The sequence below is a fragment of the Xenopus tropicalis genome, chromosome 2 (assembly GCF_000004195.4).
Source record: "Xenopus tropicalis strain Nigerian chromosome 2, UCB_Xtro_10.0, whole genome shotgun sequence".
NCBI lineage: Eukaryota > Metazoa > Chordata > Amphibia > Anura > Pipidae > Xenopus > Xenopus tropicalis.
The window spans coordinates 164628693-164772325 of record NC_030678.2 but is presented as its reverse complement, the minus strand read 5'-3'; the positions used below and the strand labels follow the sequence as shown (position 1 = coordinate 164772325).

At 43.2% G+C, this 143633-nt stretch overlaps 5 protein-coding genes, 3 long non-coding RNA genes and 1 pseudogene across 20 annotated transcripts in view; 4 read left to right on the top strand and 5 right to left on the bottom strand.

The window, feature by feature from the left end:
* Window positions 1–2331, bottom strand: part of LOC116408905 — a 4448-nt gene extending 2117 nt beyond the window's left edge. The window contains exon 1 of the long non-coding RNA XR_004221410.1: window positions 1831–2331. This is a non-coding gene — a long non-coding RNA (uncharacterized LOC116408905). The remainder of the gene's footprint in view (window positions 1–1830) is intronic.
* A 204-nt stretch (window positions 2332–2535) lies between these two features.
* LOC101731584 (myotubularin-related protein 2) lies at window positions 2536–15651 on the top strand. Its single transcript, XM_031897331.1, has 8 exons — window positions 2536–2722; window positions 8257–8330; window positions 9118–9212; window positions 10837–10938; window positions 12020–12103; window positions 13207–13451; window positions 14177–14443; window positions 15220–15651. Exons 2-6 carry the CDS (start codon window positions 8285–8287, stop codon window positions 13252–13254), a joined length of 375 nt encoding a protein of 124 aa, XP_031753191.1. The 5' UTR covers window positions 2536–2722; window positions 8257–8284; the 3' UTR covers window positions 13255–13451; window positions 14177–14443; window positions 15220–15651.
* Window positions 15652–19174: 3523 nt separating this feature from the next.
* On the bottom strand, window positions 19175–24806 carry LOC108645827. Of its 7 annotated transcripts, XR_004221407.1 has the most exons (4): window positions 23809–24806; window positions 23520–23576; window positions 21277–23158; window positions 19175–20438 (listed from the first exon to the last, which is right to left on the bottom strand). It is a non-coding gene; the product is annotated as an uncharacterized LOC108645827 (long non-coding RNA). The 7 variants fall into 7 exon arrangements; XR_004221404.1 differs by having other exon boundaries at window positions 19175–19606; window positions 19722–20438; window positions 21277–24806; XR_004221403.1 differs by having other exon boundaries at window positions 21277–22402; window positions 22518–24806.
* Window positions 24807–28288: 3482 nt separating this feature from the next.
* On the bottom strand, window positions 28289–31420 carry LOC116408907. The gene is made up of 4 exons (XR_004221413.1): window positions 30995–31420; window positions 29913–30755; window positions 28837–29450; window positions 28289–28374 (listed from the first exon to the last, which is right to left on the bottom strand). It is a non-coding gene; the product is annotated as an uncharacterized LOC116408907 (long non-coding RNA).
* Window positions 31421–44078: 12658 nt separating this feature from the next.
* Window positions 44079–64535, top strand: mtmr2 (myotubularin related protein 2). Of its 3 annotated transcripts, XM_002935577.5 has the most exons (14): window positions 44079–44166; window positions 49323–49396; window positions 50911–51005; window positions 52105–52215; window positions 52974–53075; window positions 54075–54158; window positions 56304–56453; window positions 57590–57778; window positions 58483–58668; window positions 59450–59656; window positions 59798–59890; window positions 60814–60927; window positions 61900–62076; window positions 62981–64535. In XM_002935577.5, the coding sequence occupies exons 2-14, from the start codon at window positions 49351–49353 to the stop codon at window positions 63137–63139; spliced, it is 1713 nt and encodes a 570-aa protein (XP_002935623.3). In that variant the 5' UTR covers window positions 44079–44166; window positions 49323–49350; the 3' UTR covers window positions 63140–64535. The 3 variants fall into 3 exon arrangements, with proteins under 3 accessions (XP_002935623.3, XP_004912157.2, XP_004912158.2); XM_004912100.4 differs by lacking the exon at window positions 52105–52215; XM_004912101.4 differs by lacking the exons at window positions 52105–52215; window positions 52974–53075.
* Window positions 64536–64622: 87 nt separating this feature from the next.
* cep57 (centrosomal protein 57kDa) lies at window positions 64623–82016 on the bottom strand. 2 transcript variants are annotated; one of them, XM_002935576.5, is made up of 11 exons: window positions 81755–82016; window positions 79172–79334; window positions 77488–77667; window positions 74167–74288; window positions 73814–73930; window positions 71578–71655; window positions 70875–70976; window positions 70683–70763; window positions 69281–69507; window positions 67754–67898; window positions 64623–67171 (listed from the first exon to the last, which is right to left on the bottom strand). In XM_002935576.5, exons 1-11 carry the CDS (start codon window positions 81785–81787, stop codon window positions 66962–66964), a joined length of 1458 nt encoding a protein of 485 aa, XP_002935622.1. In that variant the 5' UTR covers window positions 81788–82016; the 3' UTR covers window positions 64623–66961. The 2 variants fall into 2 exon arrangements, with proteins under 2 accessions (XP_002935622.1, XP_004912156.1); XM_004912099.4 differs by lacking the exon at window positions 73814–73930.
* Window positions 82017–82315: 299 nt separating this feature from the next.
* On the top strand, window positions 82316–96806 carry fam76b (family with sequence similarity 76 member B). Of its 3 annotated transcripts, NM_001015947.2 has the most exons (11): window positions 82670–82762; window positions 86482–86546; window positions 87124–87178; window positions 87302–87457; window positions 87865–88061; window positions 88179–88226; window positions 89096–89176; window positions 89911–90046; window positions 91650–91751; window positions 92393–96025; window positions 96149–96464. In NM_001015947.2, the coding sequence occupies exons 1-10, from the start codon at window positions 82679–82681 to the stop codon at window positions 92480–92482; spliced, it is 1014 nt and encodes a 337-aa protein (NP_001015947.2). In that variant the 5' UTR covers window positions 82670–82678; the 3' UTR covers window positions 92483–96025; window positions 96149–96464. The 3 variants fall into 3 exon arrangements, with proteins under 3 accessions (XP_012812369.1, XP_017946719.1, NP_001015947.2); XM_012956915.3 differs by having other exon boundaries at window positions 82316–82762; window positions 89914–90046; window positions 92393–96806; XM_018091230.2 differs by having other exon boundaries at window positions 82316–82762; window positions 92393–96806.
* Window positions 96807–103645: 6839 nt separating this feature from the next.
* On the bottom strand, window positions 103646–103864 carry LOC116409052 (annotated as a pseudogene).
* A 39124-nt stretch (window positions 103865–142988) lies between these two features.
* sesn3 (sestrin 3) overlaps window positions 142989–143633 on the top strand; it is a 54701-nt gene continuing 54056 nt past the window's right edge. The window contains exon 1 of one of the 2 annotated variants that reach the window (NM_001197193.1): window positions 142989–143166. In NM_001197193.1, the coding sequence (NP_001184122.1) occupies window positions 143086–143166 (81 nt within the window). In that variant the 5' untranslated portion in view covers window positions 142989–143085. The remainder of the gene's footprint in view (window positions 143167–143633) is intronic. The other variant, XM_012956235.3, reaches the window with a different exon arrangement.

Genomic DNA, 143633 nt, shown 5'->3' with positions numbered 1-143633 from the left:
GATGTTAAACTGGTCGCTGTATTGTTATACTTGGAGTTTGATGCACATAATAAATTGGCATATTTTAACCCTGGTGTAATTAGCCCTGGGAAAAAAAATGCACATAGTTAAGACACCAAGACATGTCCTGCTTGCGTTTTGGTTAATTGCCAACGTTCTTGTGAATTTTCATTTTCAATTTTGGGTGCCCAGCCGGCCCCGTCCGACCCTGATTATCAGCACATGGGCTACTGATTCTGATCTCTGGTTTTCTGCCCCATTTACCCCAGTAACAATGCATGTGGGCTGCCACTTGAATACCAGCAGGGCGGCCAATCACATAAAGGGGTGGTCCAGTGACATAAAGAGGTACTGGGTGATTATGGGAAGGGGTTGGCTGATGATGCAAAGGGGCAGAATACATTTGTAATACTTTACAGTAATACCGGCACTTGCTTTACATGGTATTTTACTGGCTAGGCGAATGAAATACCGGCTGGGTGGCTGGTCAGTTAGAATGAAAGACCAAAAAAGGAATAGGAGATAATGGGAATAATAACAAATGTGGCTGCAGAATGGCCCAGACAGCCAGGTAGCACTGTAAATATGGGGTTACAGAAGGCAGAGCATAAATAATTTAAATGTCCAACTGGAAACAAAAATTACATTTTATTTATTATACAAAGAAACATTAGGTGGAGTTTCCCTTTATAGTGTTCCTCTTGGCGCAGATGAAGGCAGGAGAGCAGCTGCAGAATATCAGGGTGCACATAACAATTCAGCATCTATATATATATATATATATTTCTCCCCCAGCATTCTCCAGCTCTCCCCCCCAGAATCCTCCAGCTCCCCCCCTTCCCCCAGCATCCTCCAGCTCCCCCCCCAGAAGCCTTCAGCTCCTCCCCTCCCCCAGCATCCTCCAACTCTCCTCCCAGCGTCCTCCAACTCACCCCCCCCCCGTGTTCTCCAACTTTCCCTCCATCGTCCTCCAACTCAGCCCCCCTCGTGTTCTCCTACTTTCCCTCCATCGTCCTCCAACTCAGCCCCCCTCGTGTTCTCCTACTTTCCCTCCATCGTCCTCCAACTCACCCCCCTCGTGTTCTCCTACTTTCCCTCCATCGTCCTCCAACTCAGCCCCCCTCGTGTTCTCCTACTTTCCCTCCATCGTCCTCCAACTCACCCCCCCTCGTGTTCTCCTACTTTCCCTCCATCGTCCTCCAACTCACCCCCCCTCGTGTTCTCCTACTTTCCCTCCATCGTCCTCCAACTCACCCCCCCTCGTGTTCTCCTACTTTCCCTCCAGCGTCCTCCAACTCACCCCCCCTCGTGTTCTCCAACTTTCCCTCCATCGTCCTCCAACTCACCCCCCCCTCGTGTTCTCCTACTTTCCCTCCAGTGTCCTCCAACTCACCCCCCCTTGTGTTCTCCTACTTTCCCTCCATCGTCCTCCAACTCACCCCCCCTCGTGTTCTCCTACTTTCCCTCCAGTGTCCTCCAACTCACCCCCCCTCGTGTTCTCCTACTTTCCCTCCAGCGTCCTCCAACTCATCCCCCTCGTGTTCTCCTACTTTCCCTCCATCGTCCTCCAACTCACCCCCCCTCGTGTTCTCCTACTTTCCCTCCAGCGTCCTCCAACTCACCCCCCCTCGTGTTCTCCTACTTTCCCTCCAGCGTCCTCCAACTATCCCCCCCTCGTGTTCTCCTACTTTCCCTCCATCGTCCTCCAACTCACCCCCCTCGTGTTCTCCTACTTTCCCTCCAGCGTCCTCCAACTCACCCCCCCTCGTGTTCTCCTACTTTCCCTCCAGCATCCTCCAACTCACCCCCCCCCAGCATCCTCCAACTCACCCAGTGTCCTTCTCAGCATCCTCCAACTCCCCGTGTCCTACAGCTTCCTCCTGCTTCGTACGGCTGTGTCCCCAGGCTCCCCCGCTGCATTCTCACTTTTATATGGTTGCACCCCTTGTGTACTGACGTCAAATGTATGCACTGGGCGCGCCCAACAGGATTATTGCTGACCAATGACAGGAGCCCGGAATTGATTAACCCTTTAATGGTAAAATCGCCCGGCCCGGGATGTCCCCCCGATGGCGGCCCTGGGACTGGCCCACCAGGATACCAGGGAAACGCCAAGTGGGCCCGGGTGTCAGTGGGCCCTCCTGCTTCTATTTACCAGAGTTGGCCCATGGGGGACACAGGAAAACTCCCGGGGGCCTATTTCTTGGGCATTCCCTATTCCTGTATGAGAAGAAAGAGATACTAAAGAGACTAAATGAGCAAAGGAGGAATTACAATTGGCAAGTGGGAATAATAATAAAAGGTTTCCTGTTGGTCCTCTGGCATCTCAGTCCCACACTGGTAGCATCTGAGCCTCGGCTTATTTAGCCACCTGAGACCGCTCAGTAACCCCATTCCTACCCCTCTCCTGTCCCCCTTCTTGGAATGAGTGGCTTGTATTTATATTATTGCCGCCTGCGGACTAGTTCTCCCATTACGCCATAGCACAAGCGCCCCTGTGCCACAGACGGGACAAAACTGTGACACCTGCCCTATAATGTGGGAGGGACTGCTCCGGCCCATGGTTAAGCCCCGCCCCGGGCAGGTTGCGCCTATGCTCCGCCTGTAGGTGTCGCTGTTGCCGCTAGTGCTGGCCGTGCGCATGCGCTGCTGGTATCGCGATCCCGAAGTGCAGAAAATATATTGGGGTGCGGGAAGAAGCGCCCCCCGATCTATCAGCCGGGTGAGTAAGGACTCGGGAGTGCGGGGCCGGGGAGTGGGTTGCGCTGTAAGACGAGTAGAAGCTGAGCGGGTTAGAGCTCTGGGTCAGGAATCGCCAACCTGTTGCTGCACTACAACCCCCAGTATCTCCCGAATGGGAAATCCTTGCGGTGGGATTGTGGGAGTTGTAGTTCCGCTAAATCTCAGGCACCGGGGTCTCACTGATTGTTTCCGCACCAATAACAATAATAATAACAGTAATGGTACCTTCCTGCCTGGGGCAGAGTTGGGCACAGTTGGCTTCTCTCTCATATTGCGGATCAGGGTACAGCTGGGGCTCTGTTACACAAGGAACTACAAACACAAACTTAGAGAAGATACTGGGAGTTGTAGTTCCGCAACAGATCCTGCCTTTTCTGCAAACATGGAGGGCCCCTGGCAATGTAGGGATGTGGGATGCCCAGCCTGCAGCCCTCCAGTTGTTGTACTACAACTCTCAACATCCTCCAGACATTATTTGACTTGTAATTGGGGCAGTCAGGGGCCTCTAACTGTTATTGATCTGCTCTACTGTATCCCAGAGAGGGGGTTGGGGTGCCCAAAGCTGTTATTGGGGCAGGGGCAAGCAGCTAAACACCAGTCTGGGTAAGATTTGCTATAGGCATGAGTCAGTATAGTACATATCCTGTTATAAACTAATGGGGGGGCAGCTCATTTATTGAAGTGCAACTGTCGGCAGAACATTGGCCAAGTTGGTTCGGCTAAAAGCTGCCCATACACGGGGAAGGACTGCTTGTTTGGTGGGTGAGGCCAGCCGGGTACTAGCCCAAATCAGGCTGATCTAGTCCTATTCCCAGGGGCTTATCCAGACCCATCAGGGGAGGGCCCCCTCCTCCTCCACATGCTGGCACCCCCCTTCCCCAGTGACTCTGGGTTTCCTTGTCCTTTAAAAGAACAATACCCTGTGTGCAGATTTCCTTTCCACTTGTGGAACCTGTGGTTCTGGTGTGGTCTCTCCCTAACCAGGTCGGAGGTCTGGAACCTGTTGTGTTATATATTGTTATAATGACATAAATATAGCAATAAAATTAGAAAAATAATTCCCCACAAGGCTACAGGCTGAGTTATACAGGGAACTCTGAGTATCACTCATGTATTATAAGGGATAATGTACCCCCTACTGTAAATGATAAGGATATTAGCAGTCACTGAGGGGTTCTGTGCCCATATAAAGGCACAAGGCTGCAGGCTGAGTTATACAGGGAACTCTGAGTATCACTCATGTATTATAAGGGATAATGTACCCCCTACTGTAAATGATAAGGATATTAGCAGTCACTGAGGGGCTCTGTACCCATATAAAGGCACAAGGCTGCAGGCTGAGTTGTACAGGGAACTCTGAGTATCACTCATGTATTATAAGGGATAATGTACCCCCTACTGTAAATGATAAGGATATTAGCAGTCACTGAGGGGTTCTGTGCCCATATAAAGGCACAAGGCTGCAGGCTGAGTTATACAGGGAACTCTGAGTATCACTCATGTATTATAAGGGATAATGTACCCCCTACTGTAAATGATAAGGATATTAGCAGTCACTGAGGGGCTCAGTGACCATATAAAGGCACAAGGCTGCAGGCTGAGTTATACAGGGAACTCTGAGTATCACTCATGTATTATAAGGGATAATGTACCCCCTACTGTAAATGATAAGGATATTAGCAGTCACTGAGGGGTTCTGTGCCCATATAAAGGCACAAGGCTGCAGGCTGAGTTGTACAGGGAACTCTGAGTATCACTCATGTATTATAAGCAGGGCCGCCGTCAGGGGGGCACGGGGGGGACTGTTGTCCCGGGCCCGGCCGATTGTTGCTTTAAAGGGGGCCCGGCCGTGACACAGTTTTTAAGCACGGGCCCCCTTTAAAGAATTACGGCCCTTGGGTCATTGGTGGTCAGCGGGTAATTCAATTGGCTGGGCCCCGTGCGTACTGACGTCACAAGTACGCACGGGGCCCAGCCAATTGAATTACCCGCTGACCACGGGCGCAACCTTATAAAAACTGCAGCGGCAAGCCGGTGGGCATAAGAAGAGGATACAGCCGGAGGAGGAGGCGGCGGCGGATGTAGAAGGCGGGTGCAGAAGGCGGGTGCTGGGGAGAGCAGGGAGAGCCACAGGACATGCCTCAGGAGGATGGTAGGGAGGAGGATGTTAGGGGGGAGGATGTTAGGGGGGCTGGAGGATGTTGGGGACGACGCTGGGGGAAGCTGGAGGATGTTGGGGACGACGCTGGGGGAAGCTGGAGGATGGTAAGGGGGGCTGGAGGATGCTGAGGGAAGCTGGATGATGGTAGGTGGGGCTGGAGCATGCTGGGGAGGATGTTGGGGAGGTCGCTGGGGGGAAACTGGATGATGGTAGGTGGGGCTGGAGGATGCTGGGGAGGATGCTGGAGGATGTTGGGGAGGTCGTTGGGGGGAAACTGGATGATGGTAGGTGGGGCTGGAGGATGCTGGGGTAGGATGGTAGGTGGGGCTGGAGCATGCTGGGGAGGATGTTGGGAAGGACGCTGGGGGAAGCTGGAGGATGGTAAGGGGGGCTGGAGGATGCTGATGAGGGCGCTGGAGGAAGCTGGAGGATGCTGGGAGGGAGCTGGAGGATTTTGTGGAGGATGCTAGGGGGCAACTGGAGGATGCTGCAGCGGGGAGCGGGCCATAGTATGAGGATGCTGGGGGAGGACCAGCAATGTTCTGTGCCCATATAAAGGCACAAGGCTGCAGGCTGAGTTATACAGGGAACTCTGAGTATCACTCATGTATTATAAGGGATAATGTACCCCCTACTGTAAATGATAAGGATATTAGCAGTCACTGAGGGGTTCTGTGCCCATATAAAGGCACAAGGCTGCAGGCTGAGTTATACAGGGAACTCTGAGTATCACTCATGTATTATAAGGGATAATGTACCCCCTACTGTAAATGATAAGGATATTAGCAGTCACTGAGGGGTTCTGTGCCCATATAAAGGCACAAGGCTGCAGGCTGAGTTATACAGGGAACTCTGAGTATCACTCATGTATTATAAGGGATAATGTACCCCCTACTGTAAATGATAAGGATATTAGAAGTCACTGAGGGGTTACTTGCTGTTGCTACAGAGTAACGCAGCACTGAGTGCTAAGGGCTCTGGCACACGGGGAGATTAGTCACCCGCGGCAAAACTCCCTGCTCGCGGGCGACTAATCTCCCCGAGTTGCCTTCCCCCTGCCATCCCACCGGCCAACATGTAAGTCGCCGGCGGGATGGCAGACGCGGCGGCGCGATTTCGCGCAAAGGCTTCGCAAGGCTTTTTCGGCGATTTCCCGAAATCGCCCTGCCGCGTCTGCCATCCCGCCGGCGACTTACATGTTGGCCGGTGGGATGGCAGGGGGAAGGCAACTCGGGGAGATTAGTCGCCCGCGAGCAGGGAGTTTTGCCGCGGGCGACTAATCTCCCCGTGTGCCAGAGCCCTAATATTGCGTGTCGATACAAACACCAATAGGGAAGCACAATAAAACAAAGCTTGTGATAAAACTGCTGATTATCCCAGTTAATGAAAAAGGGAAACGCTGCAAGAATCAGCTGATCAGTTCGGCTTTCTATCCTCAGCCTGAAGCATCTTTCCATCCACAAATATATTATATTTCTGTAGATAGATATGTCACTTGTGCTTAAAGGGGAACCGCACCTAAAACCTGTTTTTTGCCTAATGAAAGAAAATAAAGTTAATTGTAAATATACCTGCTCCTGAAAGCAGTGTTTGTTTATCCCTTTCTCTTCTCTGGTTCTGATACGCTCCTCCCCCATTTGGCTGGTTCTGATAAGCTCCTCCCCCATTTGGCTGGTTCTGAAAAGTTCTCCCCCGTTTGTCTGGTTCTGATAAGCACCTCCCAATTTGGCTGGTTCTGATAAGCTCCTCCCCCATTTGGCTGGTTTTGATAAGCTCCTCCCCATTTGGTTGGTTCTGATCAGTTCTCCCCCGTTTGGCTCCTGTGCTGCTAACATTCTATCCTGCGAGGAGCTGCCATACTGTGTAATTCTGCCCCAGGTTTGCTCATTACCCAGGCAAACAGATAACACATGACGGGCACACCCAAACACGGGCACATTTGCGCCATTCCAAATAAACGTGTGCGTGTATGTAAGCATGTTTGGGTGTGTTTGTCTGTTATCTCTTGTGTCTGACAGAACCACCAAACCTGTGGTTTTTACTCCACACCCTGTTAATTAGGGCATCTCGTTAGGCTGGGAGAGAATGAGAAGCACATATTATTAGTATCCTTTATTTATATACCAACATATTCCTCAGCGCTTTACAGAGATTATGCATCAGTCCCTGCCCCAGTGAGCTTACAATCTAAGGCCCCTATCATATTCCCATCAGTCCCTGCCCCAGTGAGCTTACAATCTAAGGTCCCTATCACATTCCCATCAGTCCCTACCCCGGAGGAGCTTACAGTCTAAGGTCCCTATCACCTAAACACACACTAGGGGCAGTTTTATCAGGAGGCTATTAATCTGCTTGTAGGGTTTTGGTGTATGTAAAGAAACCATAGTCCCCAGAGGCACGGGGACATCATGCACAGTCATTGCAGATATTTCCCTAAGTGGAATCAAAGCTACAACCCACTACTGCACTGCCGTCCTTTACATATGAGTCTGAACAGTTTGAGAGACTAATATAGTAGTCTATATTCCTGTACAGGATTATAACACAATAGGAGGGGTATGGGGGGGGGAGTAATAAGAAGGGCTTTGGCCCGCCTGAGACAGTGCTAGTTTGTGCAGTACCAGTCAGTTCTCACAGTAATATCTGCTCTTGGCTTAAGGTGGCCATACATGGCCAGATCCGCTTGTTTGGAGCTTGTTATAATCCTATACAGGGATATAGACTACTATATCAGCAACAGTGACTTAAACCATTGGGACCCACTAGATATGGCCACCTTGAGGTGGGTGACGTCAGTTTTGAGAGCCAAATGTTTGTATCACAACAATGGTTAATGCCACAGAGGCAAGGACTACATCAAGGAACTAATGTGGTCCTCACCCCAACAGGATTATTAAACCTGCCCAGTCAATATTTGGCCAGTTCTTGGGCAGATATATGCCAGGCAGGCCTGTTAGAGGGCTCCATCTGCAGGACCGAATTGGCAGCTTTATTGGCCACCTTAAATCACAGAACATACAAGGAATTGTGGGAATTGGAGGTTAGGCCTGTAGAGGAACAGACTCTAGGGATAAAATTATAGTTTAAGTTGATGCAGAGCGGATTGTGGAACCCAAGAGTAGGTTGGGGGGGATAGAAGTATATTGGAGGGCCCATTTTGCCTACAGGCTGATCAGTATAGGAATATATAACAAAGGTATTTAAAACCATTAAGGGGGTGCTGTCTCCTAGAAGGTGGAGGAGGGGGGCCATTTAGTATATTCTGGATCTGGTGAAGCTGAGATTTAACTAAATACATGTAGGTAGAGCCTTACCTTCTACTCACCCATTGGCTGCATGTTTTTATTCCGTAGGTCCGGATAGGAGAAAGCAGCCGTCGGGATGGAGGAGCTGCTCTTACTCCCCGGAGAGTCAGTTAAGGACATCGGTATCTGAAATTTTTACTTTCTGATGGTTTATATTGGGAATTACACTACATTTATTTTCCTTCTTGCACATTACATGGGCTTGGCAGCATTAGGTATAAACTGACATGATAAATCCGATTTAGTTTAAGGGGTATCCATGATGTTCCCTAGCAACTGTACAACAAAGGGCAAGTTCGCCTCCCATTAAACACAATGACCTCCCCATCCAGTGGACATATGACATAAGTTCCGTGGGCTTCCTGAGGGTTCCCTGAGCCTATGGTTGGTGGGGCTAATTCTGGGGCCCTGGAGGCAGGAGAAAGTATAATAACACGGGCTTGTTAGCAGTATTTGTTTTAGCCAACATTCCTTCAGTTAAAGCAATATGGGAATAATCAAAGGCATTGTGAGTGAATTGTTTCCAACACTGCAGCAGAGTGAGGCCTTTATGAAATATAGCTACTAAACTCAATATATTTTAAAGCGGAGGCATGCAGGCTAGTACTAGGCGGCTGTTAGGGGTTGCTGGGAGTTGTTGTTCAGTAAGTGAAGTGAGGCTGCAGGGGAAGTTATGCCACGTGAGTTCTGTCAGGCAGTGACTGGCACCGGAGCAGCAGATGAGTAACTTAGAGCTCACCATCTGGGAAGAGGATTAGAAGGAATGGAAGTGGGTCTGGGCCATGAGAAATGAATGGGGGGGGGGCTGCGTCGGTACCAGGGCCTCGGGGGGAGCTACCATGGGATCCTGTAAATAAAGATTCCTTACAATGAGAATATTCGCTTACACTTGCATTTTGTACCTTTCAGCCAAAGACGTTACGTACATCTGCCCATTCAGCGGCGCATATCAGGGGAGCTTCACCGTCACCAATTACCGACTCTATTTCAGAAGTCTGGAAAGGGTAAGAGAACATAGAGGAGCTACCATCATGGGAACCTGTCCCTGTATTTTTTTTTTAATTCCAAGCTTTAAAATCAGGAATTAGTTCCTATCACTGTGCAGTCCTGCTGGGTTCCAGGCAAATCTGGGTCTCTGTATAAACCAGATACCGTGCGGTCCCCCCCACTAACAGGAATGGGGGATTTAGGGCTCTGGCACACGGGGAGATTAGTCGCCCGCGACAAATCTCCCTTGTCACGGGCGACTAATCTCCCCGAACTACCATCCCACCGGTGAAAATGTAAGTCGCCAGTGGGATGGCACACGCTGCGCAGGGGATTTCGGCAAATCGCCGAAGTTGCCTCGCAAGACATTTTTGCCGATTTGCTGAAATCGCCTGCGCAACGTGCTCTGGCACATGGCGAGATTAGTCGCCCATGACAAATCTCCCTTGTCACGGGAAATTACTCAGGAGTCACACACCGCCTCCAACTCATAGGGTGAAGACACACGGAGCTACTTAGTAGCAGCTACTTGTCACATCTACTAAATGCCAAAATTTCACTGCCATAGACAACACTGAGAATTGCCTCTGCTAAAATACTGTACACGTAAAGACAATTATCAGTTAAAGATCAGCATTGTCTAGTTTAGTTGCAGTGACAAGTAGCTGCTACTTGTAGCTCCGTGTGTCTTCATCCATAAAGATAACTATTGTATAAAAGAAATATAGAAACACAAGCAGGCAAAGATTGTAGGGCTCATTTCTGCTCTGCGCTCTGAGTCAGGCTTGCCACTTATGAGCCAAAGCCCAGTCTATTGTGAATAAAAGCACTTATTGTATTCTGTTGTGTCCAGGCCTGGACTGGGATTCAGTGGCCAGAGGTCCAAACAGCCCAATAAATAGTAACTGCTTATGGCAAAAAAGTAGCTATAATGATGTGTGCAAAGGGAGAATATTGTTTCTTACCCTAATAATTCAGCCCCACCCACTTCAAACAGTGTTACATATGCGCTAGCCTTAAAGAAAAATTATACCCCCAAAATAGATACTCAAGCAACAGATAGTTTATCTCATATTAGGTGACCTAATAAAGAATTATTAAACTGGAATATATATATATCAGTAAATATTGCCCTTTTACATCATTTTGTTTGGGCCGCCATTTAGCGATGGGCTGTGTGCTCCCTCAGAGATCAGCTGACAGGAAGTGATGCAGCTCTAACTGTAACAAGAAGTAGTGTGGGAGCAAAAGGCACAATTCTGCCCATTCATTGGCTGATGGGGCCTAGCATGTATGTGTGCCTTGGTTTGTTTGTGTGCACTGTGACTCCTATGATCCCAGGGGGCGGCCCTTAGTACTTAAAATGGCAGATTTCTATTTAGGATTACCCAATGGCACATACTACTAAAAAGTATATTTTTATGCATATGGTCCATTTAGATGAAGCAGCTGTTTTATACAGGGGTATAGTTTCTCTTTAATTCGCCTTACTAACCCATTCGTTCTGTCCATATTGGTGAGGACCCCCCTCTGTGTTAGCAGAATAACATACATATCGCTAGGGTAGAGCTGTTTATTTGCTGTTGCGTTTGGTGGTCTTTCTTTATAGTCACTTTCTGTGGTTTTGCCCTCGTTTGCCAGGATATGCGGAACATCCGATTTGCCTACAAGCAAGATCTGCGCACACGTAAATCTGTATTTGAGAATCTCGCGAAGTTTGCCTTTCCATTAAATTACGGCTTGGTGAGTCTCATTTGGGCCTTTTATGGCCTGTCTGTGCTGGATCTGGCATGGGGCTAGTAAAGTAGGCTGGTTGGCATACTTCTTATCAAGCAGCCACATAGGTGGTAGGGCAGGTAGAGGGGCATCAATGGTTAGTGGGACAAAATGACATGCAGGTTAAATAGGTGCCAGTATTTGGGGGGCATCAGTGCCACAATATGAGTGGAATGGAGAGCCCTGGGGTGTGCCAGAGCTAGACAGGCTGTATCACTCACTTCTGACTCGTTGCATCTTGTCTTCAACAGACCCATTGGCTTATCCCTGTGGGGGGCAGTAGTGAGCCCACAGTGTTTACCAGTTTAGTCATATCACTTAAACAACCTCCCTGTCTTGGGAACTGACCAGGTACTAATAGGTGCCCTGAAGGCCTGCAGATAATAAAATTACCATTTCAACCTAAACATCAATTTAGGCTTAATATTTGCCCACTGCCAGTGCATGATAGATATTTTTGGCAGCAAATACCTGGGGCTGCGATACCATCTGTCTGTCCTGACCCAGGGTTAAATTCAGCATGGGGGCAAACTGCCCAATGAGAAGCCACTCTGCATATCCATTGCTCTACAGGGGCAGGGCCATGTTTTTTCAGCCCACTTCTCCTATGATTTTGTATCAGGTCCTTTCAGTGTTCTGGCACAGACCCGATATAGGGGGGGGCAGCTCCATCCCTCCATCTGTCAGCACAGCACCCACGTGCCAAGAGGTATTGAGCAGTGGCCATGCCAAGTGGCTTCTCGTTGGAGGAACCTCTGGGCCACCAAAACAAGTAGCCTGTGAGGAAAATGTGTCAGGCCCAGGCAGCTTCTCTTAACTTACATATACTGTATTAAAACTGAGTAGGTGCGCATTCGCAGAATAGTTGCACACATGCGCCATAACCTCTATGAACCTCTAGCTAATGAATAGCAGCTTAAATTCTTTACACAACTGTCCCCTCAAAATGGATTAGGCAAAGGCAGATCTCCATTTATGGCTTTCCCTTTCTGTTTATATATATAATCTATAATATCTCACTTATTGTTGTATTGTACTTTCCCCACAGCCTCTCTTTGCCTTTGAGTACAAAGAAGTGTTTCCTGAAAACGGCTGGAAGGTCTATGACCCGATCCAGGAATACAGGCGGCAGGTAGGGACAATTCACTTTATTAACTACAGGTATTGGACACGTTATACAGAATGCTCTGGGGGTTTCTAGTTGAGTTTTTCTGTAATTTGGATCTCCATACTTTAGTCCTACTAATAAACTACTAATAAGTCTACTTATAAACCCAATAAGATTGTTTTGCCTCCAATAAGGATCCATTATATCTTAGTTGGGATCAAGTACATGTACTGTTTTATTATTACAGAGAAAAGGGAATCATTTAACCATGAAATAAACCCAATAGGGCTGTTCTGCCCCAATAAGGGGTAATTATATCTTAGTTGGGATCAAGTACAGGTACTGTTTTATTATTACAGAGAAAAGGGAATCATTTAACCATGAAATAAACCCAATAGGGCTGTTCTGCCCCCAATAAGGGGTAATTATATCTTAGTTGGGATCAAGTACAGGTACTGTTTTATTATTACAGAGAAAAAGGAAATCAGTTTTAAAATTCTGAATTATTTGATTAAACTGGGGTCTATGGGAGACAGGCTTTCTGTAATTCGGAGCTTTCTGGATAACGGGTTTCCGGATAAGGGATCCCATACCTGTATTTCCATTCTTTATTCTAACAGCCCTAGATGGAATAAAGCTTATTGCTGATTGGTTGTGTAACTACATAAACCTATTGGCACACTGTGATCATTATAAGAAATTAACAGCACATAGTTCAATAAAAGGCATTGTGGGAGACTCACAGCTATGGATATGCACTGACACTGGCCAGCATTTATACCTATTGGTGTAGCATTCTAGCCCTTTGCAAATCGTTTTATCTGTACTTTCTTAAACAGGATTCAAACGCAAATAAAAAAATAAATAAATGTGAACTTTCTCCTCTGAGCACTTTTGCGATGTACATTCATTCTGCAGTTTTGGTTTCTGAGAAGATTCAGAATATCAGAATATTGATTTCTCCTTAGAATTTGCATGTAATGTCATATAAATGCCGTTCTCCTAATACACAAATCATTGTGCACTTGCTCTCCAAATGCTTTAAAACTCTTTGTTTCCATGAAAACTAAAAGCAGCGAAACCATTTCCTAATTATATCATTAATGGGGCTGAATTTCTTCCAACAGGATCAAAAATCTGCGTGCAAAAATAATCGAGCAAGATGCTATGATTAAAGTCCTCCATCAGCGCTCGCGGAAGGATCCCGGGAAGAATGACAGCTCCAGTTTACGCCCGGCCCGCTCCGTACCTTCTATCGCTGCCGTGACTCTGTCCAACACAAGCACAGGAGTCCATTCCAGGCAGACATCGGTGAACAGCAACCAGGCGGCCGAGGAGTAGAAGGAAGAGAAAGCCCGCAAGGGAAGTATAGGTAAATGCTACAGCTTATTGTATGGCCTGGGGATGTTAGCCATGACCATTGGCTCTTAAATATTACTCCTAATGCCCTCATAGCAGACGCTAGGTTGGTTGTTATTCACTACTAGGATATAGATAACCATTAGCTTCTGCAGACTTTTAGGTCACTTGGGCTACCCCACTTCCAGCTATATCAGTCACAGGGCAGTGATAGTTACTATAGGCCAAGCTCCACTGCACCAATATGCTTTTTGCCTCTGTGGTTTCTTCTGGATCAGTAAAAAAGGGTGAGTTGTTAGGTCACTGGGTGCGTGGCCAACCAACAAAAGCTGGTAGTTAGGAAACTGCAGGCATAGCATTGGCAGGAACTGTCTCCTAGGTTGGCTTACTGCCTGCATGGGGAGGATACCATATCACTTTACCAGTACATTCAGTTGATTGGTTCAGCAGAAATACTTTGGGGTCTATTGGTTCTTTAAGGTGATGGTGTTTAAATCATGACTACCAACCCAGAATTCCCCCAAATGAGTGCAGATCTCTATGCCTCCATAGCTCATAAGGGGTCTAGATAGACAGATTCCAGGTTAAGCTTTCAGTATGATGGAAATAATGGTATCCTCAGAAACCAGCAGTGATAGAACCAGAAAACACATTACAACATGGGAGGGGGGGGGGTTTGCAGTGAAGCTAACCAATTTATTGTCTTAGTAGAACCCTCACCCAGATTCTCATTTGTAGGTCTGAATCAGGGCAAGGATCACCATGAAATCCCATCTCCTTCCTTAATGCTTCTCCCTCCATCTTTGTTTCTGCCGCCCCCAATACCACTTGTGACGGCATCTCATGCCAAAACAGGAAGCAAAGACAACAGCACCCAGACGGAGAAGAGTCCTGAGCTGTTTTGGCCAAACAGTGCTTCGTTCCCAGGCAGGGGGCGGATAAACATGACTCCCTCGAGCAGCCCCTTGCTACGGCACACTGCCAACAAAGCATGTGAGAAACTAGGTAAGCGTGAGAATGGCAAACATGGAGACATAAAGAGAGTAGGCACAAGGCTGACCCCTCCGTAGAACTTTGTCCCAGCCAATCGGAACATGCGGTTGGCCAGGTATGTGCATAATGCCTGTGGGTAGCTGGCATTGCCAGTTGGGTAAATTTACGTGAAGAGCCCATTGGTGGCACAAAATGTTGGCACTACTATAATAAGACAAACTGGGCAGGGAACACTGTTGCAGTTGGCTAGGGAAGTCGTTGGCAGTATTGCCAATGGTAAACACTGACCAGTGCCAAATAAGATGTGGCAATCCGTATTCACTCCCCCACCAACGCATGGGTGATATGGATCGGAAGAGGTGGGAGTGCTCAGCCTGAAGGCCACTGAGGGTGAGATTTGGAATTAACTTGTTTGTTCTCCTAGATACCCCTGAAAGCCCACTAATCAGCCCATTGACCTACATCAGTGATTCTCATGCTGTGGGGCTGGTACCCCTGGGGTGATATGGTGCAGTGGCAGTTGGGGGTGCTCAGCATGGAGGCCACCTAAGTTGATATATCATGCTCAGCTTGAAGGTTTATTAGGGTGAATACTCTTGCCTGCTGTCCTAGATATTTTTGGAACCAATGGCTTCTCCATGGAGCCTTAACCACAAGGCTTTTCCTCAACCGTTGCCCTAGATAAAGGCCATTTTGGTTGGATGAGGGTTATTGTGTTGCTCAGCACTTGTCTAGTACAGGGATGAGAAATATTCTAACAATGTTCTTGTATTCTTGGTTTCTCCTAGATAATTCCCCTGTTCTTGGGAAGACTCCAGATCACAGAGGGCGAGTTGGCAACACTGCTCACAAAAACGACTTCCCAGAAGCAGAAAATACAATGGAAGTCCTTATTTAAAGACATTTATTGTACAGAAGCCCTCTCCCCTGATGACAGGAGCCTATAGACACGCAGGGCTGGAGGCAGCCCACAGGAAGCCCATGGTTTGACAAGCGGATACAGAGATGGAGGAAAAAGAAAAGCAATGGGAGGACCCAGAAGTTTTGTTGAAGGACTTTGGAATGTCATTGGCTGGAGTCAAGGAGAAGGCAAAGACTTATCCCCATTGTATGGGTTTTAATAATTTGCATGAAATTTTATATTTCTGTCCTGCAGCTACATTTCACATTTGTATTGAGTTGCCCATTAAAAAGGCACAATGGCCTTCGACTTAATAAAATCTCTCATCCTCTATCTTATACTTTGCGCAGTGTTAGTCTGGGCCTCGTGGGGCCCACCAAAGACTCTAACACCCAAGCGGTGATAGGAAAATGCTGATATTTGTATTGATGAACAGATGTTTTGCTGAGCCTGTAGGGCACCTGGGTCTCCTGGAAGGCATGGATCCGGGAAGCCCCATAACTTCACCTTTTGGGGGTCCACCTTTATCTTCTTGGCAAGAGCAGAGAGACAATCAAGACTTCTGTTCCCTTATCTGATACAATGGATGGGGATTTGCATTGTTGTCATGTAAGTAGGTACCTAGTAACCAGCACCTAGTGCCACGTAGATAAAGCCTGCAAATTTGCCAGTCTTTTCATACAATTCAGTCTTTTCAGACACAACTGGGTATCGCTGCTCTGTGTTTGATGGCTCCCAGCATGGATTGTGGGTGTTTAAACTCTGGTTCTGTTTTGAAATGATAGATTTTTAAAGACTAAAGCTGCCTGTACATGGGGCAGTGGGGTAGAGACCAAGTTGGTAAGTAATTGGCCTGTGTATAAGGGGCAAACCAATGACCCTTCCAGTCAGATAACTATGTGGTTGGTTGAAAATACTGCTTAGGCTCCTATTATGATCCAGTAGTTGCAAAGGAACAAATCAGCCCTAATTGACCCATCATGTGCAAATGGGGCAAAGAACCCCCACGATTGCCAATATATGATGTGTGCTTGGCACTCACTATTCCCAGAGTAATAATAAAATCACAATAGGCTGGTGTGTGTATCTCCGGCAGACCAGTGCTGGCCATGACATTACAGTTCTGACCCTGATGGTTTGAGGTATTAAAGGAACAGTAACACCAAAAAAATGAAAGTAATAAAAATATAATGCACTGTTGCCCTTCACTGGTAAAACCGGTGTGTTTGCTACAGTAAAATTACTATAATTTATATAATAAGCTGCTGTGTAGCCCCGGGGGCAGCCATTCAAGCTGGAAAAAAGGAGAAAAGGCACAGGTTACACAGCAGATAACAGATAAGCTCTGTAGAATACAATAGTGTTTTATCTGTTATCTGCTATGTGCCTGTGCCTTTTCTCCTTTGAATGGCTGCCTCCATGGCTACATAGCAGCTTATTTATATAAATTATAGTAGACTTTCTGAAGTAAACACACAACTTTTACCAGTGCAGGGCAGCAGCACATTATATTTTAGTTACTTTTATACACTTTCATTTTTTGGTGTTACTGTTCCTTTAAGAGGTAAGTGTGTGTATAGGCGGAGCAAACACAGGAATTTGCCCTTTGCTGCCTGGGTTCCCTCTCTCGTACTTGTTATGCTCCAGTGCATGCCACAATGCATTGCTTTGTTCTCTGGCAAACAGACGTACAGAAGGACAATCCCAGAAGTGTGCAAGGCATTGTGTTAAATGGAACTTTGGCTGACTTGGTTACTTGGACATGGAGAAGAGGCATCTGATCACCAAGCGACTAACAGCTGCTCTGTTACATTATACTTACATTTTCCCATATTTTTTTGCGAACTGTAGCATCTAAAGGCCATAGCAGCAGGTGGTCACACAGTGGTACAATCTGGCTGGGATCATAGGCAGGCAGGCTTGGGAACCAGCTGGGCAGAGGTTCTGAATGAGATAAGAATATTTATTATTCATTATTAGTATGCTTCTCAACAATGAAAGCTGTATTTTCCAAGCTACAAGAAGCAGCTACCGATAGCCCTGTGTAACATAAGCCTAAAGCTGGCCATACACACACTGATAATATCGTGTGAAACCTCGTTCCGTACGATATTCGGTGCATGTATGGCAAGTCGGCGAATCGACCGATATCGCAGGAGGCTGCTGATATCGGTCGACTCACCGATCGGGCGGGTTACAAGATTTTGATCGGGTGCCATAAAAGCAAGTCTGAGCAAAATCTGCCTTCAGGGCTGAATCGGCAGAAGGAGGTAGAAATCCTATTGTTTCTACCTCCTTTTCTGCCGTTTCAGCCCTGAACGTTAGTGGTGGATTGAACGATCGCATGAAACATCGAAAATCGCCACGTGTTTGGCCACCTTACACTCAGGTACTGGTATTCCTGAACTGCAAGCGGTACTCAGATGTACATACATACTGACCCCTGTTGGTAGATCTGTAGTAATGCAGTCTGATGATAAATGACTGATACATGCAACATTATCCTACAGCTGAGGGTAAATATGAGCACATATTCTCCCTTAAGGGATCACAGTGATGCAAAGGGCCCAGTACAGATACTTTCTGCCCTGCCTTAAACCCAACCTGAGAGTAGCGGTGCCGGGGGGGTGCTGGGCAGGGCTGAGATTGCTGCTAAGTGCATTAGATGAAAGGGCTGTGGCAGAGCTGCATAGCATTCATACAAGGGAGGGCAGGCAGGGTACAGGCAGCTGTCAGTGACAAAGTCACGGGAAGTGTCCCCAAGTACACGGGACGGATTCTATTTCCCAGGCTCGGCAAGGGGGGGGAAATTAGGTGGATTTTTAGGAAGTGAAAAGGTACAATGCTACTGAAATTAGCTACAAGGTTGATCCAGGGACTGGTCAGAAAGGATTTTTTTCAAATTGGAGAGGCTTCCAGTGGGCTTTTTGCCTCCCTGTGGATTTACTAGCAGTTAGGCAGGTTTTATTAGATAGAAAGGTTGCATTTGATGGACACTTTTTTAAAAAAAACTTATCTACTATGTTAATATGAGAATTGTTCTAAATCTAATGTTGGAATGTTACAGTGAATCAAATATTGCCGACATTTAACCGGGAACACTCAACTGCCCAACATGTGGAACTGATGGAAACTAATTCAAAGGATAAGGATATTGAGAACATTTTCATCTTTCTATGTGCACCAATGTGTGTAGCATCAATAATGGCATTAGAGACTATTCTGCTTCCTACAAGTAAAGATAATGATGGAACCCACTAGGAGAAGCCAGGAATCACCAGCAGGACCAGGCTGGATAAAACAAGCACAGTAAGAGGGTTTATGGGATTCAGTTAGATGTGGGCTGTGCCCTCTTCTCTAACTTCTCTCATTACAAAAGCCATACCCCTATATAAGCTAATGTACATAAGGAGGGGGTGCCCTCAAAAATTTGAAAAAATATGGTCAACGTGGGTAGATGCAGAACCCTCTTAAGATTTGCAGGTCGAGGAGGATATCGGTCCCAAATCCCCCCACTTGAATGACCTACACACCCAGATACAAGGTTAAAATATAACATCAATATTTCACTAAGACCCTGAAGGGCATGCTAGTAACCAAAAACAAAGGTTGAAGGATAAATAGCTTAGGTATCAGCAAAGAAGACACTGCAATGTTATTATGGTTATGTTGTTAATATACTTTATTTACTTTCTTTCTGTACAACAAGCAATTGACAATGAAACAATATAAAGCAAACTATGTACATTTAAACTCAATAAAAGAATTGTTAAAAAAAAAATAATATATTCTTCTTCTCAGATGCATTTGTTAGAAGATGCTGTTGTTCATCAAGAAGCCAACACAAAGGGCTGCCAACGGGACCAAGATGTTATGCAGGGGTCCAAAGATGGTATTTAGGACCCCTGTATGTGCCCCCGTCCCTCCCCCGTTGGCAGCCAAGTTGTTTTATGGATTCGTGGATTCAGGCCTAAGGAAAGATTAATATACAATAAGCAAAGCATTTATGCCATAAATACATTCTTCTTTGAAAATGTAAACAAAGAATAAAACATGACAATAAATGCCATACTTACGTCGATCTTCTAGAGCCGCTGTTTCTCAGATGCATTTGTCAGAAGATGCAGTTGTTCATCAAGAAGCCAACACAAAGGGCTGCCAACGGGACCAAGATGTTATGCAGGGGTCCAAAGATGGTATTTAGGACCCCTGTATGTGCCCCCGTCCCTCCCCCGTTGGCAGCCAAGTTGTTTCATGGCTTCGTGGAGTCAGGCCTAAGGAAAGATTAATATACAATAAGCAAAGCATTTATGCAATCAATACATTCCTCTTTGAAAATGTACAAAGAATAAACAAAGAATAAAACATGACAATAAATGCCATACTTACGTCGATCTTCTAGAGCCGCTGTTTCTCAGATGCATTTGTCAGAAGATGCAGTTGTTCATGAAGAAGCCAACACAAAGGGCTGCCAACGGGACCAAGATGTTATGCAGGGGTCCAAAGATGGTATTTAGGACCCCTGTATGTGCCCCTGTCCCTCCCCCATTGGCAGCCAAGTTGTTTTATGGCTTCGTGGAGTCAGGCCTAAGGAAAGATTGCTCAGTGTTAGCCATGGAGTAGCTGTTTGTAATAATTCTGCAATTTGTTCATTTTTATTATTTGCATTTACAATTGTTGCCATTTCATGCTCTATTACATGCTAATTTAAAGGCCAACTACAACTATTTAATAATAACATGTTCTCCCATCACAGCTTGTTTGAATGTCCCCTAGATTTGGCTTAGTTTAGTTACCTCTGCCCTAATACAATCTAAGCCTTTATTACTGGCGGCTTTAGTTACAGAATGATTGTGTATGTGGGAAAGCCAGAGAATATTATATAAATAATAGCAGTAGTTGGTTATAGTCTATACATCAAGGGAACTATAATGAGAATGAGGGGTTCCCCTACCTCACTGCAGATGTCTCATGAGGCTCCTCTTTACACCCCTTTCATCCCAGAGCTCTGAGATGAAGGGGTGCGCAAGAAGCTGCCTCGCAGTTGGCCGTCTCTCCGCACTCTTCTGCAGGCACTCACTCACAAAGGAATGGAAGTTGTTACTCCTGGAAAAAATTAAACAGAGGCAAAATTATACTTGTTCATGTAATATTATATCTAATTTTATATAATCAGCACAGCCAAGTGCCCAGACTGGGGCTAAAAAAGGCCCTGGTGTTTCAAATACACAGAAACCCAATAAATAATGACCTGTCTATGGCATCTTACAGCAGCCCCTCTGGCATTTGTCAGCCCAGTTCTGCCCTCACTCCTTTCCTTTTTCCCATCCTCTCCCCCTCACTTCCTTGTCCATTTTCCCACCCTCTCCCCTCACTTCCTTGTCCACTTCCCCACTCTCTCCCTCTCACTTCCTTGTCCATTTCCCCACCCTCTCCCCTCACTTCCTTGTCCATTTCCCCACCCTCTCCCCCTCACTTCCTTGTCCATTTTCCCACCCTCTCCCCTCACTTCCTTCTCCATTACCCCACCCTCTACCCCTCACTTCCTTGTCCATTTCCCCACCCTCTCCCCTCACTTCCTTGTCCATTTCCACACCCTCTCCCCTCACTTCCTTGTCCATTTCCCCACCCTCTCCCCCTCACTTACTTGTCCATTACCCCACCCTCTCCCCTCACTTCCTTGTCCATTCCCCCCCTCTCCCCCTCACTTTCTTGTCCATTTCCCCACCCTCTCCCCCTCACTTCCTTGTCCATTTCCCCACCCTCTCCCCCTCACTTTCTTGTCCATTTCCCCACTCTCTCTCCCTCACTTCCTTGTCCATTTCCCCACTCTCTCCCCTTCACTTCCTTGTCCATTTCCCCACTCTCTCCCCCTCACTTCCTTGTCCATTTCCCCACTCTCTCCCCCTCACTCTCCTTCCCTGTTTCAGTGGAAATGACTTACCATTTGTCCCGTGATGATGTTGGCGCGGGACCGTGAATGACGCGCCTGATCAGTTTTGCTCTGGGAAGTTTGCAGAATGCTACGTTAGAAGAAAACACAGCATGAGAATATGATGATTGACAAATACAACTTATGGAGGGTGATTTACTTTCATTTAAATTTTCAAGCAGTTTTGAATCCTGATAAAACTCAATTGTGGTTTTTTTCCTTGTGTTTTAAAGGAATCAGAAAATAATTATTAAAATCTCGATTTTTCGGGCATTTCAAATAACATGACAATGGAAATTACGCCACTCAATGACTTACACAGGAGCTCGCCAGTTTTTAGCTAATTTTTTCATTATTGTTTTTTAGATTCTCTAAATTGGGACATTTTTGAGCTCAAAAAATCAAATTCAAGGTTTTTATGCCTCTAACGATTGTGTATATATTTTGTGGAAATAATGCAAATTAAAATTTTAGTAAATCAGACCCTTAGTTATTTATATTTAATAATATTTCATGTTACAACATAACACATACAGGCCCTCTGACCCTTCTACTAACAGTTACGCAGTATAATACACACACTAGGGTTTACTTACGGAGATGCCCTTCAGCCATATAGATGGCCGCAATCCCCAGAGACCAGATGTCGGCCTGGATATTAAATTAAGAGGAAAAGACAAGTATTAGAGAAGAATATACACAGGGGCACATGATAATAAATCTGAGAGTCGTGTGTGTTACATGGAGTTAAAAACCCCCATAAAGTGTAAGAAGATGAAGGGACTTAGTGTCTTATATTCTTATTCCCTGCACTTTAAATGCATTTCACTCTCTTACTTCAGATTTCCCTCTCATATCATGAGAACCACATTACAGCTTTGGATTTGCTGTTATGAGAGGGGCATGTAAGTGAGTGAGCAGAACATTCCATGCAGTTCCTCTTGTGTAAGCTACATACATTTTATATAAAGGTGACATTAACTCTAAAATAAAAAGCAAGAGAGAAGACATCACAATACCTTACAATCGTACGGAACGCTGGTGTCTCCGAAATTAGCGAGCACTTCTGGCGCCATGTATGGTAAAGGGCCAGATGTGCTACTGCTTCTTCCTCCCAGCGTGGCAAAGGTAAACTCACCTGAAATTGTATGGCAAAAGCAGGAATGTTAATGTTCATATATAAATACAATCCCAACAATAAACAACATGAAGAAAAAAACGTCCATTTTTTTCAGATTCTAAGCATCACTTACAGATTTTCACGTCTGCGCTTGAAGTGATGACAATATTCTTCAAGCTGAGATCATGGAGGATTACCTCTTGCCTTTCCAGATGACACAGGCCCTGGGAAAAGAATAAAGCAAAAGTGAAAATATATATATTTTTCATGTTTAATTAATTAGATATATCCAGAATAGCACCGAGGAGCATTGCATGTGACATACCTTTAGTATCTCCTTACAGATGTAGGAGATCCATCCAGGACCAATGGATTTCCTGGTGTTAATGAGAGACTGCACTGTTTCACCAGTACAAATCTCAGTAGAAACCTACAACACAAATAAAGAATTTTTGGCACATAGATTTGCGTAGGTCTGTCCTACTATTTTATATGTGGCTGTAAGTGAGATATAGGCAACACAAACATTCTGGGTGTGACTGCAGCATCAGGTGCTACTGAGAAGTGGTCACATGTGCTGGACCCTTGTTTATAATAAATATATTAGGTGCATAAATGTGTAACCTATCTGAATAAATCTGTACTTACCCACAGTCCTTCGTATGGTGATGGTCTCACAGAGGTAACATAAAATGCCCCATAAAAATCGCTGATGTTTCTGTGGCCCGAGATCTTCTGATGTACCTCGATTTCATTGAGGATCTTTTTCTGCTTCTAGTTTCAAGCAAAAGAAACAAAGTAAATTAAATGGACACATTTACCATTTCAGATACCCCAAACTAACTTATAGTTGTGAAGAATGACAGCCCTGTAATACTCACTACATGAGAATTGCCCAATATGACTGACTCTCCCTGTTATTTTATTTCCTATATCCCATAAAGTATTCAATCGGTATTTGCTACTTATTTTTACATTTACATAGTTATTAGGGGTCGGGGTATTTCATTGATTGGTGCCAAAATGGGAACATGCTGATAGCTGGTTAGAAAGTTCTTCTAATGATAGCCATAATGTTGGTATAACAAAAGGCTAATTAGTATCTATTTAGAGTAATCATATAAGGACACATTACCTCCACGTCCTGAATGATGGTAACGGCCACCTCCTTTCTTTGGCTGCGGAGCCATGCCTGTAACAAAAAGTAGGGAAAGAAGCTCTGTGATCATTACTAATGGAACAGTATGGGAAAGCAAACAGATATAGTGTGTGGTAATGGGAAGGTTTATTGGCAGCTTTAGAACCACAAGAAAAACACAAATATAAGGACAACGCTAGAGGGTACAAGCAATAGGCAACATTACAGAGTCACCCAAAAGCATGAGACAAAATACACAATTTTAACACTGAGTAAAATATCTTACAACATAAATGACTCCATTGGGGTCCTCTCCTATAGGCTCCCCTAATTTAAGGAATCTTCCGGGTTCCTAAAAAATAAAATAGTATTTGAAAGCACAATAACTACAATATTAAACTAATATAATGCAGTTGCACCTTTCCAACATGAGGGAAGCACAGGAGGTGTAGGAGGAAACTGGGAAATGGAGGGGAGAACAAGGGCTGGAATATTTAAGTATCCATAACAGTTGTGCTACTGCATCTTTTAATGTTCCAAAATACAGTTTTACAGCTGCTTACTGGGAATCTGTCCGCAAGTGAGGCTGTTTCATGCTCCTGGGGAAGAAAAAAAAAGTTTAATCAGATCAACGTATTTTGTGGAACTGCAAAAATTTTCCTTGAAGGACAAGAAAAGGTTAATTTACTGGGTGGCACCAATGTTAGTTAATGCAGCCAAGCTCACATATTGACCTGAGAAATCATCTGTATAAACAATCCCCTGTCTCCCCCCAAGCTGAAGAATTAGACTTTGAGATGAGTAGCTTATTATACAGAAGGATTAAAAAGGGGATACAGGCCCTTGAAATATAAACTGATAAAAATGATTAATTAGATCTTTCTGCTGAAACTTCATAAAAGGCTTTGTGGCTCACCTTGGTGATCTGAGCATCCACTTGCTCTGCCTCAGGGACTTCAGGCTGGCAGATGGTAGTGCCAGATTCCTGGGGTGTCTCCTATTTAGGAGAAAGAAAAAAATGATTGTTAGATGAACTGAACCCTTGATCATAAAAAGTACTGCAACACCCAAACTTTTATGTTTGTGCCCATAAATAAGGGGAGAAAGCAGAGCTGTTGAGCTGGGTAGGGGGTTGTTATGTTTGGCCTTTATACTGGGCTTCATAATCAGTTTTAAAAAGTATTACCTGGCAGGATTCAGGAGTGGGGACCTCTGGAGTCTCCTGGTTATGAAAGGGAAAGAAAAACATGTTGAACATTGTATTATTTCTGTTGTAAAGAAGCTAAAATACAATGTGCATAAAATATACTTTATTTGCCCCTTCACTCCCTCTCTTATGCTTACCTGGCAGATGTTCGTGCCCGACTCCATGGTCTCCTCTGGTGTTTCCTCCTAAAAGAGATAAAAGTTCATTAACTGATTACCTGCCTGATGAACCCTCTGTATAAACAAATCACACTCTTCCCTATGCTGAATCATTAGGCTTTGAGATGAGAGCAGCTCATTATACAAAAGGATTGTAAAAGAGGTATACTGCCCCTTTAAATGTTTATTGGTAAAGATTTAGTAATATCTCTGCTTAAATCTCATTAAATACCTGAAGATGTTCCTGGCTCATATGCATCAGAGCCTCCTCTCTGATGCATCGCTCGTACCAGGAATTGAATTCCCAGTCCAATTCCTAGTAAAAAAGAGATACAATATGTTGTTAAATAAACGTAAATCTCTAGTTTGAAAAAGAAAGCCCTTAAAGACAGAATTGGCCCACTGCTCAGGCTCATATGATTTCTCCTTACCTGGCAGGTTTCAGGAGTGGGGACCTCTGGAGTCTCCTGGTTAAGGAAGGAAAAGAAAAACATGTTGAACATTGTATTATTTCTGTTGTAAAGAAGCTAAAATAAAATGTTGCATAAAATGTACAGTGATTTTTATTTGCCCCTTCTCTCCCTCTCTTATGCTTACCTGGCAGATGTTAGTGCCCAACTCCAAGTCCTCATCTGGTGTTTCCTCCTAAGAGAGATAAAGTTCATTATCTGATTAACTGTCTGAGGAACCCTCTGTATAAACAAACCAATCTCTTCCCCAAGCTGAATCATTAGGCTTTGAGATGAGAGCAGCTCATTATACAAAAGGATTGTAAAAGAGGCATACTGCCCCTTTAAATGTTTATTGGTAAAGATTTAGTAAAATCTCTGCTTAAATCTCATTAAATACCTGAAGGTGTTCCGCGCTCATATGCATCAGAGCCTCCTCTCTGATGCATCGCTCGTACCAGGAATTGTACTCCCAGTCCAATTCCTAGTAAAAAGGAGATACACTATGTTGTTATATAAACGTAAATCTCTAGCTTGAAAAAGAAAGCCTTTAAAGACAGAATTAGCCCACTGCTCAGGCTCATATGATTTCTCCTTACCTGGCAGGTTTCAGGAGCGGGGAGCTCTGGAGTCTCCTGGTTAAGGAAGGAAAAGAAAAACATGTTGAACATTGTATTATCTCTGTTGTAAAGAAGCTAAAATAAAATGTTGCATAAAATGTACAGTGATTTTTAGTTGCCCCTTCTCTCCCTCTCTTATTTGCCCCTGCTCTCCCTCTCTTATTTGCCCCTGCTCTCCCTCTCTTATTTGCCCCTTCTCTCCCTCTCTTATGCTTACCTGGCAGATGTTCGTGCCCGACGCCAAGTCCTCATCTGGTGTTTCCTCCTAAGAGAGATAAAGTTCATTATCTGATTAACTGTCTGAGGAACCCTCTGTATAAACAAACCAATCTCTTCCCCAAGCTGAATCATTAGGCTTTGAGATGAGAGCAGCTCATTATACAAAAGGATTGTAGAAGAGGTATACTGCCCCTTTAAATGTTTATTGGTAAAGATTTAGTAATATCTCTGCTTAAATCTCATTAAATACCTGAAGATGTTCCTGGCTCATATGCATCAGAGCCTCCTCTCTGATGCAACGCTCATACCAGGAATTGTATTCCCAGTCCAATTCCTAGTAAAAAAAGAGATACAATATGTTGTTATATAAACGTAAACCTCTAGCTTGAAAAAGAAAGCCCTTAAAGACAGAATTGGCCCACTGCTCAGGCTCATATGATTTCTCCTTACCTGGCAGAGTTCAGGGGCAGGGTCCTCTTGAGTCTCCTGGTTAAGGAAGGGAAAGAAAAACATGTTGAACATTGTATTATTTCTGTGTTAAAGAAGCTAAAATACAATGTTGCATCAAATGTACAGTGAATTTAATTTGCCCCTGCTCTCCCTCTCTTATTTGCCCCTGCTCTCCCTCTCTTATTTGCCCCTGCTCTCCCTCTCTTATGCTTACCTGGCAGATGTCCGTGCCCGACTCCAAGTCCTGCCCTGGTGTCTCCTCCTAAGAGGGATAAAGTTCATTATCTGATTAACTTTCTATGACTTTGTGGTTCAGTATCTATAACAGACCTTGTATAAAGCAAATTATATAAACTTTAGAAAATCAAACCATGTCTGTTTCTTTACTACTTACCTGGCAGGTGTTATAGCCAGGGTCTTTTGGAGGTTCCTGGTTAAAAGATAAAAGTTATCAAATCAGCTCAACTCTGAAAAAGTGAACATATTTTCCATGTAAAATTCAGGTGACTTATTTAATTTTGTGGTAGTTTTTTTATTTTGGCAGCATTGCCAAATCCACCTGATGGTAACAAGTTAAGAGGAAAATAGATCAAACCCACCCATATCTGGTAAGTGGGGGGTAGTGGTATAACTATACTATGCACAGATTCATATGTGGATGTCAATCATATCTATATCCCACATTTATGTAAATTGGTTATGGGATCTGTTATCCAGAAACCCATTATCCAAAAATCTCTGAATTGCAGTTAGGCCATTGCCCGTAGACTCCATTTTAAACAACTAAAACATATTTGTGTTCTAACTTGTACAAGGTAAAGACCGATAAGCAACAGATGCTGATTGGTTAGTTTGGGAAACTGCATTTGAGCAAGTTAGCATCTATGTTGGTAAATAAGCTATAATCATAATGCTTTACAGAGATTATTCATGAACCCTGTGGCTTAAAGAGAAACTAAGCTCATTTGGGACACTATACAACTCTATGCTAGTTACCTCACAGGTGTTGGGGTGAGGGTCTGTTTCTTCCATGATGTTCTGGTTAAGACAGAAAATATTATTTTATAAGATCAGCTCAGTTCACAAGAGAATATGATAAAATAAATATTTTTCATTCATTTGTTATTTTCTGCTTACCTGGAAGTGGCAGGGGCTGGTGTCCATGCTCTCCTGCCTCAAAGTTGGTGCTTCAGCCTGGTTAAGACAGAAAAAAGGTCACAAACCAATACTGTAAAGCTCAAAGTAATACAATGGTTGAAAGTTGTCTTTTTATTGTATCGGTTCTGCTCAATAAAAAATAATCTGAAATAAAAATTGTAAGCAACAACTGAGGCCCTGTCAATTCAAAGTAGTAATAAATTTATCATTTTAAAGGCAGGTTTTTTTTTTCTACAATTCCAGCTCAGTGTCAAAATATTGCCAAATATTAGTTGGCACAAGTCCACTGCATGTATTCGGGGGGGTCACTGGGGAAACCTTGGCGCTACCACCAGCTTGGGGATGGAGGTAACACCAGGGTTCCGCTCAATCAATATAACAGTTACTTTATGGGATGAAAGGCCTATCATCCAATGCAAGTTATCACTAAAGGTGACGGTATGTTTAATCTTGAAACAAAATGACTTTCAGAAGATATAATTAAGCACAAACCTCATTACAGGCTGTTGGATGCTCCTCGATGGGCTGAGGATCCTCTTGCTCAGAGAGCTCAGGCGGGCAGGTGTAATTGCCACACTCCTGAGGTCTCTCCTATTTAGGGGGGAAAAAATGGTTGTTAGATGAGCGGAACCAATTAGATTAAAGCAGAACTGCAAGACCCAGACTCCTACGTTTCCCCCAAAATGAAAGAGATCAGAGCTAATTAGCGGGGTGAATGGTTGTTATGTTCGGTTGTGGCCTTTCTGTTAAAACCCTCACTGCTCTGATCATTGCACAGATATATGTACAGTGAAACTGACTAGGGCCTTGGGTTTCAGTGGGAATGTTCTAGAAGGGCAATGGGATCTGTGGAGGATCTGAGAGGATGTAACAGAGGTAAAACATGGTGACCAACCATCCTAGTAAGTATTTGTCAGGGGAATGGGGGCTAAATGGGAGTTTGGGTGATGTGTTTGGATAGGGGTCCTGTGCAGGGGCACAAATAGGTTTAAAAGGGTTTAATTGTTATTCAGAAAAAACAGTTAATACATAATACAATTCCTTGCTGGTTACCTCGCAAGTCTCCTGCTGAGGGTGGCAGGGGCTGGTGTTCGTGCTCTCCTGCGTCATAATTGGTTCTTCAGCCTGGTTAAGACAGAAAAAAGGTCACAAACCAATACTGTAAAGCTCAAAGTAATACAATGGTTGAAAGTTGTCTTTTTATTGTATCGGTTCTGCTCAATAAAAAATAATCTGGAATAAAAATTGTAAGCAACAACTGAGGCCCTGTCAATTCAAAGTAGTAATAAATTCATCATTTTAAAGGCAGGGTTTTTATTTTCTACAATTCCAGCTCAGTGTCAAAATATTGCCAAAAGTCCACTGCATGTATTCGGGGGGGTCACTGGGGAAACCTTGGCTCTACCACCAGCTTGGGGATGGAGGTAACACCAGGGTTCCGCTCAATCAATATAACAGTTACTTTATGGGATGAAAGGCCTATCATCCAATGCAAGTTATCACTAAAGGTGACCGTATGTTTAATCTTGAAACAAAATGACTTTCAGAAGATATAATTAAGCACAAACCTCATTACAGGCTGTTGGATCCTCCTCGATGGGCTGAGGATCCTCTTGCTCAGAGAGCTCAGGCGGGCAGGTGTAATTGCCACACTCCTGAGGTCTCTCCTATTTAGGGGGGAAAAAATGGTTGTTAGATGAGCGGAACCAATTAGAATAAAGCAGAACTGCAAGACCCAGACTCCTACATTTCCCCCAAAATGAAAGAGATCAGAGCTACATAGCGGGGTGAATGGTTGTTATGTTCGGTTGTGGCCTTTCTGTTAAAACCCTCACTGCTCTGATAATTGCACAGATATATGTACAGTGAAACTGACTAGGGCCTTGGGTTTCAGTGGGAATGTTCTAGAAGGGCAATGGGATCTGTGGAGGATCTGAGAGGATGTAACAGAGGTAAAACATGGTGACCAACCATCCTAGTAAGTATTTGTCAGGGGAATGGGGGCTACATGGGAGTTTGGGTGATGTGTTTGGATAGGGGTCCTGTGCAGGGGCACAAATAGGTTTAAAAGGGTTTAACTGTTATTCAGAAAAAACAGTTAATACATAATACAATTCCTTGCTGGTTACCTCGCAAGTCTCCTGCTGAGGGTGGCAGGGGCTGGTGTTCGTGCTCTCCTGCGTCATAATTGGTTCTTCAGCCTGGTTAAAAAAGAAAAAAGGTCACAAACCAATACTGTAAAGCTCAAAGTAATACAATGGTTGAAGGTTGTCTTTTTATTGTATCGGTTCTGCTCAATCAATATAAAGTTGCTGTTACTTTATGGGATGAAAGGCCTATCATCCAATGCAAGTTATCACTAAAGGTGAGTGTATGTTTAATCTTAAAACAAAATGACTTTCAGAAGATATAATTAAGCACAAACCTCATTACAGGCTGTCGGATCCTCCTCGATGGGCTGAAGATCCTCTTGCTCAGAGAGCTCAGGCGGGCAGGTGTAATCGCCACACTCCTGAGGTCTCTCCTCGCAAGTCTCCTGCTGAGGGTGGCAGGGGCTGGTGTTCGTGCTCTCCTGCCTCATAGTTGGTGCTTCAGCCTGGTTAAGACAGAAAAATGGTAACAAACCAATACTGTAAAGCTCAAAGTAATACAATTAGCATCTATGTTGGTAAATAAGCTATAATCATAATGCTTTACAGAGATTATTCATGAACCCTGTGGCTTAAAGAGAAACTAAGCTCATTTGGGACACTATACAACTCTATGCTAGTTACCTCACTGGTGTCGGGGTGAGGGTCTGTTTCTTCCATGATGTTCTGGTTAAGACAGAAAATATTATTTTATAAGATCAGCTCAGTTCAGAAGAGAATATGATAAAATAAATATTTTTCATTCATTTGTTATTTTCTGCTTACCTGGAAGTGGCAGGGGCTGGTGTCCATGCTCTCCTGCCTCATAGTTGGTGCTTCAGCCTGGTTAAGACAGAAAAATGGTCACAAACCAATACTGTAAAGCTCAAAGTAATACAATGGTTGAAAAAAATAAACCTTGTAAAGCAAGTGAGGCAATGCCAGTTGTATATCGGTTCTGCTCAATCAATATAAAGTTGCTGTTACTTTATAGAAGTTAATAATGCAAGTTATCACTTAAGGTGAGTGTATGTTTAACCCTGAAACAAAATGATTTTCAGAAGATATAATTAAGCACAAACCTCATTACAGGCTGTCGGATCCTCCTCGATGGGCTGAGGATCCTCTTGCTCAGAGAGCTCAGGCGGGCAGGTGTAATCGCCACACTCCTGAGGTCTCTCCTCGCAAGTCTCCTGCTGAGGTTCATCACAGACCTCCAAGGTTCCCTAGTTAATATAAAAAACATAATTTTAGAAGATCATCTGATTTCAGTAGAGAATGTGATAAAACAAACCTGTTAATTTAATTATAGATCTTCCTGCTGGTTGAGGCAGAAAAAAAATCACAAATAGTTTACAGCAAAACACACTGCAAAGTTTGGAAAAGTTTCCCTTTCTGCTTACCTTGGAGCTGCTCACCTCAGCTTCCATTTGCAATTCCTGGTTAAAAGACAAGAAAATACTATTACCTCTAATAAATGGCTTTAGTTTGTGCAACAACTGCGCCCATTTTTGCTCAGCCCCAAATTACACTTGTAAATGAGCCCTTCTGTCTGCATATCCCAAAGTGACACAGTGGTACTAATTTACTAATATATGGACTGAATTGTATGTATTGTATGTTTTAACCTTAGCAACAAATCATATCTATGTTTTAACTTGTACAAGGTAAAAATTTAAAAGAAACAGATGCTGATTGGTCAGTATGGGCAACTGCATTTGAGCAAGTTAGCACTTTGTAAATAAGCTATACTGTTGGGTAAATATTATCTTTATCCCTTACAGAGATTATTCATGAACCCTGTGGCTTAAAGAGAAACTAAGCGCTTTTAAAAACATTGGGAAACTGTACAATTCTTTGCTAGTTACCTCACGGGTCTCGGTGTGAGGGCCAGTACATACTTCCAAGGTGTTCTGGTTAACAGAGAAAAGGTTATGTTGTAAGATCAGCTCAGTTCAGCAGAGAATATGATAAAATAAATAATTTTCATTCATTTGTTATTTTCTGCTTACCTGGAAGTGGCAGGGGCTGGTGTTGGTGCTCTCCTGCTGTACTGGCTGCTCTTCCTCCTGAAAAATGGTCAGAACCAATACTGTAAGGCTCAAAGTAATACAATGGCTGAAAAAAATAAACCTTGTAAAGCAACAAGTGAGGCAATGCCAGTTGTATACGGTAATGAATTTACCATGTTTTTTCCTACAGTTCCAACTCAGAGTTAAAATATTGCATTTACTCAATTTGTTAGGCACAAGTTCACTGTATATATTCGTGGTGGCCAATAGGGAAACCTTGTCGTTACCATCAGCCTGAGGATGGAGGTAACTCCTGGATTAAGAACATGAGGTGGGACAGACTCACCAGCACCAAAGTCAGTGGTGCCTTACTAATTGCCCCCCCATAATGAATCTGGGTTTTATATGATTTAAAAATATTTTTTTGTATTGTGAACATATTATTTCTTCTTACCTGACAGATGTCCATATCAGGGGTAACTGGAGTCTCCTGGTGAAGAAATTGGAAAAAAGATGTTGCACAATGAATGATTTCTGTTGTAAAGAAGCTAAAACACAATCTTGCATGTAATATAGGGTGATTTTTATTTGCCCCTGCTCCCCCTCTCTTGTATTTACCTGGCAGATGTCCGTGCCTGACTCCAGATTCTGCTCTGGTCGCTCCTCCTAAATAGGATAAAATAAGTTATCTGATCAACTTCCTATCACCGTGTAGTTCAGTATCTAAAATGCACCTTGTCTAAAGCAAAGTCTCTCGACTTCAGAAAATCAAACCATTTTATGTTACTACTTACCTGGCAGGTGTTATAGCCAGGGGCTTCTGCTGGTTCCTGGTTAAGAGATAAAAGTGATCAAACCAACTCAGCTTTGTGAATATAGTGAAAAAAAGTGAGATGTAATATTCAGGGACTGGGGCTTTATTTATATTGCTTTGGTACTTACTTGGCAGATAGAATTGCTGGAACCAACAGAAGGTACCTGGTTAAGAGAAGACAATAGATCACAGAGAGCCACGGATCAAGCTAACAGCGCTTATGTTAAAAATATGCTTAAAAATTTGTGTAGCTTCCACACTAGAAAGGGCTCGGAACTTGGCTATGGGGCCCAAACTGAAGGAATCTAATCTAATAACCACTGCCTAAGAGAACAGATCTTTGGTAATGATAGTAATAATAGTAAAAAGGCCCGAGAGGCAAAATGTTACTGGGCAATGGGACAGTTAAAGGCAACACAACACTTAAGGAGAGCTAATAATATACGGACTGTATGATACCAACTCCTTTACTACTTACCAGGCAGATGATGTTATTGGGCTCTATAGTGGGCTCCTCCTGTTTGAGTGATAAAAAGTTGGCATTACTTTATGGAATTAAAGTGTCATGTAAAATAAATGCAGGGTCAGATTTATTGTGATGATAATGCAAAGGCCAAAGGCTATCCCTTTGCCAGGAGAGAGAAAGTAGATTCCATCATCAACAAAGAAAAGGGATTTAACAATAACAATAATACATTTATTATATGGGTCATCTATGGGGCTGGTAAAGGATGATACTGCAGCTGTCATTGAAACATTATTTTTATTCAAAAGAGAGGGTGTGTGGCCAACTATAAATAAATTGGCTTTTATCTAGTTGTTTTCTACTCGACCAGTAAGAACTGGATATATGTATATATATATATATATATTGGTGCAGCTTCATCAAGGCCTTTGTGCATATAAATCTATAGGCAAGGGAATAACATGGCTTTGATAACACAAATAGTTGGGAAAATGGTGTTTGGGAAACAATGTTGCACAATCCTTCTCTGCTTACCACAACAGATTCTCTGATGGAATGATCTGTTCTTTTCTAATGAAGAAAAAGAAAAAAGTCTTATCACAAAAAACACATGAGCAAATAGAAAAACCATCATTAAACTGATCCGAAATCTGATTGGCTCCACATTGGGCAAAGTTTGAGGACCCTGGTTTAATAGTGTCAGAATGGCAGCAATTTAAATTTCCCAGCTGAAACTCAATGAGCGACATCTGATTGGCAGTTGGTGGCTCCACCTACTTTTTCTAACCTTTAACTTTAGTGCCCCAGTACCAGCTGTGATAAGTTTGGGGACACTGGTGTTAAATGTGTGAGAATGGAATCAGGTTACATTCTCCCGTTGAAAATTGATGGGTGACATCTGATTGGCTGTTTGTAGCCCCACCCACATTTGGGCACTTGGTCTTCATTTTTTATTATTTGTAGTTATTCAATTATTTTAATTTTTGTTCAGCATCTCTCCTGATTTCTGTTTTGGCAGATATCTGGTTGCTAGGGTCCATATTACCTTAGCAACCAGGGAGTGGTTTAAATGTGAGACTGGTACATGAATAGGAGAGGACCTGAATAAAAAATGCAGCAATAACAGTAAAATTGTAGCTTCAAAGAGCAATCGTTTTAAGGCTGCCGGGGTCAGTGACCCCCATTTGAAAGCTACAGAGTTAGAAGAAAAGGGCAAATAAATGAAAAACTATAAAAAAATAAACAATGAAGACCAATTGAAAAGTTGCTGAGAATTGGCCATTCTATAACAAGTTAAAGGAGAAAGAAAGGCAAAGTCACTTGGGGGTGCCAAAATGTTAGGCACCCCCAAGTGACTTGAATCGCTTACCTTTTACCCCGGGCTGGTGCCCCTGTTGGGAGAGAACAGCACCAGCCCGGGGTACCTACAGCGCTTCCTCCTTCCTGCCTAACATTTTAGCCCCCCCAAGTGACTTAGCCTTTCCTTCTCCTTTAATGTCAAGATGAACCTCCCCTTTGAGAATTTGGTGCAAAAACCAATGTAACCCAGTGTATCCCCTGTACTGACTCATATAACAGATAGGGCTCATTCTGCAACTGCAGCAGTGATGTTGGCAGCACAATACACACATATAATCAGGCGCAGTCAGGGGCTTACTATCAGCGTTACTATTTTTATTAAGTTTATTTACACTGAAAACAACAAATTTAAATATTGTTTTTAAAAAATGCACATTTAAAAAACAAAAAAAACAAAACCCAAAAAACTCAGTTGTAAAAAGCTGCCATGTAAAAGCCTGCAAGGGCATGTAGGAGTTAATGGCGGCTGTCCTAGTCAAGATTTTAACTGTTTACGGAATTTGAGTTTTTGCTACACATTAAAAATGATGCTAAAATGACAAATTTGAGGTATTTGGTATCTGTTCAGTATCAGGAACTCAGGTTCCATTTCCATTGGTCACAAACAGAACAATCTTTAGAGATCATCACTAGTTACGAGCGAATCTGTCACATTTCGCTTTGGCGAAAAATTAGCAAAACTATGGAAAAATTTGCGAAACGCGGGTGCCATGCCTCTTATTTTACGTGACCCTTTTTAATGTAACCGCGCCTATATTGATTTGACTGCACCTATATTGATGTGACCGCGCCTATATTGATGTGACCGCGCCTATATTGATGTGACCGCGCCTATATTGATGTGACCGCGCCTATATTGATGTGACTGCGCCTATATTGATGTGACCACGCCTTTTATGACACGACCGCTAATTTTTGTGGGGAAATTAGCTGTGGATCCGTGCCTGGTGAATAAATTTGCTCATCACTGAGTTTAAGGACAAGTTTGTCCCTCGGTGACGTTACCCACAGAATGAAATATAACATGTTACAGTAGAGAAAATGAAGTCCTTACCTTGCGAAGGCAAGAAAAAAGGAAACAATTGCGGAAAGATTTCCGCAATTGTTTCCGGAAAGCTCTAAAAGCGCTCATCTCTGTAATATCCTTCTAAAGACACAAAAAGAAACATCATTTTAGTAATCCAAATTCTGTCTTCTATGTATATGTACATGTATATATATAAGGTACAGGTATAGGAACCATTATCCGGAAACCCATTCCAGAAAGTACAGGAAGGCATCTTCCATAGACTCCATGTTAATCAAATATTTCTAATTTTTAAAAATGATTCCCTCTTTCTATATAATAATAAAACAGTACCTGTACGTGATCCCAACTAAGATATAATTACCCCTTATTGGGGGCAGAACAGTCCTATTGGGTTTATTTAATGGTTAAATGATTCCCTTTTCTCTGTAATAATAAAACAGTACCTGTACTTGATCCCAACTAAGATATAATTACCCCTTATTGGGGGCAGAACAGTCCTATTGGGTTTATTTCATGTTTAAATGATTCCCTTTTCTCTGTAATAATAAAACAGTACCTGTACTTGATCCCAACTAAGATATAATTACCCCTTATTGGGGGCAAAGCAATCCTATTGGGTTTATTTAATGGTTAAATGATTCACTTTTCTCTGTAATAATAAAACAGTACCTGTACTTGATCCCAACTAAGATATAATTACCCCTTATTGGGGGCAAAGCAATCCGATTGGGTTTATTTAATGGTTAAATGATTCCCTTTTCTCTGTAATAATAAAACAGTACCTGTACTTGATCCCAACTAAGATATAATTACCCCTTATTGGGGCAGAACAGCCCTATTGGGTTTATTTCATGGTTAAATGATTCCCTTTTCTCTGTAATAATAAAATAGTACCTGTACTTGATCCCAACTAAGATATAATTACCCCTTATTGGGGGCAAAGCAATCCTATTGGGTTTATTTAATGGTTAAATGATTCCCTTTTCTCTGTAATAATAAAACAGTACCTGTACTTGATCCCAACTAAGATATAATTACCCCTTATTGGGGGCAGAACAGCCCTATTGGGTTTATTTAATGGTTAAATAATGGTTAAGTAGACTGTTGAGATTCAAATTATGGAAAGATCTGAAAACCCCATATAATAATGGCATGTAGGAGCAAAATCAATTTTCCTGTACTTTCACACATTCTAACATAATTACAACATCATTACTGGCGCTAAGGCCGCAACAAACCAGCATTAAAATGATTATTTTTATCCATGTTTTCCCCTGAACCAAAACAGCTCTACTCACCTCAGTTGCCTGACAAAGAATAACTGCCACTGAGAGATTCACATACCGTTACATCACAGGAGCAGCCAGAGGCGGGAAATCTGTATCAGCAGCTCAGATAATGACTGTTGGATTCAGCCATTTTCCAATAAAATGCAGGGGGTTTTGTTGCCGTGACGAGCACGTGTTTATTGTGTATCCAGTATAGGGAATGGGACCGTTACAACATGTATAATATATTTTTATAAGGAATGGTACAGAGACTCGCCCATTATTGTATGTAATGTATATGTGTATAGGGAATGCAGAGTTGCCCTGTACCTGATACTCACTGAGTTAGCAGGAATCTCTGCTAATTGCACAACAATCCTATAGTTTCAATATTTAAATGTATTTTAGCGCACAAGTATCCATAGAGAACGAGCTGTTATTCTATGTGCATAACATGAGTATAGGAATTGCTGCCATTATAGGATGCAGATTAAATCAGCATAGAGAATGCCCCACTATTAAATATATAAAATATCAGCATAGAGAATGCCCCACTATTAAATATATAAAATAACAGCATAGAGAATGCCCCACTATTAAATATATAAAATATCAGAATAGAGAATGCCCCACTATTAAATATATAAAATATCAGAATAGGGAATGCCCCACTATTAAATATATAAAATATCAGAATAGGGAATGCCCCACTATTAAATATATAAAATATCAGCATAGGGAATGCCCCACTATTAAATATATAAAATATCAGAATAGAGAATGCCCCACTATTAAATATATAAAATATCAGAATAGGGAATGCCCCACTATTAAATATATAAAATATCAGCATAGAGAATGCCCCACTATTAAATATATAAAATATCAGAATAGGGAATGCCCCACTATTAAATATATAAAATATCAGAATAGGGAATGCCCCACTATTAAATATATAAAATATCAGAATAGGGAATGCCCCACTATTAAATATATAAAATATCAGAATAGGGAATGCCCCACTATTAAATATATAAAATATCAGAATAGGGAATGCCCCACTATTAAATATATAAAATATCAGCATAGAGAATGCCCCACTATTAAATATATAAAATATCAGGATAGGGAATGGCACAATTATTGTGTGTAGGAACAAGTGCAACACCCCCCTTCAAAATCAAAATCTCTGTAATTAGTATTATTATAATCATTCCAACATATTTACATCATTAGCGCCACTAAAGCCGCACTGTACCAATATTAAAATGATTATTTTTATCTATGTTTTTATCTGAACAAAATGAGCTCTACTCACATCAGTCCCTGACAAAGACTGAGCCAATCGGAGCTGCTGCCCAACACCCTGGGACTACCAATGAAACATTTTCCCTTGATTTCAAGATTTGCTGAAAGTTTTAAGTTAATCTGCCATGTTTTGCTTTGTGTCAAAATTTGCAATTTGCTGAATCGCATTGGAGTCAATGGGAAGCCCAATGCACATACGTTTTGCTTAGTATACTCCCTGCTACACACATGCCCTACAGTGCCCTACTCCTCCTACAGTTTTACACTCTCCACACTTCTTCGCCCTATAGCGGAGCAGGTTGCTTGTGCTTTTCTAAGCGATTTGGGGTTCTGGGGATTTTTGTAGACAACAAGTTGTCTAATTCCAATATCATTCTGTGGCTACTAAAGCAAATAAAGTGCTGTCTTGTATAAAAAGGGCATTGATGCAAGGGATGAAAACATAATTTTGCCTCTTTATAGGTCCCTGGTAAGGCCTCACCTTGAGTATGGGGGGCAGTTTTGGGTTCCAGTCCTTAAAAAGGATATTAATGAGCTGAAGAGAGTGCAGAGACTGCAACTAAACTGGTAAAGGGGATGGGTGGGTTAAAATATGAGGTTAGACTGTCAGGGTTGGGGTTGTTTTCCCCGGCTTGTGAGAGGACATGATTACTCTGTTCAAGTACATTAGAGGGGATTATAGGCAGATGGGGGGGTTTTCCCATAAAACAATCAACGCACCAGAGGCCCCCGTTTAGATTAGAGGAACAGAACTTTTTGAAGCAGCGTAGGGGGTTTCTCACGGTGAGGGCAGTGAGGTTGGGGAATGCCCTTCCTAGTGATGTTGTAATGGCAGATTCTGTTAATGCCTAAGAGGGGCCTGGATGAGTTCTTGAACAAGCATAGTAGCCAAGGCTATTGTGATACTAATATCTACAGTTAGTATTGATGTTGGTATATATATTTTATATATATGAGTGTAAAGATAGATAGGTCAGTATGGGTCTGTATGTGAGTGGATAGATAGGTCAGTATGGGTCTGTATGTGAGTGGATAGATAGGTCAGTGTGGGTCTGTATGTGAGTGGATAGATAGGTCAGTGTGGGTCTGTATGTGAGTGTATAGATAGGTCAGTGTGGGTCTGTATGTGAGTGGATAGATAGGTCAGTATGGGTCTGTATGTGAGAGGATAGATAGGTCAGTATGGGTCTGTATGTGAGTGGATAGATAGGTCAGTGTGGGTCTGTATGTGAGTGGATAGATAGGTCAGTATGGGTCTGTATGTGAGTGGATAGATAGGTCAGTATGGGTCTGTATGTGAGTGGATAGATAGGTCAGTGTAGGTCTGTATGTGAGTAGATAGATAGGTCAGTATGGGTCTGTATGTGAGTGGATAGATAGGTCAGTGTGGGTCTGTATGTGAGTGGATAGATAGGTCAGTATGGGTCTGTATGTGAGTGGATAGATAGGTCAGTATGGGTCTGTATGTGAGTGGATAGATAGGTCATTGTGGGTCTGTATGTGAGTGGATAGATAGGTCATTGTGGGTCTGTATGTGAGTGGATAGATACGTCAGTGTGGGTCTGTATGTGAGTGGATAGATAGGTCAGTATGGGTCTGTATGTGAGTGGATAGATAGGTCAGTATGGGTCTGTATGTGAGTGGATAGATAGGTCAGTGTGGGTCTGTATGTGAGTGGATAGATAGATCAGTATGGGTCTGTATGTGAGTAGATAGGACAATTGTGAATAAAGCTGTTTCTTAAACCACCTTCACCCATGTCTCCCCTAGATTTGGCCTAGTTCAGTGACCTCTGCCCTAATACAAGTCTTTATTACTGGCGGCTTCACTTATAGAATGATTATATGAAGAAGAGCGGTAGGTGGTTATAGTCTATACATCAAGGGAACTATAATGAGAATGAGGGGTTCCCCTACCCCTCTGCATATATTGCGTGAGGCTCCTCTTTACACCCCTTTCATCCCTGAGCTCTGCAATGAATGGGTCTGTCAGTAGCTGCCTTGCAGATGGTCTTCTCGCTGGATTCGTCTGCAGACATTCATTAATAAAGAAATGGAAGTTTTCACTCCTGGAATAAAGAAATTGGGTCAAAATTGTAATTGTCATGTTATGTAATATGTAATTTTTCAGAGTTCATGCATTTAAAATATGTTAATAGAATGAGCAAAGCCAAGTGCCCTGTATAAACCCCTGTGTAATCTATCTGGCTGATAGTCCTTGTTAAACATTCTAATAATATCACCCTATTGACATATACAGAAGCTTGCCAGCTGGTGACTTTTTTATGTTTGAAGAATATTGGATTGTTTTGCCTTGAAAAATTGTGTATTATGAATAATGCAAAATCAATTTTTAGTAACTCTACCCCCTATTACTTAATAGTAATCTATGTTACAACATGACAATCATACCTTTCTACTAACAGTTCTGCAGTATAATACACACACACACTAGGGTTTACTTACGGAGATGCCCTTCAGCCATATAGATGGCCGCAATTCCCAGAGACCAGATGTCGGCCTGGATATTAAAATATGGGGAAAAGACAACTATTAGAGAAGAATGTACACAGGGGCACATGATAGTAATTCCAGTTGCAGATCATTCAGATATTTCTGCTGTCTCTCCATCCACCCCTGATACTGATTCTATTTGGGAAGCACAATAACAAATACATTAGAAGCCTATAATCTAGGAGTGAAGAGCTGTGACTTATCTCTAAATGACCCCAAAAACCTCAAACTGAGAGTCGTGTGTGTTACATGGAGTTGAAAACCCCCATAACGTGAAAGAAGTTGAATGGACTTAGTGTCTTATATTCTTATTCCCTGCACTTTAAATGCATTTCACTCTCTTACTTCAGATTTCCCTCTCATATCACGGGAACCACATTACAGCTCTGGATTCTCTGTTATGAGAGGGGCATGTAAAGTGAGTGAGCGGAATGCTTGTCCGTAGTGGGTATCCGTAGTTCTAAGAGGCGCGTGACGTCAGACGCCAAAGGAACGACCGCGCGGTGAGAAGCGGTGCAGAGGGAGGCTACAGTGGCGATAAAGTGGCGTTAGCGGATCACTGGGGATACTTCCACCCTACTCTACTTGTTATTTGCACTTAGTATATTGTATGAGAGCCTAAAACCAATTAACCTTCTATTAGACAATATAGTATTTGGCAAAATACGGGCTAAGTACTTGGGCAGAATATGGTTAAAATATGTTTAAAGCCTTGTGAAACTCTCTGAGATAATAGATATTAATCAACATTTTGTAAATACATTTTATGCAAAACAAGCTTTGTTTAACTGCTATTTTTAACTCGTAAGGAAGTACTGTACTTACTGTGGTTAAATATCTAAAATGTGCAGAGGCCCAAATAGGTTTTAAAGGGTTTAATGATATATATATATAGTGATGTAGTGAGGAGCAGAGGATACATGGATATTTGAGTATAATATGGACTATTAGACTATTATGCTGACACCTACTGGTGAGAAACAAAGATTACACTGACCATATTTTATATGGTAACACTTTGTATAAATTGATTGGTTAATTGTATATGAACTGCACTGTGACAGTTTGTGCATATTGTGATGTCACGGAAGTGTTTTTTTTTTCACATTTTTGCACTATTTAAGTTTGTATTTTTCACTTGCACAATGTCCTTGATAAAGGCCCAAGAGGGACCGAAACGTCGGATCGCACGGTGAATAAAAAGAAAATTAGGCCAGTGTTTTTTGTTTCCCATACAGTTGTACAGGGGAAATTTTACTGATGACTTAATGCCATAAAGCAATGACGTACAGTGGGATATAATGTACATAATGAGATGTTAAACTGGTCACTGTATTGTTATACTTGGAGTTTGATGCACATAATAAATTGGCATATTTTAACCCTGGTGTATCTAGCCCTGGGAAAAAAAATGCACATAGTTAAGACACCAAGACATGTCCTGCTTGCATTTTGGTTAATTGCCAACGTTCTTGTGAATTTTCATTTTCAATTTTGGGTGCCCAGCCGGCCCCGTCTGACCCTGATTATCAGCACATGGGCTACTGATTCTGATCTCTGGTTTTCTGCCCCATTTACCCCAGTAACAATGCATGTGGGCTGCCACTTGAATACCAGCAGGGCGGCCAATCACATAAAGGGGTGGTCCAGTGACATAAAGAGGTACTGGGTGATTATGGGAAGGGGTTGGCTGATGATGCAAAGGGGCAGAATACATTTGTAATACTTTACAGTAATAGCGGCACTTGCTTTACATGGTATTTTACTGGCTAGGCGAATGAAATACCGGCTGGGTGGCTGGTCAGTTAGAATGAAAGACCAAAAAAGGAATAGGAGATAATGGGAATAATAACAAATGTGGCTGCAGAATGGCCCAGACAGCCAGGTAGCACTGTAAATATGGGGTTACAGAAGGCAGAGCATAAATAATTTAAATGTCCAACTGGAAACAAAAAATGACATTTTATTTATTATACATAGAAACATGGTGGAGTTATACATAGAAACAGGTGGAGTTTCCCTTTATAGTGTTCCTCTTGGCGCAGATGAAGGCAGGAGAGCAGCTGCAGAATATCAGGGTGCACATAACAATACAGCATCTATATATATATATATATTTCTCCCCCAGCATCCTCCAGCTCCCTCCGTAGAATCCTCCAGCTCCTCCCCTCCCCCAGCATCCTCCAACTCTCCTCCCAGCATCCTCCAACTCTCCTCCCAGCGTCCTCCAACTCCCCCACCCCGTGTTCTCCAACTTTCCCTCCAGCATCCTCCAACTCACCCCCCCTTGTGTTCTCCAACTTTCCCCCCAGCGTCCTCCAGCTCCCCCCCCCCTCGTGTTCTCCAACTTTCCCCCCAGCGTCCTCCAGCTCCCCCCCCTCGTGTTCTCCAACTTTCCCCCCAGCGCCCTCCAGCTCCGCCCCCCAGCATCCTCCAACTCACCCAATGTCCTTCTCAGCATCCTCCAACTCACCCAGTGTCCTTCTCAGCATCCTCCAACTCCCCGTGTCCTACAGCTTCCTCCAACTCACCCAGTGTCCTTCTCAGCATCCTCCAACTCACCCAGTGTCCTTCTCAGCATCCTCCAACTCACCCAGTGTCCTTCTCAGCATCCTCCAACTCCCCGTGTCCTACAGCTTCCTCCTGCTTCGTACGGCTGTGTCCCCAGGCTCCCCCGCTGCATTCTCACTTTTATACGGTTGCACCCCTTGTGTACTGACGTAAAATGTATGCACTGGGCGCGCCCAACAGGATTATTGCTGACCAATGACAGGAGCCCGGAATTGATTAACCCTTTAATGGTAAAATCGCCCGGCCCGGGATGTCCCCCCGATGGCGGCCCTGGGACTGGCCCACCAGGATACCAGGGAAACGCCAAGTGGGCCCGGGTGTCAGTGGGCCCTCCTGCTTCTATTTACCAGAGTTGGCCCATGGGGGACACAGGAAAACTCCCGGGGGCCTATTTCTTGGGCATTCCCTATTCCTGTATGAGAAGAAAGAGATACTAAAGAGACTAAATGAGCAAAGGAGGAATTACAATGGGCAAGTGGGAATAATAATAAAAGGTTTCCTGTTGGCCTCTGGCATCTCAGTCCCACACTGGTAGCATCTGAGCCTCGGCTTATTTAGCCACCTGAGACCGCTCAGTAACCCCATTCCTACCCCTCTCCTGTCCCCCTTCTTGGAATGAGTGGCTTGTATTTATATTATTGCCGCCTGCGGACTAGTTCTCCCATTACGCCATAGCACAAGCGCCCCTGTGCCACAGACGGGACAAAACTGTGACACCTGCCCTATAATGTGGGAGGGACTGCTCCGGCCCATGGTTAAGCCCCGCCCTGGGCAGGTTGCGCCTATGCTCCGCCTGTAGGTGTCGCTGTTGCCGCTAGTGCTGGCCGTGCGCATGCGCTGCTGGTATCGCGATCCCGAAGTGCAGAAAATATCTTGGGGTGCGGGAAGAAGCGCCCCCCGATCTATCAGCCGGGTGAGTAAGGACTCGGGAGTGCGGGGCCGGGGAGTGGGTTGCGCTGTAAGACGAGTAGAAGCTGAGCGGGTTAGAGCTCTGGGTCAGGAATCGCCAACCTGTTGCTGCACTACAACCCCCAGTATCTCCCGAATGGGAAATCCTTGCGGTGGGATTGTGGGAGTTGTAGTTCCGCTAAATCTCAGGCACCGGGGTCTCACTGATTGTTTCCGCACCAATAACAATAATAATAACAGTAATGGTACCTTCCTGCCTGGGGCAGAGTTGGGCACAGTTGGCTTCTCTCTCATATTGCGGATCAGGGTACAGCTGGGGCTCTGTTACACAAGGAACTACAAACACAAACTTAGAGAAGATACTGGGAGTTGTAGTTCCGCAACAGATCCTGCCTTTTCTGCAAACATGGAGGGCCCCTGGCAATGTAGGGATGTGGGATGCCCAGCCTGCAGCCCTCCAGTTGTTGTACTACAACTCTCAACATCCTCCAGACATTATTTGACTTGTAATTGGGGCAGTCAGGGGCCTCTAACTGTTATTGATCTGCTCTACTGTACCCCAGAGAGGGGGTTGGGGTGCCCAAAGCTGTTATTGGGGCAGGGGCAAGCAGCTAAACACCAGTCTGGGTAAGATTTGCTATAGGCATGAGTCAGTATAGTACATATCCTGTTATAAACTAATGGGGGGGGTTGAACCCAGCCAATCAGTACTTAGCTTTGACTTCTTCATTACAGTTAGGGGTGATTTATAGCCTGTGTGAGTGCCCGCTGCCCAGCTGTCAGTAAGAGACAGGTCACGGCATTGCCCAGCCAGTGAAGCAACAGCTGGGGGTACAGACATCTGTGCAGCTGGCTCCCCAGGGGGGCAGAATACAAGTGTATTGTTATAATGTGTGTGTACAAGTGTATGTGTATAATGATATATAATGTATATATAGGTGTATAATGATAATATACATACAAGTGTATTGTTATAATGTGTATGTACAAGTGTATGTGTATAATGATATATAATGTATATATAGGTGTATAATGATAATATACATACAAGTGTATTGTTGTGTAAGGATAAATAGTGAGATGCCAGTCACACCCAGAATCCTCTTGTGTTGGGAACGTAAATATAATTATATTCCATTAGTTTCCCTGTAGCAGTTAATGAGGCGCTGGGGTATAAAGGGCAGCTCATTTATTGAAGTGCAACTGTCGGCAGAACATTGGCCAAGTTGGTTCGGCTAAAAGCTGCCCATACACGGGGAAGGACTGCTTGTTTGGTGGGTGAGGCCAGCCGGGTGCTAGCCCAAATCAGGCTGATCTAGTCCTATTCCCAGGGGCTTATCCAGACCCATCAGGGGAGGGCCCCCTCCTCCACATGCTGGCACCCCCCCTTCCCCAGTGACTCTGGGTTTCCTTGTCCTTTAAAAGAACAATACCCTGTGTGCAGATTTCCTTTCCACTTGTGGAACCTGTGGTTCTGGTGTGGTCTCTCCCTAACCAGGTCGGAGGTCTGGAACCTGTTGTGTTATATATTGTTATAATGACATAAATATAGCAATAAAATTAGAAAAATAAATCCGCAGAAGGCTGCAGGCTGAGTTATACGGGGAACTCTGAGTATCACTCATGTATTATAAGGGATAATGTACCCCCTACTGTAAATGATAAGGATATTAGCAGTCACTGAGGGGTTCTGTGCCCATATAAAGGCACAAGGCTGCAGGCTGAGTTATACAGGGAACTCTGAGTATCACTCATGTATTATAAGGGATAATGTACCCCCTACTGTAAATGATAAGGATATTAGCAGTCACTGAGGGGTTACTTGCTGTTGCTATAGAGTAACGCAGCACTGAGTGCTAATATTGCGTGTCGATACACCAATAGGGAAGCACAATAAAACAAAGCTTGTGATAAAACTGCTGATTATCCCAGTTAATGAAAAAGGGAAACGCTGCAAGAATCAGCTGATCAGTTTGGCTTTCTATCCTCAGCCTGAAGCATCTTTCCATCCACAAATATATTATATTTCTGTAGATGAAGGGGAACCCCACCTAAAACCTGTTTTTTACCTAATGAAAGAAAATAAAGTTAATTGTAAAAATACCTGCTCCTGAAAGCAGTGTTTGTTTATCCCTTTCTCTTCTCTGGTTCTGATAAGCTCCTCCCCCATTTGGCTGGTTCTGATAAGCTCCTCCCCCATTTGGCTGGTTCTGAAAAGTTCTCCCCCGTTTGGCTGGTTCTGATAAGCACCTCCCAATTTGGCTGGTTCTGATAAGCTCCTCCCCATTTGGTTGGTTCTGATAAGCTCCTCCCCATTTTGTTGGTTCTGATAAGCTCCTCCCCATTTGGTTGGTTCTGATAAGCTCCGCCCCTGTTTGGCTCCTGTGCTGCTAACATTCTATCCTGCGAGGAGCTGCCATACTGTGTAATTCTGCCCCAGGTTTGCTCATTACCCAGGCAAACAGATAACACATGACGGGCACACCCAAACACGGGCACATTTGCGCCATTCCAAATAAACGTGTGCGTGTATGTAAGCATGTTTGGGTGTGTTTGTCTGTTATCTCTTGTGTCTGACAGAACCACCAAACCTGTGGTTTTTACTCCACACCCTGTTAATTAGGGCATCTCGTTAGGCTGGGAGAGAATGAGAAGCACATATTATTTTTATTATCCTTTATTTATATACCAACATATTCCTCAGCGCTTTACAGAGATTATGCATCAGTCCCTGCCCCAGTGAGCTTACAATCTAAGGTCCCTATCCCATTCCCATCAGTCCCTGCCCCAGTGAGCTTACAGTCTAAGGTCCCTATCCCATTCCCATCAGTCCCTGCCCCAGTGAGCTTACAATCTAAGGCCCCTATCCCATTCCCATCAGCCCCTGCCCCAGTGAGCTTACAATCTAAGGTCCCTATCCCATTCCCATCAGTCCCTGCCCCAGTGAGCTTACAATCTAAGGGCCCTATCACATTCCCATCAGTCCCTGCCCCAGTGAGCTTACAATCTAAGGGCCCTATCACATTCCCATCAGTCCCTGCCCCAGTGGAACTTACAATCTAAGGTCCCTATCACATTCCCATCAGTCCCTGCCCCAGTGGAGCTTACAATCTAAGGTCCCTATCCCATTCCCATCAGTCCCTGCCCCAGTGGAGCTTACAATCTAAGGTCCCTATCACATTCCCATCAGCCCCTGCCCCAGTGAACTTACAATCTAAGGCCCCTATCACATTCCCATCAGCCCCTGCCCCAGTGAGCTTACAATCTAAGGCCCCTATCACATTCCCATCAGTCCCTGCCCCAGTGGAACTTACAATCTAAGGTCCCTATCACATTCCCATCAGCCCCTGCCCCAGTGAACTTACAATCTAAGGCCCCTATCACATTCCCATCAGCCCCTGCCCCAGTGAGCTTACAATCTAAGGCCCCTATCACATTCCCATCAGTCCCTGCCCCAGTGGAGCTTACAATCTAAGGCCCCTATGACATTCCCATCAGCCCCTGCCCCAGTGAACTTACAGTCTAAAGTCCCTATCCCATTCCCATCAGCCCCTGCCCCAGTGGATATTACAATCTAAGGTCCCTATCACATTCCCATCAGCCCCTGCCCCAGTGGAGATTACAATCTAAGGTCCCTATCACATTCCCATCAGTCCCTGCCCCAGTGGAGATTACAATCTAAGGTCCCTATCACATTCCCATCAGTCCCTGCCCCAGTGGAGCTTACAATCTAAGGCCCCTATCACATTCCCATCAGTCCCTGCCCCAGTGGAGCTTACAGTCTAAGGTCCCTATCACATTCCCATCAGCCCCTGCCCCAGTGGAGCTTACAGTCTAAGGTCCCTATCACATTCCCATCAGCCCCTGCCCCAGTGGAGCTTACAATCTAAGGTCCCTATCACATTCCCATCAGTCCCTGCCCCAGTGGAGCTTACAGTCTAAGGTCCCTATCACATTCCCATCAGCCCCTGCCCCAGTGGAGCTTACAATCTAAGGTCCCTATCACATTCCCATCAGTCCCTGCCCCAGTGGAGATTACAATCTAAGGTCCCTATCACATTCCCATCAGTCCCTGCCCCAGTGAGCTTACAGTCTAAGGTCCCTATCACCTAAACACACACTAGGGGCAGTTTTATCAGGAGCCTATTAATCTGCTTTTAGGGTTTTGGTGTATGTAAAGAAACCATAGTCCCCAGAGGCACGGGGACATCATGCACAGTCATTGCAGATATTTCCCTAAGTGCAATCAAAGCTACAACCCACTACTGCACTGCCGTCCTTTACATATGAGTCTGAACAGTTTGAGAGACTAATATAGTAGTCTATATCCCTGTACAGTATTATAACACAATAGGAGGGGTATGGGGGGGGGGGGAGTAATAAGAAGGGCTTTGGTCCGCCTGAGACAGTGCTAGTTTGTGTAGTACCAGTCAGTTCTCACAGTAATATCTGCTCTTGGCTTAAGGTGGCCATACATGGCCAGATCCGCTTGTTTGGAGCTTGTTATAATCCTATACAGGGATATAGACTACTATATCAGCACCAGTGACTTAAACCATTGGGACCCACTAGATATGGCCACCTTGAGGTGGGTGACATCAGTTTTGAGGGCCAAATGTTTGTATCACAACAATGGTTAATGCCACAGAGGCAAGGACTACATCAAGGAACTAATGTGGTCCTCACCCCAACAGGATTATTAAACCTGCCCAGTCAATATTTGGCCAGTTCTTGGGCAGATATATGCCAGGCAGGCCTGTTAGAGGGCTCCATCTGCAGGACCGAATTGGCAGCTTTATTGGCCACCTTAAATCACAGAACATACAAGGAATTGTGGGAATTGGAGGTTAGGCCTGTAGAGGAACAGACTCTAGGGATAAAATTATAGTTTAAGTTGATGCAGAGCGGATTGTGGAACCCAAGAGTAGGTTGGGGGGGATAGAAGTTTCTTGGAGGGCCCATTTTGCCTACAGGCTGATCAGTATAGGAATATATAACAAAGGTATTTAAAAACCATTAAGGGGGTGCTGTCTCCTAGAAGGTGGAGGAGGGGGGCCATTTAGTATATGCGGGATCTGGTGGAGCTGAGATTTAACTAAATACATGTAGGTAGAGCCTTACCTTCTACTCACCCATTGGCTGCTTGTTTTTATTCCGTAGGTCCGGATAGGAGAAAGCAGCCGTCGGGATGGAGGAGCTGCTCTTACTCCCCGGAGAGTCAGTTAAGGACATCGGTATCTGAAATTTTTACTTTCTGATGGTTTATATTGGGAATTACACTACATTTATTTTCCTCCTTGCACATTACATGGGCTTGGCAGCATTAGGGATAAACTGACATGATAAATCCGATTTTAGTTTAAGGGGTATCCATGATGTTCCCTAGCAACTGTACAACAAAGGGCAAGTTCGCCTCCCATTAAACACAATGACCTCCCCATCCAGTGGACGTGTGACATAAGTTCCGTGGGCTTCCTGAGGGTTCCCTGAGCCTATGGTTGGTGGGGCTAATTCTGGGGCCCTGGAGGCAGGAGAAAGTATAATAACACGGGCTTGTTAGCGGTATTTGTTTTAGCCAACATTCCTTCAGTTAAAGCAATATGGGAATAATCAAAGGCATTGTGAGTGAATTGTTTCCAACACTGCAGCAGAGTGAGGCCTTTATGAAATATAGCTACTAAACGCAATATCATTTAAAGCTTAGGCATGGAGGCTAGTACTAGGCGGCTGTTAGGGGTTGCTGGGAGTTGTTGTTCAGTAAGTGAAGTGAGGCTGCAGGGGAAGTTATGCCACGTGGGTTCTTTCAGGCAGTGACTGGCACTGGAGCAGCAGATGAGTAACTGGCGAATACGTCAGCACCGCCACTGAATGGAATGTTACTCGGGTGTAGTCAGACGTGGGCCCAGTTCCTGGCAGCTGCTAATGCTGAGCGTGGGGCAGTGCCAGACAGAAAGAGACTTGAGAGGCACAGGGCTGTGGGCAGGGTGGCAATAGTCTTTACAGACTGCCCTTTGTTTCCTGCAGCCTACACATAGGGAGGATATTCTACGGGCAACTCAGATTGTACCTTCTGGGGCACTAAAACATTATTTTGCCCAGTCCTGCGCTTAAGGGCAAATGCCCATACCTGGTGCACTCTTACCTTCCAGTTTGTGCCTGTATGTTACCCAACCACTTAGATTGTAAGCTCTACGGGGCAGGGACCTCCTTCCTACTGTGTCTTATACCACTTGGCAATTAATCTCTGTGTATTTATACATATTTATTGCGCTGTGTATCCTTGTAGCGCTTTATAAATAACGTTATACATACCTACATGTTGTAAGTAGATTGTACAGCGCTGCGTATCCTTGTAGCGCTTTATAAATAAAGTTATATGTGCATGTTGGTGTGACAGCTGGAAAGCTGGGGCTAGGGCAGGCACGGGGAGGTGAGCACCCAGTTTATGTAATAGTGGCACAAGTGATCTATAAATTGGGGTGCCAGCTCACTGCTCCTAAACCATCTCATCCCTGCAGGTTCATTCTCCCCCCATGGTGCTGTCTGTTCTCCATATTGGGCTAGAAGTTAGAGCTCACCATCTGGGAAGAGGATTAGAAGGAATGGAAGTGGGTCTGGGCCATGAGAAATGAATGGGGGGGGGGCTGCGTCGGTACCAGGGCCTCGGGGGGAGCTACCATGGGATCCTGTAAATAAAGATTCCTTGCAATGAGAATATTCGCTTACACTTGCATTTTGTACCTTTCAGCCAAAGACGTTACGTACATCTGCCCATTCAGCGGCGCATATCGGGGGAGCTTCACCGTCACCAATTACCGACTCTATTTCAGAAGTCTGGAAAGGGTAAGAGAACATAGAGAAACTACCCTACTACTGTCCCTGTACAATTTTTTTTTAATTCCAAGCTTTAAGATTGTAAGCTCTTTTGGGCAGGGCTCACTTCACCTCTTGTATCGGTTATTGGTTGCTTTATATGTTACTCTGTATGTCCAATGTATGTAACCCACTTATTGTACAGCGCTACGGAATATGTTGGCGCTTTATAAATAAATGTTAATAATAATAATAAAATCAGGAATTAGTTCTCAACCCTATTTCTGCTGTTCTGATACTAGCACTGTGCGGTCCTGCTGGGTTCCAGGCAAATCTGGGTCATTGTATAAAACCGATACAGTGCAGTTCCTCTCCACTAACAGGAATGGTTGGTTTAACAGGGGAAATTATTCAGGAGTCACACACCGCCTCCAACTCATAGGGTGAAAACACACAGAGCTACTTAGTAGCAGCTACTTGTCACAACTACTAATGCCAAAAAACCCCTGCCATAGACAATACTGAGAATTGCTTCTGCTGAAAAACACATAGAGACAATTATCAGTAAATGATCAAGTAGCTGCTACTAGAAGCTCTGTGTACCTCCATAAAGATAACTATTGTATTAAACGTGCACCCTGCCCTGCACTTTGCTAGATACTGAAAAGTAAATATTGCCATTTTGCTTGAGCCGCCATTTTGCGATGGGCTGTGTGCTCCCTTAGAGATCAGCTGACAGGAAATAATGCAGCTCTAACTGTAAATGGATGAAGTCTGGGAGTAAAAGACTCCCACATTTGTCCATTAATTGGCTGATGTGACCTAACATGTATGTTTGCCCTTGCTTTGTCTGTGTGCACTGTGAGTCGTATGATCCCAAGGGATGGGTGGGCGGCCTTAGTACTTAAAATGGCAGTTTTCTATTTCAATGTCATATTCATAAAAATATACTTTTTTTAGTTGTATATGGTCTATTTAGATGGGGCAAAGTTTTACATGTGAGCTGTTTTATGCATTGATATAGTTTTCCTTTAATTCGCCTTACTAACCCATTCGTTCTGTCCATATTGGTGAGGGCCCCCCGTGTTTCTGTAATGAGCAGCAGCTCATCGCTTTTCTCTTTCTGCAGGACCGACACCTCGTCCTGGATGCCCCTCTTGGAATTATAAGTAGAATAGAGAAAATCGGCGGAGCTGCCAGTCGTGGCGAAAATCCCAATGGCATCGAAATTGTCTGCAAGGTATTTCCTTAAAAATTATCATTTTTATTCCACACAGAAACTGCCAAATTCTTTAGAAAAAAATGACATTGAGTCAGCAGGTTTGGACAGGCAGCTTGGCAGGTTTTTACCATCTGGGCAAGTATGGATATTCAGGGGGCCCCTCAGACCCCGATGATCCTGGTGGATGAAGGATTATCGATCCTGATAGAAAATGACTGTTGGTCTATGGAAAGGCAATGAAGAGAGGCCACCGTTCTTTACTTCCTGCTGTTCCAGTCTTTCAAGCCCAAATAGATGGAACAATAGTAAGGTGGCCCCTCTAACACCATACTTATTTTGGCCACCTTTATTTCCAAACCTTCCAGTTGTGATTTTCCTCTTCCCTGCTCTGCAGAGTAGCGCAGTTGGGTGTGGAGTCGGACTTTTTTCGTTTCTCTGGACCCTGTGGGCGGGACTTTAAAGGAGACTTTGGTATCTGAGTACTGCAGAGCCCCCTGCCTGTCAGAGCGAATAAATGCAGAGGAGAGAAACCTGCCACTTACTGTACCTGACACTTAGGGGTGCTGTATAATTTAATTCTGACTATAGTGTGCGTTTTGAGGAATACCAAATAACCGGCATAAAAAGTTAAATTAAAGATTTAAAATTAAATAATTAAGCACACAAGTCATTAGCAGAATAACATACATATCTCTAGGATAGAGCTGTTTATTTGCTGTTGCTTTTGGTGGTCTTTCTTTATAGTCACTTTCTGTGGTTTTGCCCTCGTTTGCCAGGATATGCGGAACATCCGATTTGCCTACAAGCAAGATCTGCGCACGCGTAAATCTGTATTTGAGAATCTCGTGAAGTTTGCCTTTCCATTAAATTACGGCTTGGTGAGTCTCATTTGGGCCTTTTATGGCCTGTCTGTGCTGGATCTGGCATGGGGCTAGTAAAGTAGGCTGGTTGGCATACTTCTTATCTTATCAAGCAGCCACATAGGTGGTAGGCCTGGTAGAGGGGCATCAATGGTTAATAGGACAAAATGACATGCAGGTTAAATAGGTGCCAGTATTTGGGGGGCATCAGTGCCACAATATGAGTGGAATGGAGAGCCCTGGGGTGTGCCAGAGCTAGACAGGCTGTATCACTCACTTCTGACTCGTTGCATCTTGCCTTCAACAGAAGCATTGGTTTATCCCTGTGGGGGGCAGTAGTGAGCCCACAGTGTTTACCAGTTTACATTACATTACATTAACATTTATTTATAAAGCGCCAACATATTCCGCAGCGCTGTACAATAAGTGGGTTACATACATTGGACATACAGAGTAACATATAAAGCAATCAGTAACCGATACAGGAGGGGAAGGGAGCCCTGCCCAAAAGAGCTTATCACTCATACAGCCTCCCTGTCTTGGGAACTGACAAGGTACCCATAGGTGCCCCAGAGGCCTGCATTTCCCACTCGCATAAAATCAATACAAGCAGATAATAAAATTATCATTTTAATCCTAAACATCAATTTATTTGAGTGGGGCCACATTAGGGTGGCAGCAGACAAAGTCCATGATTGCCCCATGGGCACTTCCTTTGCCAATAAACATAAACCACTCTGTCATAGACTTTGCCAAGTGTCATTTTGCTCAAAAGCTGCAACATTTTGCCAAAGTTAGTCACAATTCCGCCAACTGTTTTGGGTCATTAAGATCTCACAGAAAGATTGAAAGCCATGAATTTGGGATAAAAATAGCAGCTTCAATTCTTCACACAACTGTCCCCTCAAAATGGATTAGGGAAAGACAGATCTCCATTTATGGCTTTCCCTTTCTGTCGAATATATATATTATACTAAATAATATCTCACTTTTTGTATTATTGTACTTTCCCCACAGCCTCTCTTTGCCTTTGAGTACAAAGAAGTGTTTCCTGAAAACGGCTGGAAGGTCTATGACCCGATCCAGGAATACAGGCGGCAGGTAGGGACAATTCACTTTATTAACTACAGGTATTGGACACGTTATACAGAATGCTCGGAACCTGGGGTTTCCAGTTAAGTTTTTATGTAATTTGGATCTCCGTACCTTAGGTCTACTAATTAACTACTAATAAGTCTACTAATAAACCCAATAGACTGTTCTGCCCCCAATAAGGGGTAAATTATATATATAATTATATATATATATGTACTGGGATCAAGTACAGGTACTGTTTTATTATTACAGAGAAAAGGGAATCATTTAACCATTAAATAAACCCAATAGGGCTGTTTTGCCTCCAATAAGGGGTAATTATATCTTAGTTGGGATCAAGTACAGGTACTGTTTTATTATTACAGAGAAAAGGGAATCATTTAACCATTAAATAAACCCAATAGGGCTGTTCTGCCCCCAATAAGGGGTAATTATATCTTAGTTGGGATCAAGTACAGGTACTGTTTTATTATTAGAGAGAAAAGGGAATCATTTAACCATTAAATAAACCCAATAGGGCTGTTCTGCCCCAATAAGGGGTAATTATATCTTAGTTGGGATCAAGTACAGGTACTGTTTTATTATTACAGAGAAAAGGGAATTATTTAAACAAGAAATAAACCCAATAGGGCTGTTCTGCCCCCAATAAGGGGTAATTATATCTTAGTTGGGATCAAGTACAGGTACTGTTTTATTATTACAGAGAAAAGGGAATCATTTAACCATTAAATAAACCCAATAGGACTGTTCTGCCCCCAATAAGGGGTAATTATATCTTAGTTGGGATCAAGTACAGGTACTGTTTTATTATTACAGAGAAAAGGGAATCATTTAACCATTAAATAAACCCAATAGGGCTGTTCTGCCCCAATAAGGGGTAATTATATCTTAGTTGGGATCAAGTACAGGTACTGTTTTATTATTACAGAGAAAAAGGAAATCATTTTTTAAAATATGAATCATTTGCTTTCCTAAGCATCCATGATCCTGGCTGAACCAAATCCTAATTATCATAAATTAGTAAAAACCTTTGCTCCTTCCAGATCCTAATTAGCATATGCTAATTAGGATTCGGTTCAGTAGTCGGCCGAATCCATCGGGATGAATTCAGGGGTTCGGCCGAACCCAAAAAACTGGGTTCGGTGCGTCCCTATAATAAAGGTTAAACTGCATCATTCCAAATCAAATACCAGATTTAATATTAACTGAACAATTTAAGGAATATTGGGGGGGGGGGGTATTTTTCATTTTGGAAAATAATTAACTTGATGAACTTTTGGCTCCTGGTGTTTATTAAAGGAGAGTCTGGGAAGGAAAAACTCAAATCAACAAGTATAAAAAAAATCGGGTTTATAGCCCCCCCCCCTGACCTCTTAGCAAGTTCATAGGTTTGAGCTGCAGCCAATACATCCCTCTGTAAGATGTGTATTTAATAGGAAAGTTTAATGCCACACTGCATCAATGCTCAAGGACCTATCAGTGTTCTTCAATGTTGTTGCCTTCTATAATCAGAATTATTTTCCTTCATTCCCTTCCAGAGGGCTTATATCAGCCCCACTTACCAGTGTCACAGCCCCCTTGCCTTCAGCTTGCCCAGTACCCCCTGCACTGATTATCCCGGAGCAGTAGTACTACAGCAGCTCATGTGGGTAGCACATAGTCAGTGGGCAGGTATTGGTGTCAGCTGGTAACTTACAGAGATCACCTGACAGGAAGTGATGCAGCTCTAACTGTAACAGGAAGTAGTATGGGAATAAAAGGCAGAATTCTGCCCATTCATTGGCTGATGGGGCCTAGCATGTATGTGTGCCTTGGCTTGTTTGTGTGCACTGTGACTCCTATGATCCCAGGGGGCGGCCCTTAGTACTTAAAATTTAGGATTACCCAATGACACATACTGCTAAATAAGTATATTGATATGAAAATGGTTTATTTAGATGAAGCAGGGTTTTACGTATGAGCTGTTTATGCAATATATTTGTATAGAGACCTACATTATTCAGGGGTTTGCAATGTAACAAGGTGGCCTTGAACCCAAAAAGTCTGCAAGGTGGGGATGACCCAGAGTGACAGAGAGCCTGTACGGAGTAAGGTTTGCTATCCCATTATAGTGCATGTGTAGTAACCATACAGCCTTTATTCTAACTTCAGGGCATCCCCAATGAAAGCTGGAGAATTACCCGGGTGAACGAGCGATACGAGTTGTGCGATACTTACCCAGCATGCTTGGTTGTGCCGGCAAATATCTCCGATGATGAACTGAGGAAAATAGCAGCTTTCAGGGCGCAGGATCGGATACCGGTAAGTGGGCTGGACTGAGAGACACTAGCAGTGGGCCCCCAGTACTCTGGCCAACGCTAAGGCCGCATGTAATAAAAGACACAATGTTTCCCAAAGTGCAGTAACTTATAGCAGCCAGTAAGTGGTTTGCTTTCAAACAGCTGACCAGTAAATGCTGCCTGCTCATTGGTTGCTTTAGGTGATTAGACCTATATCAGGCCCAAAATGCAGAGGGTTCAGTGGAATTCTTTGCTTGGCGGCCCCTATTCTTGCCGCTACATTCATAGTATAAAAGAGTAGTTTGGGTTTTGGCGCACAAGCTGCGTAAATTCCTTCTACTCACAATGGGCCATGGGCTATCCTGGACCTAAAATAATGCCCCACTTACAACGCTATATGTATGGGATCTATTAGAGTAAATAGAGGGGAGCCTAATTTAACCAGTATAACCCTCCTCTGCTTATGTTCCATGATCCCCGTTTCCCCACCACCCACCCCTGTACTTACATATAGTTCTGGTTGGGGGGAAAGGGGTCCTCTGCCATATCCGGACTGGGATTCAAAATAGTCCCAGGCATTCCAAGCACACAGAGTCCCAAACAGCTCCCCCATAGGCCCAATAAATAGTGACTGTCTGTGGCATCTTACAGCAGCCCCTCTGGCATTTGCCAGAATCCACAGATTGCCAGTCCGGGCCTGTTCTCTACCCCCAATATCCATGATGTCCTGTGGATCCCAAGTGGCGTAGCTTGAATGGGACCCTCTCTCTAAAAATAAGAATATTAAGAGCCAGGCATGTAAGGATGTGAAATGTTAATACAAATTAGTTTAGCCACTAGGTGGCAGTGTGTTCTACGGTTAAATAATAAAGTTGTGTGAGAAAAAAAAGTAAATAAAGGAAAGAGGAACAGGAAATGGAGTAGCCATTTTGGCAGTGAGAAGGTAAGGGAAAGAAGTGGAAAAGCTGAGGAAGAAGAGTGCAAAAACTGTGTGCTGTACTGAAGTCACACAAATAAAGTTGAACTGGTTTACAGGAGAGTCTTCCATCACTTGTGTCTCAAGGTAACAGGCAGATACTGCTTTCAGTAGCGATTACATTTACAGAAAACATTACAATAGGAAATGGATTATTGCCATTAAGTATGTTTCGCTTACAGGTGCTGTCATGGATTCACCCTGAAAGCCAGGCTGCTATAACCCGGTGTAGCCAACCCCTGCCAGGAGTCAATGGCAAGAGAAGCAAAGAGGATGAGAAGTACCTGCAGTCAATCATGGATGCCAACGCTCAGTCCCACAAAGTCTTTATCTTTGATGCAAGGCCTAGTGTTAACGCTGTGGCAAATAAGGTACGGAGGATAGTGTGTGTCAAACCTAAAGGCTAGCCCTTGTATTTAAAGAATAAGTAAACCTTTTTCATTTTTTTAATCTCTAACATTTCTCAGTACAAACCCAGAATAACGTGCCTCTCCCCCTGTATCCAGATTTATTTCGTTTCTTTATTATAGCCAGTTCAACTACAGCTCTTTTAGTGACTTCCTTTTGAATCTCCGCCCCTTTTGCTTTTTGAGCCCTCCTCTTTTCCACTTTGATGATTTCAAAGAGGCGCCTACTGCACATGCCTGATTTTAATTGGAGCAGAGGCAGTAAGCATGCCCAGTAGGCACCTCTTCATGGTCAGAGAGAGGAGTGCTCAGAAAGCAAAAGGGGTGGAGCTTCACACTAGACAAGGAAGTCTGTAAAAGAGCTGCAGTTCAGCTGCTTGTAATGGAGAAACAAAATAAGTCCTCTGTTGGCCGAGGATCTTCCTGCCCTGAGTCTAATGCAATAAGGCTGATATCTACAGAGGAATTTTAGTGCAACTAATAATTATAGGGGTAGGGAGATTGGGTGAGGCACTATGTTCATTTAGCGGTGACCGTTCATCTCTAATCTTTTTGTCGTTGTTGATGCAGACCTTCAGGTACAGAGTAACATAAAACAGCCTCAGACTTTGTCTTCATCTCTTTTTGGCTTTGATTTATGGAGCTGACTTGTGCTGTGTCTCCTAAAGGCTAAAGGTGGGGGGTACGAGAGTGAAGACGCCTATCAGAACGCAGAGCTAGTGTTCCTGGATATCCATAATATTCACGTGATGAGAGAGTCACAGAGAAAACTCAAGGAGATCTCATACCCAAGCATTCAGGAGGCAAACTGGCTGTCTAACCTGGAGTCTACCCACTGGCTGGAGCATATCAAGGTCAGAAGGGACAGATAAATAGCAAATGGGGGTCACTGACCCCAGCAGCCACAATCTATTGCTCTTTGAGGCTACCATGTTATTCCTATTACTACTTTTTATTACTTATCTTTCTATTCAGACCCTCTCCTATTCATATTCCCATCTTTTCTTCAAATCACTGTCTGGTTGTTAGGGTAAATAAAACCCTAGCAACTGAATAGCTGCAGAAATACCAAACTGCTGAACAAAAAGCTAAATAACTGAAAAAAACCATACAAGAATAAAAAATCAAGACCAATTGCAAATGATTTTAGAATATGAATGTCTACATGATACTAAAAGTTAAGTCTTCGTCTCTGTAGCTTCTGCTAAATGGATCCAAGCAATGCCCTCTCTTTCAGACTCACTGGGTTCCTGTCCAGCATTATTGTACACAACCCTGAGTTGAAAGGAATGTTATTTGCCTAATTAAAGATACATTACATCAAGTATATCTAGTATAAATAAATTTAAAGCAACTGGACTTGTTAAGTAACCATTGAAGACGTTTCACTACTCATCCGAGCAGCTTCTTCCGTTCAACTGACTGGTATTTAGTTTCTCTATCATAGCCAGTTCAGCTGCAGCTCTTTTACTGACTTCCTCTGTCACAACAGCTTTGGCTGAACCAATGCTTCACTGAGAGCTTAGGGAGGCTATTAAAGCAGGTTGTGTTCCATCAGGAATTTAACAGGGCGTGTTGTGAGAGTAACTGTAAAATCTAAAGACTAACATTCTTCTTTTACTCTTTACCTCGAAGCTGATCCTTGCCGGTGCCTTAAGGATTGCCGACAAAGTGGAATCGGGAAAAACGTCGGTGGTGGTGCACTGCAGCGATGGCTGGGACCGCACTCCCCAGCTCACTTCCCTGGCCATGATAATGCTTGACGGCTACTACCGCACCATCCGAGGCTTCGAAGTGCTTGTGGAGAAGGAGTGGGTCAGCTTTGGGCACAGATTCTATCAGGTGAGTTGTAGTTTTAGTGCTCTAGAAGCCACTGTAGCCCAGGGGGAACCTGCAATTGCGCCCCCTAGCTGATACATTAGACAGTAAGCATATGTTTTAGTCTTACAGACACTAATGGCACTTTATTTGTTCTCACTGAAGAGAACCGGACACGGTGATAAGAATCACGCAGACGCCGACAGGTCACCCATGTTCCTGCAGTTCATTGACTGCGTTTGGCAAATGACCAGGCAAGTAAGTAAATCAGTTTCCTCTTACATTTGAAGGGAAACTTGTAGCATGTCTTTCCAAGATCCTATAAAAATAGCCATTTAAAAAGTTGCCAGTGCCTTCTTTTAAAGGAGAAGGAAAGGCTAATAAAGAGTTAATCTCAAGCTGCAGGCATACCTTCAGTTCTCTCAATAGTGCCCTTAAGTCTCCCCATATTTTACCTGTTCAGAAGATCAGAAGCCAAACAGGAAGAAAAAACACTGAGCTGTGTAAAGAAAATTCCCATAATGCCTCGCTCCTGCACAGACACCCAGACCAAGTGTACATTGCTCAGTTAGTTAGACTATGAGTCAGCTTCCTTCTGATTGGCTCAGATCCACATTCCTAAGGGGGTGGAGTGAGTTCTTAGCATTCTTGAGAGAGGGGGAGGAGGAGAGAGCAGAGAGCTGTGTGTCTCTGGCACATGAATTACAGACAAAATAAATCTTTTGACAGAGAAGTCACCTCGACTGTTAAGCAAGTCTGTTGCTGCAACTAATCGCAGCGTCTTCTGCCATGGGTAGAATAAATGTCGCTGCAACTAATCGCTTGTGAGTTTTTGCTACGCAGTTTGGTCGCCGCTAATTTTTAAAAATTCTCGCCGACTTATCGCCCTGTGTGTCTTCACCCTAAGGCATGTACCCTCAATATACACTGTTATGGGAATTGATTGCTAATTTATTGTACACACAGTAAGAAGGAGGTTCCTGCCCTATAGAGCTTACAATTTAAATAGGTGCCAAATAGTAGCACAAATGGACCTAAAAACCAAACCTTGGTAGGAATTAACCTAGAAATGCTAAACAACAAGGCATATTCTAAGTACCAAAGCGTTTATATTCCTTTAGGATCATTTAAATAGAAAAACAATGATAAAGATAATTACTGTTGTTGTTTTCTTTTGGTAGTTCCCAAATGCCTTTGAATTCAATGAGCACTTTTTAATCATCATTCTGGATCACCTCTATAGCTGCTTGTTTGGAACATTCCTCTGTAACTGTGAGCTGCAGAAACTCAAAGAGGTAGGTTCCTGAATAGAAGCCCCTGCAACTACGGTACTGTACTTACATAATCCCTATGCCTGCCTATATGTATGCAACCCCACCTCACCCCCGCCATCATCCATATCCTAGGCCTTCTCACCCCTTACTCAACTGCACCTTAGATCTGACCTGTACCTTTTTGGGAAATGCAAAGCCATTGGTGGCCACCAAGTGATTGCCAAGTAGAAGCAAGTGTACTGGAATTTGCCCTGGCTTCTAGTGCTGCTAATCACTTTTCACCACCAGGGAGCCTGGGCTCCAGTCCTGACACGGCCAAACGTGGTAGTTGTCAACCATGATAATGTGGTTTGGGAGGGGGCAAGCAGGCTGGGAGTGTATTGGTTAGAATTGGGAGGATTTATTTCCTTTAAAAGAGGAACTCCGGCTTCCGAACCAAAATTTGTTAAAGAGCTGAATCACCTAATATACCTATATCCACTATAATGTGTTATTTCAAAATGTATGAATAACACCATTTTTATATGCTGAAATCCAGCTGCAAATCAGTTCTTTGCTTTCTTCATCATATGAAATCCTGGCAGGGGAGGAGGGACTAAAACATTGATGTTACAAACTGTAACAACTTCCCCACAGCTTACAGACAGCCTGCAGGAACTACATAACCCACAATGCATTGCACTGGGATGTTCCTTTCCTTATTGGCATCACGTGTGCAGCAGGGAATTGTGGGATTGGGAGGATGCAGGCTGAGGACAGGCGACTACTATTACATTTTATTTGAGTCTCAAAGCAGTCAGCCAATCAGCAGGGGAACAGGGAAAAGCAAAGCCCAACCTTTACACACTGGTTTATTACCTGCACCCACAATGTACAGCCATTATTCTGATCCCCAAGTAGCTGCGACTAAGTAGCTCCGTGTGTCATATCCCTAAACGTTGCTGTTTCACATGTTGCACTGAATGCCGCAGTACTGATTGTTTCCTGGTGTAGGGGGTCGTGGAAGAATCCGTCTCTCTCTGGTCCTTCATCAACAGCCAGCTGGAGGATTTTATAAATCCACTGTATGTGAACTACTCCAGCCATGTCTTGTACCCAGTCACCAGTACCCGCAACTTGGAACTATGGGCTGGATACTATATACGCTGGAATCCTAGAACAAGACCACCGGTAGGGATAAGTGTCTTTCTTTATTATTATTACCATGTACAAAGATTGTGTGGGTGTAGTGGCACAGATAAAGGCGCAGTAAACTTATTTCCTTCAACTAAAAGGTACAATGCTGTGTAAGTCTGGGCCGGCCAACTCTGCACAATAAAGTTGGCCATACATGTACTGATAAATGTGTTTGGTATGTTTATTTGGTACTTGTGTGCTGGCTAGATGATCCCCACTGTATCACGGATAATGGTCATTAGTTGGGCATGTAGAAAATTTTAATTTGTCAACGCACCATATCGGTCAGTGCATGGGGCATCAACCAATGAGAAAGTAAGTAGAAGTGAGTAGGGGCAAGTAAGTAAGAACAAGTAAATAGGAGCATCCTCATTTGGGCTAAATGTTCTGGCAGTCAGTCCATTGTATAGTATCTGTACATTAGGCTTGTGGGCTGTTAAGTACCGGACAGCTGCCTTTATTCGACCAAAATGGAGTGATCCAATTAATTGCCCAATGGGCTGATCCATTGCACCAATGCAATGTGTGGTCGAGGATAATGGTGATCAAGTGGTTAGCCAAAGAACAGAATGATGGGCATCTTTCCCATGACAAGTGCTTGTGGGGCGATTTCAATGGGAGTCTGTGGGTGGTGTTTTTGGGCTTAAACACACCATGTGCTATAAACCTATGGTGCTGAAGAAGAGAAGAAAGACATGAACCACCCTTTGAAACGGAGTTGGTTTCTAGGCAACTTGGTTTGGCTTTTATATTGTACTTCCCAGTCTTCCAAATCTTGTTGGCCCGATACAGTTTGATTCATCGCTGTGTTGTATTGGTGCAGCCCTGCTGCTACTAGCAATTCTAGTCTTAGCACCCTTATCTCTGCTTTATTCATTTGCTTTCTCCTCTTCACTAGGGCGCCATCAACAGCCGCTACAAAGTTCTACTGGCCAAGCGCGCGGAGCTCCAGAAACGCTTGGAAGAGCTACAGCGAGAGATCAGCAACCGCTCAACCTCGTCGTCCGATAGAGGAAGCTCCCCGCAGCCCATCACTTCCGTGCAAACCGTGGTATAACCTGGACAGTTCTTAGTGGTGGCACTTTGTACCTAGTCCAGCGGTGGGCACTTGGGAGAAGCTCCAGCGAGGCTCTTCAGCTGGAACCACTGATTGGGAAGCCTTGGTGCTGGCCTTGCCAAGTCTAAGCTATTCATTTCGCATTTATTCTGTGCCCCCTTGCATCAGTCTCCAACTGGGTAACACTATAACTATATCAGTATTTAGTGAACGCTAATTAAAAAAAAAAAATTATAATAATTATTTATAAATTTCATGTAATTTAATGTTGCACTGCTGCCGGATATTACTGACGCACTCTACTCAAGGCTGTTTGTATGTGAAACTAATGCTGCATGGAATATATGCTAGTAGGTTAGGTTACATGAAGCCATTATACAGTATGGGGGCAATGTAATACAAGACACTAAAGTTTGCCCAGGTGCAGTAACCTATAGCAACCAATCAGTTGGTAGCATTTATTGGTCACCTGTTCTTATTGGTTGCTGAGTTACTGCCCCAAGGCAAACTTAGTGCCTTTTATTACATATGGGAGTATAGCTTTAAAGAAGGAAAAGTATAGTCACTGGGGGGGGGGCTAATAAATTGGAACTCCCGCCCCACTGATTATACTGTTCCTTTTTCTTTAACAGCCAAAACTGTGTATGTTTATAAAATGACATGGAAAATATTTATTCTTGTATAATTCCAGTGTGATTATTTTGAAGCACAATTATTTTAAAATAATAATGCTAAACTACTAAAGAGAAACCATTAAAGGCCTTACTTATTTATTTAGTATTACAGAATGCAGGGACCTATGTGGGGAACTATAAGGATGTACAAGCAATAATATTTATCAAGGGCTAGGGGCAAATGGCATAATGTGGCCATTGGAGCGCATACACAACCCAGTACCAATATAGGCACAAAACTATGGACTCTCTTTGTTTCTGATGCACAGTGGGTACCAATACGGGTGCCATATACAGGAGAGGCACAAAACTTTACATTTTTTGGCCAGTTATCCCATGATTTGTCAATGAGCCCAACAGGCTTGCAATGAAAATACCATATTTGAAACAGAATCCAACTTGCCTAGATGGTTTCACTGACCAAAAAGTACTGGTGCCAATAGCAGAGGCCAAAGTGCCCTAATGAGTCGGATTATAACTGGTTTATGAAGACCCCCATTCATATGCTGCAGTATGGGGGCCACTGAACATTCTCCATGTTTTAAGTACCCGCAGGTGGATAGACATATATTACTCTGTTTTGGGAATATTTACGCACAATATGTTAGTATTGTGACTTAACCTCATTAATTTATCTGCAATTAAATTAATTGTTGCCATTATTATGGTGAATGTGGATCCCTCACTATAAAAGTGCCTTAATAAACAGTATCTAACAATGACTTGTATTGGTTTTTTTCTCCTAGAAGAAAAGATTAACTGCACTCAGTTCTAGGGAAGAAACATATAAATACAGATCACTGACTGTATGCATGATATATTGTCTTTATTTATATAGTGCAAAGCAAGAGTCACAGGTACATGCACAGAGCTACAACCCAATAAGTGCAATAAGCATGAAGCCAAGGATTAAAGAGACATATGTACTCACTCAGTTTTCGCCAAGCAACCTGTGCCCTGATGGCCTCTATGCAGAAATAGGGTCCTTAGTCCTAGGATGGGCAGCCTATGGCTCTGCGGCTGCTGCTGCAATGGGACTTGGACAATGCTAAACCACTGGGAGTTGTAGTTTACAATAGCAACACACCACACGACCAATATCACAGGATAAAAATGGAGAAACCAAGCACTCACAGTCAATGGCTGTATATCAATATTTTACACTCAATAAATAGATCTACAAAAAGTCTAGAAAAGATCATTTTCTTTAAAAATGTAAATAATTCTTATAATATCCCTGTACACCGAGAAAAAAAGAAGTATATATTAACTTTTCTTTATCAAATGTGAATTTAATAGATACCTGGCAGCTTTTAGAAAAATGGAAGCAGCTGCCGTATTAGGTAAATGCATTACAAATACTAAGTGTCCCACAATGCCATGGGTGCAGCGAGGCTCCTTTCCTTACTTAAGGGAAAATAAACCCTGCTGTAAAAATAATAATACAATCATATTGGTCAGTTGATTTGTATATTCCTTAGCTCACATGAAGGAAAGAATGTAAATTGTGCAGAAGATATTGGGGTCTGTGACACACAAATAATTGTTTCGAATTGTGTCGGCCTGTTTCCCCCCCCCCCCCCAAAGCACCACAAGTGTCTCTAATTCAACGTTCCGAAATATACACTTGTGCTCATTGGGTGTCAGAGTCAAAAAAGAAAAATGTCAGTGCCTGCAATAATTAATCAGTAGTGGTGCTGGGTGCACTCAGTGCAAACCAATCACTAAAAGTCCAATCCAGTGAGATTTATGAAGTAATGCACATTTGTTTTGCGGGAAGGACACCCATGTAAATATTAAGGCAGTCGGGGGTGTGAGTAAAAGGCAAGGACTACATACAGGTGCGGAACCTGTAGAGTGCCTTTATGAGACCAGCAGACATTAGGCAGTGGAACACTACACCCCAATGGTAGGGATGATGAAAGCTGGAGTGCAGCTTTCATCCAACCAAAAACACAGCCAAGGCCAAGCAGGGCAAACACTGTCTATAACCTAGACATTTCACCCAATAAACTATGGGTAGTAGATTCTGCATAGTCTGTGTGTCTGCCCCTACCCTGATGCAGTGCCTCTCAGGCCAGGGCCAGCAGGCCACCTGATTGTCAGCCCTGTCAGGCAGTAGCCTATGGGAATGTGTGCAGGCCTTTGTGTTCCCCAGTATGTTGAAAACAGCTGGCCATACATATACAAATAAAACTGATTTTGGTAAATACATGGCCCACAATTCCAACTGATACTCATGTACTAAGGATATCACTTAAAAATGGAATCAGTCGGTGCACCATATTTATGAGTGAATGGTGCATCGGTAGGGAAAGAAATGGAGTCTCAGCCCAACTGGATGGATACAAATTAGGAGCTGTACAGGAACTGTGTCCTGATCAGTTGAACAGCATGCTGTCAGCTAGTGTATGGCCAACATAAGGGCCAGCGCCTTGAAATATATATGGACAATACTTCCTCTCTTATAGGGCACAGTGCAGCTCACAGGAAGTACATATGAGGGTTCCCACCCCAACTTCCTGTCTGGCAGCAACTGCACAATTCCCCAATATGTGCTGAAAATGTTGCATGGCCATGATAACCATAACTAATATAGAGAAAGGCACTGGAGAGGAGGAGGAAGAAATCCATTATTATAATACAATGATATTTTCCTCCTGTTGTGTTCAGTCTGAAGTTGCATTTGCTGCATTGAGTTTTGCAGATTCACTTTCTTGAGGTAAAAACCTGTAGCACCATCAATGCATTCTGGAATGATAACGGGAGGCCTCCAATAGAGAACAGACCAGGGGCAAATTAGAATGCTGTAATGCAGAAGAACTGGGGAGCAAAGGGTTACAGCCTGAGGTGTTACTTTAAGGTAGTAAATTAAAAGTAGTAAAGGTAGAAAATTAAGGTAGCTAATTATTGTTTCCCTTTAGCGGTTGCCATGGGATACTGGTTGCAAAGCAAGGATCTGCAGGCACTTTCAGGTGGGCTTTGGTGATGGACCCCCGATGCCCTTGCACCCTCTCACCAATGCAGAGAGCACAGAAAGGGCAAGCTGTGTATGTTGTGGGCAGCGAGGCAGGACAAGAGAAGGAAGGAGAGAGGCAATGCAGACACTTTCCCTGAGACATATCTCACAGTGTGAGTGAGGGACTATTTAGCAGTCCCAGCTAATGTCCTCCTTCTGGAGGGAAGTCTGCAAGGTCTGCATGTCCCTCAGCAGCTGCAGGCTCTTCCTGCTCCTTTCCCCAGGTTTGTCTTTGCTCACGTGGGCCTCCTTCCCATCCCTAAAGTGCTTTCTCTCTTTTGCATGTTCCTCGGTAGTCGCTTTCTTTTTAACCTTGGCTTGCCCAAATAATTTTCCAAGCTGGAAAGAGAAAAAACGTTTTAACAAGAACAAACACATTAGAATCATATAATACCAAATAAATGTATGAAGGTCTACAATATAAGAGACACTGGAGCAGATTCACTCAGTCGCACCAGTGCAGTTACCCACAGTAACCAATCAGATTTGTTTTATATTAATTTTCTACATTGTGGCAATCTGATGAAAACAGGAAAGGCCAGTTTCAATGTTGCAGAAAACTGCACCAGCCCGGGGTACCTGCGAGTAAGCGATCCTATTCCTTCTCATTCTTTAGCGCCACTTTCACAAGAGTGAAAAGCTGAACTGTAACAAAGAAAGCCAGCTTTTTCACTCTGCCAACAGGAGCACCGGCCTGGGGTACCAGGTAAGTGATTACAACATTTGGCACCCCCCAGTGATTGTACCTCTCCTTCTCCTTTAATATATGGCAGGTGTAAAGCCTGTAAGTTGCTTTCAAGGCATCCAACAGCACACAAAGGCAAATGTACTGACTGCCATGTTTCTTCTCATTTATAAAGTTATTAAAGGCCCCACTGACACCCCATTCAATCCTGCTCAGAAAGTTTTTTGGAGACTCACCATTGCATGATGTTTCCGTACTTTAGTGATTTGGTCTGCTTTTGCCTCCATCCTTTTCACAAGAGCTTCCAGCTCTCTTTCTAGATCCTCCTTTAAGTGATCTGAGTGCGCCTCTTGGATTTGTTTTACCAGTTCTTGGTGGTCACTAGAAGACACATTGTTTGAATTAACTATTATGTCAGTTGCCCTGAAATAAATTTATCTTACATCCCAATGCCACAGACTTCACCCTCCAGAACACAACCAATCAAAAAGCACTTTTACCTCATCCAGCTTTAACTAATCTTGGCTCTTACAGCGTCTCCAGATGCTGGAGCCTTGGATGTCTAGCCTATAGAGAGGCCTATAGTGGGAGAGGAGATCTGAGCTTGGGACCACCCATCTAGATACCTCTTCTTTCTTTTTAGGCAAGAATAGATAAGCTGGGCATTGTTGCACTGCTTCTCTCTTGTCCTTTTGGGATATTTCTTTCATCTCTTACTAATCTGGTTTGTCTATTGGGCAGTTTAAACATCAAGGTCATATTAAAGCACAGTGGGCATCACTGGAGAAGGAAAGGCATTTTAGTGCCTATAGATCAGACACAATATTGCCACCTAGAACACTATATTTATTCTGCAGAAAGCTTTACCATACCTGAGTAAACAGCCCTAGAAGCTCCATCTGTTTGTTTAAGATAGCAGCTGCCATTTTTTTTTTAAATAAGATTTTATTTTGAACAAACATTACTAATAATTATCAGCTGACATTTTAGCTTGGTCTCAGTAGCTTTCGTGCTGCAGCTCTAGCTGCTGGTAGCTCAGATTACAGCACAGTTTGAAGGGTGAGAGAGAAGTGTGCAGACTTCGGCCCCAGGAATGAAGGATTTTTCTAAGAGAGGAAGTCAGATACCCTAAGAACAGGTTTACAAAAAAGGAGACAAGAAATCCTGTTTTTTTTTTAAAAGAGGACTCAGTGCAGCGTTTCTGCGAGCTTTCTGATAAAGCTTACTTTACCTTTCATTCTCCTTTAAGGGACTCTGCAAGTCTTGGCAGGAAATTTTAGGGACTTGCATCTAGGTCTCTTCCTGTTGGGAGAGGATCTCACCAGTATGCTGATGTGGTCCTCACCCAAGGGGATTTTCTCACCTGTCTGATAAGAGATCTGCCCAATATTTGGCCAATATGCTGCTCATGCAAATGCACGATTTTTTTTTTTTTTTTTTTTTAGCAAAGTGTCTAACCAAGCTTTTATGATAACAGGGATGATTGCTGTGCAAGTTCTGAGCTACCTCAACAGATCCAGCATCATGTCATTAACCTCACAAACCTTTTACAAACTCACTACAAAGGGCCCATCTCCCAGAGAGCCCTGTGGGTCCCATGGATTCTGGTTATCAGAATCCTCTTTTGCCAAGCACAGACGAGCATATTCCCCCTGCAAGGGCTCTAGCCTTTTTTAAATTAACCATTTAAACTGAGGAAAGGGATTCATCATAATGCAGATGATGTGCTTAAAGTTCAATATTGAAGCTCTGAAACAACTTACAAACTCATCTGCCCAAACTCATCCTCCAGTGTGAGCAAAACCTCTGAAAGGTCTTGGTAAGAGCGAGAAGATAAAACTGGGTCTGGTGTCCACCTTACTGCACTCTCTTTCCTTTCAACAGGCTGATCGCTCACAACTCGGTCATTGCACAAGAGTTTATTATGTTGCTTCATCAGGTGCAAGACATGCTGGACATTGGCTCTCACGGAATAGCTAGTGCCTGTGGACTAGAACCAAAAATATCAAAATAAACACATGTGCAAAAAGACAATAGACACATTCTATATGCTTATAGAGAGCTCTATAATCTAGTGCGGCACTGTCCAACTGCCAGCATCTGGCCCACAGAATGTAGGAGCAGTGCTAGCATTGTGTCACTGTACAGTACAAACTGTTTATTTGTTGAAGTGGTCATGACCAGTTGCAGGTTTCCCTGTCGCATCACCTACTCTTCCTGCCCTGCTCTATCCTGCCTCTGTGTGCCATACTCTGCCTGCCCTAAGCTGCCTGTGTGTGTGATACTCTGCCTGCCCTATGCTGCCTGTGTGTGCCATACTCTGCCTGCCCTACCCTGCCTGTGTGTGCCATACACTGCCTGCCCTACCCTGCCTGTGTGTGCCATACCCTCCCTGCTCTATCCTGCCTGTGTGTGCCATACTCTGCCAGCCCTACCCTGCCTGTGTGCCATACCCTCCCTGCTCTATCCTGCCTGTGTGTGCCATATTCTGCCTGCCCTACCCTGCCTGTGTGTGCCATATTCTGCCTGCCCTACCCTGCCTGTGTGTGCCATACTCTGCCTGCCCTACCCTGCCTGTGTGTGCCATACCCTGCCTGCCCTATGCTGCTCGTCAGAGATGAATCTGGCAGGGCTTTGTTCTGGGAGTTTATTAGCATCTGGAAATAGTTGTCATGGGATCCCTAGGTGTGTAATTATGTGCCTTTCTGTGGTACCCACAGGGGAGGAGTGGCTAAGAGTGTGGCTTAATATGACATATTAATCTTCTTTCACGTATGAGTGATAAGTGATATCCCTGCAGTAAGTACAAACTATTTGTGTTTTAGCTGCGCAACCACCATTATTGTGGGTATGGTTTTAAAAGCTCTTGTGATAACATGGGTGTGGTTTGAAGTGGGTGCAGTGTAAAAAAAGGGGGTAGTCAAAACTGGCTTCCATTATCGGCCCTCCACCACATTGGCCAGAAAACGTCCAACCCTCAGTACCACATTTATTGCCACTCAGTGTGTCCAGTTTCAGCCTTGCTGAGTAACCATTGTCAAATGTACAGCTCTCTTAAAAGGTAGCTTGGGTTACGTAAGCACATGTAAAAGGGCATCAAATAGGAAATGGATTCCCTAAAAGAAAATTTATCGAAAAAATTAAGACTAAGGTTTTAATACCTACCTTTCCAGCAACAAAGGGCACATCTCCTAAGCTCAGGCGATAGTGGGGCTGTAAGTGTGAAACACTGGAAAAGGTGGGTTTCTGGAATAGAAGAAAGAACACAGCATATAAATAAAGAGCAAAGAGGGTGCACTAGAACCAAACTCTAGGTAGGCCCACAAAGAATACTAGCAGCACGGAAGGACCAAATACCTTTTCCAGCTGCAGTGACTTTATGTTTTTTGCCTTCACTTGTTTTGATGGAGGTGTTAAGGAACGGAGCAAAATTCTGTTGGTTTCCAACCCTGTTTGGAGCTGGAGGAAAGAAAATATTTTAGATAAAAATGTATTTATTTATACAAAAACGGAAATAAACTAAATTAGGCACCTCCCTGTAGAATGTGCTGAGAGTAACTTATGACAAAACTGGTCCGGTTATGCCAAGTTCCATTGCAAATGGCATGGTATGTATTAATCATCTAATCATTTGTATTTCATATTACCAACTTATTAATGCACTGTTAGGCAACTAAATATTTATTATTTATTAGTATTGTTTTGAAACAAGTTCCATTCACTGTTTTGATAAGCTTTCTTATTGCAATCACATTAATGTTGTTAAGGCAATAGCATAAAAAACCTGATTTTGGTACCAAATCCCCCCACTGCCTGCTGTGCTTGTCCACCTATAATCAGGTAACTGACGATTGGAAGTATGGCAGTCACTTGCACTACACATATATAGCTATTGCAGGCAAAAGAGCAGAGTGATTTTACATCATTTGGCTTACCCTTGAGCTACTTAAATTTACACATTCCATATACAGTTGCCTTTATACTATAACAACAACATACAGTAATGAGATCACCAAGTTTCAGACAGGATCGCAAGCTGAAGAGCAAACAGTATTATTACCTGGGCTGCTTTTTCCTGCACAAGTTTGCGCTGATGCTCCTCCTCTCTCAGTTTCTGTTCGATTTCACTGATTTTTTTCTAAAAAAGCAAAATGGTGTCATGTGACTTTAAGGAATACGGTCATAGGAAAACATGTATTTTAAAAAAACCTATCAGTTATTAGAGCTTCTCCAGCAGAATCCTGCGTTGTAATCTGTTTTTCCCATGGGGCTAGCCATATTCTTCATTTCCCAGAGTGCCACAGCCCTGTGACCTGTGCTCTGATAAACTTCAGTCACACTTTACTGCTGCGCTGCAAGTTGGAGTGATATTCCCCCCCCCACCCCCCCAGCAGCCGATCAGCAGAACAATGGGAAGGGAGCAAGATAGCAGCTCCCAGTAGGTATCATAGGAGTAGGAGAAACAATAGGTTAGCTCAGGGGTAGGGAACCTATGGCTCGGGAGCCAGATGTGGCTCTTTTGATGGCTGCATCTGGCTCTCTGCCAAATCTTTAATAAAAAAAAATTATGGGGGGCGTGACCTGCGCTTGGCGGATAGAACACGTCTTCTATCCGCCGAGCGCAGGCTACGCCCTTCTCCGCATCGCATCCGGCATCCTTGGCACCCACCCTACCTTGCCCCTGCGCCCAGCGGATAGAACACGTGTTCTAAGCCTTAAAACGCGTCTTCTATCTGCCGAGCGCAGGCCACGCCCTCCTCCGCATCGCATCCGGCATCCTTGGCACCCACCCTACCTTGCCCCACAGCCAAACGTATTGTATGGCTCTCACGGAATTACATTTTAAAATATGTGGTGTTTATGGCTCTCTCAGCCAAAAAGGTTCCCGACCCCTGGTAGCTGAATGCAGTTCTAATGTGTAGCGCTGGCTGAAAGCTCAGACTCAGACACAATGCACTGATATGGCGCCTACACACCAATATTACAGCTACAAATACATTTGTTGGTTCAAGAATACAATTTTAAATGGCAGAGGGAATTATTTGCTATGTAACAGTGTCATTTAGAAATAAAAATCATACCATAAAAATCATAACAGTATCCCTTTAAATGTGTGTAAATTTGATATACAGGTATGGGATCTGTTATTTGGAAACCCGTTATCCAGAAAGCTCTGAATTACAGGAAGGCCATATCTTCTATAGCCTCCATTTTAATCAAAATTCAAATGAAAAAATTATTTTCTTTTTTTTCTATAAAAATAAATCAGTACCTTGTACCTTATCCTAACTAAGACATCATTAATACTTATTGGAGGCAGAACACTCCTGTTGGGTTTAATTCATGTTTAAAATATTTTTTTTTAGCAGACTTAAGGTATGGAGATCCAAATGACAAAGATCCCTCATCAGGTCCCGAGCATTCTGGATAACAAGTCCCATACCTGTATATACCAAATAAAATAATAGCAGGTGAACATATAACGTTTTCCCTATTTCTTTGGTTCTAATAGCTTCTACAAAGGCAATAATAGACTTAAGTAGGACAATTAATGTGAAAACATAATATTTTAATTCCAGTTATACAAAAATAAGTGCATATACGCACGTAAACAGCACTGTTCATACAACAGGACACTGCTTCAGTGCCTAAAACATGCTATGTATTATGCTTAGCCTCCCCCAAATTCTGGCAAAGATTGTTAAGTACAGGAGGCTTGTTTTCCAAAGTACTTATACAGTGCAGAACATATATGATGCTCTATAAGAGAAGCTAATCAAGGCTGTTATTATCTTAGTTTGCAAAAAGCTCTTCTACATGGAAACATGCACAGCAGCATCAACAACTGATGCTGATGAAGTTCCCCTGTGATCCCCAACCAGTGGCTCAGGGGCAACATGTTGCTCCCCAACCCCTTGGGTGTTGCTCTCAGTGCCCCCAAACCAGGGAGTTATTTTTGAATTCCTGACTTGGGGGCAAGTTTTCGTTGGATAAAACAAGATTTCCTACCAAATAAAGCCCCCTGTAAGCTGATAGTATGCATAGAGGCCCCTAATAGCCAATCACACCTCCATGAACTTTTATGGTGCTTGTGTTGCTCCCCAAGTCATTTTACATTTGAATGTGGCTCACGAGTAAGAAAGGTTGGGGACCCCTGCTATACGTGTACTAACAGTCTGCTGTTATGAGCTAGCTTTAGACAGACTGGACATTTACACGGCAGAATATTTTGGTGAGGTAGCCTTTACCAGTAATGTTTCTGTAGATGCTTGAATATAAAGGAAGCTGCTACTGACCTCTGCTAGAACTTGCATTGTAGTGAGTTTCAGGTATTCCTGCTCAAGCATATCCAGCTTCTCTAATCTGGCTTGGATATTCAGTTTTTCTAGAACTCGGTTGCCTTCAATGGATACCTTTAACGGAACAAAACTTGCAGTAGACTGAAAAATGCTGATTGGTTGCTATGAGCAACAGCACTCGTACAGATTAGCAGCTGTGTTTGTAAATATGCAGGCATTTTAAGTAGGATATAGGAACTAATCTACTGTACAGCGCTGCATACATAAGTATCGCTTTATAAATAAAGATACACATACATACATACATATTAAGCTACAGCTAGAGAGGACATGATTAAAAGGGACCATACCTGCTTCTCCAGCACAGACGTTCTCTCGCTTTCTGCATTTTTCACCATGTTTCTCATGTATTCAAGTTGCTTCTCTAAAAGGTGGCAACGAGTCTCTGCAGCAGACAACTGGCCACACAAGTCTAAAAAGAAAAAGAGAGTGCATAAAAATGGTATGGTAGACAGGTTTTATTTAGCTCTCATGCTAGCACTCATTTCAATAAGTTTTTTTTTGTTTTGTTTTTTTTTACAGTTTTGCCTTCTTCCTCTTTCTAGCTTTCAATTGGGGGTCACTGACCCCAGCAGCCAAAAACGATTGCTCTGTGAGGCAATCATTTTATTGCTCCTTTATACAGGTATGGGATCTATTATCCACAATGCTCAGGACCTGGGGATTTCCAGATGAAGGATCTTTCCGGAACTTGGATCTCCAAGTCTACTAAAAAATAATAATTTGAACATTTAATAAACCCAATAGGATTGTTTTGTCACCAATAAGGGGTAATTATATCTTAGTTGTAGCTTGTAGATTGTAAGCTCTTTTGAGCAGGGCCCTCTTCACCTCTTGTATCGGTTATTGATTGCTTTATATGTTACTCTGTATGTCCAATGTATGAAACCCACTTATTGTACAGCGCTGCGGGATATGTTGGCGCTTTATAAATAAATGTTAATAATAATAATAATAATCATCTTAGTTGGGGATCAAGTACAGGTACTGTTTTATTATTACAGAGAAAAGGGAATCATTTAACCATTAAATAAACCCAATAGGGCTGTTCTGCCCCCAATAAGGGGTAATTATATCTTAGTTGGGATCAAGTACAGGTACTGTTTTATTATTACAGAGAAAAGGGATTTAACCATTAAATAAACCCAATAGGACTGTTCTGCCCCCAATAAGGGGTAATTATATCTTAGTTGGGATCAAGTACAGGTACTGTTTTATTATTACAGAGAAAAGGGAATCATTTAACCATTAAATAAACCCAATAGGGCTGTTCTGCCCCCAATAAGGGGTAATTACAGTGGTGTGAAAAACTATTTGCCCCCTTCCTGATTTCTTATTCTTTTGCATGTTTGTCACACAAAATGTTTCTGATCATCAAACACATTTAACTATTAGTCAAAGATAACACAAGTAAACACAAAGTGCAGTTTTTAAATGAGGGTTTTTATTATTTAGGGAGAAAAAAAATCCAAACCTACATGGCCCTGTGTGAAAAAGTAATTGCCCCCTGAACCTAATAACTGGTTGGGCCACCCTTAGCAGCAATAACTGCAATCAAGCGTTTGCGATAACTTGCAACAAGTCTTTTACAGCGCTCTGGAGGAATTTTGGCCCACTCATCTTTGCAGAATTGTTGTAATTCAGCTTTATTTGAGGGTTTTCTAGCATGAACTGCCTTTTTAAGGTCATGCCACAACATCTCAATAGGATTCAGGTCAGGACTTTGACTAGGCCACTCCAAAGTCTTCATTTTGTTTTTCTTCAGCCATTCAGAGGTGGATTTGCTGGTGTGTTTTGGGTCATTGTCCTGCTGCAGCACCCAAGATCGCTTCAGCTTGAGTTGACGAACAGATGGCCGGACATTCTCCTTCAGGATTTTTTGGTAGACAGTAGAATTCATGGTTCCATCTATCACAGCAAGCCTTCCAGGTCCTGAAGCAGCAAAACAACCCCAGACCATCACACTACCACCACCATATTTTACTGTTGGTATGATGTTCTTTTTCTGAAATGCTGTGTTACTTTTACGCCAGATGTAACGGGACACGCACCTTCCAAAAAGTTCAACTTTTGTCTCGTCGGTCCACAAGGTATTTTCCCAAAAGTCTTGGCAATCATTGAGATGTTTTTTAGCAAAATTGAGACGAGCCTTAATGTTCTTTTTGCTTAAAAGTGGTTTGCGCCTTGGAAATCTGCCATGCAGGCCGTTTTTGCCCAGTCTCTTTCTTATGGTGGAGTCTCGAACACTGACCTTAATTGAGGCAAGTGAGGCCTGCAGTTCTTTAGATGTTGTCCTGGGGTCTTTTGTGGCCTCTCGGATGAGTTGTCTCTGCGCTCTTGGGGTAATTTTGGTCGGCCGGCCACTCCTGGGAAGGTTCACCACTGTTCCATGTTTTTGCCATTTGTGGATAATGGCTCTCATTGTGGTTCGCTGGAGTCCCAAAGCTTTAGAAATGGCTTTATAACCTTTACCAGACTGATAGATCTCAATAACTTTTGTTCTCATTTGTTCCTCAATTTCTTTGGATCTTGGCATGATGTCTAGCTTTTGAGGTGCTTTTGGTCTACTTCTCTGTGTCAGGTAGCTCCTATTTAAGTGATTTCTTGATTGAAACAGGTGTGGCAGTAATCAGGCCTGGGGGTGACTACAGAAATTGAACTCAGGTGTGATAAACCACAGTTAAGCAATCACTTTTTCACACAGGGCCATGTAGATTTGAAGTTTTTTTTCTCCATTAATAACGTAAACCTTCATTTAAAAACTGCATTTTGTGTTCAATTATGTTATCTTTGACTAAAAGTAAACGGTTTTTGATGAGCAGAAACATTTAAGTGTGACAAACATGCAAAAGAATAAGAAATCAGGAAGGGGGCAAATAGTTTTTCACACCACTGTATATCTTAGTTGGGATCAAGTACAGGTACTGTTTTATTATTACAGAGAAAAGGGAATCATTTAACCATTAAATAAACCCAATAGGGCTGTTCTGCCCCCAATAAGGGGTAATTGTATCTTAGTTGGGATCAAGTACAGGTACTGTTTTATTATTACAGAGAAAAGGGAATCGTTTAACCATTAAATAAACCCAATAGGGTTGTTCTGCCCCAATAAGGGGTAATTATATCTTAGTTGGGATCAAGTACAGGTACTGTTTTATTATTACAGAGAAAAGGGAATCATTTTTAAACATTCAAATGATTTGCTTATAATGAAGTCTATGGGAGATGACCAGATGGTTTATGGATAACAGATCCCATACCTGTATTACTTATATTTCTGTTCAGGCCTCTTCTACTCATATTCCAATGCCTCACTCAAACCAATGTCTGGTTGCTAGGATAATTTGGATCTAGCAACCAGATGCCTGCTATAATTCCAAACTGGAAAGCTGCTGAACAAAGCTAAATAATTCAAACACCATAATTAATAAAAAAAAAAAATGAAGATGAGTTGCAAATTGTCTCAGAATAGCACCCTCTGCAATATTCTAAAGTTTATTTAAAGGTGAAGAACCCCTGTAATAGTAGTCAAGCTGGTGACTGTCTGTCTGTGTCATGTCATCTAAGAGGAAATCAGCAGGCATGATACTAAAGAGTCATTAATAATTAACCTTTATTCTGCTTGGACATATCCTCCTTTAGCCGGTCTCTAGAATGGAGCCGTAGGTCTAGTCGTTCCTTATGCTCCAGGGTCTCATCCGAGAGGCGCTTCATGCTCTGTTCAGCATTTAATCGCTCAAGCTCCAGTTTATGGATTTTTTCTTGAAGGTTCTTTAAAGCAGAAAAAATAGCTGTAGGGGGAGGAGACATAGATAGAGCACATTTAATGCTAAAAATAACACAATATTATAGTGTGAGGCTTATATATACCCACATTAAGTCACCATTATACCCACAAATTTCTCCTGGACAATTGTGCTCAAGAACCAAGTGTTAACTGTGCTAATGTAAATGCCAGGACAAGCAAACTCAGATAACCAGTAGGATAATAACCATGAGAGGCAGCTAATACGCCCATCTAAAAAGTGGCCAAATGGTATAGCAACCAGATAACAGTTCAACTTACAAGCCAGAGAGCTACAAAACAAAAAATAACTAAATAATTCAAAACCTTCAAAGAAAACAAAATAAAAACCAATACCAAATTGCCTCTCCACTGTAACAAAAGATTATACCAGGTTATTTCCCCTTTAAACTTTTATCTAGTAATTAAAATTACATTTTTAGATTTTACTGAAGATACATAAAATGTTTCTGAAGACCAATAAAAATGAACAAATGCAGAAGAAGCCGGTGTGATGATACACTATAGCCGTTACATTAAAGGTACAGTGTGTGAATAATTAATTGCTGCTATTCATTATCCCATGGTTTCATGTTATTTTTTCAAAAGCACGGGAACACCAAACCACTGGCATCATACCAACAGCTACCCCAAGTATGATTTCATTAGTTAGTCTGATGCCAATTGTGTATACTTAAAGAGATACAGTCATGATTTCTATGGGGTACTACGACTTTCTATTTCTAAATGACACTGTTTACATAGCAAATAATTCACTCCGCTATTTAAAATTTTATTCTTGGACCAACAAATGTATTTGTAGCTGTAATATTGGTCCATAGGCGCCATCTCAGTGCATTGTGCCTTAGTCTGAGCTTTCAGAAGGAGCCAGCGCTACACATTAGAACTGCTTTCAGCTAACCTATTGTTTCTGCTACTCCCATGTAACTGAAGGAGTCCCAAGCCGGACTTGGATTTCTTACTATTGAGTGCTATTCTGATACCTACTGGGAGCTGCTATCTTGCTCCCTTCCCATTGTTCTGCTGGGAGGGGGGGGATATCACTCCAACTTGCAGCGCAGCAGTAAAGTGTGACTGAAGTTTATCAGCGCACAGGTCACATGGCTGTAGCACCCTGGGAAATGAAGAATATGGCTAGCCCCATGTGAAATTTCAAAATTAAATATAAAAAGATCTGTTGGTGCTTTTGAAAAATGGATAACAATGCAGGATTCTGCTGGAAAAGCTCTATTAAGCTCTATTATGGCTTTGATCGCCAATGACAGAGTGCACCCCTGTATGTGACAATTATTTCATACAGATGTGCTTATACACTGCCTCTCACTATTCGTCTCAGACAACGATTCTGCTAATAGGATACAATGAGCAGCAGGTCACATTTCCAAAATAGTCTGTTCTTTCCCAAACAAAAATCTACATAATGCTTAGAGGAAGTACAAAATGCAGCAATTAAGAGTATAGGTTATAACACTGCTAGATTAGTACTTCACCTCTGCTGTTGCTTTCAGGATAGGCCAGCACTGGTTTGCCGGGGGAATGGAGCAGTTCTGAGTTAATGAATGGTTTTCCACTGGGGAAGGCCACATATGAGCTCGCTGACTGTGAATCAATTCTAGATTGTCCTTTAGAATTCCCCACTGAAGGATTGTGCAGCTATAAAACAAAAATAAACACAAAGAACAGTTAGTATTGTATGTGCCCAGAACACAAGAGGTAAGACAAAGACTGGACTCTGCCACGGAAAAGCCCTTGTGACTTTAGTCAGGATCATTGTTTAATACACCTACTGCCTATGATATTGTGCAGCCCTGCCTGTCTCCTGGCCATACAGTATCCCTTCCCAATCTTTACTCCATGCAGTTCAGGAGAGGGCAATGTTTACTTCGTAAGTGTCACTGCAATTGAAAAATGTATTTCATAGTAACATAGTAAGTTAGGTTAAAAAAAGACATACGTCCAAAAAGTTCAACCTTAATACCTATATATAGCCTGCCTAACTGCTAGTTGATCCAGAGGAAGGCAAAAAATTCCATCTGAAGCCTCTCTAATTTGCCTTCTCTATATCCGCTGTAACAATGTTGTTACTATAAGTCAATGGGGCCATACTTTCGACCTGCCTCTTTTTACTATTAATATACTTAAACTTTTTGGGGTTAGTTTTGGCCTCGGCCGTGATGCGCTCCTCATTTTCTATCTTTGCCTTTCAGGTTGCAGTTTTACAACACTTGTTATAGCGTTTATATTCATTTAATGCAGCTACTGTCCCCTCTGACTTAAGCTGGCCATACACGTAGCAATTTCAAAGATCGTTCCCACCCTCCACAGACGTTCAGGGCTGAATTGTCAGATAAGGAGGTAGAAACAATAGGAATTCTACTTCCTTCTGCCGATTCAGCCCTGAAGGTAGATTTTGCTCAGACACCTTCAATAGCGCCCGATTAAAATCTTTTAACCTGGTCGATCCGCGAGACGACCGATATCCGCAGCCTTTTGTGATATCGGTTGCCTTGCCAAGTCGCCATACACGCACCAAATATTGTACGAAACTTGGTTTCATACGATTTCATCATTTTATATTTCTTAAAAGCTTTCCTTTTTTCCCTATTAACCTCTTTACCTCAGAGTTAAGCCACATAGGGTGATTCTTAACACTTCTACATTCACTTGTTAATGGAATAAATTGAGAACAGTAATGATTTAAGATAAATTTTAAATGACAACCATTTCTGCTCTGTGTTTTTATCAGAAAACATAATGCCCCAATCTATGCCCTGAAGCGCTGCCCTTAAAGGAACAGTAACACAAAAAAATTAAAGTGTTTTAAAGTAAAAGAAATATAATGTACTGTTGCCCTTCACTGGTAAAAGTTGTGTGTTTGCTACAGTAATGCTACTATAGTTTATATAATAAGCTGCTGTGTAGCCCTGGGGGCAGCCATTCAAGCTGGAAAAAAGGAGAAAAGGCACAGGTTACATAGCAGATAACAGATAAGCTCTGTAGAATACAATAGTGTTTTATCGGTTATCGGCTATGTGCCTTTTCTCCTTTGAATGGCTGCCCCCATGGCTACACAGCAGCTTATTTATATAAATTATAGTAGGGTTTCTGTAGCAAACACCCCAGCTGTACCAGTGCAGGGCAGCAGTACATTATATTGGAATTTCTTTGATACATTTGAATATTTTGGTGTTACTGTTCCTTTAAAGGAACAGTAACACCAAAAAATGAAAGTGTATAAAAGTAACTAAAATATAATGTGCTGCTGCCCTGCACTGGTAAAAGTTGTGTGTTTACTTCAGAAAGTCTACTATAATTTATATAAATAAGCTGCTATGTAGCCCCGGGGGCAGCCATTCCTGCACTGGTACAGCTGGGGTGTTTGCTACAGAAACCCTACTATAATTTATATAAATAAGCTGCTATGTAGCCATGGGGGCAGCCATTCAAAGGAGAAAAGGCACAGGCACATAGCAGATAACAGATAAAACACTATTGTATTCTACAGAGCTTATCTGTTATCTGCTATGTAACCTGTGCCTTTTTTCCAGCTTGATTGGCTGCCCCCATGGCTACACAGCAGCTTATTATATAAACTATAGTAGTGTTACTGTAGCAAACACACCAGTTTTACCAGTGCAGGGCAACAGTGCATTATATTTTTATTACTTTAAAGCTCTTTCATTTTTTGGTGTTACTGTTCCTTAAGGAGCTAAAATTTGCTTTTCTAAAATTCATTGTCTTTGTTGCCCCCGTGTAAATTAGTTTCCTGCACCAAACATCAAATTACTCAAACATTATGGTCACTATTACCCAGGGGTTCAACCACTTGCACATTTGCTATACGTTCTGGGTCATTAGAGATCACTAGATCCAATAGATTGGTTCCTGATTGGCTCCTCAACAACCTGTGACATAAAGTTGTATGTATCAGTTCTCCTCCATGTCTGCCAGCCAGCTGATACCTGCCAAGAGTCTGAACCCCCAGTGCAGAGAATATAAACAGCCAGGCAGTTGTGTATAGAATCTACATGGCATTACTGTCAAGCCAACCATCCCCCAGCCCTTCCTCTCACCGTTTTCCTTGGATACGCAGCAGAAGCCGCCATATTTCTCCGGTACAGGAAGCCACCGACTCTGCAGGGTTACACAGTCAGCCCCATTGCTACGTTTCTATTACTCTCACACACCTACACTTGCCCCGACATCTTTCCAGCTACTAGGCGGGGCCAGCAAGTTTGTGGGAGGCGCTTACACTATTGGTGCGGGTTCCCAACTCAACGGACCAATCATACGCAGCGTGCGGATTATAATCACCGCAATACAAGAGAGTAGGGAATTTGGCGCGTTTGTTTAGTATATATGTTTTATTCATATGGCGCAGTTTGTGCAATAGTTTCATGTGATCTATATTATCCGAAGTTATTTGAAGAGGTTTCACAGTGAGCCAGAACCTCCGATTCTGTGACCAGGTGCATGCTGGGAGTTTACGCAACAGCATCTTCTCAGTCGCATCTAGGGCAACATCTGTGTCTGGGTTTGGCCAATGGCCGCGGAGGACGACGTCACTCGCCAGCGAACAAAACGCGCGACGTGATTGGTGGAGCGGACCTTCCATCAGCGTGCCATTGGCTGGATGAATTCAAACGCGTTTTTCCCGCCTCCCAGTGACTCTCTCGGATTGGCTCGACCGGCCCTTCCCTTTGTGACGCCGCTGAATTTGCACACATCCGGTTATTTTTCTCCCGTTTTTATATTTGTAAAGAGGGAATAGGCCGAGTAACGTCGAGCCGAGAGCAAAGAGGGGAATAATAAGAGACGAATACGTTTCGGTGGTTCGTACCGAGCTCCGCGCAACCCCAGCGATAAGTCAGAGGCGGTGGCGCGGCTGGTGAAGGAGACGGAGCAGGAAGCACAGGCCGCCCCGTAGGAACGTAGAACCCTATTGCCAAAGCCGGTGTTGCCGGAAGTGTGTGTCCGTGCCCTTCAGTGTTCCCAGTATGGCCTCAGCGCTGTACGCCTGCACCAAGTGTCACCAGCGATACCCGTTCGAAGAGCTCTCCCAGGGGCAGCAGCTGTGCAAGGTCAGTGCCCAGGGCCGCCTTAGGGAACTTCCTTCGGTGTCCCGCCATCACTGGGGCCCAGCAGCCTTGGGTAACAAGGGCATTTCTATTGGGTTCCAGAATCTCATGGGCCTAGTGTGATCACAGGGAAGCCATTAGCTCAGGGGCCCATATGTAGCCTTTGAGTAGTGTAGGAAGGGGTGCTAGTTGGATACCCCAGACCTCCATTCATTGCTAGGAACCCCCTCTTCCCTAACTGAATCCATCTTTCTTCCCTTCAGTAGTTTGAGGGGATGCTGGAAATATATATGAATTACTACTGACTGCTGCTCAGCCTAGGGCTGGGCGATATACCGTTTAATACCGAATACCGGTGTTTTTTTTTTTTTTTTTTTAAACTATATTCATTTTTTAGATACCGCAATACCGGGGTGTCAGGGTACTCACCCGTGCAGCCCGGTCTCGCGCGCGTCCCATGTTCTGCGGGACGTTGCGCACACGCGTCCGGATGCGCGTGCGTCAAAGCGCACAAAGCGTGCACGTCCGCGACGCGGTGCCGGTTCTGCGCATGCGTGGGGGGTATTTAAAGCTATCAAACGCCTCCTCCTGTGCTATGTGTCTGTGGCCTTGCCTGGGAAACTAAACCTGCCTAATTTACCTTACGACTTTCTGTTGCCGATCCTTCGCTTGCCAGACTCTGATTTTCAATACTGCAGTAATTATTCTCTAATTTATTAGGAAATGGGGTTAACACCTAATCATGTATGGAAAAAAAAAATACCGTCAAATACCGTGATACCGATATAATTTTGAAAAATACCGTGATATAAATTTTTGGTCATACCGCCCAGCTCTAGCTCAGCCCTTTGTAAGGAAGATTGCAGCTCTGTTAGGTATTATTAGCCTTCATTGCCCCACAATGTTGTGCTTCATGTTCTACCTAAACTAGAGCTGGGCGGTATGACCAAAAATTTATATCACGGTAGTTTTCAAAATTATATCGGTGTTGCGGTATTTGAGGGTATTTTTTTTTCCATGCATGATTAGGTGTTAACCCCATTTCCTAATAAATCAGAGAATAATTACTGCAGTATTGAAAATCAGAGTCTGGCAAGTGAAGGATCGGCAACAGAAAGTCGTAAGGTAAATCAGGCAGGCTTAGTTTCCCAGGCAAGGCCGCAGACAACATAGCACAGGAGGAGGCGTTTGATAGCTTTAAGTACCCCCCACGCATGAGCAGAACCGGCGCTGTCAGCGCGTCGCAGACGTGCACGCTTTGACATGTACATGCGCTTTGACGAACGCGCGTGCGCAAGGAGGCGCTCGAGACCGGGCCGCACGGGTGAGTACCCTGACACCCCGGTATTGCGGTATCTGAAAAATGAATATAGTTTTAAAAAAAAAACATCGGTATTAAACGGTATATCGCCCAGCCCTACTGTTAGGTATTATTAGCCTTCATTGCCCCACAATGTTCTGCTTAATGTTCTACCTAAACTGGGCTGACATGATATCACAGTGGGTTGCTCGCAGGTCTTAACTTGATCAAACAATGCTGTTTTTTTTTATTTTAAGGGTAGGTAGAGAGTTAAATAATATAGATAGTTACATAGGGTTGAAAAAAGACAAGAGTCCATCAAGTTCAACCCTTCCAAGTAAACTCAGCACCCACACCCTATACTTACCAATCTATATACTCACATACATAAACTATAAATACAACCACTAATACTAACTGTAGGTATTAGTATCACAATAGCCTTGGATACTATGCTTGTTCAAGAACTCATCCAGGCCCCTCTTATAGGCATTAACAGAATCTGCCATTACCCCATCTAGTATTTAAATGTTGTACTCACAAATCTATGGGACCCTTGGATGTGCTGGGAGTTGTGTAAATGCATTGTAGAGGCAGACAAACCTGCTATATAGATGTGCCTCTATTGCAGGGATTTCCCACGTATGGGACACCTGTATGCCAGATAGGCACAAAAGTTTGGCATTATAGCTGTACTGGACCTAGACTGTGCACATGAGTCAACTCCTACTTCCAAATGATGCCAGCTACAACTCTGTATGCCTCTGCCATCCGATTCATGTAGGACTTATTCCTTACACATTTGTATAATTTCATGGAAACAAACAAATAAACAATTTCCCTGTAGCTGTTTTGAGCCAAATGAGCCCCCATGTCTTTTTGTTCTGGTGATACTGAAATCTTAGCAATAAGTAATTAAAACATAACAGTTACAAATGTAAGGAGAGATGTGTCCATACAGCCTGTGAATTACAATGGAGCAGGGTTGTGCTGATGTGAGACTAACAGCTGGCAGCAGTCATTACCCCCACCTACTATCAAGCAGCACATTGGGGCCTATGGCTGTGTTCTGCAATCCTTATATCAATATGTAGGCTAGTGTTTTGTAAATTACTTTATAACCCAAATTAAAGCTTGCCAATGTGTCGGGTTCTATGCAATGATTAACAGCGCACTGCCAAAGCTATGGGCCTGGTGCTCAGATTTCTATAGGAAACTACTTAGAAGATCAATAGAACAGAGGCACTGCTTAGATATGCTAAAGGGGTTCAACCCCACCCATTTTTCTTTTTCTGTCCAAGTGCATACTGTGTTTTAGTGGCACCATTCCTTTGTCAGGTGTACATATGCAGTCATTTACAACTTTATATAATCACCCACAACCAGATATGTATAATTTACTAACAATTATCTTCAGTTGGCAACCCGCTATCCCTGTTTCTTCTATCCGAACAACCGCAACAATGTAAATAAAGTATATTGTACAGTCTTTCTCGCATTCACTTTGGAACAAAAATGAAACTCGTAAAACTTACAAGTTTGTCTTTTAATAATTATAAGTCTTTGTTCAACTCCTTAGGTGCCTGGCTCTGTAATCTCCAAATGCAATGGCCTTCTCTTTGTAATAACCCAGTAACATCTCCACTTTAACTGCCACATACATTTTCCCAACACCATCCACCGCAAAGATGATTATAATCACATTTAAAAATAGTCTAACAAGGGTAGTTTGGCACTTCTCTCCTTTCTGACTTTGTTCCTCTTTTTGATTAGAATTTCTAATTTGTTTTATACTAATTTAACTATCCTTGTCTGCACCATATTAATTAAACTGCATGGGCTGTTAATAAGTATTGGTATTACCCCATCACCAGGCCTAATAGATCACTATAAGTTACGTATGTAATATGTAGGTTACAGTTTTGCATATACCAGTAATATGTGTTTCTATCAATGTATATCCCAAATAAAACACTGACCCCATGACAGGTTACCCAGTTTTGTCATATTAAATTTGAGGATGGGGACTGTTATTATGTAATGCATCTCAGTGTGAAGTTGGCTGCATTGTTGGCCCGTGTCCTCGCTCTTTCCACTTAGTCACATGCTTCCCACATGACATGCTATTACCGTGCCTGTCATGGAATTAATTTTTTGATATATATAGTTCATAGGGTACTGAACACTGGACATTAATTTGTTACATCCTTCTATATATTATAGGTAAATATTGCCTGTGAGTGCGATGTTGGCTTGTTTTTTTTTTTTTTTTCCTGAGAAAAGTTGACTGACTGTCACCTGTTGGTCTGTTTTGTGGGGAATTCTAAGAGGAATCATAGTGACGTTCTACCATATATGTGGATTTATTCATAGGCTCATAAATTAAACTGCAAAAAAGACGTATATATTTTTCCCTCTATAGGAGTGCCGAATAGCTCATCCCATTGTGAAATGCACATACTGTAGATCAGAATTTCAGCAGGAGAGGTAAGAGACCTATATTCTGTTCAAGAGAAACTGAAGCCTATTGGCTAATAGAGATTAATACTTGTATGTTTCTTAGAATGCACCCTCTTTGCTATAGTTGTTAGCCTACCAAGCTCCTCATGATATCCAGTGGCAGTGTGAAGTATTGCCCCAGTTGTGTCAGAGCAAGTAGTTTTTATGCAGCTTTTGCTTTGGGTGTAACCACAGAGCTCAGGTCACACTGGCATGTTTACTTCATAGCTTATTGGAAAGCAATATTCATGCAGGAGAACTCTGTCCTCCACCCAAAGACGTAGTAACAAAGTGAAAGCAGTAACACAAATAATTTTAAAAAGCATTGTAAGTTTGTAATGTATAATAGGAACTGGGTAATGTTGTTTATATCTTCTCTACTCTGACCCAGCATAGCAGTATATTGTGGCCTCGCTGCTAGGGTTAAATTGAAATTCATAATCAGTTTATGTTAATTGGAACTGTTGATATTCTTTCAGGTATTTACTGTTATTTTGTTTATAAGAGATGTGTTAAATTTCCCTTTTCTTACTCATTTCCTATATCTTTATTTTGTTTTCTTTAGTAAAACCAACACAATATGCAAGAAGTGTGCGCAAAATGTTAAGCAATTTGGCACTGTAAGTATAAATACTATTTAATTGTATCCCATAGTAGTATTATTTCCAGAAACATTGTTCTTCAAACTTCTTGCCTTTGTTGCTTGTAATTGGTAGCTCAAAACCTTTTTTTATTTACTTTAGCCCAAGCCTTGCCAGTACTGTAACATCATAGCTGCATTCATTGGCACAAAATGTCAGCGCTGCACCAACTCAGAGAAAAAATATGGACCTCCACAGACATGTGAACAGTGCAAGCAGCAATGCGCTTTTGATCGGAAGGAGGAGGGAAGAAGAAAGGTATTACATTTTCAGTGGAAAAGCAAAACACCACTCTCCCCCCTGCTTTAGACTGTTTAGTTGCTTGTGTATAGGTAATAAATGTCCCTGACTGGCTTCTAGTGTTCTAACATCTAACCTTACACAATATTTATGTACTCTATGTGTAGGGATTTACTGCAGGGAGCCCTTTGACATTGTAGATTTATATTCACCATTTTTTCACTGTGGTTATCTGCTGGTTTTTAATGGCTGCTGTTTGATACACCCCCAACTTTTTTTTTTTTTTTTTTTAACATGTTCTTTACAAACAGCAGACTGAATATGTCAGTCATACTGCATATTGCACTCTGGGTATACATGTTTGTAAATCTGCTTACACGAAGTGAGTTTGGCAGTATGTTACTTATCAAACATTTTGCTTGTAGGTTGATGGAAAGTTATTGTGCTGGCTTTGTACCCTCTCCTATAAGAGGGTTCTTCAAAAGACTAAAGAGCAACGGAAAAGTCTGGGATCAACCCATTCAAATTCGTCTTCCTCTTCTCTTACGGAGAAAGATCAGCATCATTCTAAACATCACCACCACCACCATCATCACCACAGGCACAGCAGCAGCCACCACAAGTACGTGTCCCGTCCTAAGTTACATTTAGACAGCGTCAATACATTGAAAGGTTGATTAGAACTAATGAGCCATTAAATCTGTTAATTCCTTGATTTTCCTATCTCTCCTCTCTTCAGAATTAGTAGTCTGAGTCCAGAACCAGAGCAGGGAATATGGAAACAAAGGTGAGTTGATCATAATATAATGCTGTCTGCAGCAGTGTTCTGGGACCTGAACTCCCTGTGCTGCTCAGAGAATCTGTACAGTTTCCACAGTGGGACGTCAAGCCTTAGTATCCAACTTGGAACAAGGTGTGGGGGGGGTCTTGAATGACTGTCGGCCTTATAGGGGTGGGAAAATGGTGTGAGACACAGGCAGATTATCATCATTTTGTTTTGTTTATGTACTTTTTAACGTAAGCCAAACTTGAGTAGCTTTTGTCAGAAAGGTGGGTATTTTTCCCTTGAAACCCAAGTAAATTTTTTGGGAAGCTTGGATATCTCAAGTTGTAGAACCAAACTAAATATGCATCCGTAACTAAACTGGGTTGTCAAACATGGTTTATTATGTGAGGGTAGTATCCTCTAAAATAGAATTTTAAAACATTGAGATTTTCTGTGGTGCTCATTTAAGTTAAGTCAACTTACCCTGTTACCTGTCTTTTTATAAGTTAAAGCATGGGCACTATATTTTATCAAAGTAGTTTTCTCTCTTCTGTGGAAACATTTAGATCAGAATATCGGAACCACTTTGCTCCTTTATTTCTTTTTTTGTTCTTATCAGAACAGTAAACCCATAATGTGTGGTTAGCTGCCTATTTAAACTGAATGCTTTGGGGGCTGCATTGATTTTTTATTTTTTTTCTACTCCTCCCACAGAAGAGAATTGGGGGGGTCTTAGAAGGGCTCTGCCATCCTTTGCAGTAAAAACTTCTTAGGTAGATGAGCTTTAAGGATACATACTGCCTTGCTTACACAGCGAGGAACTCCATTAACTTGTGTATTAATGTTACTGCACATGTATGATTCACATACACTAATGCTTCTGATTTCAGTCATAAGTCCAGTACCGTGATTCAGAATGAAACTCCAAAGAAAAAGCCCAAACTGGAATTCAAGCCATCTAATGGAGATAGGTTGGTTTTTCTTTTTCAGTTATTTGTCATAATTTTGGGTTTATATCCAATTTATTTTTGTACTTCAAGGGTAAACAAAAGGGTCTTCTGGGAGTAGGGGAAGTAATGGTAATGCCACTCGTAGCATTTCTGGAGTGGTGGCAAAAGCCCAATTGACTGCCTGCCCCCGCTAGCGACAGCTGGTTACTAACCCAAAAACACACAGATGTTCATTTTTGAACCAAAAACTGCCAGTCATGAGCTGTTTCCATTCATGCTATTTGCTCTGTTATCCTCTATTGCTGGAGTTGATTGCACTCAAGGAGATGTATTACTGCGGCATTTTTGGGACAAAAAGGGGAATAGAATGACTATCTGGTCAGGCTGTTTAAGGGAGAGTGTGTAAGCAAATAGTGATTTTTAAAGGAAAACTCTTTCTAGACAAACCCATGGACATGAAAAATGTAATAGGGCATTAATGTGGTTTGCATTATGGTGATTTAAACTTTAATATCAGGCTAACACCTCTTTGTGGGATTGTAGGCTTTTCTTGTCCTTGCATTTCAGTCGTTTTTATCCCTTCATCTCGGGTATTAAGCTGTAGAGCATGCTTTATTGTATGCATGTAACCTTTCATGTGCAAATCCACCATGTTTAAACCCGAAGCATATCGTTTTATTTTTTTTGAAGTTGAGAATATGTTCCCTAAATGACTGTAGATATCTCTCTCATGATTCTGCTTTTATCCCCTCCAGTAGCTCTATCAATCAGTCCACGGACAGTGGAGGCACAGACAACTTTGTCCTGATCAGCCAGTTAAAGGAGGAAGTGATGTCTCTGAAGCGTCTCTTGCAGCAAAGAGATCAAACTATTCTTGAAAAGGACAAAAAGGTAGTTGTATTCCTTGGTCCTTGCCAGCCTTTCCTCTAGTATAGGTGTTGACTTTCAGCCCTTTGTGGGGACGTTTCTGGTGTGTGTAGTTCAGCAACACCTGCAAGGCTGCACATTGCCCATCCTTAGTCTTCTAGGTCTCTAGTAGATATTGGATTTTGCACATTGAAATCAAGAACTCGCTACTAGAACAAGGATTAGATTTTGGAAGAGGAATTCTGGGTAATATATAGTGCCCTTCATCTAGACTGTTCTTGGGTGAGGAAATGGCCACGAGAGCTGGTAAAAGTAATAGTTTCTCTTTCCTGCTGGCACCTTTTAAGATTGCTAATAATATCTAAGCTTTTTGGAGCTTTTACCTCGTTTGACTACTCCGTGTGGATCTGTCCAAAGGAATTGCATTAGTAAGCAAAGGAAATGTGGCGGCTTCCAGATTTATAGAAAATCCACTTGCTGCGTGGCTAGCCGGTTATTTACACATCTATTGCTGATCTCATTGATTAATGTGTTAATAGGTCCAATGCATCCATTTAAAAGGACACGCCCCTTTAATTCAATGTTTATGAAATGTACCTTACACAAGGTTTAGTGGTTTTCGCAACCTTGTAAACATTGCACTTAAGGGATTAAATGAGTGAATTTTCAGCCATCTGCTTTGCATGGACTTAAGTTTATCCCTACAATTGGCGTCTTTTTATTTAAAGGGGTGCTATAAAATGCATTTGTGAGGTTGCAGCTAAATCCCTTCGATCACATCTATTCCAACACATGCTGCGTGTTAGTCTGCAGCAGGTTTCACCTATGCTGATTAAGTAGTAATTTCAGTGGATGTGATTCATATTTGTAAAATAATAATGGGATTAACCTTTGCATATGTGTAGAAATCTACACAGCCCTCTACTATATTTCATACACAGTGTAAATTGATACATGAATCATGGCCATACAGAAGCCAGTGCAGGCACCTACCTTAAATGCTATTTAGCCTTATATGATGTGAAATTTATACTAGTGGGATTGTAAAGGGATATGCACACCCACATGAGGTCTAGTTTTGTTAGCATCCATCTTCCTTTATCAGTTATAGTCCATATCCTTACTAATGCAGATCCTTTGGACTGGTCCACGGTTAGGAGTGAGGGGAAAGGTGAAATTGATATCAATCTTAATAGAGGTCACCAGTGAAACAGTATTATTTCTTTCACCAACTATATTATTGCTCTCGCAGTGCTTCCCCCGCCCAAAGTGCATCTAGATGGAGGACAAGACTGCCTTCCCCAGTTTTCAGAATTTCCTGAAGCCTCTGGCAGCAGCCTGCCTGAAACCAGGAAGAAGCATGTCCCCAGCACTAAGCAATAAGGTAAAACCATCCCGTAGGAAAGCTGCACAAAGTATAGCCAACCTATAAGAACTATAGAATAATGCTAAATGATCACAAGGGCCTTACCGCCATTAAAATACATTGCATGTTAAGATGCCTTTTGGCACTTTACCGATCAAAGCTCAATTCATTTAAAAGAGCTTCCCTAGGATTACATTTCATTTGCCTTACTGGCTTGAGTTTTTTCTTTTGATTCAGTTTCTTTTTTTTATTTCATTGTAGCTAACCGAGTTGAAAGCAGACTTCCAATACCAAGAGAATAATCTGAGGACAAAGATGAACGGCATGGATAAAGCTCACAAAGACTTTGTCGAGCAGTTGCAGGTAAGTACTTTTCACCAGATCTGTGCTGTGCGCAACTGAGGTTACATCTAACACAGCAGATCATGGAGGGAGGTGCAAAGCCAGTGGTGCACATGTGGGATTGTCTTCTGGTTGCAATTGTAGCCAGGATGATATTTAAAGGGGTGTTTCAACTTCAACTTTTGTTATGTAGTTATTGATATTGTAAGACAATACAATTTGCAATTGTCTTTTTGTGGTTATTCGGTTATGTAGCTTTTTGTTAAGCAGCTCACCAATTTGGTGTTTCTGCAGCTATTTAGTTACTAGGGCCTTATTTACCCTAGCAACTAGGCTGTGTTTTAATAATAGGCTATTAATAGGCAAAGACTGAATAGGAAGATAAGAAATAAAAAATAGCAATAACAATAAAATTGTACCCTCGCAGAGCAATCGTTTTTTGTCTGCCAGTCAGTGACCCCCTCCCCCCCCCCATCTGAAAGCTACAAAGAGGTAGTAAAGGAAAACAAAAATAAATAAATAAGTTAATTTAAAGGTGAACCACCCCTTTAAATGAATGTATCCTAGTTCCATTCAGTTAATTATGCACACAGTGCCACATTATTACTAATAGCCTATATTATTGTATTATTTCATTTATTTGTATTTTGATTTATTTCTAGGGCAAGAACCGAGAATTACTGAAGCAAGTTGCAGCTTTGTCAAAGGGTAAAAAATTTGACAAAAGTGGGAGTATACTTACATCTCCTTGAGGAAAAGTAAAACAGGAGGACACAGCGTAATTCTGTGAAGCCCTTAAAAATACTTAGGGGATAAACGGGTAAACTCTCAGTACCGTGGTAATCGTTTTTTAAAGCTAGTACTTGGGTTTTTATTACTACTAAGTCTCACACAAAGCAACTTCAACTGGCTTGAAGACCATTTTGTGTCAGTTCTGCAGTGGGAGGAAACACTACAGCACTGTCCTTCAGTCACAAGGCAATAAACACAGGAATAAAACGTCAAAACAACAGAATAATATCAGTATGTGGCCTTACATTACCTACTGATGCTCTCACTCACTAGCTGCTTTCATCCTACGTGGCACACACATTCACCTTTTGGTTTTATTGTAAGTAGATGTTTGTATTAGACTCCGGCAGGTTGAATTAAGGTGCTTAACCCTCTCAGTGCTGGACTGACTTGCAGTGTATTTATTGTCTGTACATTGCAAACCCCCTCAGCATTGGATTAGGTTAAATGAACTACTGTGTAAATGAAGAGATTTATTGTAGATCGACATTTCATTTCTGAAAATCCTAAATGTATTGTATCGTGCCTGCTGGATGAAAGGTGTGCTTTTTGTACCGCCTGTTGTGAATTTATACTTGCAAGTGCCTTTTGTTGTAAGATTTAATTTATTCAAGTATTTACGAGGAGGGGAGACGTGTACATAATGTGTATAATGTTCTTATGTGGAGGTTTTATCACTTATGTACTGATCTGTAAGCAGAGGGCCACAGATCAAAGCTATAGGGCCAGAAATTGGGAAGCTTTTTTTTTTTTCTTTCCAGATGTTGAATGAACTTTTGCCAATCCCTTTGGCTACTGTGGGTTGTATCTGAATGTCTGGGGGGCTGAAGCTTGGGTGGTGCTGATAGGAGTGCAAGCAGTTGTGTTGATCTCTGAGCAGAGGCCATACTCATGGCTCTGGGGTGTGGATAGCCATGTAACCTGTACTCATCATGGCCATATTTGTGTAGTTTAGTAGGTTTTATCTTGTACATACTAAAGCTGTTCGTAAAATAACCATGCTGCCACTTCTGCAGGCAGAGCGTCTATAACCCTTGTAATCGTGCTTTTGTGGCACTAGATGGAATCCCGACATCATGGAATCTCTAGCAGGACATGCAGCTGTAGGTAGTTTATGCAAGAAGCTGGTACCGTAGCCTGCAGTTGTACATATCACTTTATGTGCATTTCAAAGGTAACTTCCTGCGTCTTGTAAAAAATAATTTTCTGATCCTCCCCCACATATATACTGTTTGTTTTTGTTTTTGTTCTTTTTTTCTTTACCAGGTGGCCATATTTTAAAATATTCATTCTTTGTGTGTAGAGAGAGTTTATGCATGTACAGGTACTAAATCTCCACCTTCCTGTCATCATAACACACTCCAGGGAATTTTTAAATACTTTGTATTATATACAATGGCCGGTGTGTGTATGGTTGTTCTATGTAAAGCTGTAACCAACCTGTCTATTTAAAACTACATTGTTATGATCCAAATTAAAGTTTGCCCTTAGATTTCAGAGACCTATACCCACTAGTAACATTTTTTTGCAATTTTTAGATTTTTTTTTTTTTATCTGGCACGGGATCGCCCTCTGCCACTTTGTGTTTAAAACTGCTAATATCATGACGGCTAAAATAAAATGTCAAGTAGATTTCCTCTTACTAAGTGCTTGGCAAGCACTATCATTTTAGTCTTGTGTTTGTCATTGGGAGTATTAATCTATATACATGAGACACTCTTACAATACCAGCACATTTTATGCTTAATGCCAGCCCACATGATAAGTGTGTGTGATTTTTAGACCCAATAATCGGCGACTGAAACGAGTGGCTAAAATGCCTGCGGGCACCGTGCTTTTTATGTGACTGTGTGTGTGTGTCTTAAATATACCTTTTTATATTCTGTCTTAAACAGAGGGAAATTAGAAAAAAATAAAAATGTCTGCAAGTAGCATGATGGGCTTGCATGCAGGATTAGCCCCGGTTTTTGTCGCCCAGCCGGTGGGTTCTACACTCCTATCACCTCACTCTAAAACAGCACTCTAGTGATTCCCATGCAGTCTCTTATTCGTAGTGACACTGCTGCTCATTCTCCCCCCTGGCTGCTACATCTAGAGTGCAGCAGAACCAGTCTGTCTATGCATTTTCCTCCTATTCGGTCCCTAGTGCTATGGGCCTGTGCACAAACAAGGGGAGCATTACTTGCCAATAACTCATAGTACTCCTGTTGTGGAGCTGTTACTTCTCAGGATCAACTACCGCACGTTAGCTTGTTCTTTTCTTTACAGCTTACAGAAAGCGCCTACTAAAAATGAGCTTTGGTAGGAGGATTTATTTTCCATATGTGATGGTAAAACCACAAATGTCCCTGTGTTGGTGCCAGCCAACCATGGCGTGCCTGCTAAAAGCTGTATGGTTTGTACATTTAGATATTAGATCTTAATCATGACTTGAAGGACATGATCTAACGTTTGTAACAGGAATGTTCACAAACCTCCACCTCCATCAAGGGAATTCTGTTATCCCTTCCCCATTAATTCTTTAGTTTTATGTGTGCCAGACCGTGTCCCAAGTTATGTCTGACCTTATAACTCAAAGGTGGGGTGTGCATTAATCTGAGGCAGTAACATACAGTATCCAGTACTGGTAATTCTAAAGCAAGTGGAGACTGACAACCTTCAGCTCTTAATATTGCCTGGGAGACTGACAACCTTCAGCTCTTAATATTGCCAATAGGCTCTGTTACACTACCTGCTTATTGGGGCTTAAGATGGCCATACAGTGAAAGATCTGCTCATTTTAGTGACCCTGTGGTGGGCGATATCAGGTAGGTCCAAGGGCCAAAGCTTCCAATCACATTGACAGCATAGGATGTAGGCCGTCGGGGCAAGGACCAATCAACATCTGGGTGATTTTTGGCCAGGTATCGATTGGAATAGACCCCTCTAATGGCTCCATATGCAGATCAATAAACTGCCAACTTGGTCCTTCAGCAGCTTTAATCAGCCAGTGTATGGCCACCTTTAGCTAGGGCCTCTACATACCAATGCAATGATGATAGAGCCTCCAGCATGAACAATGGAGAGAACATGCTTTGGGGGTATTTAGAGCAGGGTAGAAATTGAAATATTTCCCATTAATTATAATTGTGAGCTTGCATGGGAGATTATAAGTTACAATTTTTCCCAATAATGAAACAAAATAGTGTCTTTAGGCGCAAATAGAAACTGTATAAAAATGTTCCTTTACCTTCATAAGCATAGTGGGCAGCCATACGCTCTGCAATGCTGTTATTATACAATGAGCCCCCCCCTGCTTTCCTGGCTCTGCCACTTTCTATTTCTATTCACAAATGAAGTACAAAATTCTAATGTTTTTAGAAGCTGGAAGTTATTTTGTTTGGTTCTATAAAACCTTCACAAAGTATATAGAAAAAAAGGGTAAATGTCCAAGTAAACTTTGTTGCTATTCTGAGATGATTTGTATTTGAATTTGTTTTTGCTTGTTTCTGCCTCTAATTCAGATTGCTGTCTGGTTGCCTGGGTCAGTGACACTTGGCAACCGGAAAAAATGATTTTAAGCGTAGCTTTTTGTACTTTAGTATTGTGTCTATGTGTTGTCTAGTGTCCGAGACCCTGGCAACCAGATAACACATCCAGACCGAGCACCATCGATCAAACTTCATTCAGATTCTGCCTATAACATAAATCGCTTGCAAACAGTGGCATTTGTGTTGCAATACCATGAAGGATGTACTTACCCTTTAGCGCCACAAACAACTATTTAATATTTCAGAATTTTGTTTTGCGGGGTGGATTTTTTTTTATTTTTTTAGGGGCTTCACAGTATTAGGTCCATCTTTAAATATTATATCTATGTCATAACCTCATTTTTTAACTTGAATTATTTTTTTTTTTATTTAAAAAAACAAAAACAAATAAAAAAAAATAAATACAAAAGTATATGGAATTCTATACCTGGTCTTGGGTCTGTAGTGAAATGATATTTGGAATGGTTTTTTTCCTTTCTATGTGGATTGAATAAGATGTAATGTATTGTACTTTCTAGTTTTTAAATGTCGAGTAGCTTTGCTCTGTGCGAGCGGATTCGTGCTTTTTAAGCTTGTGAATATGCCCCGCCCACATCATGTATATTTGTCCCAATAATGCATCCTTGGGCTCTGCTCTGCTTTTTCACCTGTATAGATTATTGAAATACTGTACTTGCACATCTTACCGTTGGCATTTTGTATATTATTTTCTAAAATCCCAATATTTCACAATAAAAACATATTTAAAATTGCATTTTTGAGTCCATTCGAACACTGCATTATTTATAAAGCGCCAACATATCCCGCAGCGCTGTACAATAAGTGGGTTTCATACATTGGACATACAGAGTAACATATAAAGCAATCAATAACCGATACAGGAGGGGAAGGGAGCCCTGCCCAAAAGAGCTTACACTCTACAAGGAATTACTGCATTTCATACATTGGGCATACAGAGTAACATATAAAGCAATCAGTAACCGATACAGGAGGGGAAGGGAGCCCTGCCCAAAAGAGCTTACACTCTACAAGGAATTACTGCATTTCATACATTGGGCATACAGAGTAACATATAAAGCAATCAATAACCGATACAGGAGGGGAAGGGAGCCCTGCCCAAAAGAGCTTACACTCTACAAGGAATTACTGCATTTCATACATTGGGCATACAGAGTAACATATAAAGCAATCAATAACCGATACAGGAGGGGAAGGGAGCCCTGCCCAAAAGAGCTTACACTCTACAAGGAATTACTGCATTTCATACATTGGACATACAGAGTAACATATAAAGCAATCAGTAACCGATACAAGAGGGGAAGGGAGCCCTGCCCAAAAGAGCTTACACTCTACAAGGAGAAAGGGTTGAGACACAAGGTGTGGGAATGGGCAAGACCAGAGTTGTGAGAGGTGTGGCACAGGGTATTGCTAAACTAGATTAGGGTAAGCCTCTCTAAATAAATGCCAATAACATTTTGTGTGAATATATTGTAAACATTTTTATTAAAGAAAAGTAAAGCCTCCCAGGCAAAAGTTTTAGCAGCAGTGCCCCCTCTTTAATCACTTCACTGACATTTGCCCCAACTTATCTGTGCCCCCATAGCATGTCCTGAACTACAGAGCCCCACCTGTTCCCAGCAGCCATCTTGGTGATCAGCAAGCAGCACAGGCACACTGGCACCCAAACTGGGATATTGGGGTACAGAGTTGGACTGACCCAACAGGGCACTGTATAAAAACCCCAGTGGGCCCTAGTCCTATTGGACCTCTATTCACCAGGCATGTTGGTGTGGGGGCCGGATTGCTGCTGCCCAGTAATGAGTAGGGGCTAGAGAAGAAGGGATTTAGATCCTTAAATCTTGTTACAGAAGTGGAATTACACAAATATAGGAAACATTTGAAAAAAATGATGTATAGGTTCTCTGTGAAAACTAAAATTACCCCTCAGGAAATGCCCCAAAATGAAATGCAAAATCCTTATTCCGAGGCTCCTGTCGCTGTGGGACTGGGTTTGATGGCACCAACAGATTTACTAAGAGCTAAAGGCAAATTCATAAAAAAAAAAAAAAAAAAAAATGTCGGGAAAATGACAATCTGAAAACTGTCAATTCACAAAAGTGGAGATAGAGGTTTGTGAATTAGGTGGAAAATCTTACAAATCTGTCTCCACTTTTATTTTGTCTCAATATCATAGTTACATAGGGTTGAAAAAAGACCAGTGTCCATCAAGTTCAACCCATCCAAGTAAACCCAGCACACTTAACCCACACCTACCAATCTATACACTCACATACATACACTATAAATACAACCACTAGTACTAACTGTAGATATTAGTATCACAATAGCCTTGGATATTCTGATTGATCAAGAACTCATCCAGGTCCCTTTTGTGAATTCCCCCCTATGAGTCAGCTTCCTGCTGATTGTCTCAGATCCACATTCCTAAGGGGGGAGCAGGAGAGAGGAGAGAGCTGCATGTCTCTGGTAGAGAAAAACAGACACAACAAATCTTTTGACAGAGGACTCAGTGCAGCGTTACTGTGAGTGCTTATGGCTGTATTTACATAGACCTTTCTGATAAAGCTTACTTAGTTTTTACCTTTCTTTCTCCTTTAATATAATAATAATAAATTCCATCTTTCTAAGTTTATATCCGGTATCATTACTCTTTAACAAGTGAATAAATGATGTGCTACACATTCCATGGCCTAATTATTATGATGTAACAAAAGTCTGTTGCCCTTGAACAGCCCAAGATCTAAAGTCCTTGAAGGGCCTTCAACTGGAAGCAGCCCTGTTCTAGTTTATCAGCTTGAGAAAACAAGCTGCAATAGTGTAACCTCTGGCCCACAGCTAGAACTTGTTTTGTACAATTAACAAAAGCTTTTTAGCTCAGGTTGCCTTGAGTTTTCCAGGTCAGTCTTATTTGCCTTCCTCCGGAACAGGCCTGTCCAATGTTTTTCCTGCAGTGGGTAGATTATTTGACATATATTTTAGGGCCATATTGTAGCAAAATGATGATGTTATACCTATAAGTCTATAGGCCCTTTGAAAAGGTTGGGGGCCATAAAAATCCCTTGGAGGGCTACATCTGGCCCATGGTGTAGATCAGGGGTGTCAAACTCAATCACATAAGGGGGCCGAAATCTAAAACACAGGCTAAGTTGCGGGGCAATTTTTTTATCAATATACTTAGTAAGATACTAAGGGGTATATTTATCACAGTGTGTAAAAAGTGGAGTAAGACATTACCGGTGATGTTGCTCATAGCAGCCAATAGATGCTTTGCTACTGGTGAAATCTGATTACTGATTGGATGCCTTGGGCAACATTACTGGTAATGCTTCACTCCACTTTTTATACAGCATGATAAATATACTCCTTAGTCTTAGTTACTATGTGAGGAAAATGGAAATTGATCAGGCTGGATGGTCAGACACACTCACCAAGGGCCACATATAACAGCCAGGTGGGCCGGATTTGGCCCCCGGACCTTGTGTTTGACATATATGGTGTAGATCACAAATAGAGGTTGTGGGAGCACTCCAAGGCTAAATAAAGTATACAAATACAATGGAAGTGCAACTGATCTGGCCAAATTAACTACAAACATACAAAAAGAAAAAGGGATTGATCAATGCACATTCCCTGGTCCCGTTTCATAAGTAAATTGTCTGTTAGTTTCATGCTAGTGCATACAGTATATTGACAAGAAACAGGGGTTTTTAGTTACAAAATTATGATCATAAGATTGGTAAGTCACCATACCACGTCAAGGTAAACCCCGTACGGTGGTCCTATCTATTTACCTCTGGTCATATTTTTCAAAGGCTGGCACTCCCGTGCACTATTGCCATTCTTGACCTGGGGGCTGGTTTAGATGGTGTAGATCAAGCTGTACAGTGGAAGGAATGACATATGATGCATGTTTTATTCATCCTAAGCTAATGGGCATAATTCAGTAGGAATTTAAATGGATTCAAAAGCAAGAGCATAACGCAGGAGCAGGACAAGAGAGCCACAGGGTTGTAAAACAATGAGTAGGGTCTAATGGAAACAGAGGGTAGCCTTAAGGTTTTTGCAAAGATATGCCCTTTATTTGTACTGATTTATTTTCCTTTGGTCTGTAGGCCAGTAGAAGATGAAAGCCAGATAAAGCAAGTTGGAGGAAGGAGTAAAAAGTAGAAGCACTTTTTTGGCCCTGGGGCCAAAAGATCCAATTATTACGGCGGGTATAGGCAAAGTCGGTCCGGGGACGCATCAACGAGCCAATGCGGTCCCGGATCCGACTAGATTTTTTAACCTGCCCAATCGAGATCTGACCGAATTCAGGCCAGATATTGGTAGGGCAGGCCCGTTGGTAGTGCCCATACACGGGCCGATTAGCTGCCGAATCTGTCTAAGGGACCTATATCAGCAGCTAGAATTGGCCTTAAGTATGCTTGACTATACAGAGACTGGCTTTGCACCAGAATTTGTAGCTAGGAAATTCAGGAATTCTGAGTGAGTAATAAACCACTTTAGAGGCCACTAGATCCCATGGATGGACCTGCCATAGTCATAAATGTGTTTCCATAATTACTTATAACAAACATCTCTGCCTCATCCCAACATGCAACTTGCACAGCCAATGGCACACATGGAATTCTGGAAGACATTCACCAACATCTGGAGCACCAAGTAATTCTTATGCCTTATTTGTTGGAGATGGCTTGTTTGCACCATTAGGGTGGAATGAAAGTGACCTGCCCTCAGCCTCTGTGTTGCTTGGATTATGGGATGCAGGGTACCTTTGCATTTTTAGAAGTCCACCTATTCCTAGGAACCCAGTAGAAACAATGAGTCAGGTTTGCGGTTCTGCAGAGACTTTCAACTTGTTCCATATTTTTAGCTGCAACTTCTCCATATGGACAGCCATTGGCTGGTGTTGGGGGTTATCAGGGTTCTTAGGTCCTTCTGACTATTGATAGACTATTAGTGTATCTTATGCTGTTTTTCATTAGGACTGAGCCTTTTGCTGGTACAAAACTCTCTTCTGGCACCCAAAATGCCAACAAAGAATAAAACTAAATTCTATGGAAGACTTTAATCCCGTTGCTGAGCAGTTTTTTCTTCCGTGTTCAGCAAACGCTTTTAATTAAGTTCTTGCTGTTGCATTTTGCTTGATCTGCAGCTCAGACCCAGGCGTGTTGGTAAAGAAACTGCTCTGTTACCTCATTCTTGGCTCGGGGCCCCGGGATTATTATTGCTGAGGCAGGATCTGGCACCATCTTAAATGGACATTCCTTGCTCCGCAACCAGCAGCAATTCCACTAATTGACTTTCATTTTCTTTGCGTGTAATCTTTTGTGTGTTGATTCAAATTAACTTTATAAGTTTAAAGGAGTCCATAATAAAATGTAACCAAGAAACTACAATGTTGCTTTGTCTGAAATGTTTAATTTTCATTCAGTTTTTGGCATTAATATTGCTTTATGTGGGTATTTGCTTTAATTCAAATAATAGAGCAGTCATGTTTGTCCTGAAAACTCATGATGAATGTTTATTTGTGCCCTGGGTACCCCTGGAACTATAGCAGGGTGACTGTTACCCCAATGTTTCTATATATCTGTAACCTTGTTATGGGCTAAGGGGGCCCAGCCTGAAGGCCAGTTAGGGGGGGATTTGGGGTGAGTGCTTATTTGTGCCCTGGGTACCCCTGGAACTATAGCAGGGTGACTGTTACCCCAATGTTTCTATATATCTGTAACCTTGTTATGGGCTAAGGGGGCCCAGCCTGAAGGCCAGTTAGGGGGGGATTTGGGGTGAGTGCTTATTTGTGCCCCGGGTACCCCTGGAACTATAGCTGGGTGACTGTTACCCCAATGTTTCTATATATCTGTAACCTTGTTATGGGCTAAGGGGGCCCAGCCTGAAGGCCAGTTAGGGGGGGATTTGGGGTGAGTGCTTATTTGTGCCCTGGGTACCCCTGGAACTATAGCAGGGTGACTGTTACCCCAATGTTTCTATATATCTGTAACCTTGTTATGGGCTAAGGGGGCCCAGCCTGAAGGCCAGTTAGGGGGGGTTTGGGGTGAGTGCTTATTTGTGCCCTGGGTACCCCTGGAACTATAGCAGGGTGACTGTTACCCCAATGTTTCTATATATCTGTAACCTTGTTATGGGCTAAGGGGGCCCAGCCTGAAGGCCAGTTAGGGGGGGATTTGGGGTGAGTGCTTATTTGTGCCCTGGGTACCCCTGGAACTATAGCGGGGTGACTGTTACCCCAATGTTTCTATATATCTGTAACCTTGTTATGGGCTAAGGGGGCCCAGCCTGAAGGCCAGTTAGGGGGGGATTTGGGGTGAGTGCTTATTTGTGCCCTGGGTACCCCTAGAACTATAGCAGGGTGACTGTTACCCCAATGTTTCTATATATCTGTAACCTTGTTATGGGCTAAGGGGGCCCAGCCTGAAGGCCAGTTAGGGGGGGATTTGGGGTGAGTGCTTATTTGTGCCCTGGGTACCCCTGGAACTATAGCAGGGTGACTGTTACCCCAATGTTTCTATATATCTGTAACCTTGTTATGAGCCTAAGGCTTACTGAAAGTTTGTCCTTTGAGAACCTTATGGATTTTGAGGGGCTTTGTTACTCCTGCAGTAGACATTGAAAGTTTGTACGTTCATTTAATTTGAATGGACCCTGGATCTGGATCTAAAGGCCAATTCCAATCGTGAGCCATGATAACTATGGGCAAGTGCAGGACTGGATCATAAGTGCACCCTTAAAGCCCATACACATAGCACCTGTTCCCCAGCCCACAGTAAGTGCTACTGCTTTCTCCAGAGAATTGTGCCTAATGGCACCAGATGCAATTAGGTGGTGGGTGACCTTGTGTATCTTACGATAAAACAAAAATCATCATTCTAAGCAAAAACTTTATAGACTGACAAATGCTCCTGGATACATCTGTTGGATATCTTCTTATTTTGGGCTTGAACATATGTTATAAAGAGACCCGTATGTCACAAGAAGCAGGCAATCTCAACCCCCTGTGTTTTCCTTGGCAAAGCTCGGCGAAATAGCTGTCGGCTCATGTTGCTTTTCATCTTTAAGAAGTAAGATTCCGATCACTTTGCATTTCATCAGCATGGCTGCCTTTGAAATCAAGGAGAGGCCAACTGCAGATTATCTAGGACAAATATGTCTTAGCTAAAGCACAGATATTACACTCAGAAAAAATGAATTTCAGATTTCACGGATTTCAAGTTATCGAACTTGAAATCTATGAAATCTGAAATTCATTTTTTCTTGTCATGCAAGTCTGTTAGTCACCATATAATGGGCTTATGTGGATACCGTACGTGGGATAGAGCCACTCTTTTATTTGGGTAAAGGTCAACGCCCAACTGATGATATTGTATCATCCTTGAGTACCGTACCCTCAGGGCAGGTGCTCTCAATGCCCATGTGCCCAAGGCTTTCGCCAGTGAACAGCATGTGCGGGCAGACCCACCTTTGCCGGAGCTAGGGTGGGGACCACCAAGTCTTGGCCTAGGGTCGAACCCAGAGGACTATGACACCTATCCAGGGTGCACAAATCCAACACAAAAAGGGTGCAGAAATGTATGGGTGCAATGCCATTAATTGCCTTCTTCAGGCTCCAGCTGGCAGCTGGTGCAGTTTCAAAAAATAAAAATGTAGAGCATGATTAGGCATAATAAGCATGTGCGAAGCCCCTGACAAAAAGGTCGGCAGCTCTTCCCTAATGGGAACACAGCTTCTCAACAGATACTACACTTGATCTTAGCCAAAAGGCTGAGAAGCGGTCAACGCCCAACTGATGTCCTGGGTGACCACCATGGTCTTATCTGTATAGTAGCATGCTCTTACATGGAAGCGAAAAGGTAAATAGCAGACTAAGCAGCCAGAGGCACTTCCTTGGTCAGGGAGAGAAATAAGCCCCGACAATGCCATTACTTGCATTGCAGGAAAGATTTCTGTGATTGGCTACACCACCACCAACTCAAGCAACCAGTCATCACTCATGTGGTTAATGGCCTGATGCGTGTCATTCAGTAAATACTGCCTGCAACCTACCCCGCGGTGTGCCTTAGCTGTGCCGCAACAGCAACATATTGGCCATTGCTTTCATGACTGAATAAAGAGTATGGAAAGTCTCAGTTATGGGGAAAGACTGGCCAAGTTGGGTCTGTTTACACTGGAGAAGAGGCGCTTAAGGGGTGACATGATAACTATGTATAAATATATAAGGGGATCATATAATAATCTCTCTAAAAGACCCAAATCGGCATTTGAAATCTGTCTGTGTATGGCCACCTTAAGATCTGTCTCACCATGTAAAATCTTGTCCCTAGTAGGATTATTAGTTCTGAAGCCACATTGATAGTCCCTTAAAATATATATTTTATATATATATTTATGGCCATAGGTCCCTTTTATAATACGATAGTTGGCCTGGGGGGCAAATGGGAAGTGAAACACACATCATATCACCCAAGGAATCTCTCTCTGACTTACATGATTAGTTAATATTTGGAAACTGGAGATAAGGACGTACATCAGTCACCAATAAATCACCGGCTGCTTGTTCTGCCTACAATATAGCTCTGTTTGTACTGTATAACAATCTGCACAACCTGACAGAGAAAGAATGTGCCTTTCTGGTGTGTTTAATCTTGCCTCCATGTCAGTGAGTAAATATTTCCTTCACCTGTAACTATTTCTGCTCAGGGCTGGGGAAGAGGGAGCCCTGGGTAATGCACAAACTAGAGTCCAGTATGGGGTCGGGTACCAAGGGTTACCCACAAAATACCTGCAAGGGAGTTCCTGACCATGTGGGTAGACCCGCTGCAACAGCACGAGGGGTCCGGTTGGGCGAGGGTTCCTGTATAATTCTGTATCATGTATCTGTAAAAATAAGAGCCAGAGAATGGCTTATGTGTGAATATAAAGTTTAGGGATCAGACGTCAGAACATGGGGAGAGGTTTAGCAGTGGATTAAAGTATAACTGGGCTTGGCCATTGATGATGCCCTTTTTAAATCTGTAATGGGGGGAGTAAACCACAAGGTGGCACAGTGGTTAGCATTGCTGCCTTAGGTTCCTAGGTTCAGTTCCAGCCAGGGCACTACCTGTAAGTGCTTTGTGTGTTCCTGCCCTATCTGCACGGGTTTGCCCCAGATGCTGCATAACGTGAGAGAACATTCTGCATTACAAGCTTCTGAAATCATTACCAACTTATTCACCAGATGTCAAGAAAACAGAAAATCAGAGGCTCAGCACAGAGATTCTATCTGTTCCTGTTGATAGGCCCCTAATTAGTAACCCAAATGAATGAAAATGTGGATTTCCTTGACCCAATGTACCCAGTGCTTCCTGCATCTGATAATCTGCCAATAGTACTCTGCTTACACAGGATCTCATGGGAAGCTAAATGCAATATACTGTGCTCATACATTGTGTTTGTAGGCACAGCTCTATGGAGTTCATACCTCAGAATGTTCTTCTCAGCAGTATATTTGCCTGAGGAAGAAGTATCTGAATGAGCAAAAGCCCTACAGGAACACACTGTTTTTCATGAATGATGGTACTGGATCATTACTACTGGATCATTCTCACTATGAGTGATCAGAAGGGTGTGATGTATACTGTTTGATATGCCCAAAGCTGTCTGGACTCCCAGTGGCAATAGGATACCCAGTGAAAGCAGTGTAAGAGCAGGACCATCTTTAATAATGGGAGGGCCAAGCATAATGTATTGCAACCTAAGGCCCTGCAGCTTTTGTTGAAATAAAGCTAAAGGGGCCATGCATTTTATCTGCTGTCCCTTGTGCTTTCTTTCTAGCGGCATTCCTAGACTGCACCGGTGCCCCCCCCCCGGGGTACCTGGGGCCCAACGGGTATGCAACTCAAGGCACACCACTCATTTACTTTGCTGTTAATTAGGCCACACCTCCAGGGGAAACAATTAAGAGATAGGTATGCATTCCACAGCGGAACACACACCCATCTTTAATTTTGCTTAAATCTTTCTGGAGTTGCACACTGGGGGCTAGCTTGCAGCCAGGTAGCAGGGCCCTACAGGGTTGGGGTACACAGTCCGACTCTAACAGGATGCCCAGGGAATCATTTTGTCTTAGTATTTGTATGTAAGCTACTAATGACATTAAGGGGGGAAATCTCTCTCCCTCCTTGTCCCATTGTCAAGATATGGATTTACACAGACATTCCCTCACGAAGAAACTTTGTGCCACTTCAGGAAACTGAAGCAACGTGTATGTTTTCCCACTGGTGTTTTATATAACTGATGGTGGACAAGCATTTTCAGAAGATTAGTCACTCGTGGTAGAGGAGATTTATTGTAGGTGACTAACCCCTATTTGGCTATAAATAGACAAAACCCAGGCTAGTGTTAGGTTAGGGGTGGGCAAACTACGGCCCGCTGGCCTTTTTAATCTGGCCCTCCGGCTCCCTTAAAATAAATATGGGCCATGATTGGTTGCGCCCGGATGCAGCGGGGAGCCGGGAGATATAAGCAACCAGAGGATAGAGGGAGCCGCAGGTCGCTGGGTGGGGGGGGGGGGGAGATGGAGGATGCTGGGAAGGATGACGCTGGGGGGAGCTGGGAAATGGAGCTGGAGGATGCTGGGTGGAGCTGGTGGGAGGATTTTGAGAAGCTGGGGGGAGCTGCAGGATGCTGGGGAGTGGAGCTGGGGGGGAGCGGAAGGATGCTGGGAGGGGGGAACTGAAGGATGCTGGGGGGGAATTGGAGGATGTTGGCCTGGACGCTGGCCTGGCCCGGCCCGTCTGTAGGTCAGTGTGGCCCCTGAGCCAAAAAGTTTGCCCACCCCTGGGTTAGAGCATAGTGTGCATGCGACTCTCTTAGACAGGATGGGCCTTCGCTATGTGGGAGACCATGCGGAGCAAGGGTGTAGTGTAACTACAACTGACTGTAGCTGTGTAGTGTAATAGCTCAGATTAAAGTAAGATGGATGCCAGGAGCTCTTGCAATCAAACTGTAACGCTTTATTGTCCAAGATAAGATGTAATAAGCAGGGATAAGTAAATACTCACAAATGCACAGAAGTAGAAATAGCAGACACCTTTGAGGATAGTAAGAGAGGATGCCACCGGTTTATCCCACCACTTTGGAGAGACTGGGCAGGGTAAATGCACCTGTCAGCTTGGCATCACTTGGAAAGACAATCTGGATAGTTAAGGTGCCCATACACGGGCCAATAGTACCTGCCGATATGGGTCCCTTAGACCGATTCGGCAGCTAATTGGCCCGTGTAGGGGCACTCCCGACAGGCCTGGCCGACCGATATCTGGCCTGAAATTAGCCAGATATTGATCAGGGCAGGTTAAAAAATTTAATCGGATCGGGGACCGCATCAGCTTGTTGATCCTACAGCCGACTATGGAACAGGGATTTACACTGACCTGTATCCTGCGTCTAAAACCGTGGCCCTAAGCTGAGGCAAAATTGGCTGTATGTAAGGGGACTTTCTTTCTGAACTTCTGGTTGGAGCTGAGCTGCTCTTATTAACTAAATCTAACTACCTCACGCTCCTAGAGAGTGCTATTACAGTATTCTGCTATTCTAAACAGTCCTTATTCACGGGGCCCTGTCCCCGACTGGGGCCTATTTCTGCTCCCAGGCTCAGTGGAGCTGTTCCTTGAGATTCAGAAGGCAGCCAAAGAGGAAGCCACACCTCTTTGCTATACACTATATGAGACTGCAAGGGGAGGGGACAACCAACTAACCAATAGGTATAAGTACATAACTGTAAACGGATACATGGGCCTTTGCCCAGTAACAGCAGAACTAAGGAAGTGGTAGGGTTTAAAGCCATAGGGGCAGATTAACCCTATGGGTCCCTACATATGTGTAAATATTTATTTTTGGAAGTTCAGCTAGTGTCTATGTACATTTTCTACAAAATCTCAACTTCATTTCAAACCATCGCCAAGGTAAGCTGAAAGCAGTCCAGACCTGTAGTTCCATTGACTCCATTCTGGGTCTGTCTTAGTAATACCTGCTATTCCTAGGCAAATAGCAGGCTTCGGCTTTTACGTCATTAATAATTATTTGAACTGCTTGACGGTCTGTTAACTGATAACCCCAGTTGTTATGGATCAGTCCTTTTGTGCTTATCTTTATTGGATTTGTACAGTGCGCCAGAGCATATGAGAAAAACATGTATATATCCTGTAAATTCCAGGGATTGTACCAACATGCCAGGGCCACAGCTTTTCATGGTTCTGGATTAAACTTACAACACACTTCATGTTTTGAGGCATTGGGCACAGCTGTGGTGGATGCAACTAGGCCTTAATGACAATGGAATTCTGGGAAAAACACTGCATTGTGGGAAGAAATATGGCAATTTGCATGTGAAAATTTACAAACTGCACTACTATTGTTTCATGTCTCTTGTCCCACGTGTCTATTGTCTTGCTAGTAAACAAGGGGTCACTCTCTGGCTTTACATGGCCACCACTGTGCTTTTGATTGTTGTATTTATAATTGGTAGAGCCTAGAACATAATACACAGGGCCTATAGCAAAATACACAGGGCCTAGAACACAATACACAGGGCCTAGAGCACAATACACAGGGCCTAGAACACAATACACAGGGCCTAGAGCAAAATACACAGGGCCTAGAACACAATACAAGGGGCCTAGAGCACAATACACGGGGCCTAGAGCACAATACGCAGGGCCTAGAGCAAAATACACAGGGCCTAGAACACAATACACAGGGCCTAGAGCAAAATACATAGGGCCTAGAACACAATACACAGGGCCTAGAGCAAAATACACAGGGCTTAGAACACAATACACCGGGCCTAGAGCACAATACACAGGGCCTAGAGCACAATACGCAGGGCCTAGAGCACAATACATGGGGCTAGATTATTGACAAGGGTTCCTCGGCTCTTGCCTAGGGAGCCATCAGTGTTTGGGCCCATACCAGTACAAGTTATATAGCTAGGCTTGCCATCTTACCCCTTTAACATCGGCCACATATTATAACCACATCCTGGCTAATTAGTATGGCTAATCCATTATCAATGGCTAATTAGCAAACATTTCAGATGAATACTGCAGACTGAACTGTTTGATATGCAGCCATGCAGCAAGCATCTAAAGTAATTGCTGATTAGCCATGCAGGATGTGGATTAAAGAGGTTTTAAAGAGGTGAGGTGCCAACCAAACCTGTGTAACTTGGTACTTGTATGGATCCCGAATACTGATGGGTCCCTATGTAAGAGCTGAGGAACCCTTCCAACCCTATACATAGGCAGAAGAGGCAGCATGGAGCACAGCATTGGACTTGCTGCTGCGGTTTTTTGGTAGAGATGGAGGTAGAAGAGTTAAAACATATGGGGCTCATTTATAAACATTGGGCAAATTTGCACATAGTTGCTTAAAGCAATCAGTGGCTTTTGTTTCAGCCAGCTGCAGGTTAAACAATTAAAGCAAACACTTGATTGGTTGCCATGGGTTACTGCCCAGATGCAAATTTGCCCAGTGTTTGTAATCAAGCCAAATGAATACCAAGCGCAAGCCCCCAATTGCTAATGGGACTGTGCTGCTGTTTGTGTATAGCCCAGAGTCAGACTGGGGTGTCTGGGGCTACCACCCCAAGGGCCCCCCACCCCAATCTCCCCATTTCTAAAGGTCCCCACACACGGGCCGATTCTAGCTGCCGATATTGGTCCCTTAAACAGATTCGGCAGCTAATCAGTCCATGTATGGGGACTACCGACGGGTCTGCCTGACTGATATCTGGCTTGAAATCGGGCAGGTTAGAAAATCTAGTCGGATCGGGGACCACATTGGCTCGTTGATGCGGTCCCCGAACCGACTGCCCAATTGCCGCCAAGTGATCGAATTAGCCTACACGCTCCCCAATATCGCCCACCCGTAGGTGGGGATATCGGGTGAAGATCTGCTCGCTTGCCAATCTCGCCAAGCAAGCGAATCTTAACGTGTATGGGCACCTTTACACGCAAATCATGTCTTTTTTATTTGCAGCAAAAATTCACACACAAGAATCGGACCTGGGTCAGTGGGGGCCAGAGGGTTTTTTCCCGGTGTCCTGCTGGCCCAGTCCAACGCTGGTATTGCCACATGGAAGCAAATAGCCCCTATAATGGTAGCCCTTGGCTGGTTAATTGCTTTTTATTTTGTTTTAAATCAGAACCACTGGCCTTAATGCAGCCCTCTGCTTTTCACTAAATATTTGCTAAATATTTCCATCCATATAAATCCAATAGTAACAACTGGAACTTGTCTGTTATCCCAAACCGGCACTCTCGCTCCAATGCCAGGCATTCTCTGGGCGCTATACAGCAATTTTACATTCATCCTCATAGTGTATTCCTACAGGAGGCACAAGGGATCCCAAAAGGGGTTCCCCATTCAAAAACTCTTTTTGCCTAATAAAAGAAAATTGAATTTCATGCAACTGTCCAAAATACATTCGTCCAACATTTTCATGATTTTAAAGCTATTTATAAATGTATCTGCTAATGAAATTAGTTTCTGCCTGTCCCCTTATTTTCTGCACAGCTGGTTCTGACTCTTGATACAGTGCAGCAGAGGCCATCTGATTAAAGGGGAACTCCACCCAAACACCACTTAAATTTTTACAATGCACTAAACCATGTAAAATAGAAGTAAGTGCTTTTATTTTAATACGTTTGGGTTCAAATATGTCCATAACTGCTTGAAAACTGTGCTTTACCCAGACCCTTTGCCAGCTTCCGGTTTAGACTCTTCAGTATGTGGCTCAGAGCCGCTGGCCCAGATAGACTTCAGTGACACCTCCTCCCAGTCCCACAATTCCCTGTACACGTGATGTCAATAAGGAAAGGAACATCCCAGTGCAATGCATTGTGGGCTATGTAGTTCCTGCATGCTGTCTGTAAGCTGTGGAGAAGTTGTTACAATTTGTAACATCAATGTTTTAGTCCCTCCTCCCCTGCCAGAATTTCAAATTATGCAGAAAGAGAAGAACTGTTTTGCAGCTGGATTTCAGCATATAAAAATGGTATTTATTCCTACTGTTTGAAGGAACAGATTACAGTGATAGGGATATTAGGGGTTTCTGTGTTGTGTGGGGCTCTTTTGGTTCAGAAGCCGGAGTTCCCCTTTAACAGATCTGGAGAACTGATTTCTGCAGGTTTGGGGCCTGGCAGGGAATACAGACTGTATCTGGTTACTAGGGTCACCAAATAATGTTACGGATACCAGATAGGGCAAGAAATAAGACAGAGAAGGGACAGGAATATAAGTCAGGGAAGCAGTGTTGTCCCCATGAAGTGACAAGTTCCTATCTGCCAGTATGCATAGAGGAAGTCAGACAGTAGCACTGATCCATATAAGCAGCTTATTGCTACACTTGCCCTATTGCGTTTCATGTTTCCAGCCAAACACAATGTCACATGAGGTGACACCACCGCCGTAGCCTTATGCATACATTCTGCTCTTAAAAGCTTGGGCCATCTGCCTTACAGTAACAACATGGCAGCATTAGCGAGTCGCCCCGCAGTCAGCAGTCCATTTCCATCTCATTACAGGAGCCGCGTATGCTTGAATGCATTCAGCTTATTCTATACAAACATACTTATTTGCAAAACAAAGTCGCAAGGCATGGCGATTCTAATGGCCTTCTACAATGTGGCCCATATTGGAAGCGAGAGCATTAATCTCCCAGTCTGGATGCATCACTCATTCATTTGGGTGCCAGGAGTATATTTTGGGCGCACTTGAAGCAGAATGATAACACCATAAACAGTGGTGTAACTTGGTGGTGCACAGCAAATTCTACCTGGAACTCCCCCCATCCGCCCAGTCCGTAGCCACAGGTAGGAGAGCAGGACTATCACAGGACTCCTTGTTGAATGCAAATGTCTACTAATTGACTCCCACTGTGATACTGGCCAGTCCAGGTTAAAGATGGCTTCCACTGTATCTGTAGTAATGCCCCTGTCCATGCAGGGAGTTAGGGCCGTGACAGACGGGGAGATTAGTTGCCCGCAACAAATCTCCCTTGTCGTTGGCAACTAATCTCCCCAATATGCCATCCCACCGATCCAAGTAGATTTTTTAACCTGCCCGATCGAGATCTGGCCGATTTCAGGCCAGTCAGTAGTGCCCATACATGGGCCGATTGTCTGCCGAATTGGTCTAAGGGACCCATATCAGCAGCTAGAATCAGCCCGTGTATGGGGACCTTAAGGGCTCTGGCATACGAGGAAGTTTAATCGCCCGCGACAAATCTCCCTTGTTACGGGCGACTAAACTCCCCGATATGGCAAAAATGTAAATCGCCGGTGGGATGACATATGCGGTGGCGTGATCTCTGAAGTTGCCTCTCAAGGCAACTTCGGCGATTTCCGCAAATCGCGCCGCCGCTTATGTCATCCCACCGGTGATTTACATTTTCTCCGGTGGGATGTCATATTGGGGAGTTTTGTCGTGGGCGACTAATCTCCCCGTGTACCAGAGCCCTAAAACTTAAGCCACGTGGGGCTTATTCTCGCCCTGTGGATAAATGCAGGCCAAGAATCAGCCCCTATGCACCAATCAGCTTTTGTCCTTAACACCCAGAACAGAGCAGATGTTGGTGCCAAAATGCAGTGGCTCCTGGAATTTATATGTAAGTTGCATTCATTTCTGTGAAAGTAATGTAAGTTTTTGCATAAGTTATGTAATGTTGCTGAGCGGCCCAAAAACCTTGCTGAAAAGTGAATGTAGGAGACGCTCATATAATTCAGTAAATAGTACTTTGGTGCATTAGAAGCAAAGCACCCTACAAAGGCAGACTTATTTATATTGCCATTGCTTCTGCTCTGCTGACCCTGGGAATCCAATATTACAGTATATTTTAATGCCCAGGCACACAAAGAATAGAAGTTTACAGAGCTTTGTGAAACCAGCTATCAGAGTCCCTGCCATACTTGCGAGGAACTGCTTTATCAGCGGGATGTGAGCTGGGCTGCCATCCATGTTTCCCTTATTTCTCAGAGCCGTTGACCTTACACAGAGCAGAATCAAAATACAGTGGACAAAACATTGAGCAGACAGGGCACTATTTCTGTTAATTTGCTTTCAGCCTGCAAAGAAAGAATATGCCTCTCTGGTTATCCCATTGCTTAACTTGTGGATTTATGGCCACATTATGGTTTAATACCCACCACTAATTAGTAGGTTAGAGATAGTCCACCAGGATCAGCCTTTTCACAGCAGTCTAGGGGGCTAAAGATTTGCTTTCATTAGTTCCTCTGATGGTAAACATACGGATGTTCTGTAAAGCTCCTTAAGCTGATAAAAAAAATTGATGTACTCCCAGCTGATTATTGGATAATGAAAGAAAATGTATTGTTTTCAGCAAGTTCTCCCCAAACAATGCAGCAGAAGAAGCTAAATAACAGAGAACCGACTTAGTTATCTGTTGGTATCACCTTCCCTTGCTGATCACAAATGTGGAAATCTTAGATGACAATATTTAAAAGAGCCTTTGGTTTGTCTACGGGAGAAGCAACAGTCATCATTTGCTGATATGTTTAGTTGAGATTTCTCTAGTTATGTTCCTTTGGATAGAGATGTTCTTATGGAACTGATTAATTTGTGTAGTTCCAGTTCATCTAATTGCAATGACAGTGATAGTGAGTTAAACAATTATACATAGAAAGGTAACAGACATTGACCCATTATCCAGAATTCTCAGTAATAAGAGGTCTTTCCATAATTTGGATCTCCATACCATACATCTACAAAATATCAACTAAACATGAAATAAACGCAATAGGACTGTTCTGCCCCCAATAAGGGGTAATTATATCTTAGTTGGGATCAAGTACAGGTACTGTTTTATTATTACAGAGAAAAGGGAATCATTTAACTATTAAATAAACCCAATAGGGCTGTTCTGCCCCCAATAAGGGGTAATTATATCTTAGTTGGGATCAAGTACAGGTACTGTTTTATTATTACAGAGAAAAGGGAATCATTTAACCATTAAATAAACCCAATAGGACTGTTCTGCCCCCAATAAGGGGTAATTATATCTTAGTTGGGATCAAGTACAGGTACTGTTTTATTATTACAGAGAAAAGGGAATCATTTAACCATTAAATAAACCCAATAGGGCTGTTCTGCCCCCAATAAGGGGTAATTATATCTTAGTTGGGATCAAGTACAGGTACTGTTTTATTATTACAGAGAAAAAGGGAATAACTTTTGAAGCTTTAAATTATTTGCTTAATATGGAGTTTATTGGAGATGGCCTTCCTGTAATTTAGAGCTTTCTGGATAACGGATTTCCAGATAACAGCTATTTCAGCATGCTACACCTAAAAGTACTCTGTACTTTGACATAAAAGTATTTTTTCATAATATTTGATCTATAATTGTATATTTTTTTTACATTTTGTGCTGTATTTATGAATGCAGTGCTTTACCTGGCATAAACACAATAGGGTACATAGTTAACTAGACATCAGACAATAAAAACTCAGGTTCTAGGATGGGGGTCCCCAACCTTTTTTACCCGTGAGCCACATTCAAATGTAAAATAAGTGACAAGCATGAAAAATGTAGCTGGGGGCATCACATAAGGGCTGTGATTGGCTATTTGGTAGCCCCTATGTGGACTGGCAGCCTACAGAAGACTCTGTTTGTCAGTACACCTGGTTTTATGCAACCAAAACTTGCCCCCAAGTCAGGAATTCAAAAATAATCACCTGCTTTGAGGCCACTGGGAGCAACATCCAAGGGGTTGGTGGGTAACATGTTGCCCTTGAGCCACTGGTTGGGGATCACTGTTATAGGAGTTTCAATATAAAATTTGGGTGAGGTCCCAGTCCAAAAGAACTTACAATCCATGAGGAAGAGAAGACAGAAACAAAACAGGGAGGGGAACAAGTGCATGGGTCAAGGGAGTGTTGTTGCAGAGGAAAAGTAGCAAAGTGCTTCCTTCCTTCCTCCTATCTCAGGGTTAAATTCAGTGTAGACATTTCTTTCTGCTGCTCTGATGAACCTGTAATTCAATTCAGTAACTCTTTCCTTCAGCGTCTAAGAGCGGGACTTAAGGTGCCCATACATGGGCCGATTCTAGCTGCCGATATTGGTCCCTTAGACTGATTCGGCAGCTAATCTGCCCATGTATGGGCATTACCGACGGGCCTACCCGACCGATATTTGGCCTAAAATCGGGCAGATATCGATCGGGCGGGTTAAAAAATCTAGTCGGATCAGGGATCGCATCGGCTCGTTGATGCGGTCCCAGAACCGACTTTGCCTATACCATTCGTAATAATTTGATCGTTTGGCCCCAGGGCCAAACAATCAGATTAGTGTACACATTCCCCGATATCGCCCACCCGTAGGTGGGGATATCGGGTGAAGATCCGCTCACTTGGCGACCTCGCCAAGCGAGCTAATGTTCACGTGTATGGGGACCTTAAGTCCTGTATATGAGGAAGGCCAGTCCACTGACATGCCCATCAGCATCATGATATAGATTGAGTCAGGGTTTTCTAACTTTCTTATTTCTCTAAGGGGGCCTGGGACAGCTTAGAAAAAAACAAAGTTGATGTGAAGTGGATGCATGAACTATATTTCATAAAGCCACACATGTTATTATTTATATTATATTTTGCTACGGGTACATTTTGAAACATACTTTAACTTACTGCAGGTTGGTTCTACCAATATAGTTGCCACCTGGCTAGTATAGTACTGGCTTAGCTGGTAAATCAGCAGTGAGGGCCAGAACCGGTATCACACATTTACTGGCAATGTACGTGCTGATAAATTTGTAATACACTATAAATCCCCCCTTTTCTCAAATGAATTATTTGCAATGTACAAACTACATCATTAAAATCAAGACAGAATCCTTTGAAGTGCATATTGAAAGTGACCTGAAATTACAGTAGATTTCATCCCCCAAGGTAAACAAATACACCAAAACAGGAGGGAGCGCACACTATTCAACTGTTCATACAACTCTATCAAATAAATCAGGGGCTAGTTTTGTAGGTTTGCACCCTGCTCCTCCATTGGGACAGCTGAATATTTGCAAAAGGTAGTATTTACTGATTTCAGTTTGACTTAACTGGAGGGGTTAATGGAAAATGGCCTTACATGTGACAGATCACCACCAAATTAAGGCACACAAGGAGGTGTCATCTGGGGAACTTGCTACAGAACCTTTAAATGGCCAGTTAGAGTAGCCAGAAAGCTATATCATCCTTTATCTGCCTTATGAACTAGGGTTTCAAGTGACACCCATATAGCATGGGTGATTGGTTGTAGGTGATTCAAACTGCTACAGCCAATGGCTAAGAGTCAGTTCTGTAGAGTTAGGAGGTGGGGACTTTGCGTAGGCTGTTACATGTGATATTCGTTAATGCTCCCTAGCTGTACAGAGCAGAAAGCACCCTGCATGGTGGAATTGTTATAGCCATTTGCATAATTTGGGGGTATCAGCCAAATTGCTATAGTCAACTTTTGGGTTGAAAAGCCTTCATTTCCAGACAGTTCCCGTGGTGCGCGGATACCCTGCTTGGCAGCTTAGGTCACAGTGCACACCTTGTTTTTTAAGGAATCCTTGGTGATCCACTTCCCATGCATGATTTGTCCTGTATGAGAGGTTTCCTCACCTTGCATTTCCCATCTTGCCCTAATGTATTTAGTTCTTTCTATGGGCAACTGTTTCCCTGTGGGTCCATTGTGTTCAAAGCATATGGCGGCTCTCCATATTGAACCCCTTACAGGCAGCTCTGTATGTATCCTTGCAAGAAACACTACATTAGAATTGAAAGATTTTGCCTCAAATAATAACATAGGGAGTGAATAATCGTAATTAGGGAGTGATTAATCATGATTAATGTCTAGCAAGAGGTCTGCTTTCACTCAGTATGGGGCTGCCTGCAAGGCCTATAGGTCCCTATACAAGTAAAGATTCGCTCGCTTGGCGAGGTCGCCAAGCGAGCAGATCTTCACCCGATATCCACACCTACGGGTGGGTGATATCGGGGGAAAGTGTAGGCTAATTCGATCGAATTATAACGACGGGTATAGGCAAAGTCGGTTCGACTAGATTTTTTAACCTGCCCGATCGATATCTGGCCAGATATCGGTCGGGTATGGCCGTCCAGGGGACCGATATCGGCGGCTACAATCGTCCCGTGTATGGGGACCTTTATACCATAAGCCCACTTCACCAGCATGAAGAAGGCAATTTCCAAACCTTCATCAATATTGTACCAAATACCCCTCCTTTCCAATATAACCTGACTCTCTATAGTTGTATAAAAGAGTATATTGTTTCATCCCCTGGGCCACCAGAAAATACTACCTATGGTGGGGAGAGGTCCTTACAGTTATGGACCACATTGTGTTACCCTATTGGTGGTTCTTGCCTGTAGTTCTACCCTATAATGTGTTTATAAATGATTTGTGGGTAATTCATCAGTATTGTGATACTCTCATTGTTGTCCAAAAGTAACATTTTACGCTGAATTCTGTGTGAGACCATATTAGTGTTATATTGATCGAATGTGATCTTATTACAAAGAGAACCTGACACTGTTGGTTTCAGATGAGGATTAACTGGTACCATAAAAATAGCATAGGAATGTCGTACGTCTGGGGAGAGATTCTGTACAGCATTAGGCTGTCTTAATGTTTGCTGCCTTCTAAGGGAACTGTATACTGCACATACAGAAAGCAGACAGAATATCAGAAACACCCTGTCCTACACATTCTTGTTTCTATGGTAATTAAAGGGGTTGTTCACCTTTAAATTAACTTTTAGTATGTTGTAAAGAGTGCTATTTTGAGACAAAATGCAATTGGTCTTTATTTTTTTATTATTTGTGGTTTTTCAGTTATTAAAACTTTTTGTTCAGCAGCTCTCCAATTTGGATTTTGAGCAGCTATCTGGTTGCTAGGGTCTAAATGATTCTAGCAACCAGGCAGCGGTCTGAATGGGAGATATACATTAATATGAACAGGAGAGAGGTTCAATAGAAAGCCCCGTGAAATCTTCTTCTGTAAGGGGGACAAGTACCGTCACGAAAGTTACTCAAATTAAGTAGGTTACAAATAAAGTTACGCAGTTTACGTAAGTTATACAAAAACTGCCTAGAGAACTAAGTAACTTAAGTAACTTGCGTAGCAAGCAAAGGACAATACAGAGAAGCTTTGCATAGTTAAATTCCATGAACCCCAATAAACTGAATGGCTTATTAGCACATTAATCAATGGAACTCAAGATTAACATCAGCTGTTTATATTGCACACACAAGCGGCGTGGGCAAAATCTTGGTACTGCGCACTTGTGTTCATGGGGGGCCCCATATAAATAACCCAAAGTTTCTGATGGTGGCCCAGATTGCTGGGGTTTTGACAGCTGGAAAGAGGCAGACAATTCTAGTCTAGTCTAGTAGCAACATGTAGATTTATCTAGTTCTGTTTTTTCTAGAGATTTTTGTGCCCACCAGGGCTGGAGCTAGGGGTAACACCATAGGCACCTCCCTAGTGCACATTATAGGAGGAAAATGGACTCCATACCTCCCAACTGTCCCAATTTTTCACTGAGCAGACCTGATTTTAAGGGCCATGACAGACGGGGAGATTAGTCGCCCGCAACAAGGAAAATTTGTCGCGGGTGACTAATCTCCCCATGTGCCACAGCCCTAACGGCTCAGCCCACAGTCCCAGACTCCTTTTGATCTCCTGCACTGAATGCCAAAAAAGATACAAAGTTTCTCAAACTTAATTAGATAAGTAGCTTTTGGCAGGGAGCCCAGAATACTCACCCCCTGCACTGAGATACAATTGTAATTTCTTATATACAGGTCTCTTGGGAGAACTGAGACTTGTATCTTGAAGGGCAACATCACCTTCATTAGCAAAACTGTAATAACACATACAACAAGACCCCAAAACCCCCAGAAATGTGTTCAAACTTCACATAACCTGCCAAATGTTGTAAAATGGGAGTGATATTTAGGGGGTGTGGTCACAAAAATGGGCATGGTCAAAATATCTTCGCTGCGCTAAGCACTCACTGAGCTTCCATAAGGTGACTGTTTATACATATGCTTGTATAACAGTAATCCCCAACCAGTGGCTCCTCACCAACCCTTGGATGTTGCTCCCAGTGGCCTCAAAGCAGGGGCTTATTTTTGAATTTCTGGCTTGGAGGCAAGTTTTGGTTGCATAAAAAGCAGGTGTACTGCCAAACAGAACCTACTGTAGGCTGCCAGTCCACACAGAGGCTACCAATAGCCAATCACAGCCCTTATTTATCACCCCATAAAGCTTTTTTATGCTTGTGTTGCTCCCCAACTCTTTTTACATTTGAATGTAGTTCATGGGTAAAAAAAAAAGCTTGGGGACCCCTGTTGTATACTATGTATTTATGTGTATTTAACCTATCACTGAACAGAGAAACCAGTGGAATTCATGGCTCCAAATATTGGGCAGAACTGTTGCTAGTAAACTAATGGTTCTGGATGGATGATAGTTGGCAATGGGGATAAAAACTCTTCACTGTGTTGTGTGGAAACATTGTACTTCAGGCCCGAAGTGCACTTCATAGGAGATAATAAGAAATAAAATCCAGCACAGTAAGTTCAATATAAGAACAAATAAAATGCACGCAACAATAATAATAACTGTCAGCCTATGCGCTTCCCAGCACGTAACCTACAGAGCTCCTGAAGAACAGTCCACAGTTCAGTTTGCACAAACTCAGCATTATGCTGCACTTCTGCTCAATGGATTCTATCATAAAAATGGAAGGGATTTATGGGGCCTGACTACTGAATGTTGCTCTGATAAACTTTATTCACACTTTACTGCTGCGCTGCAAGATGGAGTGATACCCCTCCCCCCTCCCAGCAGCCGATCAGCAGAACAATAGGCAGGAAACAAGATAACAGCTCCCTGACACCTGCAGTGCTAAAAATGCTCCCATGTCCAACCTAATGATGGATTTCTTACTATTGAGTGCTATTCTCATATGTGAGTCCGGCTTGCGACTCCTCCAGTTACATGGGAGTAGGAGAAACAATGGGTTAGCTGAAAGCACTTCTAATGTGTAGCACTGGCTCCTTCTGAAAGCTCAGACTCAGGCACACTTTACTGCTGCGCTGCAAGTTGTAGTGATATCCCCCCCTCCCAGCAGCCAATCAGCAGAACAATGGGAAGGGAGCAAGATAGCAGCTCCCAGTAGGTATCAGAATAGCACTCAATAGTAAGAAATCCAAGTCCGGCTTGGGACTCCTCCAGTTACATGGGAGTAGGAGAAACAATAGGTTAGCTGAAAGCAGTTCTAATGTGTAGCGCTGGCTCCTTCTGAAAGGGCAGACTCAGGCACACTTTACTGCTGCGCTGTAAGTTGGAGTGATATCCCCCCCCCCCTCCCAGCAGCCGATCAGCAGAACAATGGCAAGGGAGCAAGATAGCAGCTCCCAGTAGGTATCAGTATTTACTGCCAGTAGATTCGCTACATTAGTGCCACCTAGAACACTATATTTATTCTGCTTTCTCTGTTTGTTTAAGATAGCAGCTGCCATTTTAGCTTGGTCTTCATAACTTCCTGCTGCAGCTTTGCCTATAGCTCAGATTACACATTCCTAAGGGTGGGGGGGGGTGAGTTTTATGAATTCTTATGGGAGGGAAAGCAGGAGAGGGGAGAGAGGAGAAATGTGCGCAGACTCTGGCCCCGGGACTGAAGGATTTTTCTGAGAGAGGAAGTCTGATACCGAAGAACATCTTTACAAAAATGGAGACAAGAAATCCTGTTTCTTTTGATAGAGGACCAGTGCAGTCTTCCTGTGAGTGCTTATGGCTGTATTTACATAGACCTTTCTGATAAAGCTTACTTAGCTTATAACTTTCCTTCTCCTTCAAGTCTGCTAAAAATCATTTAAATATTGAATAAACCCAATAGGCCCCTTTCTCTGTTTCAACTGAAAGTTTTGTTTCTGTAATCTAAAAGTGGGGGGCAACTGGTGTGTTGATCTTTCCTACTAGAAAAAAAGATCCCCCACTATCTGTGTATAATCCCCTCTAATGTATTGTACAGAGTAATCATGTCCCCCCTAAACTGGTAACCCTTTACCAGTTTAGTTGCAGTCTCTGCACTCTCTCCAGCTCAGTAATATCCTTCTTAAGGACTGGAGCCCAAAATTGCACTGCATACTCAAGGTGAGGCCTTACCAGGGACCTATAAAGGGGCAAAATTATGTTTTCATCCCAAAGTCAAAGTCCATTTTTATGCAAAGTCCATTTTTAGACAGCACTTACAAGAAAAATGAATGTTACATAACACAGGGACGGCAAAAGAACCCTAAAGTTTAGATGAAAATTCATCTTGTAGCAGAACAATGGTCCCACACACATGGCCAAAATCATATTGGAGAACAAAAAGATGAATGTCCCACAATGCCCCATCCAGGGGACCTGGTCTCAATCCAATTAAGAATCTTTGGAACAAGGGGCATCTAGCTAAGCTGAGGAACATGGAATAATGTGCCAAAATCACTCCTTAGGGCTCTGGCACACGGGGAGATTAGTCGCCCGCGACAAAACTCCCTGTTCGCGGGCGACTAATCTCCCCGAGTTGCCATCACCTGCCATCCCACCGGCGAAAATGTAAGTCGCCGGTGGGATGGCACACGCGGCGGCGCGATTTCAGCAAATCGCCGAAGTTGCCTTGCGAGGCTTTTTCGGCGATTTCCCGAAATCGCGCCGCCGTGTGTGCCATCCCACCGGCGACTTACACTTTCGCCGGTGGCATGGCAGGTGATGGCAACTCGGGGAGATTAGTCGCCCGCGAACAGGGAGATTTGTCGCGGGCGACTAATCTCCCCGTGTGCCAGAGCCCTTAACAGTGTGGCCGTTTGTTACACACTTACCCAAAAAGCAGGGACTCTTGCCACGGGAAGCCTAGAAGCACCCCACCCCAAAAGATTTAATTTTTAAGAATTGTTTTTAAAAAATTTTTGAACACAAAATAATGTCCCATTTAAAAAGTGATTATCATCTATCCAATCAACAGACACTTGCATACTGTGGCTGCGCATAGAGCTACCTTAGTGACAAACCCTCCATAATTGGCCATTTAATGGAGAGTGAAAGCAATCAGATACCATTGTTTCCTATGGGCAGAAATGTTGCAGGACTGGGCAGAAATCAGGGCATCGATCTGCCATATTTGCAGCACAGTGCAAGTCTAAAGCTGGCCATACATCTTAAGGTAGCCATACTCGTTAAGATCTGCTCACTTGGCAAGGTCGCCAAGCGAGCGGATCTTCTCCCGATATCCCCACCTACGGGTGGGCGATATCAGGAAAATGTAGGCTAATTCGATTGTTTGGCCCTGGGGCAACGAGCCGATGCGGTCCCCGATCCAACTAAATCTTTTAACCTGCCCAATCCATATCTGGCCAATTACAGGCCAGATATCGGTCGGGCATGCCCCTCGTTCCTGCACCTACACGGGCCAATAAGCTGTCGAATTGGTCCAAGGGACCGATATTGGCAGCTTCAATCGGCCCGTGTACCTTTACAATCATGATCTTTTCTGCATCCACTGATAGCTTTGCGATAGTGTATAGTGTTTTCTGATTTATTCTGTTTAATAAATGTAACACCCCTAACTAAAGCAAGAAACATGAACAATTGCATAGACAGTTTACAGGACTACATATCCCAGCATGCCGCAGACCTGAGGACCTTGCTGGGGCTTTGAATCCACCAATGATAAGGAAAGGCGCAAAATGTTTTGAGGACCACCCTCCTGGATTATAAAAAAGTGGAGAGAAGTGGGTGCCAGGGATAAAACTGCTGCCTGTTGCCTACCTGCTGTGCCTGCTCTGAGTGTGAGAGCTGCCAGAGGGGAGAGAGACACCTGCAGGGATCCTGGCCCAGGAGAAGCTGCTACAGGGAGAAGCTGACCCTGCTATCCCAGCTCTGGACTTGCACCTGTAAAAGAGCTATCAGTGCTAGCCAGAAAGGGAGCAGGGGGAAGCTGCCTACTGTTGGTAGGAGAGTCCCAGGCTGACAGGCTGCAGAGAGGCCCAGGGGATTACAGATGCTGGAGGGCAGAGCTGCCTGTGTCCAATCTGTTACTAAAGGGGATACAGTGATTTGGAGCACAGACTGTGAGTAACCTGCAACACCACACACTATTGGGGAACTGTGTATTATTAACCAATAGGAGCTAATCCATCTGTTGCTGAACTATACACTCTGCCAAGTCATTTCTCACCTGGAAGGAAAGTGTTTCTTCGCTAAGTTTATAGAGTTATACTGCTAACCGGCAAATGAAAGGAACAGTGCTATTGGCCAATAAGCTAAACTCAATAAGGGCCCCAACGTGCACAAATCATCTGGGACTGTGACAGGGGAATTAAGTTACAACATTTAGCATATATATTTTCTGCATACTTTATATTGGCAATTTAAATTGTGTTATTGTTCTTTGGTATATTGTTATACATATATATCTTGCTTTAATATTTTAAATCATAGTCAGATCCCTGCTGATTGTTTGTTACGCTTAATAAAGAAAAGGGATCTTATTGTTTACCATTATTGTGGTCAGTCATTGGGGTGTCACTGAGTGTGCTGGAGTTACCCATATATATTAGTCTCACCCAAGGGTGTGCTACATAAATAAAGCTGGAAAAGGTTTCTAAATGTAAAAAGATAATTGTTTTTTTTCCAAGTGGTAACTATTGTAAATAAAAAAAAAAAAATCCTATGAATCTGCTCCAAAAGGTTGTTTGGAATTAATTTCATGGTCACATGGCCATTAACTGTACTTTTACTGTTAAAAATAAGCAAATATTTGGTTCGCAAAGCAAATACTGTATATTATGAATCATTTTCATTTAGGAGGTGAATTGGAAAAGTGCCTGAGGAAGCTCAATTTGGACTAAGCCTTCTTTTTAAAGAGTGTTTATTGGGGCATTCATTTTTAAAAAACATTTTTTTATCTTTCCAACCCTGCTTTTGTTGAGCTTTTCATCATATATATAATAAATATAATTTAAAGTGAGATATTATATATGAATTTTAGTTACACGTGATGATCGGTAGGCTGGCCAGGCATTTTTGAATGTAGTTTTTAATGCAGTAGTGAAACTCATTGCTAATAAATTGTGTTTTTCATTTTCTTTTAGAGCTGAATCAGATGCAAATGAATAACCATAATGTGGTTTAGTCCACATGTTATATTAAATCCCATCCACAAATGTACAAGCTTGATTCATGACTGTCAGAGAGTACTTGGGCCAGTTATTAGCTCTCCTCAGTAAGGGGGCTTACTGCTTCCAATGAGGCTTGGTGGGATTGTGGCAATAATAAAGGGTGGCTCACTGGCAGTTTATGTAGATGCATGCTGTAGACTGTACTGATTTATTTTAGTCAAGCATACTCCATCTGAGTTAATTATTAATTAGGTATTTAACATACAGTGGAGGAAATAATTATTTGACCCCTCACTGATTTTGTAAGTTTGTCCAATGACAAAGAAATGAAAAGTCTCAGAACAGTATCATTTCAATGGTAGGTTTATTTTAACAGTGGCAGATAGCACATCAAAAGGAAAATCGAAAAAATAACTTTAAATAAAAGATAGCAACTGATTTGCATTTCATTGAGTGAAATAAGTTTTTGAACCCCTACCAACCATTAAGAGTTCTGGCTCCCACAGAGTGGTTAGACACTTCTACTCAATTAGTCAACCTCATTAAGGACACCTGTCTTAACTAGTCACCTGTATAAAAGACACCTGTCCACAGAATCAATCAATCAAGCAGACTCCAAACTCTCCAACATGGGAAAGACCAAAGAGCTGTCCAAGGATGTCAGAGACAAAATTGTAGACCTGCACAAGGCTGGAATGGGCTACAAAACCATTAGCAAGAAGCTGGGAGAGAAGGTGACAACTGTTGGTGCGATTGTTCGAAAATGGAAGGAGCACAAAATGACCATCAATCGACCTCGCTCTGGGGCTCCACGCAAGATCTCACCTTGTGGGGTGTCAATGATTCTGAGAAAGGTGAAAAAGCATCCTAGAACTACACGGGAGGAGTTAGTTAATGACCTCAAATTAGCAGGGACCACAGTCACCAAGAAAACCATTGGAAACACATTACACCGCAATGGATTAAAATCCTGCAGGGCTCGCAAGGTCCCCCTGCTCAAGAAGGCACATGTGCAGGCCCGTCTGAAGTTTGCCAATGAACACCTGAATGATTCTGTGAGTGACTGGGAGAAGGTGCTGTGGTCTGATGAGACCAAAATAGAGCTCTTTGGCATTAACTCAACTCGCTGTGTTTGGAGGAAGAAAAATGCTGCCTATGACCCCCAAAACACCGTCCCCACCGTCAAGCATGGGGGTGGAAACATTTTGCTTTGGGGGTGTTTTTCTGCTAAGGGCACAGGACAACTTATTCGCATTAACGGGAAAATGGACGGAGCCATGTATCGTGAAATCCTGAACGACAACCTCCTTCCCTCTGCCAGGAAACTGAAAATGGGTCGTGGATGGGTGTTCCAGCACGACAATGACCCAAAACATACAGCAAAGGCAACAAAGGAGTGGCTCAAGAAGAAGCACATTAAGGTCATGGAGTGGCCTAGTCAGTCTCCGGACCTTAATCCAGTAGAAAACCTATGGAGGGAGCTCAAGCTCAGAGTTGCACAGAGACAGCCTCGAAACCTTAGGGATTTAGAGATGATCTGCAAAGAGGAGTGGGACCAACATTCCTCCTAAAATGTGCGCAAACTTGCTCATCAATTACAAGAAACGTTTGACCTCTGTGCTTGCAAACAAGGGTTTTTCCACTAAGTATTTAGTCTTTTTTTGTTAGAGGGTTCAAAAACTTATTTCACTCAATGAAATGCAAATCAGTTGCTATCTTTTATTTAAAGTTATTTTTTCGATTTTCCTTTTGATGTGCTATCTGCCACTGTTAAAATAAACCTACCATTGAAATGATACTGTTCTGAGACTTTTCATTTCTTTGTCATTGTACAAACTTACAAAATCAGTGAGGGGTCAAATAATTATTTCCTCCACTGTATGTATTGAGTTGACCTCCATTAGTAAGTGTGTAAGGTCAATGGCAGATGCAGAAAGACACACCTCCCTGATACTCATAGGGCGAAGACACACTGTCATGGGGGTCATTTATTAACACCAGGCAAATTTGCCCATGGGCAGTAACCCATGGCAACCAATCAAGTTGTTTCACTCATTGTTCTACCTGCAGCTGGCTGAAAAAAGCCAATCCCTGATAGGTTGCTATGGGTTACTACCCACAGGTAAATTTGCCCAGTGTTGATAAATGACCCCCATGACGGTGTGTAGTGCCCTATGACTATCAGGGAGGAGTGTCACCCTTTCTGCATCTGCCATTGACCTTACACACTTACTCCCACTGCCCCAGTGACTTCATTGATCCAGCCCATGATTTTCCTAACCATTTCCCCACATGGGATGGATCAATAAAGTCACTGGGGCAGGTCAGGAGTGGAGAATAGACGAATCAGAGGAGGGTTGGAATGCTGTATGTGCTAGAAGATTTATAATACCATCAGTGGTCCTAGCTGGGCATTAACCAACTAGGCTGGTAATATCTGCCCTGACTGGTGACCTCCAGAGCCACAGCCACACCCAGTCTATACAGATACCACAGTAACGTGCTTTTGATGGTTGGTGACATCAGAGCAAGGATCTATGATGTCACTGGGGCAGATCAGGGATGGGGAATAGGTAAGAATCCGAAGAGGGTCAGGGAGCTGTATGTGCTAGTAGGTATGGAGCAATGGTCCTAGCTGGGAGTTTACCAACTAGGCCAGTGAAATCCACCGATAGGTGACTCCCAGAGCCACAGCCACCAGTCTACACTGATACCAAAGTAATGTGCTTTTGGCACAACCCCTTACCAAAAAGCCATGCCTCTTTATCTATAAAGCACATCCGTTTTTCCCACAGATGCCTAAGCCTGTCCCAACAGGAATTTTGGGAGGTTTGGCATCCACCCATGGGTTGACAGATAAATGCTTAAATAATGGTAAATTAAGGGCACATTCCCATTGTCCTCAGTACAATCCCATATGCTCTGCAGACAGTCTAAAACTCAGATTATGAAAAAATGAGCTTAATTAAATGCTTTCTCATTTTCTCAGAAGCCAGTAAGCATAAAATTCAGCGAATACGGTAATGACATTGCCATTGAAAAATAAATTGATTGTGCATTTTGTGCCAGGGAGCAAATAACATTTAGCCAGAGTGTCTGTGGGTTTTATCTGGGCTCTCTCTGTTTTTTTCATTCTCCGTGCGTGACAGGTACAAACACTGATCAGTTTATCAGAAAGAACAGCGTATCCTGCAGTAATGCTTTTAATAGTGTGTCGTGCAAACCGTCAAGTCGTAAAGTCGCTGAGCCGGCAATAAAACCAGTCTCAGAGTGAAATGATTGTACTTCTTTTGGTAATAAAGCTCATGTCTTTTTCTAAATAAAATGCAAAGTGTAAATACAGAAATGACATAGATCATTCATGCAACTAGGTCATGGTAGGCCAGAGCTAAATTAGAGTAGGGGTTACAGAAAGAACATTTAAGAATATGACAGTTTAGAAGAATAAAGCAACTAAATTAAAGAAGGGTTGGAACACTTGAGTACTGAGGTAATGCTGCTATTTGGGTATCAGTCACTGGATGAGGGCTGCTTGTAGATCACCCTGTTGTAGTCAAGCAGCTGGCAGAGATTCCTGGTGTTTTGTTGCCGCTAATAGAGTTAAAATAAACAGCACACCATAACCCTTTGGTATGTTAAATATGCTGCAATACAGCCTACTGCCAGCAGATGGCACCATAGGAGGAATGCATTGAGCTCATCATTTTTGGATCCCCTACAGAAAAAATTGGCTGCAACCTATCTGCTGTCGGGGTTTGCAAACAGACTTTTGTAGTCAACAAATACCCAGAGCAGTATAATCTAATGACATTGTATTTACATCATGTATATTCTTTGGAACCTACAAACTACTTTTCCTACCACAAACACACAAGGCTAAAATTTCAACCAAGTTAAACCACGGTACCACTATGTAGTTGGAATGCTGGGGGAACCCACACAGATGCAGGGAGACAAACTCTATGTCAGATGAAACTTGCTTGGGATTAAAGGCAAGATTCACCAACTCCATGGCAATAATGATCTAGTTGAAATCTAACCCAGGACTCCAAGGGCAGTGGCACACAGAGAGATTAGTCACCTGCGATTAATCTGCGACTATTCTCCCTGATATGCCATCTCACCGGCATGAATGTAAATCATCGGTGGGATGGCATACGCATCGATTCGGTTGCCTGAAGTTGCCTCACAAGGAAACTTCAGGCGACTTCTGGAAACTGAATTTACGATTATGCCATCCCACCAGTGATTTACGTTCTTGCCATCATTCTTTACATCAGTCTCTGCCCCAGTGGAACTTACAATCTAAGATCCCTATCACATTCACACACACTCGGGTCAATTAACCTGCCTGTATGATTTTGGAGTGTGGGAGGAAACCGGAATACCTGGAGGAAACCCATGCAGACACAAGGGGAACTGATAGTGCCCTGTGTGGAATCAACCTCAGGACCCCAGCACTGCACGGCAGCTACTGTTGTACCCATAATGACACTGTTGCAACTGGTATGTGATTACAAACAGGTACAATTTTTCATCATGTATTATATCAAGTATGGCACCAGCGGCAGGAAAATGCTGCACTATGGGAAAAAAACATGGCAGACTGTGCCATATGCTCCTTGCCTCCTGGTTGTAAATAAGGCCCTTATGTGTCTCCATATCTACATACGTAGGAGTTTAAGGGAAGGCAACAGGGGCAGGGTCGGACTGGGGGTGAAGGGCCCACCGGGGCTCCCGGCCCAGGGACCCTGTAGGTGCTCGCCCCCCCAACCCCCCTCGAAGGGCTCCCCACCCATCCTTCCCGAGTGCGTACATTTAACGTGTCAGGGGAGGAACAGTCAGGCAGGGGGAGCGCCGGCAAGGGTCGGGTCTGGGCCGCTGGGGCCCACTAGAGCCGGGACCCACCAGGATTTTTCCCGGTGTCCCGGCGGCCCAGTCCGACCCTGAACAGGGGTGTAACTATATAGGATGCAGATGTGAATACTGGTGAGCCAAATATTTACAGTATAAGGAGCCCTGCGAGGCACTGACTGATAAGAAGTTTCAGTACAGGTTTCTAAAATTCATATTCCAAAAGTTCAGGGGGACTCTAAAATTATTAAATGACTATTGGTTATGCCACTGAAAGGCAATGTACATTACTTTGCCAAAGAAGGAAAACTGTACGGAAGGAAATTTCCTTAAACACGGCAAAGATCTCTATAAGAAATGGTTATGCCCTTACTGCAGAGAGACTGGCATCTTTGGGTAGATATGCCGAGATCCAGGGAGAACTGTAAGCTGTTTCACCCTTCCCAAATGAACACACCCCTCTTTATTATGGTAATGCCCAGGGGGTACAGGGGGTACTGCAGTCAGGGGCCCTATGACAAAGGGGGGGACAAGAGATGGAAAAGTTCAATTTGCAGGTTGTGGACGTGCATGCAAGAGCCTTTGTTTTATTTATTTGGGCCCCATTTCACTTTTTGGCATGGCCCACCACCCAGGGGGCCCAGGTGACCAGTAGGCTAATAACTGGGGCCCACTAGTGGGAGCCTTGCTAACTTAGCAGTATTGGGCCCCATGATTACTGATGGCAGCCCTGTTGATCCCTGTAGTGAGCGCAGAGCCCAACACATATTAAACTTAGGTGCAAAGGCAATTTCCAACGACAGATGATGATTGAATGATATTATTATGGTAAATTATTAAAAACCACACACTATAAAAAAAAAAAAAAATGAGAACCAACTGCAAAGTGGCTTTGATTCTGTCTATCATACTAAAAGGTGAACTTCCCCTTTAAAGGAACAGTAACACTAAAAAATGAAAGAGCTTTAAAGTAATAAAAATATAATGCACTGTTGCCCCGCACTGGTAAAACTGGTGTGTTTGCTACAGTAACACTACTATAATTTATATAATAAGCTGCTGTGTAGCCACGGGGGCAGCCATTCAAGCTGGAAAAAAGGAGAAAAGGTACAGGTTACATAGCAGATAACAGACAAGTTCTGTAGAATACAATAGTGTTTTATCTGTTATCTGCTATGTGCCTGTGCCTTTTCTCCTTTGAATGGCTGCCCCCATGGCTACATAGCAGCTTATTTATATAAATTATAGTAGACTTTCTGAAGTGAACACACAACTTTTACCAGTGCAGGGCAGCAGCACATTATATTTTAGTAACTTTTATACACTTTCAGTTTTTGGTGATACTGTTCCTTTAAATGTAGAGCCAGCAGTTATGAACCCTCATAATGCCCTTTAGCATTACCAGCGGGGAGAGAGACTTTTGAGCACAATATGCAAGAGGGAAGCAAATGCTAATCATTCGTAGGGTTCGCCGTACTTGTTTTGCTAGGATACAGCGTTAGCTCATACGATTCCGGCTGGGGCTGTGATTGGCCCCTGCCCCGCTTGCTGCTGACGTCTCCCTGTTGCTGGGTGGATAACTTGTGAGGCTGCTCACTTGTTCCTGTTCTTAGCTAAACTTGCGCGAAGGAGCTGGAAACAGTTAGTGTTTGCACTAAAAGCAAATGACATGGAAAGTTTAACACAAACACAAATCTGATCATTAGGATTTAACGCTCTGTGTGCCGCAGGCTGCGTCCCCTTATAGTTTCCTGCTGGGGGTGAGCTTGCTGTGCTCTCTAGCTGCTAAAGGATCCATGTCTCATTGATATGAAAGCTTATCACTGTCTGTAATGTGTGTAGGACATATTCATTCCTATAGCTGAGCTTTCACACAGGGGAGACTGAAAGGCTCATTTACAAAGGTAAGTGAATTGATGCAATACATAGCGGGTTGCGTCGATGGCCTCAACTAGGGTTACCATCTGGCAACTATTTTACTAGTCTGGCCGGTTACCTTATGCCAATGTTATTAATAGGAAAATAACAAAAGAAAATTACAGGTATGCAATCCATTATCCGGAAAGCTGTTATCCAGAAAGCTCCGAATTACAGAAAGCCTTTCTCCCATAGACTCCATTTTAATCAAATAATTCAGATTTTTTAAATTGATTTACTTTTTCTCTGTAATAATAAAACAGTACCTTGTACAGGTATAGGACCTGTTATCCAGAATGCTCGGGACCAAGGGTATTCTGGATAAAGGGTCTTTCCTTAATTTGGATTTCCATACCTTATGTCTACTAAAAAATCAATAAAACATTAATTAAACCCAATAGGTTTGTTTTGCATCCAATAAGGATTAAATATATCTTAACTGGAGTCAAGTACAGGTACTGTTTTATTATTACAGAGAAAAGGGAATCATTTAACCATTAAATAAACCCAATAGGGATGTTCTGCCCCCAATAAGGGGTAATTATATCTTAGTTGGGATCAAGTACAGGTACTGTTTTATTATTACAGAGAAAAGGGAATCATTTAACCATTAAATAAACCCAATAGGGCTGTTCTGCCCCAATAAGGGGTAATTATATCTTAGTTGGGATCAAGTACAGGTACTGTTTTATTATTACAGAGAAAAGGGAATCATTTAACCATTAAATAAACCCAATAGGGCTGTTCTGCCCCCAATAAGGGGTAATTATATCTTAGTTGGGATCAAGTACAGGTACTGTTTTATTATTACAGAGAAAAGGGAATCATTTAACCATTAAATAAACCCAATAGGGCTGTTCTGCCCCCAATAAGGGGTAATTATATCTTAGTTGGGATCAAGTACAGGTACTGTTTTATTATTACAGAGAAAAGGGAATCATTTAACCATTAAATAAACCCAATAGGGCTGTTCTGCCCCAATAAGGGGTAATTATATCTTAGTTGGGATCAAGTACAGGTACTGTTTTATTATTACAGAGAAAAGGGAATTATTTAACCATGAAATAAACCCAATAGGGCTGTTCTGCCCCAATAAGGGGTAATTATATCTTAGTTGGGATCAAGTACAGGTACTGTTTTACTATTACAGAGAAAAGGGAATTATTTAACCATGAAATAAACCCAATAGGGCTGTTCTGCCCCCAATAAGGGGTAATTATATCTTAGTTGGGATCAAGTACAGGTACTGTTTTATTATTACAGAGAAAAGGGAATTATTTAACCATGAAATAAACCCAATAGGGCTGTTCTGCCCCAATAAGGGGTAATTATATCTTAGTTGGGATCAAGTACAGGTACTGTTTTATCACTACAGGGAAAAAGGAAATCATTTTTAAAATTCTGAATTATTTGATTAAAATGGAGTCTATGGGAGACGGGTGTTCCGTAATTCAGAGCTTTCTGGATAACGGATCCCATACTAGTACTTGATCCCAACTAAGATATAATTACTCCTTATTGGAGGCAAAACATTCCTATTGGGTTTAATTGATATTTTATTGTTTTATTAGAAGACGTAAGGTATTGAGATCCAAATTATGGAAAGACCCCTTCTCTTGGTCCCGAGCATTCTGGATAACGGGTCCCATACCTGTATATAGGTAGCCTCAACTGACTTGCTAAAGCACGGCCGGGGCAACATCTGACTTCAAAACAGAGAGCACCCTGGGTCAGTTGCTCAAAAATTATATTAATACTTTACCAATGTTTAGACGGGTTGTTCACCTTTAAGTTAACTTTTAGTATGTTGTAATGGCCAATTCTAAGCAACTTTTCAAATGTTTTTCATTATTTATTTGTTATAGTTTTTGAATTATTTCTCTTCTTCTTCTAACTTTTTGCAGCTTTCAAATGGAGGTCTCAGACCCCGGCAGCCAAAAAAAATTGGCTCTGTGAAACTACAGTTTATATGTTATTGTTACTTTTTAGCACTTATTTTTCTATTCAAGTCCTATCCATATATCAGTCTTTCATTCAAACCACACCCTGGTTGCTAAGGTAATTTGACTTCTAGCAACCAAATAGCTGCTGAAACTCCAAATGGCAGAGCTGCTAAACAAAAACTGAAATAATTAAAAAAAAACTATAAATAATAAAAAAAATAAAGACCAGATGCAAATTGTCTCAAAATATTCCTCTCTACATCACAGTAAAAGTTGAACTCAAAGGTGAACAACCCCTTTAATGTCATCATTGTGACCAATCCCCACTTACATCATTGCTTACCCTTCGTTCCCATTCTCAGTACATTGGTGGCTGTGCATTCTGTTTCCATGGGGTTTCCTCCAGCCAAAGTTTTCCTGGAATGGAATTAAATTTAATTATTTTCTAACTTACTGTTCATCAAGCGAACTTCACATACTGGTTCATTTTGCAATGGTTAAGTGCACCAAGAAAAGCATTTTCGTTGAGGAGATACCTTCCTCGTTCGTAAGCAGAGCAGAAGGAATTCTGGCCCAGGAACGCTCCAATATTTTTACAGTGTTCTTGTTTATTGCATTAATAAAAGTTTTGTTTTTGTAAGGGGATCTGCCATGTACACAGTGTGTGCAAATATCATTCCCTATATAGTCTAGTTAAAGGCATTGCATGATTAAAACATATAGGTGCTTCCAGATATTTGACACTAAGGGGGACATTTATTAATGTACAAACGCTCCGAGCGTATTTTCTGTGACAATTTCAAAATTTGTGCGACAAAATCGTATTGTCGAAAGTTTCGGATTCATGCAAGCTTCGGTATCGTGACTTTCCTTGGGCCGGGTTGGAGCTGCAGGGTGCCATTGAGCCCTATGGGAGACCTTCCTCGGGCCGGGTTGGAGCTGCAGAGTGCCATTGAGCCCTATGGGAGACCTTCCTCGGGCCGGGTTGGAGCTGCAGAGTGCCATTGAGCCCTATGGGAGACTTTCCTTGGGCCGGGTTGGAGCTGCAGAGTGCCATTGGGCCCTATGGGAGACTTTCCTTGGGCCGGGTTGGAGCTGCAGAGTGCCATTGAGCCCTATGGGAGACTTTCCTCGGGCCGGGTTGGAGCTGCAGAGTGCCACTGATCCCTATGGGGGACTTTCCTCGGGCCAGGTTGGAGCTGCAGAGTGCCACTGAGCCCTATGGGAGACTTTCCTCGGGCCGGGTTGGATCTGCAGAGTGCCACTGAGCCCTATGGGAGACTTTCCTCGGGCCGGGTTGGAGCTGCAGAGTGCCATTGAGCCCTATGGTAGACTTTCCTCGGGCCGGGTTGGAGCTGCAGAGTGCCATTGAGCCCTATGGGAGACTTTCCTCGGGCCGGGTTGGAGCTGCAGAGTGCCATTGAGCCCTATGGGAGACTTTCCTCGGGCCGGGTTGGAGCTGCAGAGTGCCACTGAGCCCTATGGGAGACTTTCCTCGGGCCGGGTTGGAGCTGCAGAGTGCCACTGAGCCCTATGGGAGACTTTCCTCGGGCCGGGTTGGAGCTGCAGAGTGCCACTGAGCCCTATGGGAGACTTTCCTTGGGCCAGGTTGGAGCTGCAGAGTGCCATTGAGCCCTATGGGAGACTTTCCTTGGGCCGGGTTGGAGCTGCAGAGTGCCATTGAGCCCTATGGGAGACTTTCCTTGGGTCAGGTTGGAGCTGCAGAGTGCCATTGAGCCCTATGGGAGACTTTCCTTGGGCCGGATTGGAGCTGCAGAGTGCCATTGAGCCCTATGGGAGACTTTCCTTGGGCCGGATTGGAGCTGCAGAGTGCCATTGAGCCCTATGGGAGACTTTCCTTGGGCCGGGTTGGGAAAGTCTCCCATAGGGCTCAATGGCACTCTGCAGCTCCAACCTGGCCCAAGGAAAGTCTCCCATAGGGCAGAGTGCCATTGAGCCCTATGGGAGGCTTCCAAAATCATGCACAGAAGGATCAAAGTCGGAAAGGTTTTTCCACCGTTTACAATCGTTCGGTGCGAAAATTTCGGATCGCCAATACGATATTATCGTGACTAATACGATTTTATTGTAAGCATTTTAGCGATATTTGCGATCTTCAGAAATTATTGTATCCAATCCGAATTTTTCCCATTCGGGATTCGAACTCGTCCGATTCGAAATGTCCTAGCCATGGTAAAGGGGATCTGTCATGTACTCGGTGTGTGTAAATATTTTCTTATAGTCTTATAGTTAAACACATTGTGTATTAGATGTTTGTGCCTTAAGGACAGGTATTTTACAATATGTGCTTCCTGCACAGGAATACACAGCATTGGCTTAGTACCTGGAGACACCCAAATACAAACATTTAATATGAGTCAGCTCTGACTTACTGTAATTTGCCTTCAGCAGAATAACTAAATTGGGGCAATTTTCCAGCATGGCAGGGGGCAACAAAATACTTAAAATCACCAAAAGAATTACCATCCTTATCTATGGAAATCACCTGCACTCAAAAATGGACTCATGGATCAGGGGATTATTAATTGGAATGTACTAGCTGGTGCTTTGGAGCAATAATTGTGACCAGCCAGTGCACCCACTGGTGCATGTGTTTCTCTCTGTGTGCCATTAACCTTAATCCTAAAACAACCTGTAACCCTTTCTTGGCTGTAACCAAGCCAACAGCATGGCTAGATAGGTCTAGAGCATGGGGTACACGCGACTCAATCTTTCAGGATGAGCCTTCGCTATGTGGAAGTGACCAAATGGAGCTATGGTGTAGTGCAACTACAACCCACTGTAGGTGTGTGCAGTGCAGAATAACAAATGGGCGCCAGAAGGTTCTTGCAGTTGAACAGTAGAATTGGTTTATTGTCCGAGACAATCAATATGCAGGCTTATGGCAATATACTCACACACAGCAGTTTAGCATAGCATTTCCCTGGGGACAGCACAGAGAGGGTGCACACCCGTTCCTCCCAACTCCACTTGAGCCTGGGCAGGATCAGTGCCACCCGGTCAGTTTACCACCCTCTGGAACAGGCAGCTTGGATACCACACTCCTCAGGTTGAACTCCTCTAGCCCTCATGCCCCACGGCAACTCTGGATCAGGGGTCACACACTACCTGCCTCCTATGTCTAAACCGTGGCCCTACACTAAGGCAACAGAGCCTGTCTGGAAGGGACTCCCACAGCTACTTTCCTCTGGGCCAGACTGCTCTTGCTTCCTTCCCTCACTATCTCACTTTCCTAGAAAATGCTCCACAAAACTTGCTATCTAACTGCTCCTCATTCACGGGGTCCCTGTCCCTGACTTCACCAGAGTGGATGATAACACTCTGGGGCACATGGCTTACTGGGGCCTAGTTCTGCTCCAGGCTCAGTGGTCCTTCACCTGAGAACAAATGCAGCCAAAGAGGCAGACCCACCCCCCTGCTAAGCACTATATCTGAGTGCCAAGAGAGTGGTCTCCCTGTTAACCAATAAAACACACATGAAACTCAAAACTAGATACATGGGTCTTTGCCCAGTAAGGGCTCTGGCACACGGGGAGATTAGTCGCCCGCGACAAAACTCCCTGTTCGCAGGCGACTAATCTCCCCGGATTGCCAGATCCTTACAGCACAAAACAAGGAAGCTGCAGGGTTTAAAGCCATAGGGACTAGTTAACCATATGGATTCCTACAAACCAATTCGCTAGTATAAATCATCCCTCTAGTACTTGCTCCTTGCTGAGAGAAATCTGCTGTCAGGAAGAGATGACTAAGGTTCCCAACCTTCTTGACCAAACATTTTGACCACATTGACAGTGGAGGGAAGTGGAACTGTGATAGGAATGGCATTGACAGAATAAGGGTGGTGGATTGGGACCAGTTGGGTGTAAATTTGGTAAACTGGGTGGGAGATAGAGGTAGGGTTGGACTGGGCCAGTGGGGCACCTGGAAAAAAAACAAGTGGGCCTCGGCATTCATAGGCCCTGCTGACCCAGACCCAGTTCCCACCAGTGCTGCCCGCTGACATCCCTCCCCCCAATCATGCTGAAGTTAAGTATAATGTACTTGTGCTTGGTGGGAGGTGATTGGGTGGGAGGCAAAGACACCTTGGGTCCCCCACACCCCAATCCAACCCTGGATAGAGAGGCAGGGGAGAAGAGGCCAACCTGGAAGTGGGAATTGGGGACATGGTGGGGGAGAACCCACGCAGACACTGGGAAAACATACAACCCCTTCCAGATAGCACCCTGGCTGGAATCAAGCCTACGACTACTAGTGCTGCAAGGCCATGGTAACAACCACGTTTACTTTCTGGGGGAATGTGGTGGTTAGTTTTATTTAGTGAGGGCCAAGCCTGCTATGCCCTGCATGCCATGCTGAGATCACATTTTCTGCCCTGAGTTGTACTATATGTGACTGCAGGGATCTGTAGGCTGGCAGGTAAATGATTCCCTCTATACAATCTGCAGGGCCATCTCACTCACTGTGGAACCCGTGCTGCTTCTATTAATCCGTGCCTGTTTAATGACTGCATTTGCCTTGTTGGTTGGAACTGGAAGGCACAGGCTGAATCAGGGGAGATATAGAGGGAACCAGGGGCAGTGATTTCTGCCTGCCGAGGTTCTGCCCATACACATTACAGCAGCAGCTTGCATTTTCTTATCTTTTTTTTGCCACCTGCCATATGTTATATAATACAGCAGTGAACCACGAACTTTGTCCATTCTGACCATCCTGATTTGTTTCTCCACATTAACCTCTTAGCAGACTCTAGAGCAGATTTACCACATAATATTCATTTATTTGAGCAGACTGGAACCCCTATTCCTGCCGGCACATTATATAGCACATATTACATTGCCTGTGTGTTTTTGGAGAGTGGAAATGCATACCTGTACGTACAAACTGATTGCAAATGGGCCCGTCTGTGGCAGCTCTTGGTGTCGGCTGGAACCATAAACCGGCCATACGCAATACCATACTAGGCCTATACCTTATACTATACTTACCCTGGTCATATACAAGGCACATACCTATACTAGTTATACAACAGTATACTAGACACATACCTTTACTATACCTGCATTGGCCATATACAATAATATACCAGACACATACATACACATATACAATACTATACCATGGCCATATACAATACTATACTAGGCACATACTTATACAATACTATACCAGTACACTGCCCATATACAATACTATACTAGACACATACTTATACAATACTATATCAGTACAATGGCCATTTACAATTCTATAATAGGCACATACCTATACTAGTTATACAACAGTATACTAGACACATACCTTTACTATACCTGCATTGGCCATATACAATAATATACCAGACACATACATACACATATACAATACAATACCAGTACACTGCCCATATACAATACTATACTAGACACATACTTATACAATACTATATCAGTACAATGGCCATTTACAATTCTATAATAAGCACATACCTATACAATACTATACCTGTACACTGACCATAGTGTTTGAGTACAGCTATATAAACTACACTTGCCATATACATTACTTACAATAATGAAAACCCGAAAGCCATGACACCCTGATTCCCAATCCGTCAGCCTCTATTTATAGGTATGAGCCTGCCCTTCATGATGTCAGAGATGGGGCAGGTCGGGCGCGGGTTTCTAAATAGAGGTGGATTGCCAGGTTGGATGCGGGTTGATTTTTTTGTCGACCTGCACATTACTACTACACCAGCACATCCTAATACTATTCCTACACTGGTCATATACAGTAGTATATTAGGCACATACCTATACCCACAGTCAGGGGCAGGCCGAGCCGACTGGGCGCCCTAGGCAACCCGGTCGGCCACCTCGCCCCTGCACGTGCATCGCGCACCAACCCCTGCGCTCGAACCGGCGTGCATGCGCAGTTCGAGCACGGGGGGGGGGTCGATGTGCGATGCAAAGCAACATGAAACGGAGACTAGTGGTAGGCAGGAGAGGCTCCTGTCTGGCGCCCCCCAATTGTTGCGCCCTAGGCAGCTGCCTCTTCTGCCTACCCCTAGTCACGGTCCTGCCCAGAGTGGCCATATACAATACTATAATAGGCCATACCTATATTATAGATACACTAGTCATATACATTATACTCAGTGGTGGTTTAGGGCCGTGGCAGACGGGGAGATTAGTTTAGTTTAGTTGCATTTGGGATTTGAACCCAAATGCAACAAAAGGGTTCAAATCACCCATTGTGCCACTGAACCTAAATAGAAGCCCTGTTTTTTTAACAGTTTGTTATCGTGTTTCAGCTCTGCTGTGTTCAGCCATGTTCCCCCTAACAATGCCACATGGGGTGGATTCTTGGCCTGCGGATAAACACGATATTAATAATGCATTACTTTATGCCCTGCCTTTGTAACCTGCCAAAACAAAATGGCGGTGGATTTTTAAATGTGCAGGCTACGTAAACATTTTGGACTTATTTATTAAAGGACTATAAGGTGCAAAGTGCAACAAACAAACAAAAAGCACCATATTTTTTTTTGCCCACAATGCACCTCTTGCACCTGACACCCATACATATTAGGGTGAAGAAACATGAAGCTACTAGTAGCAGCTACTTGTCACGGCTACTAAAATAGACAATGTTGATCATTTACTGATAATTGTCCCTATGTGTGTTTCTGGCATGTAGTAGCTATGAAAAAGTATCCGCTTCTAGTAGCTCTGTGTGTCTTCACCTTTACTTTATGAACTCCCAGAATGGAAAGCAAGGTGTTCTGCCTCTTTGTGTATGTGGTGTTGCCTGTGTCTGCCAGCACTGAATACTGGTAAACATGGACATGGGCCTCCAAGTACACCATTACCTACTTTTTTGTCATTCAGAATGCACTAGACAGGAGTGGAAAGAGATTCATGATATAAAGGAGCTATGTATATAATGTCTATCCTGTTCAGGACAGGGGATAAGTTCAGGCTCCCCTTTTGCCTATGAGCAGTGTGACTGTACTGAATTTTTAATGTTGCTCAAGTGCAATAGTAATGATTAGTATGGGTAATGTGCAAATGCCAAATGTATGGACTGCATAATAAATAAATCCTCACATGCAAACACTTTTAGAACGGGTTCATGTCTTGACTTGCCTGGCCCATTCTTTTAAACATCTCCTTTCACTTAATATGTATGGTGCTGCACCTCGAAAAGGGGCATTTCAACAGCTATCAGTGAGTGACAAGTGAATAGGAGAGGGCCTTAATAGAGAGATCATTCACTTAATCTCCCCGAGCCTCGGGCAACAGAAATTACAATGTAAAACTTCACTGACTTGTTCTTGGAAGATCCTCTCTTCAACAGCTGTGTGCGCTCTGTAACGTGATATAAAAGTAACCGCACTCTGCTTCCATACAGGTTGTGCAGCAGTCCTGTGGTAGTGACTTTGCATTCAACTGATTCGGCGTTGTTTTCGTTATATTTGGCTTTGTGTTTGGCACCAATTAACAGACATAAAGGGCACAGTGCTTCCATTTACAATTACCCCTATGTTGCCTTTAGCATGGGCCCTAGAAAATAGGGGGTCCCTGACAAGGGGGCAATTTACATATATCAGAAATAGCCACTCCATCCGCTTGTACCTTTGACTCTTAACTTATTGCAACTGTATCTTGTATTTATTGTTATACTTTGTATTGATCTATTATTATCTTAATAACCCCCTGTTTGTATTAATGTATTCTACTGTACAGCGCTGCGTACATAAGTAGCGCTTTATAAATAAAGATGTGCACACATACATACACTCAGGGGTAAAACTATAGAGGTAGCAGACACTGCAACTGCTGAGAAGTCCAAGCCAAGTAGATGTCCAGTGGGGCACTGACTGATTAGCCGGTTTATATGAAAAATGGTCTATTCCCAAAGTTAAAGAAGGCCCTGAAATGGTTTTGCTGTGGGGCTCAAAATCTTCTAGTTATGTCACTGCTTCTACCTTCCAACATGGGCAGGGGCAGGGATCCCCAAACTTTGTCACTCATGAGCCACAGTCAAATGTAGAAAGACTTGGGGAGCAACACAAGCACCCTAAAAGTTCATAGAGGTGCCAAATAAGGGCTGTGATTGGCTATTAGGGGCCTCTATGCACCCTATCAGCTTACAGGGGCTTTATTTGGTAGGAAATCTTGTTTTTATTCAACCAAAACTTGCCCCCAAGTCAGGAATTCAAAAATAACTCCCTGGTTTGGGGGCACTGAGAGCAACACCCAAGGGGTTAGTGAGCAACATGTTGCCCTTGAGCCACTGGTTGGGGATCACTGGGCTATGGACTATAGTTGCTCTATATAAATATAGTATAATAATAATCTTCCTTTCACCTTTGTGGGGTGGGGATGAAGAGATTACACCACATATTTACCCTGTGACCCTAGAGTTGTTGTGCAACAGCAACTCCCATATTCCCCCCTCAAAAAGGCTGTTTGAAGGGGGAATAAGGGAGTTGCTGCTGCACAACATCAATATTTCTTGGTTTATTATTCACAACAGGGATGTCAAACCTGTGATTACACCACATATGACCCACAGCGTAAATATGTGGTGTAATCTCTTCATCACAGGTTTGACATCCTTGTTGTGAATAATAAACCAAGAAATATTGATGAATGGACATAACTAGAAATGACTGATAGGGCCCCACAGCAAAATCAGTTTAGTGACCCCCTAAACTTTTAGAATAAAGCATATTTTACACACACATATACTGACATTTATCAGTCTGCACCCCATGTGGCCCCCCAGCAGTCACAGTATCTGATTACAATGCAATATGTGCCACGATTAATGTCATTTTTAGTCCAGGTTGGTTGGGAGCCCAGCAGCATAACTATGAGGGCTCTGGCACACGGGGAGATTAGTCACCCGCGACAAAACTCCCTGTTCGCGGGCGACTAATCTCCCCGAGTTGCCTTCCCCTGCCATTCCATCGGCGACAATGTAAGTCGCCCGTGGGATGGCAGGCGCGGCGGGGCGATTTGCGTGAAATCGCGCTGCTGCGTGTGCCATCCTGCCGGCGACTTACATGTTCACCGATGGGATGGCAGGGGAAGGCGTGTGCCAGAGCCCTTATGGTGCACGTCTGCTTCTCTTAGGGCTCTGGCACACGGGGAGATTAGTTGCCCGCGGCAAAACTCCCTGTTCGCGGGCGACTAATCTCCCAGAGTTGCCTTCCCCTGCCATCCCACTGGTGAAAATGTAAGTCGCCGGTGGGATGGCACACGCAGCAGCGCGATTTCGCGCAAATCGCCGAAAAAGCCTCGCGAGGCAACTTTGGCTCCCTAGAGTTTAGAGAGAGGCCATTCTAGTTCTAACGTCAAAATATATGCAATATCAGCATTTAGAATGTAAGCGCCCCAGTTATTTCAATATATTACACTGTTAGGGACCCAGAGCAAAAGCCCCTGTGAATGAGCCCCAGTAGCAGCGAATAGGGAAGCACAAAACTGTAGGTACAAGTATAAGAGCGAATGACCCCCCTCACACTTCTGTCACCTCGAACAACAACCTCAGCCACTTTTTTCCTTTGTCTCTTGTTTTTCAGCTGGAGGGGGTGGGACTCTTTGCCTTTCTCCGCCCTTTGCTCTCGTCATTGGTGGGTACTTTCTTTTTTTCTCTTTCCTGCCTTACGATTGGCTCTATGGAGCAGTTGCCGGGGGGCGCGCCTCCTCAGAACTAAGCCCCAATCGCTGAAGAGCGGCTAGCTAAATAGGCGGGAACTAAGGTTGCCTCACGCCTTTAAAGGCGTGTCTGGGAGGGTTTTGGACATCGGACTGGGCGTGGCGAACTGGTCGAGATATAAATAGGGGCTCTGAGGGCGGGGTTCTAGATGCTAGCGGGGGCGTGGCCTGGGAGTCATGTTGCCGAACAGCGGACATGTCGGTCCTCCCCTCATCTTTCTGTCATTCTTGGGTCTACCCGCAGTCCGGCTGCGCTCCCCTCCTTTCTGAGCCGCAGCCGGAGAGGGGACCGGGAACCGGTGGGGTTATAGAATCATCTGAGGCACAGAGGCAAGATGAACCGGCGCAACAGCCAGACCCTGTGTGGCAGCAGCGACTTTCTCATCTGTGGGAACTGCCAGAGAGTGCTAAGGAAGGTGAGTGGTCTCCTTGATGTCCCACATTGATAGCATATCCCCTAGGAACTGCAGCCTCTCACTTGTCACTCTCCTGTTCTTGTTGAACTACAACTCCCAGAGCCTCCTTGTGGGAAGTTGAAAAACAGCTGTAGAGCCACAGGCTGCAGTGTTTAACAGCCACCCATAAGTTTCATTTGAACTAGGGCCAGTTAGTAGAAGAAGAAAGGGGCCCCTGGCAGTGCAGCAAGCCTGGGGCCCCCCATTTTTTTAGGGGTGGGTAATAACCTTCCCTTCAGCCCTGCAGTTGTTTTGCTGACTGCAACTCACAGCATCCCAGCCAAGCAACTCTTGACCACTTTCCTTTGTACTTTTATTTCAATTAGAACCCTCTTACTGTTGTTTAGGGCCACAGGCTGTTCCTACTGGATATCTTAGGTCTTTAGCAACTCCCGGCGCATTGATATTGCTAGATGTAATGCTCGCTG

What these genes read in the sequence shown, in the direction of transcription:
- LOC101731584 (XM_031897331.1), top strand. Translation starts at nt 8,285, where the DNA reads ATGGAGGAGCTGCTCTTACTCCCCGGAGAGTCAGTTAAGGACATCG. An exon ending in AGAGTCAGTTAAGGACATCG is followed by an intron (nt 8,331 to 9,117) that starts GTATCTGAAATT and finishes TGTACCTTTCAG; the next exon opens with CCAAAGACGTTACGTACATC. An exon ending in ATTTCAGAAGTCTGGAAAGG is followed by an intron (nt 9,213 to 10,836) that starts GTAAGAGAACAT and finishes CTCGTTTGCCAG; the next exon opens with GATATGCGGAACATCCGATT.
- mtmr2 (XM_002935577.5), top strand. Translation starts at nt 49,351, where the DNA reads ATGGAGGAGCTGCTCTTACTCCCCGGAGAGTCAGTTAAGGACATCG. An exon ending in TCCAGGAATACAGGCGGCAG is followed by an intron (nt 54,159 to 56,303) that starts GTAGGGACAATT and finishes TTCTAACTTCAG; the next exon opens with GGCATCCCCAATGAAAGCTG. An exon ending in GGGCGCAGGATCGGATACCG is followed by an intron (nt 56,454 to 57,589) that starts GTAAGTGGGCTG and finishes TTTCGCTTACAG; the next exon opens with GTGCTGTCATGGATTCACCC.
- cep57 (XM_002935576.5), bottom strand. Translation starts at nt 81,787, where the DNA reads ATGGCGGCTTCTGCTGCGTATCCAAGGAAAACG. An exon ending in TATGTCCAAGCAGAATAAAG is followed by an intron (nt 74,289 to 77,487) that starts GTTAATTATTAA and finishes TTTTCTTTTTAG; the next exon opens with ACTTGTGTGGCCAGTTGTCT. An exon ending in CAATGCAAGTTCTAGCAGAG is followed by an intron (nt 71,656 to 73,813) that starts GTCAGTAGCAGC and finishes TTGCTTTTTTAG; the next exon opens with AAAAAAATCAGTGAAATCGA.
- fam76b (XM_018091230.2), top strand. Translation starts at nt 82,679, where the DNA reads ATGGCCTCAGCGCTGTACGCCTGCACCAAGTGTCACCAGCGATACCCG. An exon ending in CAGGGAATATGGAAACAAAG is followed by an intron (nt 88,227 to 89,095) that starts GTGAGTTGATCA and finishes TTCTGATTTCAG; the next exon opens with TCATAAGTCCAGTACCGTGA. An exon ending in TTCTTGAAAAGGACAAAAAG is followed by an intron (nt 90,047 to 91,649) that starts GTAGTTGTATTC and finishes ATTTCATTGTAG; the next exon opens with CTAACCGAGTTGAAAGCAGA.